Source organism: Gouania willdenowi, chromosome 11 (genome assembly GCF_900634775.1).
Source record: "Gouania willdenowi chromosome 11, fGouWil2.1, whole genome shotgun sequence".
Lineage (NCBI taxonomy): Eukaryota > Metazoa > Chordata > Actinopteri > Blenniiformes > Gobiesocidae > Gouania > Gouania willdenowi.
The window spans coordinates 3,401,929-3,542,473 of record NC_041054.1 but is presented as its reverse complement, the minus strand read 5'-3'; the positions used below and the strand labels follow the sequence as shown (position 1 = coordinate 3,542,473).

The 140,545-nt window shown below is 37.1% G+C and overlaps 12 protein-coding genes and 3 long non-coding RNA genes across 17 annotated transcripts; 7 read left to right on the top strand and 8 right to left on the bottom strand.

The window, feature by feature from the left end:
* Positions 1–18,969: 18,969 nt before the first annotated feature.
* LOC114472301 (serine/threonine-protein kinase Sgk1) lies at positions 18,970–36,714 on the top strand. Of its 2 annotated transcripts, none has more exons than XM_028461503.1 (13): positions 18,970–19,424; positions 28,351–28,426; positions 29,879–29,957; positions 30,037–30,077; positions 30,170–30,227; positions 30,304–30,387; positions 31,143–31,274; positions 31,368–31,480; positions 32,289–32,412; positions 32,523–32,618; positions 33,388–33,543; positions 33,630–33,719; positions 34,160–36,714. In XM_028461503.1, the coding sequence occupies exons 1-13, from the start codon at positions 19,397–19,399 to the stop codon at positions 34,322–34,324; spliced, it is 1,242 nt and encodes a 413-aa protein (XP_028317304.1). In that variant the 5' UTR covers positions 18,970–19,396; the 3' UTR covers positions 34,325–36,714. The 2 variants fall into 2 exon arrangements, with proteins under 2 accessions (XP_028317304.1, XP_028317303.1); XM_028461502.1 differs by lacking the exon at positions 18,970–19,424 and adding an exon at positions 27,661–27,838.
* A 1,752-nt stretch (positions 36,715–38,466) lies between these two features.
* eya3 (EYA transcriptional coactivator and phosphatase 3) lies at positions 38,467–55,463 on the top strand. Its single transcript, XM_028460959.1, has 19 exons — positions 38,467–38,594; positions 42,365–42,460; positions 43,386–43,435; positions 43,547–43,641; positions 43,718–43,798; positions 43,915–43,969; positions 44,329–44,438; positions 44,651–44,788; positions 44,970–45,055; positions 46,357–46,528; positions 47,419–47,570; positions 47,971–48,054; positions 48,136–48,225; positions 49,116–49,174; positions 49,347–49,507; positions 50,342–50,456; positions 51,440–51,561; positions 51,647–51,747; positions 52,596–55,463. The coding sequence occupies exons 2-19, from the start codon at positions 42,413–42,415 to the stop codon at positions 52,674–52,676; spliced, it is 1,800 nt and encodes a 599-aa protein (XP_028316760.1). The 5' UTR covers positions 38,467–38,594; positions 42,365–42,412; the 3' UTR covers positions 52,677–55,463.
* Positions 55,464–56,475: 1,012 nt separating this feature from the next.
* On the top strand, positions 56,476–68,407 carry LOC114471960 (uncharacterized). Its single transcript, XR_003675050.1, has 3 exons — positions 56,476–56,591; positions 64,904–64,951; positions 68,301–68,407. It is a non-coding gene; the product is annotated as an uncharacterized LOC114471960 (long non-coding RNA).
* LOC114471959 (XK-related protein 8-like) lies at positions 56,798–65,334 on the bottom strand. Its single transcript, XM_028460961.1, has 3 exons — positions 64,996–65,334; positions 60,313–60,503; positions 56,798–58,972 (listed from the first exon to the last, which is right to left on the bottom strand). The coding sequence occupies exons 1-3, from the start codon at positions 65,292–65,294 to the stop codon at positions 58,278–58,280; spliced, it is 1,185 nt and encodes a 394-aa protein (XP_028316762.1). The 5' UTR covers positions 65,295–65,334; the 3' UTR covers positions 56,798–58,277.
* On the bottom strand, positions 68,065–72,358 carry xkr8.3 (XK related 8, tandem duplicate 3). Its single transcript, XM_028460960.1, has 3 exons — positions 71,787–72,358; positions 69,709–69,896; positions 68,065–69,053 (listed from the first exon to the last, which is right to left on the bottom strand). The coding sequence occupies exons 1-3, from the start codon at positions 72,113–72,115 to the stop codon at positions 68,311–68,313; spliced, it is 1,260 nt and encodes a 419-aa protein (XP_028316761.1). The 5' UTR covers positions 72,116–72,358; the 3' UTR covers positions 68,065–68,310.
* Positions 72,359–73,157: 799 nt separating this feature from the next.
* srsf4 (serine and arginine rich splicing factor 4) lies at positions 73,158–80,317 on the top strand. 2 transcript variants are annotated; one of them, XM_028461208.1, is made up of 6 exons: positions 73,158–73,324; positions 75,654–75,844; positions 77,326–77,432; positions 77,860–78,077; positions 78,191–78,268; positions 79,497–80,317. In XM_028461208.1, the coding sequence occupies exons 1-6, from the start codon at positions 73,215–73,217 to the stop codon at positions 79,975–79,977; spliced, it is 1,185 nt and encodes a 394-aa protein (XP_028317009.1). In that variant the 5' UTR covers positions 73,158–73,214; the 3' UTR covers positions 79,978–80,317. The 2 variants fall into 2 exon arrangements, with proteins under 2 accessions (XP_028317009.1, XP_028317010.1); XM_028461209.1 differs by lacking the exons at positions 73,158–73,324; positions 75,654–75,844 and adding an exon at positions 76,206–76,894.
* Positions 80,318–81,781: 1,464 nt separating this feature from the next.
* msto1 (misato mitochondrial distribution and morphology regulator 1) lies at positions 81,782–88,578 on the bottom strand. Its single transcript, XM_028461165.1, has 14 exons — positions 88,384–88,578; positions 87,182–87,311; positions 86,559–86,628; positions 85,796–85,871; positions 85,664–85,721; positions 85,431–85,581; positions 85,140–85,254; positions 84,903–85,037; positions 84,277–84,429; positions 83,997–84,128; positions 83,627–83,811; positions 83,414–83,518; positions 83,217–83,323; positions 81,782–82,164 (listed from the first exon to the last, which is right to left on the bottom strand). Exons 1-14 carry the CDS (start codon positions 88,462–88,464, stop codon positions 81,908–81,910), a joined length of 1,755 nt encoding a protein of 584 aa, XP_028316966.1. The 5' UTR covers positions 88,465–88,578; the 3' UTR covers positions 81,782–81,907.
* A 3,005-nt stretch (positions 88,579–91,583) lies between these two features.
* On the bottom strand, positions 91,584–95,636 carry apoea (apolipoprotein Ea). The gene is made up of 5 exons (XM_028460577.1): positions 95,430–95,636; positions 95,277–95,340; positions 92,961–93,111; positions 92,499–92,786; positions 91,584–91,996 (listed from the first exon to the last, which is right to left on the bottom strand). Exons 2-5 carry the CDS (start codon positions 95,317–95,319, stop codon positions 91,690–91,692), a joined length of 789 nt encoding a protein of 262 aa, XP_028316378.1. The 5' UTR covers positions 95,320–95,340; positions 95,430–95,636; the 3' UTR covers positions 91,584–91,689.
* A 2,558-nt stretch (positions 95,637–98,194) lies between these two features.
* Positions 98,195–100,159, bottom strand: LOC114471724 (apolipoprotein A-IV-like). The gene is made up of 3 exons (XM_028460579.1): positions 100,004–100,159; positions 99,785–99,923; positions 98,195–98,917 (listed from the first exon to the last, which is right to left on the bottom strand). Exons 1-3 carry the CDS (start codon positions 100,041–100,043, stop codon positions 98,347–98,349), a joined length of 750 nt encoding a protein of 249 aa, XP_028316380.1. The 5' UTR covers positions 100,044–100,159; the 3' UTR covers positions 98,195–98,346.
* On the top strand, positions 99,790–125,124 carry LOC114471725 (uncharacterized). Its single transcript, XR_003675019.1, has 4 exons — positions 99,790–100,169; positions 110,300–110,398; positions 114,157–114,240; positions 124,210–125,124. It is a non-coding gene; the product is annotated as an uncharacterized LOC114471725 (long non-coding RNA).
* Positions 103,418–106,249, top strand: LOC114471723 (apolipoprotein A-IV-like). Its single transcript, XM_028460578.1, has 4 exons — positions 103,418–103,517; positions 103,744–103,793; positions 104,727–104,877; positions 105,574–106,249. Exons 2-4 carry the CDS (start codon positions 103,760–103,762, stop codon positions 106,148–106,150), a joined length of 762 nt encoding a protein of 253 aa, XP_028316379.1. The 5' UTR covers positions 103,418–103,517; positions 103,744–103,759; the 3' UTR covers positions 106,151–106,249.
* Positions 108,402–113,396, bottom strand: tomm40l (translocase of outer mitochondrial membrane 40 homolog, like). Its single transcript, XM_028460575.1, has 10 exons — positions 113,295–113,396; positions 111,827–112,032; positions 111,673–111,740; positions 111,109–111,201; positions 110,937–111,038; positions 110,451–110,556; positions 110,255–110,377; positions 109,984–110,060; positions 109,157–109,259; positions 108,402–108,906 (listed from the first exon to the last, which is right to left on the bottom strand). Exons 2-10 carry the CDS (start codon positions 112,029–112,031, stop codon positions 108,767–108,769), a joined length of 1,017 nt encoding a protein of 338 aa, XP_028316376.1. The 5' UTR covers position 112,032; positions 113,295–113,396; the 3' UTR covers positions 108,402–108,766.
* Positions 114,358–124,207, bottom strand: ddx61 (DEAD (Asp-Glu-Ala-Asp) box helicase 61). The gene is made up of 13 exons (XM_028460574.1): positions 124,016–124,207; positions 121,664–122,759; positions 121,487–121,591; positions 120,553–120,682; positions 120,199–120,345; positions 120,017–120,111; positions 119,815–119,937; positions 118,987–119,115; positions 118,775–118,891; positions 118,638–118,701; positions 118,459–118,560; positions 117,792–117,993; positions 114,358–117,714 (listed from the first exon to the last, which is right to left on the bottom strand). Exons 2-12 carry the CDS (start codon positions 121,913–121,915, stop codon positions 117,794–117,796), a joined length of 1,464 nt encoding a protein of 487 aa, XP_028316375.1. The 5' UTR covers positions 121,916–122,759; positions 124,016–124,207; the 3' UTR covers positions 114,358–117,714; positions 117,792–117,793.
* Positions 125,125–125,237: 113 nt separating the features above from the next.
* On the bottom strand, positions 125,238–135,534 carry lipea (lipase, hormone-sensitive a). Its single transcript, XM_028461422.1, has 11 exons — positions 135,420–135,534; positions 132,627–132,874; positions 131,302–131,586; positions 131,089–131,179; positions 130,078–130,223; positions 129,808–129,993; positions 128,881–129,027; positions 128,643–128,787; positions 127,529–127,756; positions 126,788–127,161; positions 125,238–125,970 (listed from the first exon to the last, which is right to left on the bottom strand). Exons 1-11 carry the CDS (start codon positions 135,427–135,429, stop codon positions 125,734–125,736), a joined length of 2,097 nt encoding a protein of 698 aa, XP_028317223.1. The 5' UTR covers positions 135,430–135,534; the 3' UTR covers positions 125,238–125,733.
* On the top strand, positions 131,527–136,590 carry LOC114472232 (uncharacterized). Its single transcript, XR_003675072.1, has 4 exons — positions 131,527–131,652; positions 134,030–134,126; positions 136,156–136,191; positions 136,522–136,590. It is a non-coding gene; the product is annotated as an uncharacterized LOC114472232 (long non-coding RNA).
* Positions 136,591–140,545: the final 3,955 nt, after the last annotated feature.

The following is a 140,545-nucleotide window of genomic DNA, read 5'->3' as shown; positions in this document are numbered from 1 at the left end:
ATATTCATATCCGGCTTCGTAGTACAGGCCCTTAAACACTCGTTTTGTGACGTTCGGAGGAAATCTTTGTGACTTTGTGGGAAAACTTCACAAAAAGGATGGAAATAAATTCAATATGAACACAAGTCACCGTTTTTGGCGTGTGATATTATCAGGCACAGCGATGATTCAATTACTACTGAGGCCGTTACATAAGGCGGAAAGTGAGCTTGAGCAGGAGGACGAGACGTCTGATGCTCCTTCCACAGTGGCTCGCTGTGCAGATACATACAGTTAATTATCTTTGGCCTTTGATTTTTCTGCGTGTGGACTTTGTCTAAGTGGCAGAAGATAAAAGACGAGCAGAGAGGCTCGCTTTGAACTAGATTTAGGTTTACAGTTAGAGCTGGATTTCTGTCAGTGCTCATAAACTATCAACTGTGTTGCCAGGTCTGCACACAGAAACATGCCAACCCCTATTATAGAAACAAGCAATCAAATAGTTTAAAGGAAATGTCAATTTCAGCCAAATAAACATCCATTTATCTGAATTTGTTTCATAGTTGAGCCATTCTAACATTGTTTATTTGTTTCCTTTCCCTCTTTATTCTTTATTCTTCCTCATTGTCATGTTCCAGGTGCATGAGTTCAGGTGTCGCTTTAAAGGGGCAGCATTATGAAAAATTCACTTTATAATAGTTTTGCTACAGTGATATACATTCTTTTAGCCTCATTTCCCTCTTTTTTACTATTGTTTGCCACATTAAAGCAACCCTTTGCCATTACATACCACCTGGTTCCTCTTTATTTGCCCATTATTTGGCCACTCTTGACTGCTTTTGGCCCATTTTAGTTATTTTACACTCTTTCCTTGCTGTGTTTTTACCACTTTTGGACCATAAATGGCCATCTGTTACAGCCCACTGGTGTCACGGTCTGAGTTTACCTCCGTACTGAGATGTACACGTGCTGGATTAGCCATGCGCAGAGATTGCTGTACTGATTTTTAAAAAATGCTGAAATCATCACATCATTCGACCATCGATCAAAAATCGACCAATGATAAAAAAAAAAAAAAAAGGTCGTCATGATTAGATTTAAATTAATACAACAGTTTATTATTATAAACTTACATTAGGTTAACTGTTTTTTTTATTGCAGTGTTTGTTATAATCATGTTTTTTTGGGGGGAAAAAAATATTTTTCATATTGAGTTTTAATGTAATCATGTTTTTTTTTGGAGTATTAACTATTTCTATTTTTCCCCCAAGAAAAAGAGCCATTCAGCACAAAAAACATTAGCTTTGAAATTGAATTTTCAATCTCAGCACGGCGGAATTAGCAAGACTCACAGTGGAACTATAGAAAAAATGAATAATCCGGCTCATAATTGATCTCAGTACGAGGTAAACTCAGACTGTGACACCGGTATGCCTGATGGCTAGTTCACCCCTGCCTAGTAGCCTTCAGTGTGATATGACGTCTAATTTAAAGCACTCATTATCTGGATTCTGTAATATTAAAATACATTTTTGCTTTGAACAACTGGGAAAAGATTACGATGGATTATGTAATCCTGGATAGTAAAAATCCAGATAGTTTTTTATCCAGATTATATCTTTTGAACAACTCAACTGGGCCCATGTCATTAAGATTTTAGTCGACTCAATCTTTTTACAGATAAAAATATAAAGCATAAGAGATGATGCATTTTTTCTGATTTATGATGGTTGTGTAATAACCATAACAACAAACTGAGGTGGAGAGTGGCTCAGCCGCCATCGCCTTGGGAGGATGTTCCCTCTTTCATAACACTTAATGTAATCTTGATCTGCCATTAGACCAAGTAAACCCCCAACACACACACACACACACACACACACACACACACACACACACACACACACACACACACACGCACACACACACACACACACACACACACACACACACACACTGTGTTTCGCTCCAGTTGAGCCTCTCGCTCCAGGCTGAATTAAATTTCCTTTCGTTCGGCTGCGCTGCCTTCAAACATGCACTTAGTTTTGTTTTCTTGTTTTGAGGAAAAAAAAAAAAAAAAAAAACAGAAATTATTTCACACTTTTTTAAAAAAAAAAAAAAAATGTTGATCAGTAAAAAACAGCTAAACATGTGTAAAAAAAAGTCCAAATATTTTTTTTTAAATAAAATATTTAATTGCACGGACATATAATAATTAATAAATCATATATAAATATATATATATATATACACAATTATTATTGATAATAATAATAATAATAATAATAATAATAATAATAATAATAATAATAATAATAATAATAATAATAATAATAATAATAATAATAATTAATAGCATGTAAATGCACCATCAGACCTCCTCAATGCATTTTAGCTTGGACGTTAAATTAGCTTTATTTTAATAAAACATACTGGACACTTTTATAGATGTATGTGGTTATTTTTTTAAACAAATTTAAGAACATAACAGAATCAGAATTTGTTGTTAATTTGACAGTTTGATAAACATACCTGTTGTTTTTTATATTTGTACCTGAATTACAGTTAGTTACCATTTACTTGTTCTTGCAAGTTTAAAAAAAAATCATAAATTGTATTTCATACCATTTTGTACTTTTTTGCAATTATTGATATCGGGATATATCGAAATATATCAGAATATATCATATTGTGACATGAAAATCGTGAATAGTAATGTATAATCAGATTCATGGCAATGTACACCCCTAATGTGTAGCCTAATTTTGATAACGAGTTATTATTTAGACTGTAAACATAAAACATTAATTATGGTCGAGTGCATCTAAGACGATGATATGATCATAATAATAACATGCAAAACAAGTCTGGAGCGGATCAGGCAAGTGGATTCTAAAGTTTCTGAGCATTTCCAATGACAGTCACAGTTCTGACTGACAGCTGCAGCGCAAATAAAGTGAAAAAAAACCCATAAAACATTAAAAACGACTCATATTCAGACAAACAGCAGTGATCAGAGGCAGGCACATGTGGATATTTGAAGAAACTCAGAGGAAAAACCAGGTTTCAGAATGTTTTTGACAGACGATGTACGCTAACTTTTTATGTGAAAGTAAATCCTTACAAACCAACAAAAAGTTTTTACTTCCCCATTACAGTGCACACACACACACACACACACACACACACACACACACACACACACACACGCACACACACACACACACACACACACACACACACCCACACGCACACACACACACACACAGATTAGCATGAAAAAAAAGCCAAATATTCCCTCAACAACACACTGTCAGGCCTTTAAAAACACGCCAGTGATTGGTTCTTTTCACAGACCCATGTTTCAAGGTGACACCAAGGTCTTGCAGTTATGACATCAGGCTTGTGTGCGCGTGTGTGCGTGTGTAACAGCTGCTCTTAAATGTGTGTGTTTGTGTGGGACTGTGTGTGTCACATCCCTTGCAGCAGCATTAACCCACATTCACCAGCACAGATTGCTGAAGGAGAAATATCACTTCTTATGCAACACCCTCATCTGAGTGGGCCATCATCATCATCATCATCATCATCATCATCATCATCATCATCATCATCATCATCATCATCATCATCATCATCATCATCATCATCATGGTGCTCCTCATATCCAGCAGTCTGATCCCTTCATGCAGAAAAATGTGATTCTTTGGTGCTTCTTTGTGCTTTTGTGCTATATTGGTTTCTATAATAAGACAACATCCTGTAATCATAGAGCAAGAGAGAGAAAGAGAGAAGAAGAAGAAGAAGAAGAAGAAGAAGAAGAAGAAGAAGAAGAAGAAGAAGAAGAAGAAGAAGAAGAAGAAGAAGAAGAAGAAAAACGCCTTTCTTTCACCCACTCAGTGTTTTTGCGCATATGGTAAGTTTATGAGAAAAACAACAGATTCACAGGGTTGCATAAGATCCTCCACTAAAAACAGTGAAAGTTTCCTGAGCTCAGCAGCTTTAGCTCAGACTGAACAGGTGCACAAAATGCATTCAAACTAAACTACACACAGTTAAGTATTAGCAGAGGTGGAAATAATGGACTACAAGTTACTCACATTACTGTAACTGAGTTTCTTTCATGGGTACGGTTATATTTCTGCACCCAATCATTACTGAGTAAATTATTATATTGTATTTTCAGATTAAATGTAATATATCACAGTATTAAATAGAGGTTATTTTCTCAGTTATAGAGATCATAAATGTAGCTATACTTAGAGTCTGAGAGTTTGAGTATTTTATGTATGACTTACTTGTACTCGAGTACAATTCTAATTAAATAATTGTACTTCTGCTTGCGTGGGATATATTGGTACTCTTTACACCTTTGTCTATTGCTTTGGATAAAAACATCTGCTAAATGGAATTATAATTTTGTTTTGGCACAAAATGAGTGAAAAAATCGACTAAATGACAACAAAAATGCACAAAATTCTGCCACAAACATACAATATATGCGCTACATGTCCGGAAAAATACTCAAAATTCCCCACCCCCCATTAACAAAATGACTAAAATGACCCCAAAAGCAGAAGACATCACAACAAAAACACACAACATGACTCCAACAACAATATAAATGCACAAGATTATTAAGAAAAAAAATAGTATTGAAAAATTACACAGAAATACACAAAATGACACCAAAAATACACACAACAAAAACAAGAATATACAAAAAAGAAAGAGGGCAACAGAAACAAAAAAAAACACGTAAACTCACAAAACCCCTTTGGTGTTTCCTGTATTGATGCTCAGATTGGTCATTATTCTAAATGCTGACATAAATGTTAATTATAATATTGCAAACCTTTACCTTTGCATTTTAACGTAATGTGTAGCAGGAAAGTCGGGTGTCTATTTCAAGGTCTTAATCTTTCCATTAACTTACAGACGCACAATGAATGACGTCCTCCAGGGTTGATTATTGACTGACTTCATGAACATTTTTGTTAGAAATTAAATGGAAGCTCAATAAACAGTTTGGAATGATTCCAGTGGGAAGGAAAGCGTAAAGTAGGTCAACCCTTGGCTGTACAGGTGAGAATCTCACATTGAAATGAGTTGATGTGGTTTTATTGTGCAGCGTGACTCACACTTTGTCCCAGGGCTTTGTTATCGTACCATCAGTGGTTCACCTTGTTTGTGAGCTGCTGGTGCTGCAGCGCTCCTCACACCTGAGGCGACAAATTCCATATATCAGCAGATCTCTGCATACTGTGGTTTGCAGCTGCAGTTTTTAATGATGCATGCAAAGTGGATTTGCATCAGTCACAGATTATGATGACGACCATAAACAAAAGGCTGTTTCATTACCAACTCTCCTAACCAGCTTTATTACAGGGTTGTAAATGTGGACTTGTTAATTCATTAATTAAAACACAAGCAAAAAGACAACATTATTTGTATTCAATATATATTATATTATCAGTATAGTTGTTTCTGTTGTTTTTATTATATAAATAATATTCTATTATTATTTTATTATTATTATACCCATGTTATTCGCGTCTAACTTATATATTCCCAATGAGTTAAGTTTTTTTTTCACTCTTCTTTCTACTGTAACAAACCAAATTCACCCACTGTGGGACAAATAAAGTTCTATCTTATTGTATCTTATTTATCACTGCATTGTTCTACTCTGTTACAGCTGATTAAATACACAATACAGATTTCAGATTTCATTTTAAAAGAGGTGATATCCAGTGATAAACATAAATATATAAATGTGCAATATGATACCACGTGCTAATTTCCATCTTTGGTTCCCGCGGCTAACAAAAGCACAGAAAGCACAAAGTGTATAAAAGCTGCTGAGGATGAAAACTAATGTTTTATTTTGAAAAACAGATAGAGACGTAGCGTAGGCCTCAGATTAACAAATAAAAGATCTATCTTCCGAAAAATGGAGGGATTTAGTCATAAAGGTGGAAAATGTTTTAGTGAAACTGTGGATTTGTTGACAAATGGTCATGTGACTTCAGAAAAGCATTTAGCATTTTTACTTCATTCGTACTGGGATTTCTTGAGTTTCTTTGCTCGACGACGTCACACGTATAATAATACGTCATTGTTATTGGTTCTACCGCCTTGTATCGCCTTTATGGGATGATCTGACGTGTTTGTGACGCAATGCGGACAAAACAATGGATTATCGTCTTAAATGGATTATTTCTGTGGTCAGAAGAAAGACTGTTTATAATTTAGTGTTGCTGCTGCTGTGATAAACACACACGCTGATGCAACGTGTGCGTTTACACCCACTCATGCATATGCACGAAGGCCCTAAAAACAGCCTGTTTTTAGGAGCGCGCTGAAAGTGACTTTTGAGAGGGCGAAAACTCCAGAAAACAGGAGAAAAACAGGCAAAATAAACCTCAAATACTATGTTGTTGGGGTTCTTAGAACAATTGGAGATGTGTGAAAAATGGCATAATACTGAATCTTTAAGTTTTACCACGCAACACTTTATTTCTCCTAATTTGTGCGATTGTTTTATTTCATAGAAAATGATCATCTTCCTAGTTTACTAGCTACTAACAAACTACTTTTAACTAATTGTATAAAATGTGACATTTGTAAAATGATGTCATATTGAAAATCTACCTTTTTAAAATAATATTTTTATATCGCAATCATATTATATGTAACATATCACAACCCGTACACCAAATGTGCAACACTTAGAAACATTTGTCACAATGTTTCAATAAAAACAAATGTGTAAAGATGATAATTTATCACTAAAACTTTATCACATGCAGCAGTATTTACAGTAACTTCAATAAGTACTAACTATATCTGTCGTATGTTTTTTTTTTTGTGAGTTTGAATCTTGGACTGTGAATCAGATTTTAGATGGAGCTCATTGGTGACGGAAAGCTCCACAGGGCCCCTCACATGGTCCACGTGGGCTACCTGGTGCCCACGGACACCGTGTTGGTGACCCCTGGTTTACATACATCCACACTTCATACACTTCTTTCATTAGCGTAGCTACTTTATTACATCACAGCAGAGGTGAAGGGTTCCAGTCTGACCCGGAGAATATTAAAAGTGCCCGAAAGCAATATACAGTGACGTGTGAGTGCAGTGGTGTGTGTGTTGTGTTGAAAGTCTGGTTACTCTGAGAAAGCCAAACATGCAGTGGAAAGAATGTAGAACGCACAGTTTGTACCTGTCCATAAAAAAGTCACGTGTTGGAGGTTTAACACGGAACTGCCCGTCCTGAGTGGCTGGTCTAGAATCAGCAGGTGTGCATAAACAAAGGAAGAGGGTGTGTGTGTTCACACACATGTAGGGATTGACTGACATCCACCATGTCTGTGAGCCAAAAAGATTAGAATGAACAACAACAGGCAAATGTATTTTCATACACAAGGCAATTCAATGTACTTGACATGATTAATAAAAAAGTGCAACAGAAAACATTTAACACGTGTCAAACTCATGGTCCGGGGGCCTAATCCGGCCCCCCGGAGAAAATAAAAAATAAAGAATTATTGTGTAACAATTTCCAACATGATTGCAGTCATTTTTAATGTTAAACAGTGGGAAAAAAAACTCAAACATCTAACAAAATCCTTCAATTCTTCTCAAATTATGGCATAATATTTCCCTTAATCAAATAGAAAAAGGTTACAAAATTTAGGAAATTTAAAGTAAAGATCCTATTGGGACTGATATCTATCACATATTTTCTATTTTATGTCTACCTTGTTCAAACTACGGAACAATGATGATGAAATTACTTGTTTTATCATAAGTTTCATATTTGTACATTTTGTATTATTTTTGTATACAATTGGTATATTTGTATTATTATTATTAATAATAATCTTGTTTTATTTTTTACTACTGTATTGTGTGTGTATCCTTATTTTTAACAGCCTTTTACTTAATTATACACTTATTTAATGTTTATTCTTTCTTTCTAACATAAGCAATTTCCCCCTGGGATTAAAATAAAGGAATTCTGATTCTGATTTACGGCATAAAATCTGTGGCCCACTTGAGATCAAACTGCAAATATTTGGCTTACTGAACTAAAATGAGTTTGACGCCCCTGGTTTCACGTTAAAAATCAATAAAACATTCAAAACAGCAGTAAAAAGATGTAAAATCGGCAGTAAAAACTTTATTTTTTAATCATATTATTGTTGATTTAAAGAAGCTGCATGAACTCTGTAAGAAATGAAAGTAAAAGTATTTTTAAAACCTTAACCTTAGTTTGTCATTAATTGCTGTTTATTGACCATTTGTTGGCTATAGCAGTATTATATATATATATATATATATATATATATATATATATATATATATATGACATCATCACTGTGAGGGTAGGACTGATGACATCATAACTGAGTCCAAAGTTCTGACATCACTCTCTACAGTCATCACTCAGACAGACAGAGATTCCTTGCTTTTATAGAGATGGGTCTTGCATCCAACACTGCACTGTTAAAGTATTTCCCACATTCATATTGTTCTTTTAAACATACAAGGTTATTTGGTTGTGTTATAAAACACTATATATATATATATATATATATATATATATATATACATAATACTTGATATTCTTCAGCTACGTCTCAACACACGCCCCGACATGCAACACACCTCAACGTGCGCCACTTCCCAACATGCGTGTGGTTGCGAGGGCCTGTTCAATGCAGCTTGCAGCTTTATTTGTAATTGAACTTTAGTAATTGGAAAAAATGCTGGTCACTGTAATTGTAATTCAATTGTAATTTAAATTGTAATTGTAAGTGAAAAATGTAGTTGACCCCAACTTTGATCATCACATACTGTACCAATAAAGAACTTGTACTGTATGCGAAGATCTGTAAAGGAACTGATTGTGTTTCATAAACCTTTAAGCTGTACTAATTGATTCTTGAACCATGACAGAGGGGCGTGGCTGAATTTGACCCGTAAATCCCACCCCCCACTCTGATAATCCCTCCCAGTCTCCTCCTCTCACGGAAGCGCACAAAAAGATTTTGTCTTCCGGGATTTTATTAACTAAAATAATTATTTATAAGGCACAGATGGCACACAGACGTACGATTTTTTCAAAAATGATTACTTTTACGATATACTATATGACGCTAATAGGATTTTTTGCTTTTAATTAAAGAAAATAAATCAAGTACACCAGCTTTAAATGAAACAAAGAAGCATACGGTGATGCCACAGCGTTTTTTAATCCAGATGTGCGGTTACATGTTGGCCAGGCTGCAGACAGATTAGATGACATCATACATGGTCAGTCGACAGCTTGTGAGAGTTTAGAGGACGGTGGTTACGTCAGCAGCCTGATGACTGGGAGCGATGATCATGAGGAGGAGAATCATGGAGCAGGTGCAGCCTGGAAGTAAAGTAGTGATGACGAGTCGATTCCCAGAGAACACGAGCAGGACATTTACATAAAGCCTGAGTCATGGCGGGATTTGTCACGATGCAGTGATGAGTGCTAGTGCAACATCTAACAAGTTACATAGTTTGGCCTTCCATGCATGAATAATTATAGAGCATGTAAAGCAATGATACTATTCTGGCAATAATTGAATGATATTCAGTCTCTGCAGGATATTGACTTGAAATTTCCTTGATTTTGTAACCAATTTTTATTTTTGTGTAATGTTTTGAGTGAAATTGCAAGATTCTGGTGAAATTTTAGATAATTCCATAATAACAATGTCATCATGCGATATAAGCTTAATGTGAGCCACTGTTTTGTTTCAGTGTATTTGGAGGGACTGAGATGTAGGGACTGAATTAGTCGGTCGTGTTTTCTCTGTCATTTATACAGTCGTCTAAAGAGTCTCAATTTGTCACGTGATCTAAAGAGTTAATGACACATTACACACAAGACAAGAGAAATATTTACAGACTAAATAACACAATGAAAACAACTGTGTGTTAAAACGCAATATTTCAGCACTTGAAACAGGAATAAAACAGTGCAGCAAACTTAAAGGTTAAGATAGAATTGGTTTGGTTTGACAATATAAATCCTAAAGCTGAAGGTAACAGATTATAACTACTCACTGTTAGTGTAATTGAGTTGCTTTTATGGATACTTGTACTGTTTTTCAGTGTATTTTTAAATCAGTAATTTTACTTGTACTTAAGTACTTTTTAAAAGAAGTAAAGTCACTTGTTACATTTCTACACCCAACCGTTACTGAGGAAATTAACATTTTTGGTTTTAAAATGATCAACGGACATTGTGAAACTACAAATAATGAAATGACCAGACAACAATGAAATGCATCACATCATAGCCGACCAATCAGATTAAACCTTAATGTACGGAGCCAACACAGCATTGAATGGAGGTTATTTTCTCAGTTTTAGAGTTCATAAATGTAGCAATACTGAGAGTCTGACCATGTTTTTATTTTGAATTAAATTCATTGGTATTTTATTTAAAAAATAATTGTACATTTTGACAAACCTTTTGTTTTATACAGATGCCTTTGTGGAAAATAAATTAAGTTCCAATTGTGCAAGATTTGGTCTTTTCTTTTTTCAATTTATACATGAGATGTTTACTGTATGCCGTGGCAAGATAAGTACTATTTAATTTAGCTACTTTTTACTTGTACATGAGTATTTTATGTATGACTTACTTGTACTTGAGTAAAATTTGAATTTGAGTAGGAAATATTTGTACTCTTCACACCACACGTGTCAAACTCAAGGACCGGGGGCCAAATCCGGCCCCTTGGAGCGTCCAATTCAGCATGCACGTTTAAGTAAAAAAGTCAGGAAAACCATGAATCATTGTGTAAATTAACAACTAATTCAGCTGTAGATAGATATCTCCAAAATAATACACAAAGTCAATGAAACTCCAAACTCCAATTGTTAAAAAAAAAAAAAACTCTACATTTTTCTAAAATCCTGGAATTTTCCTTAAATTAATCCACAAAATCTCCCGAAATTACATAAAAATGTAAAGTGAAGTACCTGCAGGGACTGAAATCTGTCACTTACTGCTTTGGTATTATCAGGGCCGTAAATGTTTTCTAATTTATTCATACGTGGAAGTGCAAACTAGGGCACGATAATGATTAAATTACTAATTTTCCTGCCGAAAATCTGTGGCCCACGTTAGATAAACGGCTCCATATTTGGCCCCTGAACTAAAATGGTTTTTTTACGGCTCTGATAAAGTCAAAATGTGGTGAGAAAGATATTAAAAGAGTAAAGATTTAAAGTATAGAGGCTGTGTGTGTGTGTGTGGTCGTTGACCGCTCTGCTGCCATGGCTTTGCTCGGTGGAGGCGTGTGTTATGTAACGTTCAGTGAGGAGAGGCTCCTGCAGGTGCAGCCGCTGTGAGGTCGGCCTGTTTTTGACGAACCCGTGCATGAGTTTAGCATCACGGCTAAACACTTCTTTAATACCCATGCAGCTCACGCAGAGCCAGGCGGGAAATAAAACAACTGCAGATTATTATTACAAAAAAGAATCCTCTCACTCAAGTTACAATTATTAGGTTAAACACACTTCTAAAATACTTTTCAACGTGTTGACAGGATGTTTGTGGGTCATTCCACAATTGGAGGGCATTCAAGCCTCAACTATTTTGAAAAATATACCTTCTTTTTTAGTTTTCCGTTATGTATTCATCATTTATAGGTATTAGATCAGTGGTTCTCAAACTTTTTTTTAGCTGAAGTACCCCCACTCTCTTATTTCTGAATCCAAGTTCCCCCATTTTACCCATAATACTATAAAAAACAACTATAGAGCATAATGATGGAATGAACAAGTGATAACACATTTTAGAGAATCTTATTTTGAAAATAAATGGAATGAAACAGTATTTAGTGCCTCCTGAATAGATGTATTACTATAGTTTTTATAATTTCCGGTCAACTCCTGCCTGGTGTGGGACCAAGACTGACCTTTGTATCTTCAGTTAATGTTCAATCAAGATATTTTCATCATCATCATCATTATGATCATTTACTGACTAAAAATGAACAGTAATTTTCCACTGTGCATTTTCCACTGCTTATGTTTACCCCTTGTAGTACACGTACCACCATTTAAGAAACTGTATTGGACTATTGAAGCTTCAATGGCTCAGCTCAGACGTCAAAGACATAATTTTTTATTACATGTTTAATTTGTTATTTATTGTCTTTAGTGCAACCCCTTTATCAACATTCAGATAGCTGGAAAAGCACATTACTTAATTTTATATATATATATATAATTCCTTTAGCATTAGGCACATAAAGTAATAATCTAACTGAATGGCCATTTTCTTTCAGAAATGACTTAATTTGAATAACATTAAATAAATTTTAAAATCAAAATGTCCCAACTTTTCAATATGGGCATGTTTCACTTTACTTATTACAATATTTATTTTTTCTAATATTTGCTGCGATACTTTATGCGCATGATTACTTTTTTCAATGTAAATAAATTATAAATACAGTGTAAACGGCACACAAAACAGAGTCCAATTCAGTCCACAGAGGATGTAAAAATTAATCATTGTGTAAATGATAAAATTATTCAGTTGTAAGAATCTAAGCTCCTCAAAATACACACATTCACTGAAACGCTACAATATTTTCTCATGCTTTTATCACTTGATGAAACTCATTTTTAATCTCAAATTGCTGAAAGAATTGTTTTTCCAAACTTGTTCTCGATCCTCTAATCAAATTAAATTAAATTAAATTAAATAGAATTGAAACTCATGCAACGACTGAAACTGGAGGAAGTGTAAAATGATTTTCTGAATTTCACGGAAATTTCAGAATTCAACTTCTGAAAAGAAAATTGCAAAATGACAGTATACACCCTCACCTACATGTTATGGGTGAACGTCACTGTTTCACAATCATTTCTCTATTAAATGGGCGTTTTAATGTTTAGTAACTGGTTTAAACAACCCGACGAGTCAAATGTAATGAAAAATCTCACTACAAAATGTCACGAGATTTGAGCATAAATTTACAACTTCTGAAGCATCGAAAACAAAAATTATTTGCAAGTTTTAATTGAACTGATCATTTTTGGCACGATTTTAGGACATTCTAATATTTTCGACGAATTAGTGAAAACTGACAGAACAAAGTGAACTTGGGAAAATTTGAAACAGAAAATTGCAGGTCCTTCGTACAATCCCATACCCTTAAAAAAAAAAAAACTATTAAAAAGGAAAAATTACTTTTACTCAAGATAATAGCTTTCAATGTGAAACAGAAAATTTCATAATCTTTAACTCTCTTGCATTCCATCATTTCATTAATTCTTTCAGAGGGATATAAAGCTGTCCGTCATTGTAAAAAGGGAGCTGAGCCAAAAAGCAAAGCTCTCGATTTACAGGTCGGTCTACGTTCCAACCCTCACCTATGGTCATGAACTTTGGGTCATGACCGAAAGAACAAGATCACGGGTACAAGCGGCCGAAATGAGTTTCCTCCGTAGGGTGGCTGGGCTCTCCCTTAGAGATAGGGTGAGAAGCTCAGTCATTCGGGAGGGGCTCAAAGTAGAGTCGCTGCTCCTCCGCATCGAGAAGAGCCAGATGTGGTGGCTCAGGCACCTAATTAGGATGCCCCCTGAACGCCTCCCTAGTGAGGCGTTCAGGGCACGTCCCTCCGGAAGGAGGCCCCGGGGAAGACCCAGGACACGCTGGAGAGACTATGTCTCTCGGCTGGCCTGGGAACGTCTCGGGGTCCCCGCGGAAGAGCTGGAGGAAGTGGCCGGGGAGAGGGAAGTCTGGGCCTCCCTACTGAGGATGCTGCCCCCGCGACCCGGAAACGGCTAAGCGGGAGAAGATGGATGGATGGATGGATATAAAGCTTTTTAAAATTCTATTGATATATATTTCACGTTTTTTTTTTTTTTACATGATTGAACCCAAAACTTTACTTTTTTAAAAAAAAATTACAGCTCAGAGTGTTGTGATAGTGCCAAAGTGAATTAACAAATGGTGTATTTTGTGGAATAAATTTGGTTTTCCTTGAATTCACCGACGTCGCTGCAAACACATGCAAACTGGTTTTCACATGAACATAAACCAGTTTGACGAAACAAAAGAGAAGCCTCAAAGAGCGTCTGTTCACTTCCAGGAAATTCTCACTGAAATATACGGTAGTCGGACGACAAAACATATACAAAATATGTCTTAATGGAAATAAATACAGGGACTGAACAGGTTTTTAGGACTAAACCATTGATAAAGCTGCAGTGCAACATGTTCACATGAAAACACCACAAACTTTCTGTGTACGCAGACTTTTAGTAAACAGTTAAATAGTCTAGATGACTCTAGACTATTTAGAGTCACACCAAGGAATGACTCAACACTTTCCAGTTTAGTTAAGGTGACACAAGCAGCCCGGCCAGTTTCTATTTCAGGAAGTATTATAGTTCTGTGTTATTTTAGGTAGAGTGTCATTAACCTTAGATAGAAACCTGTCCCGTTTCATGCCATAAAACATATTTTCAGTGGAGTTGTCAATCTTTTCAGCCTCTTATATCCAAAACTCACATTACATCGAGCCTTTCCTGATATTTTAGTTAAGCTTGAATGTACCCAGCCTCACACTGAGAGCTCTTCCTTTAACATGACCAGTGGATAATCAGGTTAAAGATAGCAACAATGTCCTTAGCGTGACCCACTGTACAGACTCACTGATCTCAATCCCTCTCTTCTTACTCTGGACATCAGCTCACATCTCACCTGATGATGAATCAGGGAAAAGAGAGTGGGAATGAAAACACTGTCTTATAAAGGGAATATACACGTCAAGAAATGCATTTAAAAGACTGTATTATCCTGATTTTTTAGGGAGATTTAAGACTTTATGCAAAAATGAGCCTAATTTTCTTCCGGCTTGAAGATTATTAGGGGTTTCAGTACTTCTGCATGCTTTTATTTTGAAACCAGAAGTGTGACCGCAGGGATTTAAACTCTTTTCATAAATGCTGTAAGACAAATGTAACAAACTCTTAGTTCATGACAAATATAAAGTAGTTTGATCTCAAGTAGGCAACCAAAACTAGTTATTTGAACATTGTTCTGCCCTAGTTTGCACGTTCACAAATAAGTGATGTGTAAAGTATTTAAGGCACCAACAATATTTAAGCAATAATCTACAGATATCAGTCGTTGCAGGATCTCCACTTGAAAATGATAAGGAATCTGTTTGGGGAGTAAATAAAGACATAGAAATACTAATTAAATAGGACAAGTGTCAGGACCCAGTTTAAAAGGTCACAACTTCATGAAAAAGTGACAAAACTGTGGTGAATATTCAAGACGTTTTTACTGTTTACTTAAAATCTCACATTTAAGTCAATAAATGAAATAAACCAAGTTGGTCTGGTTTAAACCAAATTAACTTCAATTCCATCAAAGTGAACCAAAACGTGCCAAATTAGACTGAATTAAAACCAAATTAAAACCAAATTAGATCAATTTAAGCCTAAATATAAATATTTACATCATGAAATGTGTAGATCAGTAGTACGTGAGTAAAGATAATGTTGTAAGGTGTAAACCAGAGGTTCCCAATAGTTTTCATGCCATGTTCCCCCTTCGCAATTTTGTCAAACCCCATCTTCATATCATTAGTACCCTCTCCATAGTTTCATATGATTTTTCATTCATGGAACAGTGGTCTCTCCTAAACCCTTTACTATGTCTGAGCATTGGTACATTAATGCTTAATCTACAAATTTAAAACAATGACTGTAATTTAAAGCGAATTAAAAAAAATAAAAAATACCAATGCAATTAGTTCATAAGTAAATATGGTCTTGTATATAAAATGTAGCTAATTATTGTCTCCTATTGGCAGAAGTGTGATACAATGACATCTACAGCAGTGGTTACCAAACTTTTCCCAGTACCGTACCCCTTCAGACCTTTAACCTGAAACCATGTACCCCCCGACTCCTGCACACTTAAAAAAACACATTGATGTAATGTTATGTACAATGTAGCCCTACAGTAAAAATTATCTCTGAACGTTACCTATCCTGTTGAGGAATCACATATAAATAGACTATTTGCATTTCCTGAAGAAAATGCAAGTGAGTGTGCAGGTGCTGGCCCACGTCATTGAACACTGCATTAGCATTAGCCTATAACATTACCGTTAGCATTAGCCTAGCATTAAAATTAGTATTTTCTATCATTAGCATTAACCTAGCATTACGGTGAACAGTTGCTAGCATTAGCCTAATATTACCTTTAACTAGCATTAACATTAAACTAGCAATAACATTAAACTAGCATTAACATTGAACTAGCATAATATTAACATGAGCATTATCATAGCATTTGCCTAACATTACCGTTAGCATTTGCTCGCATTCACATAAACCAAACATTACCAATAGCAAGCATTAACACTAGCTAGCATTAACCTAACATTAATATTAGCATTAACATATCATTAGCCATATCATTGGCATTAGTTTAATATTAGCATCAGATAATATTAGTATTAGCCTAGCATTAGTGCTAGTCCCCCCCCTATGACAATTTGCATTCCCCCAGGGATACCCGTACCTCACTTTGGGAACCTAGGCTCTACAGCATAAAACAATCCTGTTTAAATAAATTAAAAGAAAATATAGTATTTTATTGTACTATAATCCTGTTAGTTTGTGGTGAATTTTTCAAAAGCAAATATAGCCTAAATAGGAACATTTCCCAATTATTTTTCAACTTAATTGTTAAACTTTGGCGAGTACCCCCTGCATTGTGCTCCTGTACCCCTGTTTGAGAACCACTGGCATAAACAAAGCTAAAACCTAATCTAATCTAACTGAGGTGTGGTGTGTACCTGTGTGGAGGTCAGATGAGAGAGAGAGTGAAGAAGTCTGGGAGTTTAATTAACCTCACACTGGGCCCATGTGTGTGACATTATCCAATCAGCAGGCAGAATACTGATATATCCTACTCAAGTACAGGTACAAGTAAATCATATATAAAATACTGAAGTACGAGTCAAAAGTAGCTCAATTAAATAGTATACAAAGTAAAAGTTACTATTTACTTTTGCCCACCTTCATGTTTATTTTTGGTAATAAATCCTTTGCATACAGTAAACAACTCATGTATAAACTTAAAGAGGAAAAGACGAAATCTTGCACAATTGAAATTGAATTTATTTTCCACAAAGGCATCTGTATAAAATAAAAGGTTTGTCAAAATGTACAATTCTTTTTAAAATAAAATAACACCAATTCATTCAATTTCAAAATAAAAAAATATATACAGTAGCTACATTTATGAACTCTAAAACTGAGAAAATAACCTCCATTTAATGCTGTTTTTGTGCATTACGTTTAATCTGATCGGCTATGATGAGATGCATTTGATTGTTGTCTGGTCATTTCATTTTTTTGTAGTTTTGCAATGTCCTTTGATCATTTTGAAACAAAAAAATAATAATTTACTCAGTAACAGTTGGCTGTAGAAATGTAATGAATTACTTTACTCATTTTAAAACGTACTCAAGTACAAGTAAAATGACCGATTTAGAAATATACTCAATAAAGTACAAGTAAAGCTACGCAATTACAGTAGCGTGAGTACTTGTAATCCATTTCTTTCACCTCTGCATTTAAGTGACTTAAAGACAAATCTGAAAACAATTGCAATCCCTAGAATAAGACTTAAACTATATAAATTGTTTATGAGTAACTAAAACCTGCCCAATGTTTCAGCTTTAGTTTTCCAAAGTGAATCTCTAAATTCAACTTATCAGCCTGTCACGCTGACTCATCAGTTCAACACGAGCCCTGATTTGAATCATATGTAAATCTGTGCAGTCACAGGTAGCAGGCACTCACTGTTCTTCTTCTCATTATCCTAAAGAATCCAGGCTGTAACTCACTGAAAACACCGACGTCAACAAATGCAGTGATTTAAACCTGTCTTAGTTTCTTTTTTCTAGCTAATTATAATGTGAACGTGACGAACGTGCGAGATGACTCAGAAAAGCTCATTCCTCCTTAGTTTAAACAGAAGAGAGACTAAGACATTTATGAGCATTATACGGTACTTAAAAATGATTACTGCCACATTAGACAGCAAATGACTAAAGGCGCATTCACACCAAATGAGACTTCAATCAATATAGTTGGTATTTTTGGCCGTGATGAGTTGTTTGAACATAGTCAAGCTTTTTGCTCACTTGGTCGCTTCATTGCTCCTGTGACATGACCACCCTGAGAGGGCTGTACACTTACTTACAGTCTAAATACTAAATTTACAGAGTTACTAAAGCATGAGTTTACTCAAAATTTACTTAGAATTCAAAATTCTGTAAACGTGTGGCTGAAGAAGAAGTGTACAGCCCTCTCGCTGCAGACTTATCCTTCTCCGATTGGGGGAGTGACGTAGTGAGAAACGAATTGCCGATTAAATGTTGCGACGGAGCGTCACTCGAAGTTGCTTGAAAAGCTCAAAATTTTCAACTTTGAGCGACTCAACAGCGCGATCTAGTCACTGGAATTGCGCGAGTCGTGTCGCTTGATGCAGCATCATTTACAATGATTCTTTAAAAGTTGCGTTCGGTGTGAACGCACCTTAAGGAATGCAGAGTGTTATAAGGAAGTTTGTAGCGTCCATCTTTCTGCAGCGAAGTCTTGCGGGATGAGATTTCAACAGAGTTAAGAGGCTCCAAAACAACCTTCAATGGAAACACGTTCAAAGTGTTAATATGTTTTGGTCGATACTTTAGAAAAAGTGCTTTTATTTTGCCAAAAACAGTAATAGAAACACAGCTAGTGTGACCAACCCGATGATCATGTCCCAAAACCTCCAGAGAGACAACAAGTAAAGGAGGCTGACAATCACAGAGAACATCACTCCTGCAGCTGAGGCCAATTAAAGCGGTCTGAAGCTCAGTGTTCCCCTGGTCCTCAGGTGGTTCCCATGTCATGGAGACTGGTTTTCTCTCCTCCGGAAACTCCCACGCTCCTGGGATCCGTAACCAGACACCGGCTTTTGTTTTTTTGTGGAAAACTCTCCAGGTAGATACAAGAGCAGATGTAAGAGAGGAGGGTGTGTGTGTGGATGTGCAGAAGCAGGTGCGTCACAGATCTAAGGTTTCAGTGCTGAGGGAAGGAAACAGCCGAGGAGGAAGAGGGAAGTTATTCGCCTGCCAATCGAAGACTTTTCCAACCGCAGCTACTGCCAGAGCGAGCGATCGAAGAGGGTTCGCACAGAGAGAGGGAAGCTTTTTTCTCATGTGGAAGTCTTTTTCTCATGTGCTCCATCAGCTGCTCATTCTGCAGCAGAGAGACGTCCATCATTCATCAGAGGCTCTGTGTCCGGGAGCAAATATAATCAAACACTCAGGAGGAAATGAAGAGCGGGAAGAAATCCTTCATAGGTGGGTGTCGTTCAGATTTACCATCAGTGTTCACGCGGTCATCTGTGGAATAACAATGTGCAGACAAAGATTCACCCTGACACATTCAACTTTCACCACTGGCTCCTGCTCTTACATTCAGCTCACCTTGCTTCATCCTCTCCTTTTTATGTATTCTCATTGTCATTCTGAATTCTCATTTCATTTATGAGAAATTATCTTTAAAAGCATCATGATCTGACACTTTCCCATCCATCTGGTATATTCTGGAAACAAATCAGACAATCAGAGCTGCTCCCTTAGCTGTATTATCTGTCTGAAAAAGAAAAGGTTCATTGGACTGTTTCGTAACCAAGACCAAAAATCAGCCCAAAAAACATCCGAACCCTCGAGAAAAAGGAATGTAACTTTGAATGAGGAGTTAAATGAGAATCACGTCGAAGAAACCACACATTTAGATTTCTCAACTCTCCCCAAAGATTAAAATATTCCAGAATTTGCACCAAAACAGAAAAATACTGAGGATTCATAAGGTTCCCAGTACCTCCACTCAAAGTAAAAACAATTATCTGGACGTTAGCATCAGCAAAAAGGTAATAATTAAGCTATAATTGGTACGAGAGGCAAATGAAACAACACATAAATAATTGCTGTCACGTTTGTTTCCTTGATAAACATCATTCCAGTTCATTAAGTTACATTTGCATCTGTATCTTCAGTCCTGAGGGCTCTCTGCTCCTAATCCCTACACGTTTTTAAATCAGACTCTAAACTAAAATTCCTTAGCTTATGTTTCTTTTTTTAAGGACTTTAATGAAGAGGGAGAGTTCTCCTAACAGTTAAAGGGTATATGTAGTGCAAAATGTATATAAGAAAGTGTCTAAAGTGGACAACGCCCAGTGCTATTGGTACGTTTACCGAAGTACACATACTTAGCGTTTTAGGGTTCGGGTTAGGATTAGGTTGTAACCCTATATCTCAACAATTTTTAGGGTCAGGTTTATGGTTAGGTTTAGTCTTAGTCACATGACCTAAACTGGCCAATGACTGACCTTAAAACTTGAACTAAACTGGCCAATGAGGGGCGCTGCATATGCATAAAATGTCGATATATTGATACGGCAACGGTACGGATAGCCACTGCCTTTACTAAAAAACACATTAAAAATACTTTCTGCATTTTAAAATGAAAATGGTTTTCCAAATTGAAACTCAGATTAACCATGGTTCGTTTTAATCTGCGCTCTCCCTAAAACACGCCTGCACGCTCTTTGCTAATTGGTTTCCAGCGGCTCCGTTGGAATCACATCTTCCAGATGAGTTATTATCACTCAGAGATAACTGACCTCAGGAGGTTTACACCAGACTCAGCATCCAGCAGACCGTAAAAACCAGGACCAATGGGTGACATGGCGACGGCTCTATTTTGCTTAGTCACATTGAATCAGGGACAGGCTGTGACCGTAGAAAATGGATTCGTCTGTTAAGGAGCTGCTGTTATTGAATGGTTGAAACACGAGTCGGACTGAGGAGCAGATAAATAAAAACACCAGGAACAGCGTCAAATGTTAAATGGTTTAATGGGGGCTTTGCTTGTTTCAATTAGGGACAATCGTCCCACTTGCTTGGCAGCAGATTAAAGTCATGTATTATGGAGTCATGAGGAAGCAGGGCACGTTTGAGTCATCACACAAAAAACAGTAAATGTTTCTTCTTCTTCATCTGATGAAGGAGGAGCATGAGCAGCGATCTAACCCCACCGTGGAGAATAGGACGAATGGAAGCAGAGGTGTAACAAGTACTGCTACTTGATTGAATCTGTACTCAAGTACAAGTCATACATAAAATACTCAACTACAAGTAAAAAGTAGCTCAATTAAATAGTACTCAAAGTAAAAGTCACCAGTTACTTTCACCCCCCATGTTTATTCTTGGTAATAAATCTTGCCACAGTTCTCTGGCATACAATAAACATCTTATGTATAAACTTAAAAACACAAAAGCATCTGTGTGAAATAAAAAGTTTGTCAAAATGTACAATATTTTTTTAAAAAAAATATTAAATAACAATAATGAATTCAATTCAAAATCAAACAATTCTCAGGCCTTAAGATGAGATACATTTATGAACTCTAAAACCAAAAAAATAACATCCATTCAATGCTGTTTTGGTCATTTCAATATTTGTAGTTTCACAATGTTGATCATTTTAAAACAAAAATATAATAATTTACCCAGTAGAAATGTAACTAATTTACTTATTTGAAAACATACTTAGTAAAATTCTTGATTTATAAATACTGTATATACTCAAAAAAGTACCAGTACCCCTAAAAGCAACTCAATTACATTAATCCATTACTTTCACCTCTGCTGAGGAGTCAGAAAGGAAACGTCAGAAAGGAAACGCTTTTCACCACGACACCTCCGGTGTCGTGGTGAAAAGCAACAAAGACGCTCGGACATAAAAACAAAGGAACCAGGAGGAGAAAATAGGATTTCTAGCTGAGAAAAGAAAGTGACGCGATTGTGTGGGTGTGAAGAACACAAGGCACTGATGGCTCCTCAGAGCCAGCCAACACATCCCTCATTATAATTAGAGATCCTCCATCATTATTAGCAGCAGCCTCACAGTTGGTCACCCAGGCCCAGTTTGCCTCGATGACTCATTCCTCCACCTTCTGCTACAAGTCTCGTTCTTATTCAGTGTGTGTCGCTCAAACACCGCCACAGCCTTTGAGCCTTGGAGTAAAGCATCTGAAAATAAACATGTTTACACAGAGAGAGGAATCAGTTCTGCTACATTTACCATCTTTATCTTCTTGATTTCAAATAACAGACATTATTAGTGAGGATACAGGAGCCATCCTCATAATAACAATTCATCACACACACACACACACACTAATGCTAGGTTAATGCTAATGCTGGGTCAATGCTATTGTTAGGTCAGTGCTAATGCTAAGCTAATGCTAAGTTAATGCTAAAATTAGGCTAATGCTATTGCTAATGCTAATTTAATGATATTATTAGCGTAATGCTAATGATAGGATAGTGTTAATGCTAGGCTAATGGTAATGTTAGGTTAGTACTAATGTTAGGTTAATGCTAATGCTAGACTATGCTCATGCTATTGCTAGGCTACTGCTAATGCTAAGTTAATTAATATATTAGGTTAATGCAATTGTTCATGCTAATGCTAGACTAATACTATAGCTAGGATAATGCTAATGCTAGACTAATGCAAATGCTAGGATAATGCTATTGCTAGGTTAATGCTAAGTTAATGCTAAAATTAAGCTAATGCTATTGCTAATGCTAGGTTAATGATATTGTTAGGGTAATGCTAATGATAGGATTGTGTTAATGCTAGGCTAATGGTAATGTTAGGTTAGTACTAATGTTAGGTTAATGCTAATGCTAGACTATGCTCATGCTATTGCTAGGCTACTGCTAATGCTAAGTTAATTAATATATTAGGTTAATGCAATTGTTAATGCTAATGCTAGACTAATACTATTGCTAGGATAATGCTAATGCTAGGTTAATGTTAATGCTAGATTAATGCTAATGCTAGGATAATGCTATTGCTAGGTTAATGCTAAGTTAATGCTAAAATTAGGCTAATGCTATTGCTAATGCTAGGTTAATGATATTGTTAGGGTAATGCTAATGATAGGATAGTGTTAATGCTAGGCTAATGGCAATGTTAGGTTAGTATTAATGTTAGGTTAGTACTAATGTTAGGTTAATGCTAATGCTAGACTATGCTCAGGCTATTGCTAGGCTACTCCTAATGCTAAGTTAATTAATATATTAGGTTAATGCAATTGTTAATGCTAATGCTAGGTTAATGACATTGTTGGGGTAATGCTAATGCTAGGTTAGTGTTAATGATAGGTTAATGCTAATGCTAATATTAGGTTGTGCTAATGTTAGGTTAGTGCTAATGATAGGTTAATGTTAATGCTAGACTAATGCAAATGTTAATGCTAGATTAGTGCTGATGTTAGGTTAATGCTAGGTTGGTGCTAATGCTAGGCTTATGCTAATGCCAGGTTAGTGCTAATGCCAGGTTAATGCTAACAGTAAGCTAATGCTATCAATATCAAAAATCGAACAATCCCTATATCTCATCATTGGAGAATTATTTATTTTTTTGTTTTTTACCTTTATTTAACCAGGAAAGTCTCATTGAGATTAGCAATCACTTACCTATTTATTAATTGCTGAAATCTAAAAAACTTATATCTCAAATCTTAACTGATCGATCTTTATTCATTTCTGAATTTTAAGTTTTGGGATTTTTTTTTTTTTTTTTACAAAATTAGGTTGCGATAGTGTCTAGTAGACAGTGAGTGGACACTTGCTGTCGGTGCATTGACAAAAGCAAGGAACTGTTGAGTTTCTGAATAAATCATGAATGATGCGTCAGGCGACACATGACAGCGCTGCTACTGAAGGACACAGAAAAAAACCAAGTCACGTTGCCAAAGAGAAGTGCATGACATAGTTGATGAATTCCCAGGAAGATGAGACAAGGGTGAGAAAAAGACCTCACACAAAAGCACAGCAGAGATATCGGTGTCCTGTAACCAGATCCAGTGTGAGCATGTACGAAAGCAGAGCCCACGCTGAGCCGTGAGTGTTCAGTCAAGAATTGGTAGCAGGACATGGTGATGTGACGTGAACCTCATATCAGGCTGATTTTCTTCTCTTTGAGCTTTACACAACCACAGAAACACCAACGCAGTTCCTCTTTCCTTAAGACAAGAGCTGCACTTCCTTTCAACACTGTATGATCGTCACATGGTGAGCAGAGGAGTTTCCCTCTGACTCACTGGAGGGAAAACTATGATCGGACTGAAACTCTAGTTTTGCTTCATAACAGCCTGCTTTATGAGAACCAAGAAGTGTTCGCTTTTTGACCTTTCATTTCAATCAAACACTAAGTAGATTGAGTGGTTACAATTCTGGTTCTCATCAGGCCTGTATTACATAGCTGGATAAGCAAGTTAAGTCACAATTGAGGAATAATTCAATAAAATCCATAATTAAGATAAAAACAAGGAGAAAAAAGCAGGAAGGAAGGAACACAGACAGGAAGCTGCTGACAATGTTAATGTGTAAAAGCGTGAGATTACACATTATAAAGCGACCTGAGATCATATTTATTTTATAAGATGAAGACAAAGTGTATAGGCCTCATAGATAAATAAATCAATGTTAATTTGCTCAAGAGAAAAAAGAAGAAAAAAGAAACTTGGAAGTTTGTTTTCATCTGCGCCGTAAACACTGTTTGTGAACATTTTCGCACATTGCATTGTGGGATGTGGAGTCCCCGTTTACTGATACATAGAAGTGTTTTTACTTCAATTCTTACTGGAGTGTCTTGTGTTTCTTCACCAAAGAAGTTTGTTCCCGGTGTTCCCCTTGAAATCAAAATGACATAAAAACATTTCTACGCATCCATCTCTGCGACTCCACATCCCACAGTCGATGTCAATAAACGCTGGAGCTCAAAAACAAACTTTCGAGCGATAATTTCAAGCTTTTACAACTTTTTTTCAAGTAAATAATCTTCGATTTATTGATCTCTGAGCCCCACACTGTCTTTATCTTTATCTTCAGCTGCTTTAATACAAAGATGGAGCCATTTGAACCTACAAGTAAGAAAAAATCACCTTCTTTCAATTAAAATCCACAAATAGTCATAGATATGTACAAATGAATCGCCTTCAAGTTCTAATCATTTATCATTATTAGATTATCATCTATTTCCCGTAATAAGAATCACTGACTTTCTGCTTAAGTGGAAACCACAGCATTACGATAGTTACATAAGTAGTGGCCGTAGTAGCATTTCCCTCAGTATGTGATTAAAACTTCCTATAGACATCTGCATTATTGCACAGTTATGTAATCTAAAGGGTTAGTAGACCACGTCTGTGACTGCTGGGACCATCAGTGCCACAGATTAGTGACGTCATTTCTTATTTCTCTATATTTATATAAGTGTCGAGTGCTTTCAGTAACCTTGGCCCATCTGCTGAGGGAAATCTGATAATTATTAAGGAAAAACATGGAGATTTCTGGGATTAAAAGGGGCAGTGTTAAACTGCTGTGGGGTTGGATTTATGTGTATTATATGGTTATTGTGCTCAGATACTGCAGGGAAAAGCCAAGATGCAGGGATTGTGATGCAGATTCTCCCCCAAAATAGACAAATAAATAAAGACTGGGACAGAAATAAGTAGTTTGCCAAGTTTCCCAAGATGCATTTGGAACCAACAATGACAAAAACCTGAATTCTCCACCTTTGAAAGTTCTGAAAACATTTTAAGCGAGAAAGTGACCAAGTAGAATACCAACATGTGCTCATTTGATCCATAAAACTCACGAACAACACATTTCATGCTGACATTTCAGACATTTTTGGAGACCTGTCATTGTGCTACTGACAACTAATGGAAGACAAGAGAAGATGCTTTTATTCTGAAAATGGAATGTTTCAATCATTTCATACTATCTAATGTGAACACACTACATACTGATTTTTACGTCAGACTTAGTACGAGTTGTACGTTAGTATTACATTTACAACACAGCCCAAGTCTAATCATGAATACAGGATTCATTCAACTAATAACACATTTAGACATACAGTACATGCGTCTTTTATAATGTCTGAGTTGCTATACAGATCATGTTATCAGGTCAGCTGGTCCATAAACATCTACTCAGACAAACACAAAGCTGCACCTGATGTGTATTTAGGTTAGTGAGGTAGACAAAGCATGTTTGATGGTGTCACTGCTCACAAACGTCCTTTGTTGTTGCTTTTGTTCGTATGTTCCACTTCCTGCCTATAGTTGACGTGCTGTTTACTCCAATAACCATCAATCCTGTTCCCCACTGTAGATTATCAGGAGTCTTTGTGTAGATCGTAGCTGAAAATGAGTGTGTGTTTCAGAAACAGTAACTCAGAGACGGTTTCAAGGGTTGCTAAGGGAAATGGGGCTACAATTTACTGCCATTCATTGCTATTTTTTAATGTTTCAACTTAAATATTTAAGTTTTTTATCGTAGAAATGAACTTAAAGAGTACGTATACAAGTCTTGTATAAAACATAAAAGGTATTTAATGTATTACAGATAAACATAATGTGAAAATTTTGATTTGTTCTATAAAAAGAAGTGCTTTTTTTGCACGAAGTTGTAGCTAATGAGACTTCACACTTTTTTTTTTACTTTTGAAATTTACTTTGATCTCCTGACATGTTTTGACTGCCAACTGTCAGTCTTCCTCAGAGCTGTCTACTGATCGCTTTGATGTGTCCTTATGAGATATTTCAGGGCGTAGCAAAACTTGAGAGTTCTCTTAGGCTGGCCACACACCCTATCACCTGATGGTCACATTAAAGCGATCAGTAGACGCCTCTGAGGAAGACTGACAGTTGGCAGTCGAAACATGTCAGGAGATCAAAGTCAATTTCCTGAAAACAGTTGCCTGAATAAATTAAACCTTAACATACAAAGTAGTCTGTGTACAACATGAATAATATTTTTTCTTAAATATTTCACGGCCCCCCCACAACTCTGACCCCAGTTTGAGAACCACTGTTTAAAAGAATTGTCCAACCTTTCAAATTAAATGCAACGTTGCTGTAGTCTAGACTGATTTTAGAAATTAAAGATACTGTATATGCACGTGCACATTTAAAATGCTAACCTCCTACAAGCAAAGTGTTAGAAAAAAAAATGTGGTTAAAAAAAATTGGCCATTGATTTATTTATAAAGTCCTATACTGCATTTCATCATTAAAAAATAACAAAACACATTTCATATTATGTACTTATGATGTTTGCATATTCACAATCCTGACTATCACTAATGAATAATGTCCACACACACGCACACACACACACACACACACACACACGCACACACACACTCCTACATACATGGTGTTCTGATGGAGGAAACCCGCAGGCTGGAGATTTTCCATTCACAGAAAATGCGGAGGAGGATGAAAGACCCCCCCCCCCCCCCCCACCACCCCACCCCCTCCTCCTCCTCTTCATCACAGCCCATCTCCCGCCAGGCAGAGGTGAGGCTGCGGCGGAATCCCGTGACGTCACTGGCTGTTGCTCAGGTTACGCCGTGACGTCCGTGGAGAAGGAGGCGGGGGGGTGGGGGGGGAGGAGGAGGCTTCCGAGCGGTGTACCACGTGGTCGGTATAAGAAAAGCGGCTGGGCGCTCGCGCAGCGGCACAGTCAAAGAGACACGCGACCAGTGAGAACTCAGCTCGTGCACCTTATGAAGGACAGATAATAGAACTTTGATATTTATGAGTTGTTCATCATGGCGGTTACTGAGGCTGGATGTGATCTGACTTACTGCAAAATGAGGGGGATTGTAGCCGTTCTTACTGGTGAGCTACTTATTTAATAATATTATTAATAATCACTTTTAATTATTTAGAGTTTTAATCTTATGGAGAGAGAAAAAACCCTAGCTTTAGTTATAGGCTATACCTGCTGATGCAACCGGAATAATTATGAGAATCTATGTAGAATTCTGCAAATAAACAATTCAGCCTGACAAAACAAAACGCTTTTTTTTTTACTCTTTAAAATTGTAAAATTAATATAAACCATGAAGGAAATCTTTTTTTGACATGTGAGAAATGGATGGAGAGCTCTTTGTTTTATCTGAATGAATGAATGACACAGACATGGTTGCATAACGCGTAAACCGCAGCGTCCGCGCAAATCTACCTTGTGACGGGCTTTTTGATGCGGATTACAGCTCATATTTTATTTCCTCTTTGTTGCTTTACATTCTTTCATTTATTTACTGAGTCTAGTGTTTGGACAACAATAGAAATACTAGTGCACATGTTTGACACGCATGTTGTTTTATTTTGTTTTTGTTCTCCTGCAGCGTTCATCAAGGAGAGGAAAATGGGGTTAAATGACTTCATTCAGAAGCTGGTGTCCACTCCACATATCTGCCAACAGTGAGTATCACAAATCTACATGATTGTGTTGTTAAAAAGGGCAACAATGCCTTTATTCCCTGACTTCCTGTGCTCTGGTGTTTATTTCTGACCACTGGCCCATTAAGGAGCCAATCCTATCAGCCGCCTGAGCCTAGGACATTCTGTGAAAAGCATAATCTGGGATAAACATAGTTCTTTAGTTTCCAACCTGCAAACAATCCCTGCACTCCCTAATCAACCTTCAGCAAATCCTCTTCTTCATCACCTGGTCCTGTGTGGACCAGCAGGCGACAGATGCTGCAGAACCACATGTGACCCAGAACTAAACCTCAAGCCTTTCTCAGACAGGTTGAGGGTTAATCTGTTTCATACCTGACCTGCTGAGGCTTCGGAAAGTCATTCATATAAGTCACTGTATTCATTCAGCCATAAAGATTCTAAAAGATCTCATCAACGTCATTATTTTGAAGACCTAAAACCTCAAATTTGCTCCTCAAATTGCCATAATGTGTATTAGTTTCAGCATTTAAGTCGTGGTTTTTCAACCTTGGGGTCGCCATTTATGTTTCCAGTAATAATAAATTAAAATAAAATACGTATTAGAATTATATTTTTAATTAATTAATTTGGTAACACTTTACTTGATGTTTTATACATAAGGCTGGCATTACGCTGGCATTATCTGTCCTTAGGAAAGGCAAATGTGTTTGTATAGCACAATTCATATACACAAGGCCACTTAATGTGCGTTACATGATCAAAAAGTGCAACAGAAAACACTCAGCTTACAAATCAATTAGCAAAACATTTAAAAAAAAATGTTTTTAGCATGAATAAGGTGTCACGAAGGCTGTGATTAAGTGTTTCTCGCTGAATTATGACACCTTTGGAGCTATGTTGGCATTTTTTGGGTTAGGTGGAGGGATCTAGTGGGGTTAGGGTAACGAACGACACTTAATGACAGCCTTCATGACACCTTATTCATGCTAATGACAGATAATGACAGCCTTACGTGTAAAACTTTAATTAAAGTGTTACCACTAACTTATTTACCTACATAGTTTAAAAAACAATAAATAATAGCACAGACATTCTATTTTGGGGGGTGTTTTTAAAATGTATTTAAAGTTTTAATAACTTAAAGCACTTTGAATTATATTTTATATACAAAAAGCACTATATAAATAAAGTTTGATTTGATTTGAAATAGACACACAGTGCAGGAAGAGGCAGAAAGCTCAAAGGACTTAAATAAAATGCAGTATAATGAATATCAGAGCTGGCACATCTCATTACTTTGTGCACTAATGATGCACTACTCTGTATTTGTGACCAAGTATAACAATATAGAAGGAAAAAAAAGTCTCTGCATGGGGTCGTCAGGAATTTTGTGATATAAAAATGTGGTCACGACAAGAAAAGAGTTTGGGAATCACTGATGTAAGTGCTCGCTTGGCGTTTGTCTTTCAGTGCTGAAGTGAACAACTTCCTGAAAATAGATGAGAATCAGAACGAGGAGGTTGAAGGCGACGAGCTCCCTGAAAATACAGTAAGCACTTTAAACATTTTCTATTATCTAATCATTAAAGTGGCTGTATTTTCATCTTCTCTGTGTTTTTATCTTTCAGCTGTGCCTAAAATCAAGAAGTTCCCTGGCTGAGGACACTCAGTAAGTCCCTGATTGGATCAAATGATTATAACTTTGACTCTCATGGTGCGCTCTAAACTCACTCAAATGGAACTATTTTTTGTCTTGTTCAGGATCAAACCTTCTGATTTTGACTACCTCAAAATCATCGGCAAAGGCAGCTTTGGGAAGGTGAGGGTCTCTTCAGTGTGTGTGTGTGTGTGTGTGTGTGTGTCCTGTATTAACTCCACCCTTTAATCACAATCAGGTCCTGCTGGCTCGACACAAAGAATCCACCAACTACTACGCTGTCAAAGTGTTACAGAAAAAGATCATCCTGAAGAAGAAAGAGGTGAGCTCCAGATACCAACTTTAATTACATTTTTCTATTACAATTACGTCTTCAATTATCCATGTTTTGACCTTAAATCAGCAGTAAAATACACTAAAATAAATATTCTCTATCATCTAATTTGTTTCTCGTCTCTTGGTTACCTTGTTTGGCTGCCTAATCAATGAAAAATATTTGTATTAATATTTTTGGCATGAGCCGTTTCTGTCAGTATATTTTTTTTAAATGGTAAACAGTAAAAATGTTTTTTTTTTATAGAATTTCCATGACAAATTTATTCTCTGAACTTGATTACAATTCAGTGATGATTACAACAGCAACAGATTTTTCCAATTACAGTTATAACTACTTCATAATTGTAAATAATGATCAATTATGCAATTATAATTGACCCCAATTCACTTTATTAAAATTAAATTTGATGTATTGGTATCAATATTTTTGGTGTGGGCGTCTGTATAGCCCTAGATTTAAAAAAAAAAAAAAAACAGGTAAATGACAGTTTTGATAGAATTCTTATGCCAATTACAATTACAGTCAGTTATCTGAACTCAATTACAATTAAATTTGGAATAAAACAGCAACAGATGTTTTCAATTACGATTACAATTATAACTATGTCATAATTGTAATAATTATCAATTATTCGATTACAATTATGAATGACCCCAACCCTAAGAAAGGTCACAGTAGAGTTATGGGAGTCTGTAAGTGATTCTAAATGTGTGTGTGTGTGTGTGTGTGTTCTCGTGCAGCAAAAGCACATCATGGCTGAGCGCAGTGTTCTAATGAAGAACATTAAGCACCCGTTCCTAGTAGGGCTGCACTACTCCTTCCAAACCACAGACAAGCTCTACTTTGTGCTGGACTACGTCAACGGTGGAGAGGTAATTAAAACTGCTGCAGCAGCCCAACATCAGGCCATGGGCCCCCAGCTTTAGAAACAGATGTTTACAGATGTTTGTTTGTTTTCCGTGCAGCTGTTCTACCATCTACAGAGAGAGAGGATCTTCCTGGAACCAAGGGCCAGGTTCTACGCTGCTGAGATCGCCAGTGCTCTAGGTTATCTGCACTCCCTGCACATTGTGTACAGGTAATGGACCATGTCTGCCCCCTAGTGGAGATCTGAGAAAGTGCTCTGGAAGGGCTTTTAGTTTGAAGGTGGAGGAGAAGAATGAGGCTCTGATTCTAAAGTGGCACATGCTAAAATAAACAGCAACTTTTTGCAACATTTAGCAGCAAACCACATTTAAAAAACATATGTGATTATTTTATGTTACTTTTGACCAGCAATATTTGTGAAATTTGTGATATATTATCTCGCGTAAAAGTATAATGTCAATGTTAAATCTAAATGTTAGATATTGAATCTAAATGTTAAATATTGAATCTAAATGTTACATTTAAATATAAATGTTAAATCTAAATGCTAAATGTTGAATACAATTCTAAATTTTAAATATAAATCTATAAATGTGAGGTTTTATTTTGGTACTTCCGATAAATTTGCATATTAATTAAATATTTAGTTTTACCCATGACATTTAAATTTAACGTTTAATATTTAGCTTTAACATTTAACATTTAGATTTAACATTTAGATTTAATACTTAACATTTAGATTTAACATTGTCATTATGTTTTTACGAGAAAAAAAATCACAAATTTCACATATATTGCTGTAAAAGTGAGGTAAAAAAATTCACATACATTGTTTTAACTTGATTTGTTGCTAAATGTTGCAACTAAATGCACAACTTTGCAATCTGCGCCCTCTCTGTAACTTCACGGATTCCTTTACATTTTGTGCTACTTTTATTTCTTGTTCGTACTTACTTTATTGTAAAGTGATATTTAGTTTGTCCCTATGTGTAATCGGCCCTCCTTGTTGTTCCTTGCAGGGATCTGAAGCCTGAGAACATCCTGTTAGACTCACAAGGCCACATCGTCCTGACAGATTTCGGCCTGTGCAAGGAAGGACTCGAACCAAACGGCACGACATCGACCTTCTGTGGGACGCCCGAGGTAAAAAAAAACTTCTTCAAGGGGTTTTATATCCCCTCAATCAATAACAGAAAGCTACACTTTTAGATTCCGGCTTGTGTTTGACATTTTCTGGTGACTTTTCTTCACAGTATTTGGCCCCTGAGGTTCTGCAGAAGCAGGCGTACGACCGCACAGTGGACTGGTGGTGCCTGGGATCTGTGCTCTATGAGATGCTCTATGGCCTAGTGAGTATAAAGTAATTACTTTATGCCAGGGTTGGAGTCAATTAGAATTATAATTTAAAAATATGTTGCTGTTGTAATTGTAATTAAATTGTATCTGAGTTCAGATAACTAATTGTGATTGCCATGAAAATTCTATAAAAATTGTCATTTATAATTTAAAACTGGGGAACAATGTTACAGTTTGATGGACAATTCTACACATATGTACTAAACAGTTATTAAAACATGTTTCATATGGAGGTTTCCCACATTTAAAAAATAGAAATTGAGGGGTATAGACACACAAAGATTATAACCTATATTTTCATTGATTAGCCTTTAAATCAAGGGGTATACGGAGAGAAAAAAAGGCTCAGACGCCCACACCAAAAATATGAATATCAATATTTTAACGGATAAGGAAGCCTAACAAGGAAAAACAAGAGATGAAAAACAAACTGGATGATATAGATATTTTACAGCTGATTTAAGACATGGGTGAAAACTGACACATTATAATAAGACATGCTAACAGAAAGCTAACACAAGAGTTAGGTTGACTTTTATTAGGTTAATAATTTCAGGCTCAGTAATTGTGATTAATTGTAATTTCACTTTAGTAATTGAGAGCGTAAGTGTAATTGACTTTCTGAGGATAAGAAATAATTGTAATTTAATTGTAATTGGGAAAAATGATTGACCCCTTTAATGCACATCACAGATTTCTTTTTAATATTGAACTTGTGCTCAAGTCCGTCTTCTTCTTCTTCTTCTTCTTCTTCTTTTTTAGCCTCCTTTCTACAGCCGAAACACGGCTGAGATGTACAACAACATCCTGCACAAGTCTCCGGTGCTGAAGCCCAACGTGTCCAATGCGGGCCGGGAGCTGCTGGAGGGGCTCCTGCAGAAGGAACGCTCCAAGAGGCTGGGGGCCAGGGACGACTTCGTAAGTGGTGCACGGGTCAAAGAACTGTAACCTCGCTGGCATGTTCAAGCATCCCTGTGCTCACTCCATCTTTTCTTTTCCTTCAGCTCGAACTCAAATATCATTCCTTCTTCTCCCCGATCAACTGGGACGACCTGATGAACAAGAAGATCACACCTCCGTTTGTTCCTTCAGTGGTGAGTTGCACTGATTCAACCCTTTAACTCTATTAGTGTATCAGATAATTAATTAAATTGTGTTAAAAGTCATAATAAATGCTGTAAAACTTTACTTTTTGATCTTAAAGGTCTGTATTTCGGCTTTAAATTGCATTTATACAAGCCAAAGTTAGGGTAAATTATAATTTGAATCGCATAATTGATAGTTTATTACAATTACGATTTAATTATAATTGTAATAATAGTTTTTAAAATTCTGTTGCTCATGTAATCACAATTGAATTGTAATTAAGTTCAGATAATTGACTTTGTAATTGTAATTGGCTGTGACGATAGAGTTTAGATCCAAATAAAAACTTATATCAAAGACTAAAGCTAATCCTTCACCTGATTTCATGTGAAAAATGCAGATATCAACAATAGTCATTAATGAGATATTGTCCCCTCCTGTGTCTCAGAGTGGCCCCACAGACCTGCGACACTTTGACCCCGAGTTCACCCACCTGCCCGTCTCCTCCTCCCTGTGCTCCGACACCATGACGGTGTCCAGCAGCGTCAAGGAAGCAGCTGGAGCTTTTCCTGGATTCTCCTACGGGCCCCCAGCAGATCAAGCCTTCCTGTGATCCACCACAAAACATCTGGATGGAGCAGTTAAAGAGTGGGGGATGTGGCAGACTTGGGCACTAGGGGGCAGATGTCTGTTTGACCCCATGCATGAGTTGTGCATGTTTCCACATTTCCTCCTCCTCCTCAACTACCTGGAAGTGTACTGAGACTGTGCCAAGTGTTGGACACACAACGAGGCGACGGAGGAGAAGTGCCTGATGTTCAAAAGGCAATTTGTGCAGCGTCGACGTCGGAAAGATTGTAAAATGTCCCTCACGTTTGGACCTTTGGACCACAAAGCGCTTTATGTGATGCCTTTGTTACAAGTCGAAATTATTTTAACGCGCTTTTCATTTCTTTGTTCATGTTGCGTTATGTTTATGTTTCCATGCTCAGTTGCACTTGAGGAAACAAAGGTCAAGATAAGGTTTTTTTAATGGCACGTTGAGCCAGAGCTGGGCGATATGGACCAAAATTCATATCTCGATATTTTTTCTCAAAATGGCGATATAGGATATAAATCTCGATAATTTTAATTCAAATAAAAATGACCAGAAACACAATTCTGGGTTAAATTTGCTGATGCAAAATTTCACACAGGCTAGATTCATAGAACATCACAGTGCTTTAAGACTGGTATAAAACATAACATGTGTGTATCACAAACATGGGCTACTAGCGGCCCCAAAAGTAAATGCACAAAATGACAGCAAAAAATACACAAAATTAGTACAAAAACACAAAATTAACAGAGAAATACACATAAGAACACAAATACTTAATGGGACAACAAAAATACACAAAAAAACCTGCAATATTGTAATTTTCTATATCGCCAAAATAGAAAACTTGTTATATCTTGAATCTCGATATATTGCCCAGCCCTACATCGAGCATCGGCTCACTTAGGATCATACACAGCAGCATATCTGTCTCTCATGTCTCCTTATGGGGAAAATAACAACATCCATTCAAAACAAACATATTCATACCGTTGAATGTCAGCATTAAATAACAGTAAATCTAATTCTGAGAGAGAAAAAATGTAAAAAGTCAAATTTTAAAGGCATTATGTGAAATTAAAAGTTCTAGGAGAGAAATTACAAATTCTCTGATGGGAAGATATTTCAAACAAAAGACAAAAAACTTTAAAATTTTATGTAAAGAAGGTCAAAAATAACTTTTGCTTTTAGTTTTAACCAAAATAAGATGCAATTTGATAATAATACAAGGTGAAAGTCTGTCTGTTTTGCATGCAGAACGACCTTTCCGTAGTTTTGGCATAGACAGTAAGACTTTTTAGACATTCTGCATTTTATTTTGAAAAAAAAATTGCTAAAATGTTCAATAATTAATTCAAACACAAGTTTCCGATGCAATAAATTCTGAAAATGTTGACTGAAGTCACAAAGTTTACATTTTATTTTTTTAACACAAAAGAAAAGAAAAACTACTTCCTGTTATACACAATTACGGTACTATTTTCTCAAATTTAAAAACGATTTTTTTTTTTCCATATTCCATCACACATTGAGCTCATCTACTCGACCTGTTTGTCCTCATAAACTAAACATTAATCCTTTACTGTACTGTAAATAGAGAGAAGTTGCAAATATTTTATCATAAGATTTGTATTCCACGTTTTATTTGCACAGACATTTACCGTTTGCTGTTCAAAAGGCTTCTTGTAAATAGATTTATTATGAGATGATATATTTTATTTTGGCGTTGTTTTTCCATGGACAGTGAGTGCTCTAATAGCAATAACAGCAAGCTCATATCTGTAAGAGCACACCTTTAATGTGTATCAGTCTTATTCTAAATCACTTCCACATATACAGTATATTTATATTTATGCATCATGTAGAGAGAAACTGTAAACGTTTCGTGCCTCATCCACTTTTATTATTTGGACATATCTCTCTTTTTTTCCTCCACCTTTGTCCTTGTTTTCTTTCTAGAAATGAATATGTATTGTTTAAAGTGCTTCATGAACTTGTTGTGGAACCACAATCCGGAGCAGCTCATGATTAGCTGTCAACCTGCTGCATTAAAAGGTTCTGGAAAGTGCAATAAATAATTGAGACGGAATGAGTAATTTAAAACTTTTATCGTGTTTAGCGGAGCGGGTTACAGTTCGTGCTCTGGACCAAATCCAATTATCACTCCTTTAAGAATTACTTTGTTGGTTTTTACTGAAAGTTTGTCGTTTGTTTTTGGATATTATTTTACAGCTAAAATAATGGCTACACGCAGATATAGAGAACTATCTTCCATATTAGGAAGCATTACTTTTTTTTTTATTATTATTTATTTTCATGCAGATGTAAGAAATATTATTACATGATCAACTGAGTGCTGAGCTGTTAAGTGTCTGAAAAATGTCAAATAAAATCTCAGAATTCAAGCAGCGTTCTTCTTCTTCTTCTGCACGGCGCAACATTTACATGGACATTAAAATATACTTCATAAGAATCTGACACATCTGTATGTTAGTTATCTTATTTTACTGTAATTACACAACACAGACTACTAGCAATCTGACGGGAACCATAGATAGATAAATAGATTGTTGATTTTTTTGATTAGTGTTAAGAGGCTACTTCTTTTAATGATTTTAAATAAGAAGTATGTCTAAAATCTGGTAAATGTGTCGTTTTACTTTAATTTATGTCTATTTCACCAAAAGCCAGATTAGAGGTAAAATGAAGATGGCTGTCTGTTCTAGGGGTTAAATTGTGGATTAATGTTGATAAAGAAATAAAAACGAGTGACACACTGTTTAATTTTAAAAAGAAAATGGCACAACATATTTTAGATAGTCATGAGAAGCAGTAGACATATGTTTATAAGAGTATACAGTGTTATTTGTTAAATGTTGTATATGAAGGAAAGCATATATACATGTGTGTGTATATATATACCGGTAAATATATATACAGTATATATATTTGTGTGTTCGAATTTTTTTTTTAATTATTATTATTACTATTTTATTTTATTTTTACATTATTTGAAAAAGGAAACTCAAATGTACTGTGTTAAATGCTTGCATTTCTCTTGTGTGTATTATTTGATATATATATATATATATTATATATTTTTAAATTGTGATTCATGTTTGAATATTTTTTTGTTACACTGAAACAAACATAAACTGAAACTGAAACTTTGTATTGCCGTATATATTTTATATATTCTTAATTAATGTAAATTTACTGTTTTTAAACAATTACGCTCCATCTATCTCAATGCGAAGGAGCAGCAGCTCTGCTTCGAGCACCTCCCGAATGACTGAGCTTCTCAGCCCGCCACTTTACGGAGGAAACTTCGCATTTATACTCACTAAACAATTATTATTTTAAAACATTAGGAGGAAGCAGGCAAGTTTTAAAACTTTTCAATTTTAGTAAAATATATTTTAAATAAAATGAAATACAAGTTTTGTAACGTTTTTGCCTGAAATTTCATACCAATCTGACACATCAGTATGTTATTTTACTGTAACTAGATGATAGATAGATGGATAGCTACTGTAGATAGATAAATAGATAGATGGTTGATTGTTTTGAGTAGCTTGAAGCGGTTACCACTTTTAATGTTTTTTAATTGTTTAAATAAGAATTATGTCTATAATCTGGTAAACGTATCATTTTACACTCATGAACTAGACTTTGTATTACCATTAGCAATGTCCCGAAACAACTTTTTTACAAATGGTTACATAGATTTTGACCTTCCACATAATATCTACAGTATTCTACAAATGAATAAACATAATATAATATAATATATTGGATATTTTAGATGCAGTCCGCCAAAATCCGATATTCGTTTTCTGGCTGATATCGGACCGATATCCAATATCGGATCGGGACATCTCTAAATGCCATATTTAGTTTATTTTAGTTCTTAATTATCGTAAAGTTACTGTTGCTGGCTCTACTCCTAGCTCCTCCCGGATGACTGAGCTTCTCACCCCGAGGAAACTACGCATTTATACTCACTAAATATTATTATTTTTAAAACATTAGGAAGAAGAAGGCACGTTTTTAAGCTTTTAAATTTGGTAAAACGTCTTTTATATTAAATAAAAGACATGGTTTGTGACGTTTTCGCCTAAAACGTCGCATTTGTGGCGCCAAAACTCGACAGTTGTCAATCATCGGTTCGCGCATGCGCAGTGCGCTGTAAGCGACACTGCCTAAACAACGGACGAAAAAGTGTCCGAACGGACTGAGCCGAGGACGCTGAAACCGAAGCGATAAGTCGCTCATTGTTCCAATGGTGAGGGATGTTTGTGTACTGTGTGTGTGTGTGTCAGTGCTGTGTTGTCTGGAGTTGTGTGTCTTGGGAGTGTGATGCTCTCACGCTGCCAATGGCTGCAGGACCAGGCTAATCTCTGGAGGGGGAAAACTTCAATCAAATCCCCTAGCCGAATCAATTAATCCGTCTCCAGTTTGTTTTATTTAAGTGAAATAAGACGTAAATATCAATGTAACAGTGTGTGTGTGTGTTCAGTTGAAGTGGTTGTGTATGTTGTTTATTTAACACTGTAGCGCTAATGTTGCTGCCGAGATGTACCAGGGTGCAGTCTATGTGCTGCTGTGTTCGCTCTATGATTGTTTCCCTTCACATGAGCTCATCTTAGTCTATTAATAACTAGTTTTGTGTCTTTCGTTGACGAATGTCACAGGTTTGTTTGGTTAGAACTGATAGTAGTGGCTGTAAATACTCTGATCCCGTACTAAACCTTAAGAAGGTAAGTGTCGTGGGTCGTGGCTATTTGCTGGATTCAGATTCAAACCAACGACAACAAACTTGAAATAAACCAATGTTATTGTTAGAGAATGTTTAGCTACACCCGAGGGCCCACAACAATGTGATCATCTAAACATCTGAAACTTATGAGGTGTTTAGTGTTTTAGTAAGTGTGCTGTGGTATCTGCCATCGAGATGTTTACAACACATCATTTCAGTCCCAGATCAGGTCCAGGACCTTGATAAATAACTAGTTTTTGTCCTACACATGCCTGTGATGCTCCTCAGTCCATGGAGGATAAATAGTCTGATTTACTCCCACAGTTAATGATATTTCCCTTTAAAATTAGGTTTTTGGAAGAAATATGAACCAGCCACAAAAAAATAAAAAAAATTAATACAAATATATATATATATATATATATATTTATTTATTTATTTATTTGTTAAAGATGTTTAGGTGCTTTTTTTTCCAGTTTCAAAAGCGTTATTTGTTGAAGTTCTCAAATGTTAAATTGGCCTTAATGGCTTATTTGGTTGTAGTTTGATCTTTTATTTTTTTAAAGAAGACACATTTTTTCAACTGATGCGCTTTCGTGGTCATGTTTTATGAAAAAGTAATTGACATTTTGTCTATTAAAGCTTTGTTAGAATTTCAAAAAAAAAAAATCGTAAATGACAATTCACTGATTCATATATTAAACTTTTTTTTTTTTCATCTTTTATGTTAAAAGGTTTGTGTAAACCTTTTGTGGTTTGATCAAAAAGTGGAGGATGGGAAAATGATTTAGCTTTGTGCTGCAATTCCACCATTAAATTAAGACGAAGGGTATGGTTAACATGAAAATAATAAGTACATTTGAAATAGAAATAAATAACATTTGGGAATTACGATCATATTTCCAAAGGGAATAAGAAGACAATAGACATAATCATCAACATCCACCATCAGATTGGTTGTCATTATAACTCACATCCTTTTCCTAAATATCCTAAATCTTACTTTGATGTATACATTAGCAAATATTATCACAAATATAAAATTACTAACTCTCTTAAACATTTTCTAAGAAAAGCTGTCCCCTTTGAAGATATGTCGAACAGGAAATAAAAAATTGAACAAGGGCAATAATAAAAATTAATTGAGCCCTTCTCATTTTCGAACTCCATCAAGGTATTGATGTAGCCACACACTGAATGTTGTTATCCTAGCTTAAGTTTCTGAGAAAAAGCTGTCCCCTTAAACTCGGACGCACGGACTGACGGAGCTCCAACCTATATCCCTCTTCCACATTTTGTGGTGGGGGATAATAATAATATACAATTAATATTTTTTTCAACAATAACCATGATTTAAAAAAAATCGATTTGGACATTTTTTTTTTGGATCGATATGATAATCGCAGGATGAAATATCACGATATATTGCCGAATCAGTTTTTTTCTTACACCCTTAGCGCACACAGATGTGGATAGTGTCTGGTTGAAACGTGTTCAGGCTTAAAGAGACATGTTATTTATTTTCAAAGACAGTCTGTCCAGTGTGAGTCAGTCCGACTACTGTAGACAACACCCAAACTGTACCATGTCTGTATGTTTTTAATGCTTGCACTAGGTGGTGGTTGATGGTACGTGCTGTTCTGGGTTCCAATCAACAAGAGTTCTAGGGAAAGCAGAGGATACTGAGCTGGAAGAAGGATGCTTTGGATGCATCAGTCAGTAAAGAGAGAATCAATAAATCTGTCCTAATGGCTTTGTTTTATTAACATTTTACTGTTTGGTGGTTCTGAGGACATGACACGTGCATCATTACATTACAATTACGTCTTCGATTATCCATGTTTAATTACGATTATGGTGACTGGCATTTTTTCCAGTTCATACTAGAATTACAATTATTACTTTCCTCCTGTTAGTCAATTATAAATCAGCTGTAAAATACAATAAAATGTTATCTATCATCTACTTCCTTTTTCATCTCTTGTTTTTCTTGTGAGGCTTCCTCATCCATTAAAATATTGGTTTTAATATTTTTGGTGTGGGCGTCTGTGCCTTTTTATCTCTCTCTGTATACCTCTTGATAGCATTGTTTTTTAAAATTTTTATGGTAAAATGATCTTCAAGAGAACTCACAGGTAGTAGGAAAACTTGATAAGAAACATATTTTTATACTTGTTAACTGTCTATGTGTGTGTGATTGACAATTTTTTATATCATTTCCATGCCAATAACAATTACAAAGTCAAGTGTCTGAGCTCAAATAAAATTACAATGGCAACATATATTTTTCAGTTATAATTACAATTATAATCATGTCAAAATTGTATGGAATTATTAATTACGTACCAAAATCAGCTGTAAAATACACTAAAAAACTAATATCTATCATCTTGCTTTTTTCCCCTATCTATTGGTTACCTTGTTAGGCTTCCTAATCAATGAAAATACAGGTTTTTAATATTTTTGTTGTGGGTGCCTGAGCCTTTTTTGTGTCAGTATACCCATAGATTTCATTTTTTTAAAATGGTAAAATGTGGGAAAGCCTAATATGAAACATATTTTAATAAATGTTAACTACATATGTGTAGAATTGGAACATGGTTCCCCAGTTTTAATATTGTTAACTACGTGTGTGCGTGTGTAATTGGCAATTTTCACCAACGTATTTTTTTCAATTATAATTTGGTCATAATTGTAATTCATTATCAATTACGCAATTATAATTACCATTGACCCCAACCCTGGTATAAACTATCCAAAACTTCATGTGTGCTGATTTGTTTTCAGGAAGTGATGCGTGACCTCTTTCCTCAGACCACTTATCTAAAGTTTTGCATAAGCTTTCAAGTTTCAATGGAACGTGTCGGACCTTCAAACCATGGTGGTATTAACACCTCCCTGACACGTTCGTGGGTCTTTGAATGTTCCCTCTGACCCGTTATTATGTCAGTTATATAAACAGCAGACCAGACGTCCTCAGCCATGAGTGAAAGGCCAGCTGAGCTTCTATTGAGGTCCCAGAATGCACCTGTCCCCCCCCCCAAAGCTTTCACTGAATGTAGGTTAGGTGGCTCACAAGGTGTCGCTCTTCCTTAATCCCACATCAGCGCCACACGTGCCTCACCTGCAGGTCCCATGTCGGGGATTAGAGCGACATGTCCCACGTCCTCCATCACTGATAATCATACAGTGATGGTGAGAGGCGGAGGCAATTATCAATGGGGGGGGGCAGAAAGGTGGAGGGAGTCGTACAAAAGCGTCGTGCCCAACGTTTAACAGGTGTCTTTGTGTTTCAGGGTCCCGACTGGCTCTTTAGGTGCAGAGCGTAGGCCAAACGCACAGACATGTCGGGTCGCTCTGCTGCAGAGATGGACGACCTCCAGGAGCTGCCGGTGAGCCCCCCCCCCAAACATGTTCTGATTGATTATTAGAATACATCTATTATTTATCAAGTGCTTAACATATTCATTAGGCAAGGCAAATGTATTTGTATAGCACATTTCATATTACACAAGTCAATTCAATGTGCTTTACATTATCAATACTCAGCTTATAGATCAATAAGAACATTAAAATGAGACCACCTGTCGTAAAAGAAAAAAACGAGAAAAACATTTTAAAATTGAAAAAAAAAAATATTAATTATTTGGCAAATATCAAAGTCAAACAAACAAATAAATAGCCCTCTTTATATTTAAAATCTATTAAAGCATAACTTTCAAACACAAACACATTTTTCTGTGCAGGAATGCAAGTAAATAATTATAATTTGACATTAACCAAGAAATAATAATGTGCTTCACTATTTTCTCGTAATTTTAATTTACACCAAAAAACGTGACGTTTTTTGCCTGATGAAGGGCGTTTAGCCCGAAACGTCATGATTTTTGGTGTAAATTAAAATTGGGAACTAACCACGCAGTTGTGCGGACCTTTTTTTCATTGCATCTTTGGACTTTATTGATCCAGCACACTGCCTCAAAAAAGGAAGTGCATGTTTTTTTTGATTGTGCTACAATGATTTTATTTTTATTTCATTTAAATTGAAAATAACAGTCGTTTTTGAGAAGACAATTGTGTTAAAAATATCTGTATTTATTTTTATATTTGACTAATTGTAGATGTATCTATTATTTAACCAAATATGTTTGACTTTTTCTCAAGTGATTCATTTCACTACAATGGACATTTCTACATATATGTGATAAATTAAGAGAATACAAGGATCAAGTTTTGTATTGCTGATTAAAAAGTTATATAAACAAAACTAGAGCAGTTTAAAATGTAACAAGTGTTCATAAAGTGTTTTTTCCGCAGGCAAAAAAGGCCAAGATTGAACTCGACAGTGGACTGACTAAAGAGTCGAGGTCAGTGATGTTTTTATGTAGTTCTACTGACTGTGTGTGAAACCTTTAGGAAAACTGTGTTGTTGATTAGAAAAGTTTTTAGTATTTAGCGACTGTTGGTGCTTTTTCCAGTAATTTAGACGATGACAGAAGCCCCGCTGCGGTTTTGGCTCCATCAGAGCAGGAAAACACCTATTCCTCTCTGTCTGCACCTCAGCTTGATCAAAGTGAGTTAAAAAAAAAAAAAAAAAATGTCTCCTTGGTGGGAAATGTTTCATGAGTTGACGGTTTGTTCGTTTACAGGTGAGCAGGAGCCGTCGAACACAGAGAGCAGGGCAGCACCTCCAGCCTGTGATGAGACAATCAACCCATACACACATTCAGGTACACACACACACACACACACACACACAAAGCATGGTAGGCTTTTAACAATGCACATACTGTTAGCTGAAAGCTGCTCCGTGAGCTTCACTGCTGTGTTTCTTTGTGTTTTACAGCCGCGGACACAACAGTGACGTCTGAATACGCTCAGCAGGTGTATCAGGGAAACAAGTGAGTTCAATGACAGTTCGGTAGAAAATGTGGTTGAATTGGCATAAACAAGCATGAAATATGGTGAAAAGAGATTAAAAGTTACAATAGAGGGTCAACATGTGTGACATTAGGTGGAAAAGTGGTGGAAAGGGTTTATAAGTGCTGAAAAGTCATACAAATTTGATGAAGTGTCAGAAATGGGAGTAATGCAGCAAAAATGCATTAAAAGGGGCAAAAATATGGCAAGAAAAAGGGATGAAAATAGGTTAAAATTTGGTGAGTTTGATATAGTTGCAGAAATGGGGCCCTCCAACTGCCTGCTGTTGCTGGTGCATCCTGTTAGCATGCTGCTGCTAATGGTGGTTTGTCTCTTCCAGCCCAGCTGTGACATCCTACACTGGCCCAGTGGCCTTCCCTCCTCTCGCCCAGTCCACGGTCTACTCTGCGTTCCCACAGACGGGCCAAACGTTTGGTCTCCCTCCTTTCGGTACGTGTTGTTCCTCTCTGACGTCTCTGCTCACTGAAAACACAGAACAACTCTTTCATTCCTCTGCTTCTCCTGAGCTTTTTGGCGCTTTGGACTCATCGCCTGTGTTTCCTCCACACAAACACACTCGACGCTCACATCTGCACTGAACGATGTGGCTTCTTACTTCACCTTCTCTGCGCCGCCTCTTGCTCTCTCTTCTTCCCCCTCAGGTGCTATGTGGCCAGGCATTAAATCAGAGACAGGGCTGCCTGAGGCGCCCTCTGGTGGCCAGCCTGGGTTTCTCAGCTTCAGCACCGCATATACCTCCACTCAACCTGGCCAGCTGCACTACTCATACCCGAGCCAAGGCAAGCCGCCGCCACCTCCTTCCCCACCCCCGCGCTCTCACACTCCCTCTCTGCAAACGGCAACACACACACACACAAAGACACAAAGTGGCTCAGCACTTCTGCTCTATTCTCAGTAGTTTTTTTAATCCTCACATAAATGTTGTTTTCTCCATCTCTGACTATTTGTTTACATCTCCAGGGTCGAGCTTCACCACATCCAGTGTGTACTCCAACATCCCCTCAGCCACAGCCGTGACCACGGCCTCCACAGCAGTGGCTCAGCAGGTAACCCTGTTAATCAGCACTGTTTAAGTCACAACACATAGGCTACGTTCACACTGCAGGCAAATACGACCCAAATCTGATCTTTTTGACCGTATGCGACTTATATCCAATCTGTTAAAGACAGTCTGAACAGCACATTTTTTCCAAATTCGTACCAGGTCTCTTTCATTCGTGGTCCTAAATCAGATACAGGTCTGATTTTTTTTTTTTTTTTTTTTTCCCCTCTAAATGCAATTTCAGTGTGAACAGCCAAGGCAGATTTGATGCTAGAGCACAGGCTTGAAGCATCCACTGTTAAAGCAGTTCTTTTTCTAGATCCTTAGCTTTGATACATGGATTATGTAAATGGCTCCACTGGGTCTGTTGCGTGCAGTACATACCTGTTTGTGTTCCACGTTCGCTTCTCACCCCGTGTGCTGATCTGTTCTGTTGACATTAACAGTCGATTGTTAATAAAATCAGGCTCACTTCTAAAAGTAATGTAAACATGTCATCTGTTTGAGGGAAAAATGAGGTTTTAACTTGCAGTTTTGGGTCGTGTTCGGATATGAATATCTGAATGTTTGTCGGGGTCGGTTTTGCCCTGTCGTGTTCGCGTCAAAGTTTGAAGGTTCATATCATAACTGGTTTGTTTTTAAAAGCAAATCAGCCCCGCAAAAAGCAACAAAAAAAGCCTTTCTCCTCGTCCTCCTCTGCATCTGTTCATTCTCCTGCTCCACTGCACAAAAACACGAAAATGCGCACGCGGGTCGCTTCAGAGCCGCGAACAGTTTAAAATGGAATCTGATACAGGTCACATTTTAAATGGTACTGTCAACTGCAAAACAAAAAGATCTGAATTTGGTTAAGGTTTACAGTGTGAACGTAGCCATACGTTCACAGTGGATTATTTACTACAGCCTGTAACGAAACCTATTCTGTCTCCCCTCCTAGCGTGCAGCAATGTATGTTAAAATAAAATAAATAATAAAAATAGTTCAAGTTAGAGGGGGAAAGATTGCACGTGGAAAAAAACAAGAAATATAGAAAAAAAGGTAGTGTTGGTAATAAAATATTCAAGTACAAAAAGAGAAACAAGGTTGTAATAGTGTCTCAAGTGACAAAAATTAGGGTGAATTGTTTAAAATTAGTCATAAAAAAAAGTTTCCCATAACTGTTAAATACACATCAAATAAAATACTCATGTTCAGACGCTACTTTGGATTCATATTCATTTATTTGATATTCATTCATTTTCTTTTGAAAACTGTTAAATGTGACGTATTAAACTCATAGATTGTTTTCCTCTTCTCATTCTTCAGGAGTTCACCAGCTTTAACTCCCTCGGACAGACCCAGTTCTCCCAGTACTACGCTCTGCCTACCAGCTACATGCCCGCCGCGCTGCCCAGCGCCGACGAGCACAGCACGGGAGTGGCGGGATATTCAGCGTCTAAGTCTGAGGAGGCGGCTCCAGCCGGACTTCCTCCCCGAGGTGCTTCCTACCGTGGTTTCTGTGCTTTTACATACATCAGGAAGTGTGTTCATGTGATCACATGACTTTACATCACACATTAGAGATTATGATGCTCCAACAATAACTCACAATAAACGTTTATATCAGTGGTTCTCAACCCTTTTAGGATCAGGACCCCATTTTGATATCACACATTTCTGGCAAAATCATTAGTGGCTCAGATATTTTTATACTGTATTTCATTCGAACTAGATTTATATTTGAGGAAGTTAAAGTATAGAATACAGTTTATTAAAATTGTGTGATGTTTTAATTTTATAAACAACTTCATAATAATAAGAATTAAACAATTTAAAAAAATTGTACATGTAATATATATATATATATAATCAGTAAATAATTTTACTTTGAGGCATTTTGTGTATTTTTGTGGCCATTTCATACATTTTTCTTTTATTTTTGTGTATTTCTACACATTTTGTGCAACTTTCGGTTAATTTTGTGTATTTCTATTTTCATTTTATATTTTTTTGTTATCTTTTTCCATATTGTTGTATGTTTCTTTAAATCAGTCTGTGTATTTTTGTTGTCATTTCATACATTACTCTAGTTTTTTATATTTTTAGTTATTTTTCTAGTTATTTTTGTGTAATTTTATGGTTTTTTTTTTTTAGTCTTTTAGTGTATTTTTGTTGTCATTTTGTGAATTTCTCCTGTTATTTTTGTAACTTTTTTTTTTTATATATATATTTTTGTGTTTCTTTTAATCATTTTGTTCGTTTGCTTTGGGGGCCATTAACATTAACTAAGGTCAAGTGTTTTGTTTTAAGTATAGTGTTTTTGTATCACTTGTGATCAGTTTGATTGTTTCCTGTGATCACTTAACGATCGCTGCGTCCTACGTTTAGATGCGTCCCCCCCTGAGAGCCTCCCAGCCGGCGCCGCCCTCCCTCAGGGCGTCAAGGATCAGGATGAGGTCGGACGCAGGAACTCGGTGGGAAAATCTAAAGGAAAGGCCAAGAAGTCTGAAAGCTCAACACCTGCTGACAGCGACCTGGAGGTGAGCAGCACCTAGACCAGTAAACCTGGTTCTTTAGTTTATACACACGCCTGCTCTGATTGGCTCTTCTTAACGAGTCACTTTTGCTTCTCAAACTCTGAAAAGGGACTCGAATAAAAATCAGATTTCAAGATAGATTAGAAATAAGTATTTAAGATTAGATTAAACTTTTTAAGAAATTTATTTTTTTATTTTCCTGAGGGGAAAAAATTACATGTATAAATAATGATACATAATATATAATATTTTAAGGAGAGGATATGTTTCACTCACTATTTAGTAAATACTTACAGTACTTTGTGATTTTATCTGCGAAAAGTGCTTTATAAATAAATTACTTACTTACTTACTAAACAACCTTTACATGCTGCTATTTAATGGTATGAGTTGTTTTTTTTAGCGTATCTTTCTGTGGGACCTTGATGAGACCATCATTATTTTCCACTCACTGCTCACTGGCTCCTACGCACAGAAGTTTGGAAAGGTCTGTTAAACCTTTAAAAGCTGAGGAACTGAAGATACATGAGTCAGTGTGTAATGTGTGTGTGTGTATGTGTGTGTTCAGGAGCCAGCGACGGTGCTCAACCTGGGTCTGCAGATGGAGGAGCTGATCTTTGAACTGGCCGACACTCACCTGTTCTTCAACGACTTGGAGGTAGGAGCCACTTCACTTCTTATCTCAGTTTTTTTGGTGTTTCCCACTTTGAACAAAGGTGAACTTTCAAGCCCCACCTGCCCCCATTGCCCCCCAAATAATCCTGACACATTTTCAAATTTATTGAGCTAACAGGGAATCATATTTCATAATTAATCAAAAATCAAAAACTAAATTAAACTAATGATCTGCAGAAAAAACTCTATTTAACTTTGCAGTAGTCAAAAATATAGGAAATAATGAAACATTGTTTGCAATTTCTGCCAAAAATGCTTAAGAAGACAAAAAAGGAAATTCAGAGCACTTCTGAAACAAACTAACAGGGGAACAAGTAACATTATGATTTATAATGCAAGTAACATGTTTCATAAATAAATCAAAACTCAAAAACAAATTACCTGCATAAAAAACAAATGCAAGACTACAGAAAATAAAGAAACTGTTTGCAATCTGGGACAAAAAGCTAAAAAAAATAATATATTAAATACACTATTGAAAGTTTGATTATTGTTCTGCTCCATGTGAAGTACATGCCGATGTAAATAATACATTTTGAATTTTAGTTCCATGTTACATTTTGTTCATGGTCCATATCTAATGCAGTCTAATAATTTAAAATCTTTTAATTTCTGCTACATTTTTAGGCTTCACATTATTACTATATTTGTGTGTCGGCATTTTGTTTAGTCTTAATGATCTTCATTGTCAATAGGAATTGGCATGAATATTAAATTTCCTCCTGTTTGTGGGGAGCTACACACAGTTTGAGAAGCACTGAGTTATCCTACAGTTTGGAAAAGTTTGAAGGAGCCAGATCTTTGAAAGATTTGTTGGATGTTTGCTGGAAGTGTGAATGAAAGCAAGAGTTTCACCTTCTCTTCTCTTTAAAGGAGTGTGACCAAGTCCACGTGGAGGATGTGGCCTCAGATGACAACGGACAGGACCTGAGGTGTGTGTGAGAACCCCATTTTCTATTCCTATTTAATTTCAATTTCTAATTTCCTACAGAGATTGATGTATTTGACTCAGTTTTCACTTTAAAGCCAATCCGTTGTGCTTTTCTCTCCCAGCATCAGCCTCCAGCTCAGGCCATGTAGTTTTTAACAAGCTTCTTCTTTCAGTAACTATAACTTCCCTGCGGACGGCTTCAACGGTCCCAGCAGCGGAGCAGCGTCCGGAGCCTCCACCGGAGTTCAGGGAGGAGTTGAGTGGATGCGTAAGCTGGCCTTTCGCTACCGTCGACTAAAAGAGATTTACAGCAGCTACAAGAGCAATGTTGGAGGTGAGTGTGTGTGTGTGAGTGTGTGACCGTTAGAAAGCCTCAACTCAATAAACTCAAGGCAAGGCAAACATATTTGTATAGTGCATTACATACACAAGGCAAATAAATGTGCTTTACATGATTCATTTAACACTTAAAAAAATCAATAAGAACATATTCAGCAGTAAAAACATTAAAACTAGCAGTAAAAACTTTAAATGAACAATAATATGATTAAAAATCTCCCTTTCATTCGTACGTAGAAAAAGAGCTGTTTTTGTGATGGTTTTGATCTGACTGCTGAATTACAGATCTGAGTCAATCAGAACACCAAGGTTTGGGACTTGGTGTTTAGATTTTAAACATGCAGACTCAAGATACTCGCTGACAACAGTCCTCTTTTCCCTGTTACCAAAAACTATCACCTCCATCTTGTCATGATTTAGTTGAAGGAAGTTTTCACTAATCCAGTAGTTTACCCTTTCTAAGCAGTCACACAGCACCTCTATGGGACCATAATCATCTGGATTCAGTGATAGAAATAGTTGTGTTGTCTGCGTAGCTCTGATAACCAACCTTACAGTTTTGTAGAATTTGTCCTAAAGGAAGCATATAAAGGAGAAACAGAAAGGGTCCAAGAACAGAGCCCTGAGGAACCCTACAGGACATTAAGGGTTTTTAGAAAATAAACCAGAGGAATAAAACCAGACTGAAAACTCAATTTAAAGACACTGAAGGAAACACATTTTTGTAAAGGAAGGAATGAACAGAAATAACTATTTAATCGTTTCGCTCTAATTTGATGTCCTCAGTCTGCATTTCTAACCTTTAACTCTGTGTCTGTGTGTGTTTTAGGCCTGTTGAGTCCCATGAAGAGAGATCTGCTTGTCAGGCTTCAGTCGGAGATTGAGATAGTCACAGACGCCTGGCTCAACACCGCGCTGAAGTCTCTGCTGCTCATCCAGTCCAGGTTTCTACTTTTCATTGTCTTTAATATTGAACCGATCATCTTTTAACCCTGTTTGTGGTGAACGTTATAGAAATTGAGACGGTGATATTGTAGCATGACAGTTGTCTTGGTTCTGATGCTTTGATACAGTTTGTCATTAAAGCAGTCTCATGGGTTTTGATGTTTTCAGTGATTTTTTTTTTTTTTTTTTGGTTAAATACTGATGTAGAGAAAAATATTTTATGCAATAAGTTCTAAAACATTCAACTGTGTTAAATATGTGTTTTTAAAAGTTGATTATGACCCGATTCCGAGTCTGAACTCAACATAAACATCAACATTCATCATCAAAAAAGGCTTTTAGGTTAAACAAGGGTCTTATTCTTTTATTATTTAAATATAAAATGTAATTTTTCTTTTAATTTTTTACATTAAAATATTTATTTAAAACTGTACCACCTATTTAGAATGTTTAAGACATTTAAAGAGCTTTTTAATAATTAGTTTATGAAACGTATAATGTGTCTTTCAAAATTAAATTTTTTAAGAACTGTTATTTTCCTGAGGGGAAAAACATTGCATATAATTATCATTTTTGCTATTATTTTCAAAAGGAGAGGATATGTTTTACTCATTATTTAGTTAATACTTAATGAGAGAATGTTCACTGCATTTAATGATTGCATTTATACAATAACTTAATAACTCTCGCTAGAAAATAAATCTGCATTTTTAAAATGTAATAATACATTTTTATTTTACATGGAAGACAAAGCTTTATATATATATATATATATATATATATATATATATATATATATATAATATATACACACACACACACAGGTGTGTATGTATATATATATAATAGGCAGCCAAAGATACTGAAGGCAGCAGCACATTGTTTCATGGAGTAAGCACTTGTTTTGGTTGAAATGGGACATATTTAAAAGAAGAAACAATTAGAAAGCATTACTCAGTGTGTGTGTGTGTGTCTTCTGCAGGGGAAAGTGCATTAACGTGTTGGTCACCACCACTCAGCTGGTTCCCGCTCTGGCCAAAGTGTTACTTTACGGCCTCGGTGACGTCTTCCCCATCGAGAACATCTACAGCGCCACAAAGATTGGTGCGTTCAACACCAATGCTTCCTCTGTGCTGCTTTTTATAGGAAACATGTGACTGAATCTGTGTGTGTGTGTGTGTGTGCACAGGAAAAGAGAGCTGCTTCGAGAGGATCGTCTCCCGCTTCGGCAAAAAAGTGACCTACGTGGTGATCGGCGACGGTCGTGATGAGGAGTTTGCAGCCAAACAGGTGACATTTGGACTTCTTCCTCACACAGTTATGGGTTTACATCAGTGGTTGTCACCTGAGTCCATTGCCGCCCACAAATAATCCTGACTAATAACACATTTTTAAATTTAAATTTTTAAACAGGAAAAAAGTAACATCATATTTCATAATAAATCTCAAACTAATCACCGGCAAGTGTAATAGAAAACAAAAAAGAAAATGAAATGAACATATAGTAACATATTCAATAAATAATCAAAACTCAAAAATGAAATTAATCACCTGCATAAAAAACAAATGTATAAGTGCAGCAGTCAAAAAAACAGGAAATATTATACATCTATGTATTTAATTCTATTTTTTCTTCAATTAGAATTAAATTACTATACAATGTCCAGCATCTTTTCCAATTACGATTGAATTTAAATTATTCTTTTTATCCTCAGAAAGTCAATTAGAATTACATTCTCAATTACAATTAATTACTATTACTGAGCCTGAAATAAATAACCCAATAAAAGTTAACCTTCCTCTTGTGTAAGCTTCCTGTTAGCATCTTTTATGATATCGGCTGTAAAATACATTAAACACAAATATCTATCATCTAATTACTTTCCTATCTATTGGTTACCTTGTTAGGCTTCATAATCAATTCAAATATAGGTTTTAATTTTAATATTTTTGGTGTGGGCGTCTGGGATTTTCTTGTCAGTTTTGAAATTGCAGTTATAATTACGCTATAATGGTAATTAATTCTCAATTATGTATGTGATTATAGTTGACCCCAACCCTGCCCTCTACTGACTGAACCCTATCACTGATTTTAACTCTAGTGTCTGAAGCATTGTTTGCTCTCTGTCTCTGTGCAGCACAACATGCCTTTTTGGCGGATCTCCACCCACGGGGACCTCGTGTCTCTTCACCAAGCGCTTGAACTGGACTTCTTGTAACGTAGACGCTCCGATGGGGGGGAAAAAAACAACCAAAGGGAAAATGCAAATCCTCCACATTTATCGTGTTTGATACACCGTCATCATCGTCTGACGGTCGGAGCTCTTTGGACTTTGAGAGACACAAGCTGGTTCTCCTTTGTCGCTCCCTCCTCGACGGCAGCTAACGTCACCCCCGGCACTGATTTGGAGACAGAAGGGAATGATTCCTTTGATTGAAAACTGCCTTTTCCTTGCGTTCCCTTTACGAGCTGCTTTAGCTTTATATCAGTGACTCAGTGAGAGCACAGCCGTCCAAAAAAAACCCACTTCTCTCTTTCTTGTCATGTAGCAAAGCTGCTCTCAAACAGAAAGGTACGACCTCTGACCTCTCCACTGTGTGATCCCAGTCCTTTTTCTTTAAAACGCGTGACTGAACGTGCACTAAAACATCCACAAGAGGAGAGGAACTTTCCAGAAGAATGGAGGCTTTTTTTTTTCTCAGTACGTTTCTTGCCTCAGCAACAAGTCGTAGAACCACAGAAGATCTTTAATTTTACTCTTTCAGTAAAGACAAAGCAGCTCAGCCTCCAATATTTCACTTTAAACTGTTGAAACTCCACATTCATCTTCACATCTACCATCTTTTTTTCCTTTTATTTGGCTGTTAATCCTTCTTATCCATTCATAATGAACTCTGTCCTAAAGCACAAAAGTATCTCTCAGCATTTAATCTAAAAACTCTGCTGACAAAGACCACAGTTCAGATGAGAGGGCTCGTCTTTTCAGTGAAGCTTTATTTATGGTACGACTGATGTGCGTTCCTGGTCCTGGAGACTCTCTAATGGTGACGCTTTGAATTGTTCTCCTAAGCTTCTAGCTCCTCCTCCTTTCTCAATTTGAGGCTCTGCTATTAAGTTAAGTTTTTCCCTGAATGGTGACGTTGTCCCCACACAGTAAAGTGTCCTTTAATCGAGCGTGAGCAGAGTGTGCGATTCCAGCGGGATGGAGACATAAAACGGCTTTTTCTGAAAAAGGTTTGGATGAAGACTCAAACATTCACTGAAATACGCCACAATACACACGGTAAAATCTGAAAAGTGATGAATGAATGAGGTGAAGTTGCTCTTCTTCACACGTTACAAACCAGGCTCCTCAACGTAAACGAATCATCCCGACTGTGCAATACGTTATTGAACTTCTCCGGCTGTGGACGACTGAACATTACTGAGCCTGGAGACGCAGCTCCGTCGTTAGGAATGTGAGCTCTGTGTTGTTAGTGAGTGTGTGTGTGTGTGTCCGTCTATATTTATATCGTGCCTTTAACCCTCTCGTATGCATAATCTCAAAGGGAGATTTAGAAATATTACAACCAACCAGGGAGCTGGATTGATTTTAACCCCTCCTACTTAATTTGCATTAGGTCTACTAGTACTATACTAGGATTCACTAGTAATACTAGTAAATGCAAAACATTTACTAGTAGTACTAGTACATTGTATTTAGTCCACTAGTAGTACTAGTACACTGTATTTAGTCCACTAGTAGTACTAGTACACTGTATTTAGTCCACTAGTAGTACTAGTATACTTTATTTAGTCAACTAGTAGTAGTACTACATTGTATTTAGTCCACAAGCAGTAATAGTGCACTATATTTAGTCCACTAGTAGTACTAGTACACTGTATTTAGTCCACTAGTAGTAGTACTAGATTGTATTTAGTCCACAAGTAGTAATAGTGCACTATATTTAGTCCACTAGTAGTACTAGTATACTTTATTTAGTCAACTAGTAGTACGAGTATACTGTATTTAGTCCACTAGTAGTAGTACTACATTGTATTTAGTCCACAAGTAGTAATAGTACTTATATTTAGTCAGCTAGTAGTACTAGTATACTGTATTTAGTCCACTAGTAGTACTATAAAAAAGCAAAATATTCACTAGTAGTACTAGTATATTGTATTTAGTTCACTAGTAGTAATAGTATACTGTATTTAGTCCACTTGTAGTACTAGTACATTGCATTTAGTTTACTAGTAGTACTACTGCATTGTATTTAGTCCACTAGTAGTAATAGTGCACTATATTTAGTCAAGTAGTAGTACTAGTATACTGTATTTAGTTCACTAGTAGTACTATAAAAAGCTAAATAAATACTTGTAGTGCTATTATTTAGTCCACTAGTACCGGTAGTAGTAGTACTAGTTGACCTAATGCAAATTAAGTAGGAGGGATTATAAATAATCCAGCTCCCTGATTGGTTGTAATGTTTTGGAAGCCTTTTTTATTTTCTCGTTTGATTCATGTATCGCTGCATCGTGGTATAATCCAAAGTGTTATTTTGTTTTGTTTTTTTGTTCTGCACTGTAAGTCAGATCTCAGTGTTTGACGATGAAAAAGCAGAGTTTGTGTTTATTTTATGGAAATCTGAATTCACGCCTGCTCTACGTGGGATGCTGTGAAGAAGCGCTTTGCTTTGCTCAGACAATCACGGCTTCATTTTCTTCTTCTTCAGCTGCTGGAATGTTTCCTCGCTCCGCCTGCATGTGGAGTCTGTCTGGAAGTGTAACATGGTATAATAACCAGCTTCAACAGTCTGTAAACTCCTTGTGTTTATTTCTACAGCCAAATATTGTTGCTGATGGTTGTTTTTGTTTTGTTTTTTCTATATATTTTTTTAAAACGGTGTTTCATCTCATTTTTACAGACGTGAGTACAGCGCTGTCCTGCTAATTTAAGTACGACTGTGAGGTTTTCCTGTGTAATCCAAACAATTCAATACTGTAAAAGGTGTCCCAGACTCCACTTTGTGTTTATGTCGTTTCTTTCAGAATGTTAAACGCTGCTGGAGACTAATATGTTTTTATCAGAAAAAGGAAGTGTTTGCCTCGTAGATCAATAAATGGAAAAACCATTTGCTTGAGAGAGAAAAAATAAATCGTTTAGCATCTTTTATCAATCATGGATCAAACAAAGTAGATAATCAGTAATCAGGCAAAAGTCGTGACTTTTTTCATTCAAAAAATGTGATTTAGACTTAATTTTTTTTGCCAGCAACGCCATCTAGTGGGTAAAATGTGAATTTTATTTTAAACTGTTTATTTCTAGGGCTGAGAGATATGGACCAAAATTCACATCTCATAATGACAATATAAATCACGATATTTTTTAACTCAAAGTCTTAACAAAAAGACAATCCTGAGCTACATTTGCTAATTCACATTTATTAAAACGGCTGCACAATATGTGACACTTAAGTCATTTTCTCCTGTAAGGGACAGCACGTGTGAGTGAGATCTGGTGTGTGTTGATCATTCACGTGCTGCGATTCCTAAAACAAGTGTTTTAATATAACATAAGATAGAAAATGAAAATATATAGTTATAGGCGATATTGTAATTTTATATATCACCAAAAGAGAAAACTATTGCCCAGCCCTACTCTGTATTGAAGATTAGCTGAGCTTTAATTCTTAGCACTTACTTTACCGTAGATTTTAAACGGAGAAAGGGCTCAGATGCCCAAACCAAGAACATTAATACCAACATTTTCATAGCTAAGGAAGCCAAGAGATGAAAAACAAATATTAGATAATATTTAATATTTTTTGGGGTATTTTACAGCTGATTTAAGACATGGGTCAAACTGACCCATTATAAGAGATGCTAACACAAGAGGAAGGTTACATTTTAAAGGGTAATTTATTTCTACCTCAGTAATTGTAATTTTTTTGTAATTGAGAACATAATTTACTTTAGGGGGGAAATAATTAAAAATAATTCATTGTAATTGGAAAAAATGCAGGTCACTCATAATTGAGATGGAATTGTAACTTAAAAATGTAAAATGACCCCAAACCCGGCGGACGATTGGATTCAAGTGTTATCTTTAAACTGGTTCATGATCTGAAAAACGGAGGAACGCTGCTTTGAGGTGAGTTTCTGCTGTAATTCTCACATTGTGTAAAATACTCTCATTAACTCGGTTTCTACAATTGCGAACATATAAATGAAGTCTTGCGGCATCCGAATAAGACAGTTATAGTCCACAAAAAACATTTATTGACAGTGAACAGTTATAATTATTTTTCTGCCTATGCTAACATGACGTGACATTTTTGTGCTAATGCTACTTTTGACGTCACTTATGGGATTTTCTGAATATTTACTTTAAAAACTTCCATTCAGTGATGATAAACAAAAGATAATAAAACATTTCAGAACACAGAAGTTTTTTTTTTTTTAGTTTTTTTTTTAAATTATTATAAATAACAATGTTAGCTTAGGCTAAAACTACCAGCTGGTCAATGTTAGCGCTGGTGCACATTTCCAACTCAACAGTTATAACGAGTAATAACGAAAAAAACATTCAGTTTGAAAAGAGACTTTTTTTTTACTGAGTGAGGATGCTAGTGTTGCTAATATCTAGCATAACAAGCTAGCTTTGGATATTAGCTTAATGAAAGGATTATATCGCCATCATTTCTCAACACATTGTCCAACCTTTCAATAATTAATTTAATTGTAAAATGTTTTGCTTATTAAAAAATATCAAGTTTGGTACCTGCAAGAAAGAAAAAAAAAAGTAAAGTACTTTTTTCACCACTTAGACGTTTCTGGTATAATGTCAATCATTCATTCGCATACTGGGAGGTGGCATTACTCTAATGCTGTTGTATTTTCAAAATAAAAGTTCTGTAAACTTAAACTACATCAACCAATCATAAATATGTTTCATCTGATGTTGCTAACTCCTCTGTGTAAAACATCATGTTTTATTATTGGGCAGCTAATATCTCCAAATTAAATTACTGGATCTCAATGCGTGAAAACAAGACGGGACCATTGTGGGCCACAATGGAACTTGAATCTAACACTTTGACATGCTTTCAACCACCTCCATTCTAAGTGGCTCCCTGCCCAGTGGTTTAAGTCTTCAATGCCTGGGACAGGATGTTAGAAATTTCCTAAAGATATGGCTGCAATTTAGGAAACATTTTCACTTCAATCAACCAATTACTCTCCTTCCCCTGGTACAAAACCATCTGTTTCTACAGTCACAAGCTGACACCGCTTTTGAAACATGGCACCAAAATGGTTTGGTGTTCTTAAAAAATGACAGAGAAAACATCATTTTGTTAATGAAACTCAACAATATTTGCAGGTGCTCACAGTTTTTCCAGTGCTGTTGAAAAAAACTCAAAATTAATACAAAATTCTCTAATTTTCCTCAAAATATTACATAATATTTTAATTAAAAATAAATTGGTCCGTTTCTTACATATTTTGTATTTTATTTATACGTAAAAGTGCAAACTATGACCCAACAATGCTGAAATTACTTGTTCTCCTGCATAATATCTATGGCCCACTTGAGTTCAAACTGACCCCTGAACTAATATGAGTTTGACACCCACGCATTAGGTGATCTTTTTGTCACCACTCAGCGCTTTTTCACACAATTTACTGCTTGACTGGTTCAAAGTTGGCTGACTTATAACGTTTGTGTGTGTGTGTGCGTGTGCCTGTTCTCACACAATGTGCAGGCTAGTGCTAAAACACACACACACACACACACACACACACACACAGCCCTGTGATTGGCTGGAGGAGATGCAGGTCATGTGTAGAAATTCTGGGCCAGCTGCCTCATCCGCTTGTTGCAGGGAGCAGAACGCTCTTCTGTGCTAAACGCACGAGAGTCCACTTCGTCTGGAACCACTTCCGTGACCGCTCCCTTCAGCTGGTCTGAGCTCAGGGTAGGATGGAACCACCTGTAGTAGACTAGCTTCAGTAAAAGTCCCATGATGTAAAACCCTACGACGCTGGCCGCCGTGATGACTATGTGCAGGTGTGGGATCACATAGTGCGGAGGCTCCGAGCTCATCCTCCAGTACCAAACACCACACAGAACCGAGATGTCCACCAGTATGAACCCGTGATACGCCAGGCTCTTGTAAATGGTGCGGCCATCCACCACGTTGAACCAGTTGAAGTACCAGATGAGGCCCACGGTGGCCCGGTAGAGCCACTCCCCCGACGCACTGTCCATGAAGGATGTCTGAAGCCTCCAGGCGAAGAAGAAGAACATCATCCAGCTGCAGAGGAAGTGGGTGAAGATGAAACACGGCAGCACGGAGGAGAAGAGGGTGAGAGCCGCCAGACGAGCTGAGACCAGCAGCACGTTCCAGGAGAAGTAAACCAGTGAGGACCAGGGGGTCTGCTGGTTCTTGTTCTGCAGGAAGGAGCGCAGGGAGCGATGGTACGTGGTCATAGAGAAGGCGATGGCTGCGGCAGAGACCAGGGCCTTCATCACTGAGGAAGAGGAGGAGGAGGAGGAGAACCATCAGCACAACTGAGTAAACCAATGTTTTTCAACCTTGTGGTCCTGACCCCATGTAGGGTTGCCTGCAGGGTTGGGGTTAATTACATTTTTCAATTACGCTTACGTTTTCAATTATCAATGTTTAATTACAACTCAATTACGATTACAGTGACCACCATTTTTTTCCAATTACAATAAATTACAAATATTTTTTACAATCACTTTCTCAATTACTAAAGTTCAATTACAATCAATCACAATTACTAAGTCTGAAATAAATAACCTAATAAAAGTAAACCTTCCTCTTGTGTTAGCTTTCTGTTAGCATGTCTTATTATAACAGGTCCTAAATCAGCTGTAAAATACACTAAAAACAAATCTATATCATCTAATTTCTTTCCTATCTATTGGTTACCTTGTAAGACTTCCTAATCAATGAAAATATAGGTTTTAATATTTTTAGTGTGAGCGTCTGAGCCTTTTTACATTTTTCTAAAATTGTAAAATGTGTTCCCAAGTTTTGCGTTAAATTATTACTGACGATTTTTATAGAATTGTCATGGAAATTACTTATTATTAAGTCAATTATCTAAACTCAATTGAAATCTAATTACGATGAATTTCCATAATTGTAATTAATTATAAATTACACGATCACAATTATAATTGAACCCAACCCTGGTTGCCTGAAATGTCTAATAATTGATAAAAAAAAATATACTGATTAAAATCAAATATTTATATATATTTTAATTATTGTTACATTATTATTCATTACCACAGAATCTCTAAGAAAAGTATTCTAGACTTTCACTTGGTCAAATATAATTTAGTTCAAATAAAATGTAGTCACATCACACTTTGTGCATTAATACTGTATAAAAAAAAATCCAGAAAATGTATTTTGTCTTCTTTGTCTTCTAAATAATATGTTAAGGTCTCATTTATTCAGACAACTCTTTTCAGGAAATTTACTTTGATCTCATGTTTCAACTGCCAACTGTCGGTTATCTCTCAGAGGTGTCTGCTGATCGCTTTGATGTGTCCTTATCATAGCGATAATATCAAAGCCATAGGGACACAAGTCGACTTACCAAGTCTAAACGTGCCAACTGACATGTTTCGACTGACAGTTGGCAGTCAAAACATGTCAGGAGATCAAAGTAAATCTCCTGAAAAAAGTTGTCTGAATAAATGAAACCTTGACATGAATTCTAGAGAAAAATGTCTTGGTGTCGCCTGAAATTTGTGATATAGAAATGGGGTCACAGCCCGAAAAATGTTGGTCACCATCCAGACCAAACACCAAAACAATCAAAGCCATGTTCACCTGTCATAATGTCCGGGACCCCCTGCTGCAGGATGACGGTCAGCATGAGCACGAGCTGAGGCGCACTCTCTGAAAAGGTTTCCACGATGCGCAGTATGCTGAGGTCGTAGCTCAGATACACGGCCAGGTCCTTCAGGTCCTCATTGCGGTTCCAGCAGCCCTTTATGGACGTCACCAACACTCCGGCATTTCTGACCATGAACAAGACATGAGAACATGAGACTGCTGGGAGACAGGAACCAGTCATCCCTGCTTCTGTTGGTAGATTTACTATTGATTTATCTATCGACACCAACATCAGTATTTGTACCGGATGATACTAGTGTCATTCCATGTCATTTTCACAAATTTTCAGGACATACCACGCATTTCGGTCTAAAAAAATCTCATTCTTACCAATTGTTCCTGATTATTCAATAGACACACTGTACATTTTTAGCGTGATCGAATGAATACCTTTTGAGATATGGCCAATTCAGAGAGAGGGGGTAAGTGAGGATTTTCATGTGTCCTTATTTTTCTTCCATTTTCAGCTTTCAATATCTCAAAAACTACAGTTCATATCTATCAGAATATACAAAGAGATCTGCTATATATCCTATCAGGTGAACATGCCACCTTTATTTATTGATTTATTATGCTAGAAGTGGTATGCTTATTCAAGCTGTCAAATTACGTTTTCCAAAAAGTTTAACTTTTGCTTCTACAGCAGATTCTGATTCTGTTAAGTTCTTAAAGAACAAAACACAAACCTCTATAAAAGTGGCTAGTAAATAAAGTGAAATCAACTTCCGAGCTAAAATGCATTGAGGAGTGAGGCAGTTTAACATGGTCTGATGTGGTTCACTGACACTTAGTGACCGGGAGATTACGTGCTATGCACATGATAGCACAATTATATATATTTTTTCGATTTAATCAGCCGATTTTTGCGTGTTTTACGTGTATCGGCATCGGCCAATGCGCCCTGCTGCGTTCGCCAATCCACTTTATTAACAGAGCGGCTCCGTGTTGCTGGAGACAGAGGCTGCAGAGCCCCTCCCCACACTAGCAGAGCGTGAAGGAAGCTCTTCAACCCCAACAGCAAGTTTTAAACTTTCAAAGCATCTTTTAACTGTTTAACTTAGCGTCCGTGGTTCCATGTTGTGTCGCAGTTGTATTTAACGAGCAGCTGGCTGGAGGTTTGGCGAGTATGTGTGTGTGTTTCTTTTTCTCTCTCTCTCCCTCTGCTTGTCACTATTTATTCTTGTTAATGCAATTTAGAACAGAAACTTGAACAGTTTGTTGCTTAACTCACTCAGTGCCATTGACAAGATAACTCATCATTTCAAATCCAAACGCTCAGTGCCATTAACAAGATAACTCGTCATTTGTGTTTTTTCACAGGGATTCATTCAGGGATTACTAGAAAACACCCTGGCGGAGGTCCCTCGTCAATGTCTTAGCTGTGGGGTGTTGTAGTGACCAACTGTGCCCTGAGGATGGCAGCAGTGCACCTTTAGATGATACCCCCAGCCTGTAAGCCAGATAGCAAAATAATAGGTAACATGTAGGAGGTAGCAGCACACCTTTGGATGAGAGATCATCCATGCTCAGCAGAGCTCAGAGGAAGAGAGGAAAGGAGTTTATGAGACAGAAAATGGCGCTACATACAGAGTTGACGTTCCCAGCAGCGCACACTCGACCAGAGCATGTCTGGAACTCATGGATAGTGTGGCGATGGTGAGATAAAACCATAAAAAAACGGGGCAAGCAGTAGATATGTAACGATTCACTCAACTCTCGATATGATTCGATTCACGATACTGGGTTCGCGATACGATTCTCTCACAATTTATTTTACAAAATGGGACTGTATAATAAATATTCCTTTATTTTTTGGGGAAAATACTATACTATTTTTCATTGTCAAAAGAATCCCTTGATAAACTATTCAAAACACTGCAATTTAACTTAAAATAAATAAAGGAATAATACAAATGAAAAAGAAGCTTATTATTTAAATTCTGGTTCTATAGTAAACAATACAAAACTGCATAATAGTTCTTTTTCTTTTTAAAAGTGCAACTGAAAATGTATTTTGTGCCTTAACAATTGGACTTAAAAAAAAACAAAACAAAAAAAAAAACAGTCATTTTACTGTATTTAGGTCAGATATTTGTTTTGACCAGCAGAGGGCGCTGGTAACCCAGTGATCAGTTGGCATGCAGATATCTTTGCGGTGCTAAAGGGGTAAGGAATCATTTATGAATATGTTTAAGAGTAGAAGGCGGCCAGAAAGAAAGTATTAGCAGATTTTGCTCGCCGCCAACACTTCCGGATAGTACTGCGATTCAATTTTCACAGCGTCGATGTGAACCTTGATACCTATGAATCGATTTTTAACTGCCTTACGATTAATCGTTACATCCCTAGCAAGCAGTGACACTCTGCATGTCGGGGAGGAAGTTGTGTGTGTGCAGACTGACGGGAGAGAAAGGAACGCCAAAATACAGTAAGAAATACATTCAACTCTGAACCAGGTAGCAAAATACTAATAATTTTGCCATCAAAAGCCCGGTCTCAGTGGATTTTTTTAAAAAAAGGTTTTATATAAGGAAACAATGTTCAGATGTTAGAGTTGTCACTAAAGCAAAAAAAAAAAAAAAAAAAAAAAAATTGCTTTAAAGTCACTGACTACAAAAAGGCATTTTTCTCAGCTTTTTGCTCTGAAACTGAGGATTGATGATCTTTCAGAATCTGATGTCAGATAGTCATCGTAGAAAATATTCTGTGGGTCTTTAAAATGAGTCAAAATGCTCAAAAACGGCTGGCACTGAGGGGGGTAGAAAATCTGAAAATGGCTGGCACTGAATGAGTTAATGTGCATCTGACATCACATTTTTTTCCTCTGTTAATTTATGTTCTGGGGTTGTGTTGGAATGGACTGATGGTTTTCATGGATTCATGGTTTCTCTTTATATATCTTTATACTAAATAATCCTGTTAATAAAACATATCTTCAGTCAGGCCAACTTTTGTAAAAGCTATATTCAGGACAAGGACGAATAGTTCTCTTTCATAATATTTCATGGAAGTCTCACTCTATTTTTTTTTTTACTTGTTCTTGTTCTACATCCCATTTTTATTATTTGTTAAATATTTTTGTCTTGGTGTCGTTCTACCTCACCTTTGTTAATTTCAATAAATGCTCCTTTTTAAAAAAAAAAAAAAAAAAAATTGAGACTTGTACCATTTGTTATCATCATTGGGTAATTTTTATGATGTAAATTGAGGGAACAAAAGTAGTATCGGCTCCAAATATTGGCTCAAGAAAATCAGCAGTCCGTATCGGTCATCGTGTCAGGCTGATGGAAAAAAAATCGGCCCTAACAAACCCATATCGGTCGATCCTTAGTTAAAAAAACATGATTTAAAAAATCAATTTGGACATTTTTTCAAAACAATATGATAATCGTGCGGTGAAATTTGACTTAGGCCAGTCTTACTTTTACACTTCTGAAAGCTTTTTTTTAATTTTAGTAATTCACACACACACACAAGCAGAAATATTTCCGTGTGTCATTGTGATCACTGGACGTCACACATGAGCAGGAGGAAGCTGAATGTGGAGCACGAGGGTTAAACTCAAGGCACGCTGACCAACTTCACCACAGAGTGGATATGTGGTCACTCAGTGTGATCCAACAGGAACCAGATCACTTTAAAAACATGTTGAAAACACACAGAGATGATAATGCAGTCACGTGATTACATAATAAATTAGATTTAATAAATAATCAGCCGATTGCATTGTTTGTCTGTCAGCAGAATTATGTCAAAAGAATTAAACAGATTTTGACAACATTTTAACCAAAGATAGGCCTTAGGCCATGAAGATTCCATTACATTTTGGAGCGGATGCCTTGGGTTAATACAATATACTAATTTTGGATCAGTTTCAATAATTAAAAAAAAATAATAATTCCTCTCTCATTGGCAAAATTTAAAAAATAGATATTCTCGGTTCATAATTAACTGATCTTCATAAAGTTTGACTAAGTTATGCAGGGTTGGTTCCTCTGCCCATATATTTGGACTCATGGTTATTAATGGAAATAGAACATTCTTCCAAGCCTTTAAAGCATGAATAATCATGGTACCATGATCAGAATCACTAATCCAGATAACTGACAATGTCAGACAAAGAGGAGATTTGGGTTTTTCACTCTTTGATCCTTTTTCAAAATGTTGTCCCTTCAGTACCTTTAAACATTTATGCTTATTTTATATTTGCATCCATCTGTGTATTTTTGTTGTAATTTAGTGTATTTATTCTGTCATTTTGTGCATTTTTGGAGTAAATGTGTGTATTTTTGTTGTGGTTTTGAGTAATTTTGTGCCCTTTTGTGCATTTTCTTTGGTGGAAGCACAAAAATCAGAAAAAGAGAAAAAACATCAGTAAAAAAAAATCAATAAAAAAGGAAGGAAACAGGCACTAAGTACCCTCCTTTGAACATTTGTCTATTTTTTAATAAGATTTATTTCTGTAACCATCTGTTCAAATAACTATTTTATGTATAATAATCAAACCTTTTTTGTGTTTTACTAGTTTAGGTTTACATGTGTTGAGTAAAGAGTGAAAGAGAAACACCAACAGGTGAGTGTGCTCACAGCGTGTTATAGTGATTCCCAGTGTTGTACCTTAAGTAGATTCCCATCTGCAACACATGCAGCAGTTTGAGTAGCCAGGGACTGACGCGTTGCTCCACCTCACTCCTCCTGTTGGTGGGTGGGGGATCGTAGCTGTAAAACAGCCAGCTGTAGAGTTGAACCAGCACTGAGGAGCCACCCAGGAACAGCAGCAGGATTCCCAGGCACCAGAAGGACCCTTCCTGGTAGAAGCCCACAGCAACCTTCATGTCCAAAACCAAGTCTAAGAGGAAGAGGAACAGGCCGAGGCATGTGAAGAATAAATCGAGCCGGGAATACCTGAATACCATGGTGTGATGTTTCCTGCCTCTCTGAGAGTGTGTGTTTTAGTTTCACTTGTGCTTTACCTCTGATAAAGTCCAGGGTTAAGTGCACCTCCCATTCTTAAAGTCACACTGTACAAAACAAACCTATGACATGATGACACCTCCTCCTGCTAATACTGTTATTCATCCCACATGTGAAGCTCATGTGAAGTGTTAACCCTCATCCCACAAACCACTTGTGTCAAATCCGGCTCTTTGGAGCATCACATTCAGCAAAGCAGGAAAATGTGAAAATGACAGAGAAAACATGAATCATTGTGTAAAGCAGGGGTTCTCAACTGGTCTCACCCTGGGACCCACATTTTGCCATTTATTAAATCGTGACCCACTTTTTTTTTTAATTTAACCAAAAAAAAGTAGTTTTTCCAAAACTAGCTGTTGAAAACACACATATATAATCTTTTTTTTAACATAAATCTATATATTTTTCTGTGCAACATGCATTTCACAGCATGCTTGACAAAATAAAAGTTTCTTTCAAAATAAAAGACAAGTCCAACATGAGAGACAATAAGTACTTATTTATTTTAAACCAGCGGTCCGCAACCCACCCAGTACAGGTCTGCAACCCACTTTTGGGTCCCGACCAACCAGTTGAGAATCGCTGTAAATGAAACTCAACATTTGCAGGGGCTCACAGTTTTCCCGGTGTGTATATTGTATGTTGCAGTCATTTTTAATGTTGAACAGTTGAAAATAAAATACTAAAATTTTAATTAAATAGAAATTGGTCACAAATCTAGAACATTTAAAGTGAAGATCCTGTTGGGACTGAATATATCTACCACTTATTGCTTGGATATGGTCAGTTTCTTACATATTTAGTATTTTATGTGTACGTAGAAGTGCAAACTAGGGCACAATAATGTTGAAATGACTAATTTTCCCGCATAAAATCTGTGGCCTACTTGTGATCAAGCTGCTCCGTATTTGGCCCCTGAACTAAAATGAGTTTGTCACCCCTGCCACAAATGCACAAAAGCACAGTATTTGTAGAGCTTTAATGGAGGTAACGATGGAACAAACAGCACAGCCTTGACCTCAGCTAAAGTCTGTTTGTGCACGTTCGATTAAAACCAAACAAACCAGAAGCTCCAACGAGCTGAAATTAACAGGAAAACTTATATAACGTCACGCACAAACAGAGTGAACAACTTCCCTGAGGGAACACAGAGTAATTTAATGAGAACTGACGAGCAAACACGAGCATCAGTGTTTGTACACTTACACACATCTCATTCAAGAACTGGGACTAAATATTACAAACTCCTCTGAGCTTGAAAACATTTCCAAATACACAAAATACATTTTTTGAATAATATGTTAAGATTTTATTAGGAAGTCCACTTTGATCTTCTGACATGTTTCGACAACTGCCAGTCTTCATCAGAGGCGTCTGCAAAAATCTTGCTCATCACTTTGATGTTTCCTTTGAAATTTCCTTGACTTCCGCGTAGTAATTCCAGCCAGATTCTTTTTTGTCTTATTTTTGCATATGGATATATATACAGGATATATATATATATATATATATATATAAAATGATAATATCTTGCTGGAATTACTACACAGAAGTCAAGGAAACATCAAAGCGATGAGCAAGATTTTTTTGTCTTTTTGTATAATATATATATATTCAAAAAGAAGACAATAACAATCTTGCTGGAATTACTACGCAGAAGTCAAGGCAACTTCAAAGCAATCAGCAGATGCCTCTGACGAATACTGGCAGTTGTCAGTCAAAACATGTCACAAGATCAAAGCGGATTTAACATATTAGTTTCTATATGTTATGCAAAAAGTGTTTATAAATATAAGGCAAACATCTCATACACATTTCGATAATAAACACACATCTTTATCACACACACATTTTTATTAATCTGAGGAAATGTGTTCATCTGTTCCTGCTTATCAGGCTGGTTTAAAGGGAACACCCTGGAAAAGTATTGGGTCCGTCTCACACCCATCACATTCACTTTTACTGTCGATTCAGAGACCAACGCACTCGTTAATGTCCTCAAGCTGTGTGACGGATTAGAAATGACTTGAGTTCATCAGAATTTCTGAGTGGGAGCTGAAACCATAAGGAGACACTACAGGGTTATTTTTGGTTTTAATACTGTTACTTCTTGAGGTATTTTTGTGCTTTTTTAAAAAAAAATAACACAAGTAACTTCATGTCTTTTGTAACTAGATCCCAAACTCACTAAACGTTAACAGATCAACTAATTAAATACTGTATTAGTTGTGCTGATAGTTTAGTAAGCTAGCTTAGCTTGTGGATATTTACTTTCATGCACATTTCAAGTCATTTCAAATGGAATTAATCGCACTTTAATGTCTAAAATATCTGTAATGTTTAGGAAAAAACTGAGCTCTATGGAGATAGATTTATTATTCAATTAAAAAAACTTCAATAAAAAACTTTTCAATCAAAAAAGGTTTACTTCAATCAAAAATAAATATTTTCACTCGTAGAAAAAAAAGCGTTCAAATTTATGACCCATATAATTGCATTTGAACACTTTTTCTTAGATTGAAAATGTTTTATTTTTTGATTGCATAATAGACACAAATGTATTAATATGGCTCAAATACAATAAAAAGATTACTTTCATTAAAAAAAAAACCTTTTCAAAGAAAAAAAAGTCTTTGAATACAATTATTTGGGTCTCAAACATTTTTTGCATTTGAACACTTTTTTTCCTTTGAAAATTTTTATTTTTGACTGAAGTAATATTTTTTTTGATTGAAAATGTTTTTTTTTTATTGAATAATAAAAACACAAATCTACCTCCATAGAGCTGCAGAATGAAATTAGTCCCGATGAACAATATGTTTGATGTGGATTATAAACATAACGTGCTCGGGACAATCGAGCTGAAACAGTGTGAAGTGTGAGACGTGACCTCATCTCACTTTTTAGTAGCGTTTAACACTAAAGTTGTGTATCTTGGTGTGTTACAGACATTGGACGTCATAGTGGGGACTCTCTGTTTGTGTCCTGGTCATTTCCGAACTTCCTCTCTGTGTAAAAGTTGGCGGCGTGGGTGGCCATCCGTCTGTTCAGCGTGTGAGAGGACGGGGTGTCGTCCTGCGCAGACACGTTTTTGAAAGACACTTCTGCGTCGGGCAGGTCGTCGGGCAGCCCGGGGTCCCTGACCGGGGGCCTCCACAGCTTGGGGTGAAAGCAGCAGTAGTAGAGGGCTTTAAAGAGGAGGCCCAGGAGGTAGGTGAGGGGGAGGGCAATGATCAGCGCTAAGCCGTATGGCTCTGTGCGGACAGGGTCTCTGTAGCACCACCACGTCCCCAGCAGGACGCCCCCGTCCACCGTCATGAAGGTGTGGTAGATCAGGCTCCGCCCCCGTGTCCGGCCCTCGGCCACATTGAACCAGCTGAAGTACCAAATGAGCGCCACGGTGGCGCGGTACAGCACCTCGCCACACGCGCTGTCCATGAAGTCCGTGTTCTGCCTCCAAACCCACAGCACGAACACCAGCCACAGCAGCAGGAAGTGGGCGGAGATGTAACCCGGCAACACGGAGGAGAAGAGGGCGAGCGCCGCCACCCGTGGGGCAATCAGCAGCAGGTTCCACAGGAAGTAGATCAACGAGGAGCCCCAGCCCTGCTGTGCTTTGTCGGGCAGGAAGGAGCGCAGCGAGCGGTGGTAGTCCACCACCATCCAGGCGATGGAGGTGGTGGACGCGGCGATGCTCACGACTTGAAAAACAGCAAAAACACACGACTCATTAAACTAATAATGAACCGACACATATTATTTCCCACTGTTTGGATAATTTTCAAAGGTAACACTTTACTGAAAGTTTTATACACAAAGCTGACATTACGCTGTCATTAGCATGAAAAAGGTGTCGTTTGCTAAATTATGACACTTTTGGAGCTATGTTGGCACTTTATGAGTTACGTGGAGGGATCTAGTTGGGTTTGGGCAACAAACAACACTTAATAACAGTCTACATGGTAGGAATGGGCGATATGTTTATTTATTACATACTGTAAGGCCTTAACGAGGGACTCGGGCATATGATTTTGTACTGTAAATGTTCACCTGAGCACGGATGACAATTAAAAATCATTGAATCCTTGATCAAAACTTTTCTAACATTCCACAGTACAAAAAACGAAGAAAAGTGTATGATTTGTGCTAGTATCGGACCAATGTTGGCCAGTCCTTAACGATGCAATATCCATATTGCATCAGTATGGAAAAGTTGTCTTTGGACACTCCTCATATTTTCCGCAGTGTTTGGATCATTTTGAACTTCCATGACCAATAACTGACGAGGAAACACTAATCACAAGTCTTGACTTTGTCGTGTTTCAGCCGTGTATTGATGTAGGCTAGAGGACTCACACTGAACGGTGCGGGCCTTGTTGGTGCACAGCATGACGTAGATCATGAGGGTGAGCTGGGGGGCGCTCTCGCAGAAGGTCTCGATGAGGCGGAGCATGCTGAGGTCATGGGTCAGGTAGATGGCGTAGTCCGAGCCCTCCTGTTTACGCCACCACACTTTGAATCCCTGAAAGATGGCAGAGATGTGCCTGTGTGGAAGAGAGAGAGAAAATCAATAATGTAACCCAGGGGTTCTCAACCTTTGGGACAGGACCTCATTGGGACACTGGGAGGGAGTTGCCAGATGAGAATATTTTCTGAACCATTCTGAGCCCATTTCTGGTTATTTTTACCCTTTTTCGGCAACTACACCAACTTTGCCATATTTTAACCTATTTTCATAACTTTTTCTTGCCATATTTTTGCTACATTACTCCCATTTCTGCCACTTCCCTAATCAAATTTCAATGCCTTTCCTGCAGATTTTTTTCCACTTTCAAGACAGGTTCAGCACTTATAAACCCTTTCCACCACTTTTCCACCTAAGGTCACATATGTTGACCCATTATTGTCACTTTTAACGTCTTTTCAACATATTTCGTGCTTCTTTTTTTTTTTTTTTGCCAATTTAACCACATTCATGATTTGCCATGTCCATTATTTGCCAGTTTAAACGAATTGTTCCTACCTTTGAAATTACATTAACCCACCCCCCTCCCCCCAATTCTGACACATTTAAGACACTTCGAACCTTTTTTACCACTTTCTTCTGTCTGTTTTTGGCCATTCTAATTTGCAACTTTTACCAATTTCTGTGGTTTTTAAAATCCCATTTCACCACCTTTTCCACCATTTTTGGTCACTTTAAAGTATAAACCCATTTTATTTCTGATTCAAACAAGGATTTACATCTTTAAGATGATATACTATGGCCCAAATAACAAACTTCCTAGATAACGGTGGCTGGTTGTGCACGTTGAGCACACACTGAAGTTCACCTGAAGCACGAGACAAACCGGTTGTAATCTAAACGTGTCTGAGCCTTACTGCAAACACTGAACTTGTTTATCTATCTAAAAGCTTCATTATGTAAGCGTTAAACTAAATATTAGTTAAACTAATAACTAATGTCTTCCTAGTAATAAGACTCATTGTGGACCGGACCACCCTAAACAGTGATTTTAGGGTGAGATAAGGAACTAAACCAAATGAAGATGTAACGTTTTTTCATCATTACTTCCTGGAATATTCAAAGCACTTCTCATTTTACTAGTTGGACAACCTTAGATCTAATATGTCCTTACATGGTAGGTACTAAACTCTCTGCCTCAGTCCCACTTCCTGAAATAAAACACGATGATAAGCAAGTGTTTCTCTGGTTGGTTGGATGAGTTTATAGTTCCTGTATTACCTTGTGATTCACTACTACATTATAACTGTGTTACATTAGACACACTTACAATAAAATGAAATCCACTTGTTATCATGATCTCGGTAATCAACAAGACCTTATTTTTTAAACTTGTTAATGTTTACGTACCACACTCATAGTTCTGATTAGTGCTGCATGATGCAGAGGTTTTGGTAATAAAGTTCTGTTAATTAATCGTATATTAAAAATACAACAACTACGACCAATTACTTAATAATACAAACCAAATGGTTTCGTTGCAAAGCAGAAAAGAACAAAAAACATGCATATTTAAGGTGAAAAGATTCCCAGATCATTTTCTAATGTGATTTTGATCAGAATCAGAAAAGTTTTAGTTGCCAAGTACAGTTTTTTAAACAATACAATTCTGGAATGTGACTTGGTGTATAGTGTGCAAAAAACCAACCAGAAACCGTAAAAACAATCACTTCAACAAACTTAATAAACAATAGTTTCTTAAAACCCTATGTTTTATTTAAGCTCTTACATTATTGTCAATAGTCCAGGTGTTTTTAGAAGGCGAATTGGTTGTTATTAATGTAACAGGTGTTTAATTATTTTTTATTATTATTATTATCATTATTATTAAGTGTTTATTAAATTAGTTGCAGTTCATTGATGATCTGGACCAGGTGTATTTATAAGTGGTGAGATGGTGGAGCTCTACCTGCAGAGGAAGCCCAGCTGGAGAACATGCAATAGGCAGAAGATCCGCACTTTGTCCCCGCACAGCACCATCTGGGCCCCGCTCTGAGCCTGGCTAAAGCCCGGCAGCTGCCGGTCGTACTTGAACCAGAACCAGCTGAACATCTGGACCACGACCGAAGACAGCACCATGACGCCGACCAGCAACCCGAACCAGATGTAGTCCCCCCGGCTGTAGAACTCTGTGGCCACCCACACGTCGGAGCCCCAGTCCACCAGGAAGGTGCAGACCCCGATGACGGAGAAAGCCAGGTCGACCCACGAGTATCTGGTGGAAGCGTCGCCCTCCATGTCCGACCTGTTGCTGCGAGGCTAACATCGAGCTAACCGCGGACCGTTATCTTCATAACGTGCGGCTTCAGCTTCTTCTCCACCCGGGGAACCCGAACAAAATTACGGACCGAACCTTCCACGTCCTTAACAATAACAATTTGATCAAAGTTCATAAAGTTTGAAACGTAAACGCGTCACCGTTGAGACGCTTTGTGTCACATTCCCGGTGTGTGCTTAAGCCCCACCCCTATTGCTAAAGAATCACAAATATGGGCGGGGCATAACTTTAATTCCTGAGATCTTTTCTTCTTAATTTTTGCATTTTATGATTTTTATGCTACACATTTTCTCTCAGTTTTCGACTGATTTGAACAACGAGAGCATATGTGTCAAATTCAAGACCCGGGGGCCAAAACCGGCCCTTGAGGGCATGCGATTCGGCTCCCTAGGGTAAGTGAAAACTACAAATAAAATATGAATCATTGTGTAAACGTGTATAGATTACCTACATTTCTCAATTCCCTATTCTAATTTCATTCCCACTGCTGAGATGTACATATTTCTCATTTTCTGTCACATTGCTTATCTATATTTTTTCTTTACTTCAAATATCTTGATGACATTTTGATAATACTCCAAAAATAACATTAAACGTGGTTTAGAAAGTTTTATTGAGATTTCTATGGAGGTAGATTTGTGTATTTATTATTCAATTTAAAAAAAATCCCTGAAATAAAATTATATTTTTGATCAAAAATTGAAATGATTGAAGTCATCTTTTTTGTATTTGGGCCATATTATGGGTAGCACATTATTTGTATCTTTATTATTCAATGAAAAAAAAATATAATAATTCAATCAAAGAAAAAAAGGGTTCAAATACAATTATTTGGGTCTCTCTTTTTTATTTTTGCATTTGAAGACTTCTTTCTTTGAAAATAATTTATTTTTGATTAAAGTGATTATTTTATTTTATTTTTGTTGAATAATAAAGACACAAATCTACCTCCATAAAAGCCACGCCCCTGACGATTCGGCCAATCACGTAAAGCAGCTGTTATCGTAGTGCGTGGCCCCAATTTTATGCGCGTTCCCGTCAGGCGTTGGAGAGTCCAACATGTCGTCGCGGGTTTACATCGGCAGGCTGAGCTACAGAGCTCGGGAGAAGGACGTGGAGCGCTTCTTCAAAGGCTACGGGAAGATTCTGGAAGTGGACCTGAAAAACGGGTAAGTTTGTTCGGTCGGTCGGTGTCCGTCTGTCCGTTTTTACCGGAGCGTTAGGCCGCGCGCTCCAGGCCGCGTTGTTCGGTCCGGCCTGCTAATGCTAGTTAGCATGTGTAGCGGTCCACTAACGGCTTTTGTTGTGATTAACTACTACTGTTAAGGAATCCGCGTATATTCATCATCCTTTTGCACAAATGCTTTGAACAATAATATTTTACTCTTTTCGTTCATCTTGTTAACTTTGTTTTTTAGACTTTTGTTAGCTGCAGATGCTAATGTTGGACGTGGCAAAGTCACGGCTCGCTGTGCTGCACCATGTCTATGGTGCTGCACATAACAAACTGCACGCAGTCGCACAATCACCGCAGCATATAGGATCGGGTATTTTATTCGTGTTTTCCTATATTTTAATTTAAGCTACTTAAAAGCTGTAAAGTATCCTAACGATGTTTGATAGTTTTAATTTGGAAACAAAGACGTTCGGCTTTTGGTGCCCGAAATCTGCACTGCATACTAATGTTCCTGTGTGAATAAACGTCTGTAATTGTAAGTTTAAGAAAAAAAAGTATTTTTTTAAAAAAAAACTTAATTTAGTCTTTTTAATAGTTTTGTAATTTTCCAATTTAGTGTTTTTCTTTTGTGTATTTGTCGATTTTGTATAAATTTGTGTATTTTTATAGTAGTTTTGTATGTTTTTCGAGTAAGTTTTTCCATCTTAGTTCAGTTTACCTCTTTCTGCAATATCAGTTAGATTAGATTGCTTTTTATTTAATCTCACAGTGGGAAAATTAACATGTTACAGCAGCCAAAGACAGAGAAAGCTAAATACAAATACTGAAGAGAATTAAGGATAAAAAAATAGAATAAATAATAGATATTGGCCAAGATAACAGTCCAGATAAAACATAAATGGGTGCTTTCAATGCCATCCAATAAGATGTATATTATTGTAGTTGTTTTTTTAATAGTCATTTTGTGTGCTTACTTTAGGGGCCCCTCATAATAAATCTGTGGGATGCATGTGGCCCCTACCAGTTGCCCCTGTCTGCTTTCAAAGAAACTCTTGTAAACATTGACATAGTGCATACATTATTTTAGGGGTGTAACGATTCACTCAACTCCCGATTCGATTCACGATACTGGGTTCACGATACGATTCTCTCACGATTCATTTTACAAAATGGGACTGTACTTAAATGACTGAAAAATACTCTTTTATTTTTTGAATAATACTGTACTATTTTCCTTTTATTTTTCATTGTCAAAAGAATCCCTTGATGAACCATTCAAACAATGCAATTTAACTAAAAATAAATCTTGAATGAAATAAATAAATGATACAAATGAAGAAGCCTATTCATTTAAATTCTGGTTCCATAGTAAACAATACAAAACTGCATAATAGTTATTTTTCTTTTTAAAAGTGCAACTGAAAATGTATTTTGACTTAACAATTGGACCTTAAAAAAAAAACAGTCTGCACTAGATTTGCTTCAGATATTTGTTTGAACCAGCAGAGGGCGCTGGTAACCCAGTGGTCGGTTGGCCTGCAGCTAAGTGCAGTGAAGAAGAGATGCTATGCTAGCAGACAGGGTTAATAGAATATCGTGACTTTTACAGATATTCACTTAATATTTCAGATATTCTTTTGGTGCTAAAGGGGTAAGGAATCATTTATGAATATGTTTAAGAGTAGAAGGCGGCCAGAAAGAAAGTATTAGCAGATTTCGCCCGCCGCCATGACTTCTGGATAGCGCCCTCTGCTGGTTAAAAAAAGTGCGATTCAATTTTCACAGCATCGATGTGAACCTTGATACCTATGAATCGATTTTTAACTGCCTTACGATTAATCGTTACATCCCTACATTATTTGTATTTTTTTAGTTGAGTTTAGAAGTGATATTATACTACATGTAAATATTTACTATATCTAGACTCTAGTCAGTGGTGGTCACTGTCTACATTAGGGGTGTCCCGCTCCAATATTTATAGCGGATATCAATCCGATATCGTTTTAAAAAAAAAATGAGTATTAGTTTTTATCGGATTGCATCTAAAATCTCCAAGAAAAGCGCTCTGATAAGTTTTTGTTTTTGTTCCCGCCCTCAGTTAACATTACTTGATCAATCCTTTTGTAACATTCCACGCTACAAAATAAGTAATAAAAGTGTATATCATTTGTGCTGGTATCTTATATATCAGTATCGGGCAATATCGGTGTTGTATCGGGACACCCCTAGTTTACATATTTTAAATGTCTCTTCTCCTTCACGGATGACACAGCTTTGTACTCCTGGCTCTCCTCTCCTACTAATGGTTGTTTGCCACGCAGGTATGGGTTTGTTGAATTCGATGACCCTCGCGACGCAGACGATGCCGTGTACGACCTGAACGGCAAAGAGCTGTGTGGAGAGAGGGTCATCGTGGAGCACACCAAGGGTCCTCGCAGGGATGGAGGCTATGGTGGTGGAGGTGGAGGAGGAGGAGGAGGAGGGGGAGGTGGTGGTGGCGCCGGCGGAAGGAGTGAGTCTCTCTGAGAGAATCCTTTATTTCACATTGATGATATTTATGGGGAGGGGGGTTAAGGTGTTAGATGGTTAATTAGTGCCCATTTTAAAGGGATGGTCTTTGGTGGCTTATGTGCAGATATCACATTTTTTGTGAACTAAATCGTGGCTTGTAATTATTTTGTTGTGTTGAGGTATTTTTATGGTGGTAGATTGGTGTCTTTAGTATTCAGTCAAAAAAAAAAAAAACACATTTCAATCGGTGTTAAAATGCCAAAAACATATGAGACCCAAATAATTGCATTTGAACACTTTTTTTTATTGGTCATATTTTTTGTATTTGGGCCATATTATGGGTAGTGCATCTGTGTCTATCATTCAATCAAAAAATAAACTTTAAATCAAAATGTTAAAATGCAATTATTTCAGCCTCAAATATAATGTTTTGCATTTGAACACTTTTCTTTGAGAATGTTTATTTTATTTTTTAATTGAATAATATAAACAGAAATATACCTCCATGTATTTTACCATGCACAATAATTTTTTGTGACGTTTACATTTGCTAATCTCTGCACAGCTGCTTGTTTTTGTTAACGGTGTAGAAACCACACCCAAACTGGTTTTCTTAATTTGTTCAAATAAGCGTGAAAGCACGACGGCCACCAACGACTGGCTTCTTTTCTAATGGGCTTTAAATTCATAAATACATTTAACTGTGTAATAAAGACATTAAATTTCAATGCATTTGATATAAGACTATTTGAGCAGTGTAATGTTAATATTTTTTAAGTTTTGCTTAAGTTTTAAAGTGATTGTTGATGCGAAGGTGAAGATTTAACAAAGAACCTCAATGTTTTAATTGAAAGAGTCCTTTGCTGAGTGCCTGCCCCTATTGCTGGCCATGGTGTCCCCCCTTTCCAAGAGTGTGGTTTGACCATTCTGGGCCCCTGGGCAGACCAATAAAGGGAGCCATTGTGAATGAAGACCGCTTTTGCCATTAGGCCCAGGCCGGGCGGTGAGGATGCCATGGGGTTAGGAAGAGATGTGGGTTCGGCTCTTCTAGGTGCCTGAAACAAAAACATCTTTGTAACATTGAATTGTTTTTATTTTATTTATTTATTTAAGATAGGATAGATTTAGAAACTTGATTTAGTTCAACGCAAGTACTTCCTCAGTTGTGTAATTTTAAGTTTGACTTTACTTTTTTAAAATCTAGTCCAATTGGCAGTTTTTTAAATCAAATTCTAAATCTGTGTTTTGTATTTGCTTTAGACTTTTAAGTGAGACTGATGAATATTTAGGTTATTCTTTATATAACTTTAGAAATGTTTCTCTTTAGCAGCTTTGCTTTCCCCTTTTGTTTGTTTTTTTTCCCACGTTAAACACATTCTTACATTTTGTAGAGAGTAGCTTTAGGCTTTTTCTGAATAATTTCACCAGTCGACGTGTTGCCTGGTCCTCATTTATCTCCTTGTTTCCTTGTTACCCTGAAAGGTGGATATGGGCGCTGGGGGAGGGACAGGTACGGCCCACCGGTCAGGACTGACTATCGACTCATTGTTGAGAATCTTTCCAGTCGCTGCAGCTGGCAGGACTTAAAGGTACGGTTTTTCTACCAAATCGCACACAATTCTAATGCCTCACATTTTTAATATCAAGTTTCCCCAGTTTAGTAATTCCAGCAAATTTATTTATATTTATTCAGACAAAGTGCATTTCCTGCAACAAAAAGTTGTCTGAAAAAATGGAACCTGAGCTTATTATTCCTCTATTCATTTTTTTGCTTTTTTATCAGTTCCCATCCTTGATTTTTTTTTTTGAAAAACACGGTACACTTAAAAATGATTTTAACTGAGCAGACTTGCACGATGTTTAAAAACTAATTATTCTCCTTAAATTTGAATAAAAACACAATTCTTTGTATTGTATAGTAGGTGTTTGACACCAAGCTGTAGAAAGCAGCGAAAGATTTCTCCTTAATTTTTAAGTTTGTACAGATTTTTATCGGAAGCTGTGTTTGTCCTTCAGGACTACATGAGGCAGGCGGGCGAGGTGACGTATGCCGACACCCACAAGGGTCGGAAGAACGAGGGCGTGATAGAGTTCAGGCTTTACTCGGACATGAAGCGAGCCCTGGAGAAGCTGGACGGCACCGAGGTGAACGGCAGGAAGATCCGGCTCATCGAGGACCGCCCGGGGGCTCGGAGCCGCCGCCGCTCATACTCACGCAGCCGCAGTCGCTCCAGGTAGACGCTCTAACCTATGTTTCTAATGTATACCACTTTATCTGTGGAAGGAGATTAGTTTGTTTATATTTCAGCTGTTCTCCCTCGTCAATGATGGTAACTGTTGTTTTTAGGTCTCGCTCCAGGAGCCGTAGGTCCCGTAAGAGCCGCAGCCGCAGTGAGAGCAGCAGTCGCAGCCGCTCCCGTTCCAGGTGAGAAACTAAAGCTCAGTTAAAGGACGAGTTAACCTCAGATTAATAAAGAAGAGATGACATTAAAAACCTAGTTTAATATTGTGAGGGCATGACATCAGCCACTGATCAGAAGCGATTAAACACTGAGCTTTAGTTTAGTTTAGATTACCCACTACCTGTTGTTTCAGAGCAAAAAATTGCTGTAATATTTTGAATACCGTACTCCCATATTTAAACCAACCAAGTCAAACGTTACAGCACAGTAAACACACATTGAATCAAATAAAAATATTATACAAACAAAAGCAGGGATATTCTTTTTATTGTAATCTTTCTTTTCACATTTCATCACATCAGGCTTGTGAAACTGATACTTTGTGAATTCAATGTATCATCCCACTCCTAGCTAGCATAAAAAAAAGGTTTACTGACTTGTAAGGCCCTAAAAACTAGTGAAAAGTTAGCATTTTTAAAAAAAAATTAATGGTAAAGTGAAGCATGAAAATGTGGGAAAAAACCTTGTTTGGGATGTAAGGCATATTTATATAAAGTGCAGTATAAAGTGCAATCATGACGCCCAAAGTTGAAGGTAAGGCATAAGAAAACGCACAAATTTTATTTCATTTTTATAATAAGGTAAGGTTACTCTAAATCAATCTGACCTTTAAAAAAAAAGAAAGAGAAAAAGTTTGAACTTTACAAGCTAAAAAGGTTCATGGAGAAATAAAAGCATTGCTATTTTTCCAAAGAACTTAACTTTTATTAAGAATATTGGATGAACCCCGTGAATCCAACATAGTGCAGGGGTGTCATACTCATTTTAGTTCAGGAGCCAAATACGGACCCATTTGAACTTCAGTGGGCAACAGATTATAACAATGTGCCCTAGTTTGCAAAATGATATATCCCTGCAGGATCTTCACTTAAATGTCCCTGATTTTGGGAGTTTGGGGACATTTTGTGGAATGATTTGAAGAAAATTAAACAGTTTTGGAAAAACTTTGCATAAAAATGACTCAAGTGATATAAGAACTGGAAAACTGAGCTTTGTAATTGTTTTTAATTTCAGTTTTGTATTTGGAGGGGCCAATATACCTACAACTGAAATAGTTTTTAATTTATAAAGTATTTCATGTATTTTAATCATTTTTACTTTCTCAAGACTTAAGTTAGAAACATCACACACATAAAGATAGGTGTTAATGTAAATCATTAAAAATGATTTTTTTAATGTTTTTGTCCACAGGGCGGCGTCTCGCTCCCGCAGTCGGTCTCATAGTAAGAAGAATAAAGGCAAGACGAAGAAAGAGGAGGAGGAGCGCAGCAACGGGGCCCAGAAGAGCAAAGACGGCAGCAGGAGCCGCAGCCCCAAGAGCAAGAAGATCAAAAAAGAAGGAAAGAAGAGCAAGAAGGACCAGTCCAGGTCCCGCTCTCGGTCCAGGTCTCGCTCCCGATCAGAAATCAAAGATCGAGCCACGAAGTCCGACTCCAAGGACGACGAGTTGCCCAAGAGCGACGACGAGGGCGGAGAACCTGAACGAGGCTCTCGCTCAAGGTCCAGGTCCCAGTCTCCTGCAGAGCCCCAGTCCAGAACCAGGTCTAAATCAAAGTCTCACTCCCCCTCCCCCGCTCCAAAGGCTCGCTCCCAGTCTCGCTCGGCCTCTCGCTCAGTTTCTCGCTCTAAATCTCGCTCCCCATCTCGTTCTCGCTCCCGTTCCCGCTCCTAGTTCACGATCCGGACCGTTGGCCATGGTTCTGTCTTTCCTCTGTGAGCGCTCCCTCATTAACACCCCCTCCCAGTATTTTGATAACTCGCCATAGAAAACCCAACATTTGTGCTCAATGTATGAAACACATTTCATTTCACTCGGTGTATTTGGTCGTTGGAGTGCTTGTGACGTGGCAGAGCGCGATGTCTCTTATGTATTTTAGCTTTTTTTTTTTAACCTATTGTAGAAACGCTGTCACTGACGATGTTCAGGGTGTGAATGTGACCCAGCATCGCCCCCACACTTTAAAACTCTAGTATCTTTTGTTTTCTGATTAAAAGTTCCTCTTCTGGACTTATGTCTGCGTTTAATTTTTATTGTTTCTGCTTCCTCTCCTTCATTTACTGCAGCTCAGTCCACTTAACGTAAGTCAAACAAGAATGTTCTAAAGGGAAATGTTTTAACTACTGGCCCTACACATGATAAATAATCAGGCATAGAACAGTTTTAAATTTACTGTGTGAGAACTCCAATAACCGCAAATCCCACGTGATTTAATGCGGCGTTCTAAGCAACTCTAGATTTTCTGATCTCTTGCTTGAAAAAGTGGGATACCACCAAGTTGGAACTCTGACGTAAGTCATTTGAGTGTTTGGACATTGAACTTTCAATTCAAATGCTGAGTTCCAAATTGCCTTGAACAAGTGCAGCACTGTATCTTAGTCACTTCACTTCTTGATTAATATTTATGATCTGTTTAAGAGCGAAGGCGAAATCCACCAGATTATCTTTGTATCGGTTTTATTCAAGCCACAGTTTGATACAGTAATTGGGTAACTTTTCAGTGTTTCTCAAATAAGGGTATGTAATGGCTCTGTAGGGGGTACAGAGTGGAAAATGATCAGATAAAAGCATTACAAATATAGGTTTTTATGTATATTTTGTTTACGAATGATAATCATGTTGAAGGAAATTCTTATTTAGAACATTAACTGAAAATATATGGGTAAATCTTGGTCTCACACCAGGTGGGAGATGACAAAGGAATTAATTTATTTAAAAAGCATTCAATATTATTTCATTCCACTCATTTACAAAATGAGATTCCATCTTTATGCTTTAAAGTTTTTTTTATAGAAAAATGTACTAGGTCAGGGGTCTGCAACCTGCGGCTCTGGAGCCTTATGTGGCTCTTTGACTCTTTTGCAATGGCTCCCTATAGTTTTAAAAGAATAAAAAATATTGAATTGTTATTTTTCTTACAGCGAGTATAGATGATTGATGACATTAACTTCAAATACAATTATGATGAAACAATTTGTTAAGCTAAAAAATAAATCAGATTGTGCAATAACTCTGCCACCTTCCTACTTCATCAACCAACAACTTTCCTGCACCTGTGGCTAACCATAAATTTTAAGTTAATAAACTAACAAAAACACTATTCTGGAAAAAAATAGAGATTTTATTTGTTTGGGGAAAGATTTATTTTATTGCCAACATGTCGGCTTGATATGTTGCAAGAAATGAGCAATTAGCATGTGACATCACATGATCGTGTGTTATCAAATTCAAGTTATTTTTTGTAACTCTTTCAATCCATTAACTCACAACATTATTCTATACTGTTTTAAGTGTTCAGAATTTTAAACACTATTTTCTTCATTGAGACGGTATTTTTTCGGCTCCAGAAGGATTTTAATCCAGGTGAGATTAGACAAAATGGCTCCTTTCAGAGTAAAGGTTGCAGACACCTGTACTAGGTGTTTAAAGTGGGCGCTTAAATTCAGAAAAAATAAATAAATTGCTATTTATCATGTGATAACAGTCATTGTAACATGTGCATTTAATATTTAAAAAAAAACCATGCTTATTCACACAAACATGCCATTCAACACTGAAAGTCCATGTTGGTGCTAGGCTACATCCTGCTGACTAACGTCAACATTCAATCATCCTCTTCCTCAGAGGAAGAGCGCATCACACCCCCGCTGTCGTCTCTGTAGCAACGAGCTAACACACGCAGCTGCTCCAGAGCTTCGTCGTAATCGGAGGATTCTAGTCCTTGTGACAAGAAGCTGGGCGCCACACGGCGGATGTCCAAAGTGCTGGTGCTGCGGTGCAGCTCTGACAGCCAGGACTGGAGTGCTGGGTTGGACTGGAGTGACGTCAGGACAGGGACGGAGGAAACTGGTGAGGAGGAAACTGCAGAAGAGACAAATGTCAAGTATCGGATGATGTTTCAGAGTACATTAAGTAAAACTGATTTATGGCACTGATGACATCCAAGAGAAACCCATTAAGTCGAGAGATTAAGCTACCCAATCATTGATTTTTAAATGCTAATCTGAGTTGTTTTAAAAGGGTCAAATCCACTGGTCTGACTCATCGATATTTGGAAAATTAAATACAAGATGTAAGGCTAACTGTCGTATCCCAATGCAACTTCTATCCTCAGGTTTTCTGCATCTTCAACAGTCATCAGAGCATCTGCCGTGCACTATTTAAGAGAGAGTAAAGGTCCCTTAGGAGAGCTCTTCTGTTTCAATATCTACTACCAAACCGCAGAGTTGGAATTGTCGACCCCCTTTGGTCGCAAGTTTTTCCGGTTCATAACTATTTTTTATCATCTTTCCATAAACAAGAGGTTTACATCTGTAACTTTTCCTGATTATTTAGAGCCACTAAAAGCAGCACAAATTGGCATTTTCACAGAAGAAGTTGATTAATTAATCTAAAAGGGTTATAATATAATCTAAAAATCAGGCTGAATGTTTCACTCCAATAGTAAACAATGGGATGTTTACTGGCATTGGGGCCATGTGACATCAATCACGTGATTTCAAGATGGTGGAACACAGGCTCTAAATGTAAAGTAGTCCCATTTGGTTTTTTAAAGTTAAATTGTTTTGTTAGACATATATTCTAATAAGGACATTTCAAAGATTTTAGACCAAACTTATAAAAACAGTGGAGGATCCCTTTAAAAGCCTCCGTTGGACATTTCTTTAAAGTTAGCATGTTGCTATTAGCACTTACAGTAGCGCATCTGGGACCTTCAACGTTACTGAGCGTTATTTGTTAAATACATCATGCATTTCTATTTATAATCTTTGAAAAGTTTGATACTGAGCATTTTGTATCAATTAAAATAAGGAACATTTGTTAATTATGTTTTCTAGTTTTGTGTGCAGTTCATACAACCTTGATTCTTTCATAACGGAACGTAACATGCTAACACTTGATATCAGACTCACGTGAAGGCGTCGGGCTCTGCAGGAAACCCTGTGCGTCCACCTGTGGGCTGAATATCTGAGGATAGGGCGGAGTCAGTTTACTGGGCGTGGCCAGCAGCTGCAGAGCTCTGCAGGAGGAAGAACAGGACACACACACGTGTATGTGAGGGACAGAGAAGAGACATCATCTTCACTGAAACACACAGACTAGCACTCACAGAGGAGATGTAGGGTAGAAGGATCTGATGTAGGATCCCAGGACGTCCTCACCGCTGGGGAGGCTGTGCAGGATGGTTGTGGGTGGAGTCCCAGGAGGCAGAGCGCTGCAGGAAGTAGAGACAGAAGAGAAACATGATTAGCTTTAAGGTATTTATATAAATGTTTAAAATGATACGTTTAGAAAGAATAAATAAGTGTTTTTAAAGTCTGACCTGATGAGTGATTGATCTCCGTATCCTCTGAGCGTCGCCCACTGGCCGTAACATCGTCCGTCGCTCATCTCTGAACACGCCGACAGAGGCTTCCAGGGCGGGGCATCCGTCCAGCTGCTCAAAGTGTCGGGAAGAGAGGAGCCGTGCATCATGGGAAACGGGACAGCGCCGTAAGCAGCCACGACCTGAGATAAAACGGCACAGTCAGCAGGGGGCACCGTAAGCACACGGCAGCTACATGTGCTTCACAAAGTTTAGAACAAAAACATTGTTAAATCAAAGAGTGGAACAGTGAAAATATCATTTAAAAACAATACATTAATAAAAGTAGTAGAGATGTACATTTAAAACAAATTAATGAGGGTGTTACCTTCCTGCCTGACACGGCCAGTGTGTCCGCCAGCTGCCACATGGGGACGCTGTTGTCCCTCAGCCTGTACGACACAGTGAGGGCGTCCAGGGCCAGAGCCAAGACAGAGCTGGAGTGGAACCACAACGAGGGCTGCACAGGAGGCGCAGAGCAACGTTAAAATCTAAGCCTTTCATCGAGTCCAAGATCAGCTTTACACATCATTGTTTGGGGTTAATAATGTAACTGTGGACGTGCATTTCACAGAAATGTGAAATAATGAAATGGGTGGTGGTCTCACGTCGTAGCTGAGGTGAGGAAACGACACGGGAGACGAGGGTCGTCGGCCCAGTCCACCACGCAGAGTCAGCGGGCAGAAGAAGGAGCTGTTATTGGCCATGTGCACCGTCGCTAAGGTGCAGTTCAACAGGTGGTAAATGTCCTTCACTGGAGTCTGTGTGCACACAGAGACGGACACATGAGAGTAGGGTGGCTCAAAAAACAGTTTTTAAAAAACTTAAACCCCTCTCTGGGTGAAATGACGTTTCTTTTGGGGGAAAAAAGCGTCTTTTTTTTTTAAAGATTTTTAAAAAGATTCTCTCGGGTTCCACACGGCCCATCACATCTGACCATTATTCATCAAATATGATAATGAATGCATGTGAACAATGTTCATATTTCAGTTGAAATAACATTTGTGGGTTTTTTTTTTTGTATGATTGAAATGTTATTTCAACTGAATTATCAACATTGTCCACATGCATATATTATCATATTTCAGGGGCCGTGTGAGACCCTAGTGGATCTTTTTAAAAATCTGGAAAAACATCTACATTTCACCCAGGGAGGGGGTTTTACTTGAACAAATTGTTTTTTTATAGCCACTCTAACATAAGACGAGGTGAAAACAGTCCAGCAGACACTTACTGAATCAGCGTAGCTAACTGGCGCTGTTCCCCACGTTAGGATGCCCCGCCCACTGTAGGAGTCCTGCAGCATCTCTGTGACCTTTGACCCAAAGCCTGCAAATCCATCAGCCATGTCACACAGAACCTGGAAACCCTGAGAGGAAACCAGCTTTTAACTATCAGAGTGTTGATATAAATATAATGTATGATTATATTTACAGTATATCTGTGTACGGGTGGAGAAAGGTGAAGCTACCTGAAGGTAATCGCACTCCTCCACAAAAAAGTGGAGTTTGTCCTCCAGCTCGTCCAGCACTGCCCCCTGCAGGAGGGACTCGCCCTGACTGAAGGCCTCCAGACGGTGAGCCTCCCTACACACACACACACACACACACACCTTTACATATCATTTAAAAGAGGGTAGAACTTACAATTGCAGTTTCCTTATTTTTCCAATCATGTACTGTAAATTTTCATAAGTTAAACTTTTGAATTTGGTTAAATATTATTTAAATTGGGAGCAGTTGAAGCTTCAGGGTGGTCTTACCCGTCGTGGTTGTACTGGTGGATGATGGAGATGGTTCGGGGGTGCAGGTGGATCCTGAGGAAGTCTGACCACACCTTGACGCTTCCCTCCAGCCTGTAGCTGTGCTGCACTCGCTGCAGGCGGCTGTTCACCGTGTCCATGCTGAGCGAGCCTGAGCAGAGGAAGGGAACCATCAACTAAAACCAGTGTTTACTGGTTTCTCTCCTCCAGGGACCGAGGGTCGGTTTGTTTACCTGAGCACTGAGGCTGAGAACCGGAGCAGAAATTATCCTCAGCCAGAATCTCACCTCTCTGCACAGGAGACACAAAGCTTGTCTAAAAACTCACTCATCTGTTTTTAAAGCAGTTTCACATCAGAGACTCACGTCCATCTTGTCCAGATCTTCTAAAAACAAGTTCTTAGTTGGAGGACTTTCTTTGTGTATCATGAGGTTCCCATCCCTGAAACAAACACATTACACAATCAAATAAATGAAGAATTATACGCTGAGCAGCCACAACATGACTAACACCATTTTATCATTACATCTATTTTATTTATCCAATAATTATTGTATTTAATTAACTACAGAATAATTTTATTAAATAGGATAAGAAATTATTTAACTGTCTTTTCTTTTTTTTATGCTTTAATTGTGCACATTTTGAAGCCGTTTTATTGTAAAATGTTGATATCTTATGATTAACAATATTAATTATATATTAAATAAGACCTGGAGATAGTTGTTTTGTTTTAGGTCACCAATAATCATTGTCGTGTTCCTTCTGCGTGGGTTAATGTAAAATATGTTTGTTACTGGGCTTACTTTTTAACTACATCTTTTTGGTGTCGCTGTGGAGGAGAAGGGTTGACGGTTCGAATCCTGCTCTATCCAAGTCATTGTCGTTGCGTCTGTTTTTTCGGATTTATGGCACAGATTGCAAACAATTTTTGAGGTTATTTCCTGTATTTTTTTACAACTGCACTTTTACATTTGTTTCTTTAGCAGGTAATTAGTTTGATTTTTTATGATGTTACTTGTTCCCTGAATTATTTTGAGGGGCAATGGGTGCAGCTGGAGCTTGAAAGTTCACCTTGGTTCAAAGTGGGAAATACCCCCAAAAACAGTTTGAGAACGGCTGGTTTACCATGTGACAACTGATGTGTCCTTTCCTGAGTCGTACAAACATCCCTCCTGTCGTAGAGTCCGGAGACTCCCTACGGACAGACAGACAGACAGACAGGTTAAAAGTTGCAGACAGAAGAAGTGGTAAAAATGGTTCAAAGTGTGAATATTGGAACAATTCGTATAAACAATTAGTTTAAACTGGCAAATAATGGAAATGACAAATCACGAATGTGGTGAAATTGGCAAAAATAAGAATGAGATATGGTGAAAAGAGGTTATAAGTGACAATAATGGGTCAACATGTGACATTAGGTGGTGGAAATGGTTTATAAGTGCTAGAAACGTCTTGAAAGTGGGGGGGGGGAAATGAAGTGGCAGAAATGGGAGTAATGTAGCACAAATGCATCAAAAGGAGCAAAATTATGGTAATAAAATGAGATGAAAAAGGTTCAAATATGGCTAGTTTGGTGTAGTTGCAGAAAAGGAGTAAAAATAAGCAAAAATGGGCTAAAATTGTTAAAAAAAAATGTTCTTAAGTTTCTTGAAGGCATCTGGCGATCTCCTCCCAGTGTCTTGCGACCCCAAATGGGGTCCTGACCCCAAGGTTGAAAACCCCTGCAGCAGAGAAATAGAAAGCGTTACCTTTGAGATCCACAGCGATGAGTCGAGGCGTGTACGTGACGTGGCCGCCCTGCGTCTGGCCTTCACGGAACACCACGTCACTCTGGATCTCACCAGGCTTCTCCTCTGGGTCGTAGGACAGAGACGCATCCTGCAACGCAAACACACACTTCATTAACATCATTACTGGGATTATAGAATGCTTTTATTGGCATTGCACCATTTAAACACAAACAGGCTCCCAGTATGTTATGTATAAGTGGAGATCTTAGAGCTTGTTTTAGGAGTTGCTGCTTTCACTACGTCCCATAACGGCATGTGAAGCTCAGTTAGATGGATCGCTGACCCAGACTTTCCCCTAAAAAAGCCACACGACGCAACTCACTCACACGTGCTGTCCCTGACAGGAGAAAAAGCCAACAGTGGCACATATTGTGCCCTGAATTGTCTTTATTTAGTAGGTTTATCGTCTTTGAGTGAAAATATCAAAATATGAGTTTTGGTCCATATCATTTGTTGCATTTTGCTTTTTTAAAAAATTCATCCATGTGTACTGTGAGAGATTTGAGCACTTAAATATATTTTACATTGTGTTCAGAAATTGTTTGAATTTTCTTATAGATCAGTGGCTTTCCTTATTATAATTTAGTAGTGTTCTGCTTCTTTGTCTTGAATCATATTTAGGATATTATAAAATTCGTGTTCGATATCAGATATTTGCAGGTTCATTCACCCTAAAAAAAAAAAACCCATATCACTCAATCACAAACAGGCTCATAGGAAATGTATGATTATTGCCACATTATTAATCCTGTCAAAGTGTAAAGAGACACTAAATGAATGGATGGATTTATTTTGAGTACATGATTTGTTTTAATAAACATAAAATGTTTGATGTCGTTATTTAGAGATCTAAAAATAAAGTCTTGTAAAGGATGAACATGCGGCTCTAAAAATTAATTCATTACATTAGTGTGTCAGTGATTTATTTATGTTTTTATTTTGTAGAGTGTACAATCTTTCAGAATATCTTCTTAATACCTGATGTTGCCAATTAAGCACCACAAATAACCTAATTTTATATTGTATTTTTCGAGTAAAAAGTTGAGTTATTACAATTTCAATTTTGAGAAAATGGTAAAACTAGTTCTCATCGCCCAACACACGCTAGCCGCAACGTTAGCCTGTTAGCTCTGCGTTAGCCCCGCAGCAGTTTTACTCACCTGTAAATTCCACCAGTGAGTGCCCACATAGTTGGAATAATGTCCCAGCTGGAGAGTGATGACTTCCCTACAAACGCTCATCCTGATGGGAGTCAAAATGCAGCACACAGCAGAGGGAAAGAGTCATGCTTAGTGATGTGCTGAGCGTGCCGAGTAATCTAAGGGAGGTTCTTTAGAAGCGTGGGTCGAGGCGCGTGTTGGTGACGTATGTGGTGACGTTCGAAGCCTCGCGGAGCGGCCGTACCACGTGACTGAATCCGGAAATGATTCGCTGGTTTGGAGCGCGATTCAAAATAAAACGGATGAGTCGACGCAATGGATTCCCCCTCACTTTTTGTGTTTTTGGGTTATTGCGCTTCTTTTGGCATCCTATTCGAGCTTCTGCTTTTGCGATGGAACCAGCAAGAAAGAGAAGATTTTCTCCAGTTTGGGAGCACTTTGAGCAGATCTCACCTAATAAGGTAAGGCATAGCAATAATTATGTAATAATAGATTACACAAATATGACAACATATAATTTCTCTTGCTCACATTTGTCTTTTCTAAATAGGTTTGAATAATTGTTTATTTTAATTGTAGGTGAAGTGTCTGTTGTGCTCTAAACAACTGGGTTATAATAATAACACCTCAGCTATGCTAAGGCATGATTGTCCTACAATTACAGTTTATATGGTTATTTGAATTTAATTGTCCATTAAAATGTCTAACTATAACATATACATTTTCATTCAGCTGAGACGGTTGACTTGACTGAGGTGTTGGTGGATATGGTGATTCAGGATTCCCAGCCCTTTTCCATTGTGGAGGGAAGTGGCTTCCGAAACCTTTGGCTCCATCTTATGTTCTTCCCACGTGGCAGGTATTTATGTGAACAAATGAAACAATGTTAACAAGTTCTTTTTCTCAGATCTGCTATTTCAATACTCTACTTTTTTTAGACTTTGAGAAAGCCATGGTGGAGAAGAGGTATAGGGAAGCCAAAGACAAGGCCAAAGTGGTCGTGTCTACTGCATCTGCTGTTAGTTTAACAGCAGACATGTGGACCTCAATCAACACGGATGCCTATCTCGCTGTGACTTGTCATTTTATTGATGAGACCACTTCTCTGCAGACTGTTGTCCTTGGGGTGCAGCATTTCCCTGAGGCACATACAGCAGCAAATATTGCTCGACTTGAAAGTCCCCTTCAATATTGGGAAAAACATAAATCTACATTTCCAAATCTGTACAAACTTGCCATTACATATCTATGCACACCTGCATCATCTGTGCCCTGTGAACGGGTGAAATCCTGTGCAAAAAAAGAAATCGCCTAAGTCCAAATACTCTCGAAAAATTATTATTTTTAAATAAAAATGAATAAATGTATTTTTGTTTTTTATTAAATTCTGTCAATAGTTGCATAAGCACATACATGAACAAAGTCACACAAGCTCATTTTACATCACAACTTTCTCCACATTACTGGCTGTATTCTTTCAGACCATAGTTCAGACCTTACTATTTTTTATAGGCCCTTGGCATGTATTACATTTTTTTGTCCACATGATGGCGTAGTGGAGCATGTATCACTGCGACCCTTCGAACCATGTGCTGAGTAAATAGGCTGCGATCCCTCAATGCTTCATGAGGCTTCATATTGCCATCACTAGTCATGCTCCATGTTGGACATGTTTAAAATGACAACACAGGAAGAAGGCGGGTCGCAGGACCTGCATGGCTTCCTATTGGTCAGTAGAGTTTGATGAGAGAGATTTGATTGGATGTTGAAATTACGCCTGCTTTTGTGAGACAGAGCCGTATATGGAGAGAAACATGACTCGTCAAAATAAAATAAAATTAAATATGACGTTTAGTAAAGAAATAAAACATTTAAAAAAAGACAGGGGTCAAATAATTTTGACAGAGCGTCACTTAAAAAAATACATACATTGTAGCTCATATTCAGTTAAAAAGATAATAAATACATTTCATAATTACACGTTAATAGTTCAGATAGTCCTTCAATAAATAAATAAGTAATAATTCAGCTAATTAATTTAGGTATAATTTATTTATTTGGTTAAAGATACAGAGAGACACAAGGGAGGAACTTGTTTCGCTTTATTGCGTTGCTGGGGGTAATAAATAGCTGTGGCACTGCCTGAATGTGTCTGAAATAAGTCTATTAAAGGACATTTAAAGTTGTTATTTAAGAAGAAGACCTCAGCTTTAGTCCCTTTATTGAAGTTGATGCAGCCAATGAGGTATTTTATTTCTGAAACGTGTAAAATGTGTGTGTCTTTTCGTGAGTTAATTGAAGTTTTGTATTTTATTTTCTTAGTTCTGACAGAATTGAATTTGACATGTTAAATAAATGGCTGTTTAGTTTAAAGCCCAAGAAGAACAATGTTGAGCCTTGATTGAACTCAGAGGTAACATAACGCATTGTATCGAACAATTTTACAAATATTCAAACTATTTTACAATGACATGAAATGTATCTTGAAAACGAAATCATGTGAAATGCTGAAAAATATTTTTATGTACCTGTTACAAATGATATCTCAACATTCTGCATGATTTACCTTTAGGACACCACCAGGGGGCGCCTTTTAATCATCTAATGATCCTCATATGTCAAATTTAAGGCCCGGGGGCCAAATCCGGCCCTTTACAGCATCCGATATACACACAGGAGAAAATCAAAAAAATCACAAGAGAAAACATGAATCTTTGTGTATTTGGTAGTCATTTTTAATGTTACACTTGAAAAAAACCTGAATATTCTGACAAAATCTTTCAATTTTCCACAAATTACAAGATAATATTTCCTTATTTAAATAGAATTTAGTCACAAAATGTAGGAACCTAAAATGAGGACCATGTTGGGACTTATATCTGTCACTTATTGCTTGGATATGGTCAGTTTCTTACATATTTTATATTTTATGTACATGTAGAAGTACAAACTAGGGCACAATAATGTTGAAATGACTAATTTTCCAGCATTAAATCTGTGGCCCACTTGAGATCAAACTGCTCCGTATTTGGCCCCTGAACTAAAATGAGTTTGACTTCAAACATTTTTGTGCAAATACAGAAAATGTATTTGTGCTTTGTTGTGGTTGGATGTACAAGCAGCTAAACCAATAAGTGAGGGGAAAAATTATAGAAATAACTTTTTAAAATTCCATAATAACAAACGACTTACAGACGGTCTGTCCTGGTCTGTAGGAGAGTGTTTTATTGGTGTTTACGTATTTGTTATTTGTTGCTTACATGAGCCTGTTTGGATGCACATGTCATAAACAAACAGTGGAGCTGTTTACTCCCCTCCTTTGAACAGTGACACCACAGGCTGAAACCACTTTTTGAGCTCCTTCATCTTCTCTCCCAGGGCGCTCCACAGGTTCTTCCCGGTGTTCCCCAAGCGGTCCTTGATGTCCTCTGCCATGTCCTGGAGCTTCTCCTTCACCTTGTTGGTCTGGGACTGAAATAGGTCACACAGGGACTTCACCTTGGCCTCTGCGTTCTGATAGATTTCTTTGAAGAATGGTCCGACCTTTGACCTGATGCCATTCAGTTGGTTTGAAGCGCTGGCCTGAATGTCTTCAAAGTAGCTTGAAATGTGTCTGAGACGAAGGGAAAAGACTCATTTCAGTGCAGCTCATATCATCCCATAGATCTATGCTGCAACTATTTATAATTTCCGCAATCTTTTTTGTCAAAGCAATCAGCAGATGCCCCTGTGGAAAACTGGCAGTTGACAGTTGAAACATGTCAGGAGATCAAAGTAAACTTCTTGAAAAAAGTTGTTTGGATAAAAGAAACTTTAACATATTAATAGTAATGTTTGTGGTGCTTGTGGTTTGTCCCCCAAAAATAGCCTAAAAAGGAACTATAGGAACATTTCCTTATTATTTTTTAAATCATTGTTAAATCTTTCCATGTACCTCCTGCAATGTGCAACTGTACCCCTGTTTGGAAACCACTGGTCTAGCAGGTAAGTCAGAAGTTCTCAACTTGTGGGATCGGGTCATAAATTAGGTCACGGAGCCAAACACAGAGGGTCCTAAACAACTTCCTGCTTTTTTCCCTCAGACACCTTAGTTCGTCTGCAGATGTTTCACTCACCTCTGGATCTCCTGCGTGTCTTTCTGCAGACGTTTCCTGAGCTTGCGCGTATAGGCCGACACCCTGGCTCTGACGTCGTCTACGTTCTGCTCCATCATCACCTGCAGCTCCTCCCCGTACTTCTCCATCTGGTCCTTGCCCTCCTTCATGTGCTGGTACAGTTTGTCATACAGTCGCTGTAGGTCTCTAACTGCTTCTTCTGTGGCCTCCTTTGCGTACGGAGCCAGCTTCTTCTCAATGTAGTTCTTGTACTTGTTTAGTTCGTCCATGGTGTCCTGGATCAGGGTGCTGTTCAGGAGAAGACCACGATCAGGACTTTTGTTGGTGGTTTGTTACAAATCTCAATGGTACAACTGCATTGTTAACACCCATCCATCTCGTAATAATATTCATCTTGATCAGGCAGATGAGAAAGTAGGGTACAGTTACTCATAGTTATTCACTTTTTTCTCTTAAACTCACTCAAGTTCTCTGGTGATCTGGGATTTCTTCATGTCGTTCATCAGCTCCTCAATCTTCTCTCCCAGATTTGTGAAGTAATCCTTGACTTTGTTGACCGCAGCCTCCCAGGAGCTCTGAGCATCGTTCTGAGGGAGGCGTCGGCCATGGCAGCCTGGTTCACACAAAGAGACCATCCACCATTAAACTCAGGTCTGCCACAAATAACAGGACTCTCACATTAGCTTATGTATATTTTAGTTTACCATGACATCTTTTAGTTAAAAAAAACCCCTCTTTGCTCAGTTTTTAGCTTTATATAGTTCAGTTTAGTTTAACTTTGCTCAGGTTTTAGGTTTACATAGCTAGTTTAGTTTAAATTAGCTCAGTTTTTAGGTTTACATAGCTAGTTTAGTTTAAATTAGCTAAGTTTTAAGGTTTACATAGCTAGTTTAGTTTAAATTAGCTCAGTTTTTAGGTTTACATAGCTAGTTTAGTTTAAATTAGCTCAGTTTTTAAGGTTTACATAGCTAGTTTAGTTTAAATTAGCTCAGTTTTTAGGTTTACATAGCTAGTTTAGTTTAAATTAGCTCAGTTTTAAGGTTTACATAGCTAGTTTAGTTTAAATTAGCTCAGTTTTTAGGTGTACATAGCTAGTTTAGTTTAAATTAGCTCAGTTTTAAGGTTTACATAGCTAGTTTAGTTTAAATTAGCTCAGTTTTTAGGTTTACATAGCTAGTTTAGTTTAAATTAGCTCAGTTTTAAGGTTTACATAGCTAGTTTAGTTTAAATTAGCTCAGTTTTAAGGTTTACATAGCTAGTTTAGTTTAAATTAGCTCAGTTTTAAGGTTTACATGCTAGTTTAGTTTAAATTAGCTCAGTTTTTAAGGTTTACATAGCTAGTTTAGTTTAAATTAGCTCATTTTTTAGGTTTACATAGCTAGTTTAGTTTAAATTAGCTCAGTTTTTAGGTTTACATAGCTAGTTTAGTTTAAATTAGCTCAGTTTTAAGGTTTACATAGCTAGTTTAGTTTAAATTAGATCAGTTTTAAGGTTTACATAGCTAGTTTAGTTTAAATTAGCTCAGTTTTAAGGTTTACATAGCTAGTTTAGTTTAAATTAGATCAGTTTTAAGGTTTACATAGCTAGTTTAGTTTAAATTTCTTGTTAAATGCATTCAGTTTTGTTTAGTGTTCAACTTGACACACTAAGCTCAACTAAATTAAACCCAACTCAGTTTAGCTTGGTTTAATCTCTTTCTGTTTACCAGTAGTTTGAATTAATGACATATTCAGTAGTTGTCGTATGGAAGCTTATTGCATTCACATAGGAAAATACTTTTGGTTCTTCTGAATTGATGATAAAAATACGTTTGAAAAAAATGCTGATGTTTTTCTGTTTTTATAAGAAATTTTATTTTTTTTTTTTTATTAGATAATTGCTTTATAGGAAATATTTTTCAGTTTTTATGAGTTGATGAGAAATTTTTTATAGGAAATTCAGAAAAAATAAATATTTTGTATAAAAACATATCTCATTAATATTTCCTTTAAAAACAGAAAAACAGCAGTTTTTTTTTTTTATTATTTACTTGTTTTTATTTCATCATAGTTTATCTTCAGTGAATGCAATAAGCTTCTGAATCATAGCCTAGGGGAATGGAGTTAGTCTTTGGTTTGGTTAATCATGCTTTATCTATTTTGGCACTTTGTATCGGTTCAACATTCCTTCCTTTGATGATTCTAAGCAAGTTTTAACGTCTATCCTAAGGCAGAGGTTGGCAACATTTATTACAGCGGGGCCACAAAAATGTGTTTGTTTGACACATGATCAACGTTCACGTCAGCATTTAGAATAATGAGCGATCTGAGCATAAACACAGGAAAAAACAAAGCAAAAAAACAAAATATATGTTTTTGGAGTCATGTTGTGTATTTGTGTTTGTCATTTTTGCATTTTTGGAGAAATTTTTGAGTATTTCTGTTGTTGTTTTACTTGTTTGTTCATACTGTGGATTTGCAGAGTTATTATTTGCGTTTTTCTAGTCTTTTGGTGTATTTCTGTTGTCATTTTCTGTAATTTGGAATATTTTTCTGAGTAACTTTGTGTACTAATGTTGTCATTTTTTTTCATTTTTGTTGTATTTTCTGTCTTCTTTTGCTGTATTTTCCTTATTTTTTTTTTTTTTTTTATCTCTTCTTGCTCTTGTTTTGTGTATTTTTCTGTCATTTTGTACATTTACTTTGGGAGCCGCATAAAATTAGACTGAGGGCCAAATCTGGCCCCTGGGCCACCAGTTGCCTATCTCTGTGTGTCTGTAAGCAATCATATCAAACTCACCTGCGAAGACTGCCAAAGCCAGGATTAGTGCAAACAGCCTCATGTTGACCAGAAACACAGACCCTGGACCAGTGATCACAGATTATTGTTATATTTCTGAACAGTTAAACTCCAGCTGAAAGAGCAGCGTGGACGTGTGTGTGCGTGCCTTACCTCTGCGATGTGTGACGCCTGCGGGGAAAACTCAGCGTGTCACTCAGTATTTATACACTTAAAAATCCAATTGATTTGATCTAATAAAGATGAGGTAGATCGCTGCCCTGCGTCCGAAGTTCTCGACCCGCGCTGCTCTGTTGTCACCGTTTATTGCTGTGTGTGTTGTTTTGGCTCCACGTCTCTCACTGACAGAGCATGTGAACACATGTCGTCAACGCAGTGCCAACAGCTACTGGGATTGCCTCAGATTAGTGGAAACAGTTTAAATAAAATGCATTTCCAGCTTTTTTGCTTTCATTGGCCTGAAACTATCAGAGTGGCTATTTCTGCAGCAGCAGCAGCCTGAGGTCAAAGGTCACTTCAGTGTAATTTGCCGTGTCTGGTTCACAGTCTGCCTTTTATAGAGTTTATGAAACTCTTATAAGATGGGAATGTGTGCTGATGGCCTGTCTCAACAGTTCAGAGTTATTAGTGAATGACTCAGCATGCAGCAAGAAGGTTATTGAAAAAATATGTGGAACTGATCCTTATCAGAAGGTGGAACAGTTTGAACCGTGGACACAACATAAAACGTGTTTACTGTTTATTGTCTCAACACTGGTTACTGTCAGGGATGTTAAAGGGTGAGGTGGTGAGGGGGACAGAACATTCATGTCCGCATTTAGAATAATGAGCGATCTGTGCATTATTACAGGAAAAAACAAAGAGTTTTCATAGTAATGTGTGTTTTTCTGTCATTCTGTGTATGTTTGTTGTTGTCCTACTTATTGTGAGGCATTTTGTGCATTTCTGTTGTCCTTTTGTGTATTTTTCCTGTAAAATATATGTTTTTTGGAGTCATATTGTGTATTTCTGTTGTCATTTTGCTTTTTTGTTATTGCTGTGGGTTTCCAGAGTCATTTGTCGTGTTTTTCTTCGTCTTTTTGTGTACTTCTGTTGTCATTTTTTGTAATTTTGTATATTTTTCTGTGTATATTTGTGTATTACTGTTGTCGTTTTGTACATTTTGGAGTAGTTTTGTGTGTTTTTGGAGTATTTTCTGTGTTTTTCTTTTGTCTTTTACTGTATTTTCCTGCAATGCTGTAATTCTTTGTTTTTTTTAATGTATTCTTGCTCTTGTTTTGTGTATTTTTCTGTCATTCTGTGTATGTTTGTTGTTGTCTTGCTTATTGTGAGGTATTTTGTGCATTCCTGTTGTCTTTTTGTGTATTTTTCCTGTAAAATATATGTTTTCTGGAGTCATATTGTGTATTTGTGCTGTCATTTTGTGTTTTTTGGAGTAATTCGTGTGTACTTCTGTTGTTCCATAGGTATTTTTCGTGTTTTTCTTTGTCTTTTTGTGTACTTTTGTTGTCATTTTCTGTAATTTTGTATATTTTTCTGTGTAATTTTGTGTATTACTGTTGTCGTTTTGTACATTTTTTTTTTTTTTAATGTATTCTTGCGCTTCTTTTGTGTATTTTTCTGTATGTTTGTACATTTACTTTGGGAGCCACATAAAATTAGACCGAGGGCCAGAAGTGGTCCCCGGGCCGCCAGATGCCTATGTCTCCTTTAAAGAAAACTCAGAAATACAAACATGGTACAAACCAAACACAGCAAAGCACCAACTGAAAACACAACGGCGTGCAAAAGAAAGGTAACTAACAGTGTGTGTGTGTGTGTGTGTGTGGACTATAAACAGTCTGTGTGTCGACTGTGTGCAGTTTTTTTAAAAAGGGATTTCATAATGTTGAGCATATATATATATATATATTTAGCTGTGTGCTTGTAGTTTCAGAATGGCATGAATTGTCAGTCTAGCAGTGGCACTTTAAGATGTTTCACTTTAAAGAGGAAAAGTCTTATTTGGTTTATTGTTTGTTTTATTTGGAATGTTTAGTTTGAAACTTGAAAAGCTCATAACATGTTCAAATTCAAATATATTTCAATTTTTTTAATACTACTACTAATAATAATAATACAAAAATAAATAAATACATTTTTGTCTTTTTTCCATTTCAAAATAAAGTATTGTAAATAATAATCATCATGTATTGTATTGGATGAAGTGTCTTACCTAAGGACACAATGACAGATGCTACTAGAACAACTCCCATCCAAATACTAAGCAGGCCCAGCTTTGTTTAGCTTCTGAGATGGGGCTGTGACAGGCAGGTACCGTATGGCCACAAATCATTGTATCGATCATGTGAACCCAACATCTCAGAACTTATTGTGTCATGAACTCTGTCTATCGTCCCACCCTTACTGAGTGGCAGTGTTATTGACTATATATGGATGAGATCACTGTGACATTAATAATTTAGGAACGATCCTCTGGGATTAAAGTGTGACCCTTAGGTGATCATATTTTTGTTCTTTGAATAAACATTGATCATACACTCATATTGAGCTGTATTAAAACCAGTATTTGTGGTATTTTTTTGCTTATGTGGCATTGAATGGGGAAAAAAGTGCAGGTGCTGGAGCAGAATCTACTGTTTATAAGTTTATGGTTGTAGTTTTGAATCGTGGCCTCAGTTTATTTATTCATTATAAGCTCTGAATTGGCTGTAGAAGTAAAAGTGTGTGTGGTTTCTGTTTGTTAACACCTTAGCGATGAACGGGACACTAAAGAGAGCTAACTATAAATACAGTATTATAATGCATTGTTTCCTTTACTAGAATCAGGAAAGGTATCTATACTGTTTTATTTATGTAGCCGTGCTCTGATTTGTTATTTATGCAGTTTTGCAGCAGTTTAAATAAAAGACTTAACATTAAAATTAAAGTTTTTTATTCATGTTGTACAAATAACACTTTCAGAGGTAAAACGTAACAAACAATGTGAGGATTCCTCACAAATGTCAATGAAAGCGAGGTATTGCACGTCTATTTGTCCCTTTAACACAGTCTCACTCAGCAGCTTCATTCACTGGCTCAGTTTAGTGAAGGACTTCCACAGAGCCGTGAGCTGCTCCTTCAGCTTCTGAGTGTCCACGTCCAGCTTGGCCTTCAGCTCCTCTCCGTACGGGGCCAAGCTCTGCTGGATCTCCTGGGTCTTCAGGGTCATCTGGGTCTCAAAGCTCTGAGCCAGAGGGACCAGGCTCTTCTGAAACTCATCCAGACTCTGCTCCATCTTCTCTCTGATCTCCTCTGTGTAAGGAACCATCTGGTTCTGCAGCTTGTTCACACCCTGGTCCAGCTGGATCTTCAGCTCCTGGCTCCTCTGCAGCAGGACGGTCTTCAGGGACTCGGGGTCCATGGCCTCGGTGTAGGACAAAGCTTCCTTCTTCAGAGCTTCCACCTTGGTTTGGAGTTCTGCCGCCAACTGCTCAGCGTAGGGCTGAAGGCGGGTCTCCACTGCAGAACCCAGCCTGGTTTTCAGCTGCTCGGCCTCCTGGGAGAACTTGGTCATTAGATCCTGGGTGAGAGGAGCCAGCTGAGTACGCAGGGCATCTGAGATCTTGTTCACGGCATCTGTGCTGGAGGCGATGAGAGTGCTGCAGAGACACAAACACAATTCTGAGTTAAGTCATCTTTATCTACCTGTTATTGCCGTCAACAGAAAAAATACATCTGATATTTGTGAAAAATGCATTTCCATACTTGTGTTTCTTTAAGTATATTATATATTTTCTAATGTTAGTCTGTAAAGTACAGGAAAAATTATTTCATCAGAAAAAAAAAAAAAAAAAAATCTACTTTATTGGGCAGTGGTGGCCTAATGCGACAGCTTAGAGGTTTTCATTGCAAATGACAACTTTCCCTCAATAACTTATCTGGTTTAATGAAAATAAATTAAACAAAATTCTTTAAAAAACGAAATAATTGTTTTAAATCATGCAATTCATCTGCATCAATTATGCCAAATGAAAAAAAAAAAAAACTACAGAAAATTTCAACAGGATTTGTCAAAATAAAATAACTCAAGAATTTCACTATTTTTAGTTTTTAACATTTATTTCTTCACATTTTGAATGATGTTTTTTGGGGTTTTTTTGAAAACATGTGAGGATTCAAATAAAATGACTACAATTCTTAAAAAACAAAATAATTGTTTCAAATCATACGATTAATCTGGGTCAATCATGCCAAATGGAGGAAAAAAAGAAAGAAAAAAAAAAACTGCATGGAAATTTCAAACAGGATTTAAAGATTTTGTTTTCCAGATTGTTTTCATTTTTAACATTTTATTTCTTCACTTTTTTATTTATGTTTTTTTGGTTTTCGGAAACACGTGAAGATTAGATAATAAGAAAAAGGTGTTGGTATAAAAAATACATAATCAAAATGTGTCATTAAAAATGAGCAAAGACAATTTATCATTATTATTTTATTTTATAAATATTATTTGCTTTTGCTCTTACTTGACTTCCTGTCCCAGCTCGGACTGCCGGATGTTCTGCAGGGAGTCCTGGGCCGTTGTGGTTGCCTTGGAAACGTAGTCCCAGAAGGCATCAGTCACTGTCGCGAGCTGACGGTCGGGCAGGACGTTGGCATGGCAACCTGCAGAGAGGATAGCATTTACATTAAAATCTTCTTTTAGAAGCTAAAAAAAAAGTGCGTTTTTAATCAAACTTTCTCACCGGAGATGACGGAGAGCACGAGCACCACGAAGAGCTTCATGACTGACGCTGGCAGTGAGACAGAAACACGGCCTGTGTTCCAGCTGGAGGACTTTTATACCCCGCGGAGCGTCGAACGGGACTAAAGTCCAGCTGTGAGTGTCGAGCTGTCACCGTTTAACAGGGGGTGAGTTAGATATATATATGTAACATATATATTTAACTTAAAAATCATATAAAAAACACATTGAAACATCTCTTAAAATGGTTAATAAAATGAATAAACCAATAAATCCCACACTATGAATTTAAAATATATAAACAAAATAATGGATAAATATTAGAACTTATATGAATATTGAAAAATGTGCATTTTATTAGTTAACATTAATAAGTGACAAGAGATTATGATTTGTTAATTTGATAATTTGGCTCCGCCAAAAAAAAAAAAAAAAATAGTTTCACACGTGGAGAGCACGTGTACTGAGATGTGGTTAGCACAGTAACGGGAATTAATTAACGCAATTTAGATCAGCTGTGCAGCGGAGTGATATGATCCGTAAGAAGTCCCGGTGCTGCTCTTACGTCACCACTCAATCATGGAATGTCTGTTGTCCAATCAAAATTTTAAATTTGTTTAAAAACTGTAAATTTCGTTTGAAATTCACGTTTGTTTCTTGCTAAATAACATAGTTGATGCCAATGTATATAATAAACATAAAAACAAGCAAGGAAACTTAAAGGAAAAATAAATATTAAATTAAATAAATATTGCAAATCAAAATTACAATAGTTTTTATATTATTATTTATATTATATTATTTTATAATACATTCTTTAAAATGTGGATAAAAATGTTAAGTCTGTTAGAAAATTCAGGATTATTTTTCTTTTTTTTTTTTGCCAAACAAAAGATACCAAATTGTAGTATAAAAAGAAAAACAAAATAATGTTGATTAAAAATAAAAAATTGACAGTTTCTGTGTAATATGTTTGGTTAAATAAGCTACTACAATATTTACATTAGTTATATCTGCACAGCCGTGTCATATAAGCTTCTCTTTATTTACAATATATGATTTCAAACTGTTTTTGTTTGTATTTTCTGATTATTGTCTGTCACACCATGGGTTTAAATGGAGACAGAGAGTTTATCTTTGTCTTATGCATTTTTGTGTATCATTAAAATTTAAACTGAATTTTAAAGCACTGAGAAAAGTGCCGATATTCTATGTTACAGCTTCCTACACTTGTTTTCCCTCTAAAACATGAATATGTTTTAGTTAATGACTGAAACAAATACATAAACTTGGAAACATGCAATCTAAATAATGCAGCAACCTGTGACACAGTAACCTTCGCTCACAGATGGGATAATGTCTTTTTAATCTGTTGTGTCACATTCACTGCACTTTGATTTTTCACTCAAGTCTGACCTCAGAGAGCCTTTGTGTAAACGCTCTGAATCAAACCTGTGCGTCTAAAGGTTTACAGGTCAAAGAATGTTCCACTCAGACTTCAATCTGTGTGTCATACTCGCTCAGAAATGTAGCACTTTGTTCTGGACTGACTGATAAGACAAAGAGAATCTCAGGTCAAACTGCAGATAAATATAAAGTAGTATATAAACGATGCTTTAAAATAATACAAAAATATGCAAAAGGTTTATTGATGGAAGCACTTTGGATAAAAGGGTTATCTCATTTATTGTTACATTGCCTAAAATTATAATTTCATAATGTAGTTTACATTTTTGCATAGTAAAATTATTGATACTAAAATGTAGTAAAAAGACACAAATTGTGAATATTAAAAATGATTTATGGTCAAAACCTTTAAGTGCAGTATTATATATATATATATATATATATATATATATTAATTTGGTTTAAAAGTGTACTCTTTTGAAAATTTTGCCAAATAACAATGACACAAAATTGTAGTAAATAGACAGAATAAAAACGAGGATGGAGGCAGCAGGCTCAAACAGTATTACTTTATCCAGTTTTATTTTAATATTAAAGAAAACTCAAAACCAGCAAAATACAAAATAAACTTAAACAGGATGAGGACTTACTCTTTCACGCACAGGACATTAACAAACAATTATATATATATATATATATATATATATATATATATAAACAATATTGAAAATGTATTAATACTGGAAATAATAAATATAGAAAAAATAATATTAAAAATAAAAAATACATTCTAAAAATGTAGTTTAAGTAGTAAATCAAGATTCAATAACATAGCTAATACTACATAAATAAATAAATATAGGAAACTATTAGAGGTTGTGAGTTTACTTTAGATAACCTAGACTTGAATACAGTAAACCAAATATAAGTTACATGTTGTTGTTGGCAAATCAACAGCCGAGCAACAAACAATACAAATACGTTTGCTATTCATAACATGAAGAAAACTACTTCAACACAGTCTCATTACAGCAGTTTTCCAGCCATTGCCTGCAGTTAGCATTAAATACTAAGGGTGTAAAAAAAAATCAATTTGGCGATATTTCATCTTGCGCTTAGCATATCGATCCAAAAAATGTCCAAATTTGTTTTTATTTTTTTAACAGAAAAAAAACATATGCATAGCATGTAAACACCCGGTCACTAGTTGTCAGTGAACCACATCAGACCTTGTTAAACTACCTCACTCCTTAATGCATTTTAGCTGGAAGTTGATTGCAAATTTTTTTCATTTGATGTTTTTTGTTTTTTTAGAAATCAGACTGTTGTAGAAGCAAAAGTTCAACTTTTTTCAGAAATGTAATTTGACAGTTTGATATTGGTACTTGAATTACAGTTAGTTACCATTTACTTGTTCTCGCAAGTAAAAAAAAAAAAATCAAATAAATTGTATTTCATACCATTTTTTTTTTACTTGTAAAGGTGAAATTTGTAATTACTGATATTGTGATATACAGTACTGCAAAGTATGTCATATTGTTTAGTATCGGGATATATCGTACAGTGACATGCAAATCATGTATCGTATGGTATCGTCAGATTCATTTAATGCACACCGCTATTAAATATTATCATAATAGTAGTTTTGATTTGTGCTACTTGATGATAGAGGTCTATTTGTTCACCACATACATCATATCATACATCACTCACTGACGATCCTTGATTTCACACAGTTTACAGTAAACAAACAACACTTTTTGGGCCATTCTAACTTAAGACAGAACACTTCATTGGAGTTTATTAAAAATTAGATGCTATAGTTAGATGACAGACTTACGTGAAGTAAGAATAGTGTTTATGATTTATTCAGTATTGCCACCTGTTACTACAGTCAGATGTGTTATTGAGATCCAGCAGTTATAAGTTCTGAGTTATGACACTGAGCCGGTGACGTGGAGTCACTGCGGTGACAGAATCATGTCCAACGGGGCACATAATGAAGGACTTTACCCTTCAGTGTGGCTATAAAACCCATAAACCGAGGCTTTCGTGCCACAAACCGTCGGACAGTGAAGAAGAGAAGAGCAGAGCAGCCACTGCTAAAGGTACAAACACACTGTGATTATAAACTTTCTGTGTCTGTCAGTGTCTGGAACGATCCACTGGGAACTGGACTTGCTTAAAATGTTTAAATTTAATCAAAAGGACATAATCTGATTTGAAGCTAGACCAGTTTCCACTGGGAATACAACCAGATAATTACAGGTTACTATTGTGTTTATTTAGATGTACTCCAAAGAGGTTTATTTATTTATTTTTTCATCTTTTCAGCTTCTACAGATCAATCATGAGGGCACTTGTGGTATTTGCACTTTTGGCCGGTAAGTAGATTTCCTTTATTAAAGTTAAATATATTTGGGTTAAATTTTTACTAGGGGCACATTTGGGAAAAAATATGTCTGGTCCCGATACTTTTTAACATATTGTTTTCAGGAAAAAAATTACCCACTGAAATATCAAGTGTGTATTGCTTAATAAACCATAAATATCTTAGCTTTCTAGTGGCGTTACCATCAACTGTATCCATGGAAACCCGAGAATAACTTTTTGATCTCATTTTTTTTAGAAGGCAATGAAGGACATTAGGTATTATAACAGGAGACATTGAGTTGTAAGTCAGCGTGTGATGGCTGTGACCAACTTACATGTTGTCCTTTCACTCCGTTAACACAAAAAGGTAACGGAGTGGAAAGACCTTCATCATTCAACCCCATGTTAAACAAAAATTAGGAAGAATTCAGCACTGCTGTTATGCTTATGATGTTTTCAACATCCCAAATGTGCCCCTAATGAACATTTTGCCCATATGTACACTCAAAACAAGTTAAAACATGTTTGTAGGTTTAAGTATGATTTAAAAAAAGTTACTACAGATTTTAAACAAATAAATAAAGGAGTAAATAAATATGAAAAATCATAAATAACTTACAAAAAATAATTTACTTTTGCTGTATCAATAAATATCCTTCAAAATGAAAGCATAGGATGTATTTTTTTTAAAGATATGTATGTGTAAAAATGGATCCACAGACCAACTTTTGGGTCCCGACCCACAAGTTCAAGGCTTGAGCCAGGCTCGATCAAGTGCATAAATTATTTACCCATGATTCATGAGTCAGCAGAGTTCAAAGTCTCAGCCTTATCAATCAGATTAAGTTTTACTTTATTGTCACTGAGTTATTACACCAGTACATTTACAGTGAACTGCTCTTTGTTCTTAATTTAAAAGTATCGATCCTCTGCTTCCTCCACAGTTTGCAACGCCAACATCTTGTGGCACGAGGTCCCAAAGACCAACCTGGAGATGGTCAAAGAGGCTTTCTGGGACTACGTCGCTAAAGCCACTCACACTGCAGAGGAATCCATGAAGCAGATCAAAGAGTCTGAGTTGGGACAGGAAGTGAAGTAAGAATCAATAATTCACAGCGGGATCGCTTTATATTGTTGCTTCTCTTATTTCCTCTCCATATTTGTTGTTGACATTTATCTACTCCTAAAATTAGCACCAATTAAGAGACAAAATTGTGTTTAAAAGTTTAAATTTGGAAGAAAAAAGTCTGTTTTCTACTTTCTTAGCTTCTCTGTGATGCAGGTGTACCCATTCATACATTACACCAGTTTTTCAAATGTATTTATTATCTTAAAATGCAATTTTATTTTATTTATTTTGCAGATTTCTCAACAAAAAACTTTTTGTATAGAGTAAAATGCAACAACTCAATGAGATCTGAACCTCGTTCAGATGTTTACTTTTACAATGTTTGTTACATTTAGTATTTTTGGCAAAGAAATGGATAAAAGTTCAGCAGCTCTACAATGTTATTTATATAATACGTCTCAATGCAACAATAACATTTTGCAAGCAATAAATTCTAAAATAAATAATATTAATACATTTTCCGTTGTTTCCTATTTTGTAATTTCTTTATTTTGCTTTTTGAACTTCAACTAAGAGAAGTGTTTAAATATGAAACCTTTTTAAACAATCTTATTTTGTTGTTCATGTTTAACTTCATTCCGTGATTTACATAATCTTCATGTTATTCATGAATGTGTTTTTTTAGTCAGTTCCAGTGTATTAACATTCTCTTTGTATTTCAGTGCAAAGATCTCCCAGAGCACCGACACCGTGAACCAGTACATCGTCTCCCTGCGCACTCAGGTGGCCCCTCTCACCCAGGACTTCATCACCCAGTTCACCCAGGAGACGGAGCAGCTGAAGGCCCGTCTGGAGAAAGACATGACCGCCGTGAGCGAGAACCTGCAGCCGTATGCCGAGCAGCTGGTGGCGAGGCTGCAGGCTCAGGTGGAGGAGCTGAAGAAGGAGGCGGCCCCCTACGCTGAGGCCATGGACCCTGAGGCCCTGAAGACCATCCTGCTGCAGAAGAGCCAGGAGATGAAGGGTCAGCTGGACCAGGGCGTGAAGAACCTGCAGAACCAGATGGTTCCTTACACCGAGGAGATGAAGAAGATTGAGCAGAGCCTGGAGGAGTTCCAGAAGAACCTGCTCCCTATGGCCCAGAGCTTTGAGACCCAGATGACCCTGAAGGTGGAGGAGATGCAGCAGCGTCTGACCCAGGGTGGAGAAGAGCTGAAGGCCAAGCTGGAAGCAGGAGCTCAGGACATGCAGGCCCAGCTCAGCGCTCTGTGGGACGCCTTCACCAAGATGGCCCAGTAAACCAAAGCCTCTCCACTACAGTCTGCACCTGCTGCTTTGCACCACATATTTATTCAAATTCAACTCTTTTATTTTGTTAAATAAAAACTTCAAATCCTGCTCTCTGGTGTCTGCCATTCACTGAACATTTAGCATGTGAGGGAAGTAGGGGTGTGCATTACCATGAATCTGACAATATGATTCACGATATGATATATCCCGATACTAACAAATACGATATACATCGCGATATCAATATTTACAAATTTCACCTTTACATTTCAAGTAAATGGTAACTAACAGTTAATTCAAGTATCATTATCAAAAACAAGTGGTATGTTTATCAAACTGTCAAATTACATTTTTAAAAAAAGTTTAACTTTTGCTTATATACCTAGGGCTGGGCGATATGGACCAAAATATTTTTTTCTTAAAATGATGATATACGATATTAATCTCGATTTCTTTTTAATTCAAATAAAGTCTCACCAGAAAGAAAATTCGGGGTTAAATTTGCGAATGGAAAATGCCACACAGGCACATTTATTAACAAACAGCTTCATAATATGTGACACTTGTGTATTTTTCTCCTATAGGAGACAGCACGTGTGAGTGAGTTCTGTTGTGTGGCTTGTTTAGGGCAAGGTCTGGGTTAGAACGCACTCAGAAATCCATCTAACTGTGCTTTTAATGCTGTATTTTAATACTGCATAAGCTATAATATATATATAGATATATAAATGTAGGTGATATTGTAATTTCGTATATTGCCAAAATAGGAAACTCGATTTATCTTGAATCTTGATATATTGCCCAGTCCTATCAATAACAGATTCTGTTGATATATATATATATTTTTAAAGTAACCACATCTATAAAATTGTCCAGTATGTTTTATATAAATAAAGTGCTATCAACTTCCAGCTAAAATGCATTGAAGAGTGAGGTAGTTTAACAGGGTCTGATAGTGACCGGTAGGGATGTAACGATTAATCGTAAGGCAGTTAAAAATCGATTCATAGGTATCACGGTTGATGTCGATTTTCTGAAAATTGAATCGCAGTCCACAAGTGAAGGCGGCGGGCGGAGTCTGCTAATACTTTCTTTCTGGCTGCCTTCTACTCTTAAATATGTTAATAAATGATTCATTACCCCTTTAGCACCGAAGGAATATCTGTAATATTACTTGAATATCTGTAAAAGTGACGTTTTTCTATTAGCTCTGTCTGCTAGCATAGCTTCTCTTCTTCACTGCAAGATAGCTGCATGCCAACCGACCACTGTGTTACCAGCGCCCTCTGCTGGTCCAAACAAATATGACGTAAATCAGTGCAATCGTTTTTTTGTTTTTTTTTTTAAAGTCCAATTGTTAAGGCACAAAATACATTTTCAGTTGCACTTTTAAAAGAAAAAGAACTATTATGCAGTTTTGCATTGTTTATTATAGAACCAGAATTTAAATTAATAGGCTTCATTTTCATTTATATTATTCCTTTATTTATTTCATTCAAGATTTATTTTTAGCTAAATTGCATTGTTTTGAATAGTTTATCAAGGAATTCTTTTGACAAGGAAAATAGTACAGTATTTTCTAGTTTTTTTCCCCCAAAAGAAATTTTGACTACAGTCCCATTTTGTAAAACAAATCGTGAGAAAATCGTATCGTGAATCGAATCGTATCGGGAGTTGAGTGAATCGTTACATCCCTAGTGACCGGGCTTTTATCTGATATGCATGTTAGCGCAATTAAATGGGTTTTTTCTTGCTAAAAACATTGTTTAAAAAAATCACTTTGGAGATTTTTTGGAACAATACAATTGCACGGTGAGATATCACTCAATCGTGTTTTTCTTTCACCTTTTTAAGGTATAAATGTTTTTAAGGAATTTAATAAAAGTGTAATAAAACTTGTCATTGCATGATATTAACACTGAATACATCAATTTAAAATTTGAGGTTAGATTTTTTTCATCAAATCTTTTACGTTGTTTAACCAAAGTATTTATAAATAATTTGGTCTTGATCACATTAAATGACGTCCTTACCTGGTTATGACCTCACCATGAGAATACATTGAAAGTAAATTTTATTCTAGTTTTTCTTTTAAAAAACATTTTATTTGTGGATGAAAACTGCATTGTCTTGTTCCTGTGATGTAAAGTTGTTTTTTTAAATGTTAATATTTAATACAGCATTCTCTTATTTTCTTGGTGACAATTCCACTATTTTCACAAGTGCATATTTCTCAAAGATAACAAGGAATACTTTCAGCTTTTGTAAGAAATTGTATTTATCAGTTTTTAAGAGGTATATACAGGTCAGTATGCTCAATGGAAACAAAGGCAATACAAAACACAGAGTTTGTGAACGTGATACGCTCCTTCCCCACAGCAGTAAACGTGTGTGTAACTTCAATTTAACAGACTTCTCTCACTCCACACTGAGACAGATGTTACAGTAATAATAATTCAACAAAAAAAAACAAACAGAAATTAAAATAAAACTGAAAAATAAAAATTGTGTTTGTACTCCTGAATCGTTTTCATAATTTTAGGATGCAGCGCGAGATAGAAAGACTACAGCAGTCTGAGGGACATGATAACGTTTGTTAAGACCAAGTCCCTCGTATACTGGTAATTAACCAATGGTGATGCCGAAGCCACACTGGAACTTGTTCTTGCGATGGTTGAGGAAGGAGCAGAGGACGAGCGACAGCGGCAGAGGCAGCAGCTTCTTTTCTATCGTGGCTCCGACGACCCAGTTACTGTCCACAGAGCCTAGAACAGGAGGCGGGACATGATGTGGAGGTCATTAACAGCCAGAAGTAACAAAGAATAAAACAATTATAACAAAAGAACATAAAATCACAGGTTAATAAGTTAGGATTTTACTTCATCAATTAAAGTATGGACAGACACGAGTATCACTGCCTTTCAGCATTTCTCTAACTGTAGAATACAAAAATAATCCTTCATTTTTCCCACTGTGGGAAACATTTCAAACTCATTCAAAGCTAACAACACTTGCCTTTAAACAGTAAATTAGCTTTGGGCACGTCCAGCTGGTAGCCCAGTGACACGCTGGTTTCCTGCATGCGAGTGCTTGCCTCAAACTCCACGCCGACCTGCAGCTGTGAGCACAAACATATTCATACAACACAGAGCTGCAGAGGGCAGCTTTCAGCACAGTGGGCGACTCATGCTTTAACACAGGAAAGAACAAAGGCTTTGTGTCCTTTTGGAATTTTGTTTTGTTGTTGTTTTGTGCATTTTTCTGCCATTTTCTGTGTATTTTTGTTGTGGCTCTATTTTCATTTTGTATGTCTAGAATAATTTTCTGTGTTTTTCAAGTCATTGTGTGTCATTTTAAGCATTTTTGTGGATGTTTTGGGGTCAGTTTGTGTATTGTGTGTTTTTGAGCATTTTTATGGCTGTTTTGTGTGTTTTGGGGGTCATTTTGTGTATTTTTCCCCCATAGTGTGTCTTTTTTTGTGGCTGCATTTTCATTTTGTATGTCCGGAATCATTGTGTGTATTTTGAGTCATTATGTTTAATTTTGGGCATTTTTGTGTGTTTTAGAAACAGAATCAGAAAAAATTAGAAAGGCAAAGAGCAGCATGTAAAGAAAATTAAAGAAATAATAATAAATGAAAACAACACTAATAATAATAATAATTGTACACACCCACATAGAAAAGGGGTCATTTTGTGTGCTTTTCTGACATTGTGTGTTTTTGTTGTGGCTATATTTTTATTTTGTGTGTCTGAAGTCATTTGGTGGATTTGTTGCTGTATTTTGTCTGGTTTCAATGGTTCCCTTAGTGTTCGCTGTGATACTTGGGGTTCATTAGTTACCTGCTCGTTGGCTTTGTGGTAGTACGATGCGTGAGCTCCTGATGATCCCAGCGTCAATGTGGCGATGTAGTTATCACCTGTGTGGGCAGAGGAACACTTAATGTGAATGAATTCACTTCAAAGTTGCATAAAAAATGTGACTTCTGTAGAGAAGTGACTTTGGGACGAATGAACAAGTGGACAGCATTAACAGTGGTTGTTCATTAGTGAGTAAATAAAGCTTTATTAAGTGTTTGTGTTCAGATGTAATTACACGGCTACCTGTGCTCACCTGTGTACCTGCTGACTAATGACATCACGGCGCCTTCCTCTCCAGGCCTGTGGTGGTAAACCAGCTCTCCTCCCAGAGCCAGAGAAGGAGTGATGGACTGGAGGTAGTGAGAGATGATGATACCTGACACCAAACCACAGCTGGGTGAGTACTTTTGATATTAACTGGGATTGTTAATGGTTTCCTGGTGACGTACCAGAGCCGACTAAGAGGTCAGGGTTTCCCAGCGTTACTGTGGCTGTGAAATCTTCTCCTCTGAACTCAGCGTCGCCTTGCCAGTTCATAAACTTGTGTTGTTGTGTCTGAGGGCGGGACAACACAAGTTAGATATAGTTTTATTGTCACTGCACATTTCTAAACAGAAAAGACTTTCTCCATCCTACAATGGGAAAACTTCCTATTTTGTGCATGTGTGACTTGTCAGGAGATCAAAGTGAATTTCCTAAAAAAAAATTGTCTGAAAAATTTAACCTGAACATATTAGGAAAATAGAATGTATGAGTCATAGTTCCAAAAAAAAAAAGAAAATTAAATAAAATTGATTCTGGAGAGGAATATGGATTTGTATTTAGCCACAAAAAAAAAAAAAAAAATATATATATATATATATATATATATATATATCGAGAACCAATATTTTTAGTCTCTTAATAGACAGAAGCAGTGAAATGTTGGTCTCCACCTGGAAGGCCACTTTGGATCGTATCCTGCTGCTGATCTGATGGATGATCTGAGCGTTGAGGCTGCCGCTGTTGTCCATGTCTCCCACCATGACGGGAAAGAACTGAACGGCAACACAGAGAAACGTTAGCATCGCGGCTAAAAGCTTCCAGGGTGGGGTCAGAGCAGCTCACCTCTGCTGGTCCCGTCTGCTTAGTGCCTACGTAGGTCGCCCCAAACCTGTAGCTGGAGTCTGCATTGGTGCTCAGCAGCACTGTGTGGTTCACCTGCAGGAACGCACATCAACACATCACAACAGGGCTTCAAATGGGATTTATACTGTCAATGTATTCTCCATTTTACCTGTAAACTCCAGGTTATAATGAACACAAACTACCAAAATGCTACCATTCATTAGCCTGATAAATAAATCTTATTAACAAAGTTATACTGCGTTTTTTATTCATATGTATAAACCTTATTGTTCAATGTCCCAGTGGTATTTAGTTATTTTTTATTATGTATGTATAGCTTTTATCCGTTTCTACTAATTAAATTGTTGATATTTTAATCAGCTTTTATTTACTTCTCAGTCTTTTTTAATTAATTCAAACTTCGCCATCAATCTTTACCAGTAGGATTTAAGTCACGTTGAATGAGCAAGATGACTTAAGAATTGAAACCAGAGGATAAAAACATCTGTGACACATTCATTCAAAAATTAATCTGACTTTAAATGTTGAAAATGTTCGACTGACCTGAAAGTAGTTGCTGAGGCCTTTGTTCACCGTCAGCCTGACACCTTCCATCTGCATCGGAAAAACCTCTGAGAACAAAAGGAAAACACATCAGACGCATACGGCTTGGTTGCTTTCCTATACCTGACCTTTATTTTGAAATCCTCCCACCGACCTTTACATTTGCGATGACACTCGTCAAACCCTCCCGGGTTGGGTAGGGGGTTTTCCCACTCCTCCTTCTGTTCTGCTGAGGGGACGACGGTTGAAACCGGAGGCATGGTGAAGCCCGGCGGCACCGTCAGCCCCGGAGAAGGAGGCGGGGCTGGGGCCACAGGGGGCGTGGCTTTGGGAGAACTGGCAGCCAGAACACTGCCCATCCTAAGGAGAGAGAAACAAGCATTTTAACACCACTCGTTTGATGAATAACACTGAACTCTGGACACAAGTCAGTAAATACTAAACATAAAGTCACTAATTACTGCCCTCTACTGTTAGAAGCCTGACAGGACATTACTTTTGAAGTTATTTAATCAAATTATATTCCCATAAGAATAAAATACACAGTAATTCCCAATGTTTTTGCCCAGGGAGTGATTCACGATAAGAGGTAGGATGATACACTGACTTCACGATACAATATAATAGACAATAATGGGCTCGTGATAATGATATATTTTTAGACCAACAAAAAAACTTGCATTTGGAACAATAACCCTGCTTTAATTTGACTAACTCTGTAAATGCTAACTCTGGGTTAAAAACGGTTAAATTCAATAAAACTATTAAAAGAAAAAACACTTGTACCGTTGACGATGCATCGTGTGACATAATATTGTGTTTTCTTGTTGCACGATATATCGTCCCACCTTAACTAGCGACTACTTGAAAGTAGCTTTTTAATCCAAACTAGCGTGTTGAGAACCTATGTTGAACTGAAGTTGATTCTCATGGTTTTCCGTCCAGCTGCGGATACCTCGCTATATCTTCAGAATTATGACCTAATTTAAGTTAAACATTAGTGGTAATTTTGTTTGATTTCAACTGCAGTCTTATCATATTCAACTTTATTCAAACAATGTCAGTAACTTGTACAACTGCACAATGTGATCAAAATTAGAAATAGTCTTGGTAAAATCAATATAGGAAACTAAAAAAGGTGATGCTTTTGTTGACGTGTGCATGTGATCACGCCGTTCATTCAACACACACACACACAGCAATTTCTTACACACGTATAATATAATAACACTGTCCCTTTGATTTATGATCCGTTATTATTAAAATAACTTCTATATGATTTTCCCTGATGCTACAGATGTTTGTGCATAACGAAGGAGCAGCTGCTATTTGTTAATATATTATTAATAAAATATCAAATGTAATGTATTGAATAAACTATAGTTGAATACAACACGAAAACGACACTTAACACAAGAGTCTTTAAAGGGTGTTACAGCGGTGATTAATAGGAGCATAGTTAGCCACTTTAGCATTTAGCTTCAAACACAGCAGCGGTCACACAAACAGTTGCAGATCAATACAACCAAACGTCTTTTTTTAAAAGTAAGAAACATTCAACCAAGTCTCGGCATTTTTAGTAAAACGCTGGTGAATGAAAGAGAGCGACATTATGGACTCACGTTGTGGTTTCCAAAGGACGGAGGAGCCGGAAGTCGAAGAGAGAAAAGCTTACCGGGTTAGAGCCCGCCCACTGTCGCAAACAGCTTCTTATGATTGGACAATTGAATGGAGGCCTCTAATTTCATTGGAGATATTAAACATCAATCGCATCGTCAGAATGAAGGCGGGACTTACATTTTGACGTAGAGCTTGACCCGGAATTCTATAGGCTGAGCCGGGACGTAGGTGTTAGAAAGGGGCGGGATTTTAGGATTTGGAGAAGTCTGATTGGAGAAAATGATGGAAAGGCGGGTCTTGTCGAAAAACAGCGTCAAGGTCAAATGTCAGTTAACGTTAAATAAGTACTTTATTTTATTCATTCGTCTATTTAAATTTTTGAACCGTTTTGAAGTGAATTTAGACTTTTTCCGGCGTCATTTATCTTGGGTTACACATACATATATATATAATATGGCGAAACTGAAAATATTGACATATTGCCTATGGATTGAGATTTCAACATTGTTTATGTACTTTCACTGTTGACGTCTTATTTCCTTCACATACAAAAACAGTTCATACCATGAGCTATACTGATATACTATGTCATATTTATTGCAAAACCTCAATTTACCGCATATGTATTTTTTATGTATAATTACTAGTAGTATTCCTTACACCTAACTTTTAACATAAAACATTTCTCCGGTTAATTACTCCTCCTGGGACTTCACTTGGGTATATTGTTAAAATATTAGTTTGTATTTTATATATTCTCAAATTGGTATTGTGTATTCCTTTCTGCATAGGGTAAATTGTGTATTTGCTCTTACGTTTGATCTTCCTGCTGTTAACAATCATCTTTGTTTTCCCCACATTCAGGAGAAGCCGTTCCCCTGCTGCTCTACTTTATCTCTAACAGCTGCTCAGTGAGGGCTTGCATCTATTCAGGACTCGTATGTGGAGGTTGGTGATGCAAACAAAGTGATAAGGAAGCAACAATTTGAATGATAGTAGAGATCCTAATGAAAGTCAGACATGTAAAAAAAACAAAACAAAAAAAAAAAAACAGCCGACAACCAGTGAAGTTCAGATCAGTTTATTGTTCTTTTTTTTTTTCTTCTAGACCTTGCATTTGTTTCCAAGTTGCAACAGTAGCATACAGAGTGAGGACATAACACACTTGTGTCAATCTTTGCATTTTGTTTAGAGGAAAGATCAAAACATAAATTCAAAATGTTTGCACTTTTTAAACCACAACATACAGGAAAAACAAAATGATGTGTATGAGGATTGTTTGTTACAATTGGGTTTGTCATTGACAAAAAAGAAAACGGAATTGAACACATGAATACAGAGAAAAATCCAAATTACTCTGAACAAGATTGTTTGGGAAGAAGAAAAAAAAAAAGGTTTATTTTTTTAATTGGATTCCACACCTCACTTGTGTTCTACTGTTGCACTTTAAAATGTATCGTCTCCCACAGCGAGTTAACAAGTCCTAAAAGCAGTTCTCAAAGGAAATGCAGGTCAATATTAGTGCGCTCCAATTAAATCAAGCAGAATATTAGCGCCACGTGGATCCCGTTATGCTAGTTTTCTTCTCGTTAGCTTTATTTTTGGGTTTGTCCTCATTTACTATGATTTATTTTGAGAATTTTTTTTTTTACTTCAGTATTCGAACCCCGACCCTTCGCTGACATCACTCCCCACACCTAAACTAACATCCCACCCCCTCACATCTGAGTGTAGACATACAGAAATAAACAAAAAAACAAACATGTCGACAAGACAAGACAAAAAATATAACAGAGCTGCTCAACATTCACATCTTCAATCAGGACTTTGAGACCCCTCAGATCAACTCTGGGCTTTTATTACCACATGTGGCTCCACAGATCATATAACTCACTTAGGTTGTATTTGTGGTAATGTGTAAATAAAGGAAATGCCAAGCTTGATCTGGAAAATCTATATTTATATTTTTTTATTATGGAAAGAAAAAAGGAAAAAAAGTTGGAGATTTTGAAGAAATTTAACAGAATTGAACCCAGAGTTTGGACTGAGAGGAGGCCAATGGCTGTCAGGAAGGAAACTGAAAATATCATTAATGAAGAAAATAGAAAAATAACAAAGACGTAAAATCCTATTGGAGGATTTCAATGATGAGACGGTGCGAAAGAAAAAAAAACCCAAACAAACCCCACATACCTCCCTGATCGCAGTAGACAGACAAATCGACGCAAGACATGACAGACGAATAATCAACTATTGGAGTCAGTGACGAAATGCTCAACATGTTTAAACGCAGCTTTGAACAGAGTTTGTTTTGATCCCAATTATAATTTTTTAAAAATAACACCAAATCCAAAAGTTGACCCAATTTTTCCAATAATCCATTAAAACTGCATGTAAACCATAATGAACTGAACTCCACACTCATACAACATTCCACTTTTTTTGGTTTTGCTTTGACGTAAACCCTGAAAACACTCGTTTCCCCGCGATTCGCTTTAGTAAACAACAGCTCGTGTAACGCCTGCGCTCGTGGAACGTTCACGCTCTCCCACAGTCCTTCTGCTCTCTGGCACCTAAAGCACGACAGTTAGTGCTTTACGTGCCAGAGAGAAGTGCTAAAGCTCAACAGTGCCCCCATCACACTGCTTTAAGCCAAAAAAAAAAAAAAAACCTAAAATAATCAACCTTTTTTATGTTATTTTTAAAATAAATGTTTCTCTGGGTTTGTAGCGCTTTGTGGAGGGAGGACTAAGGTCACAGCTGCCTGTTTAGAGATGCTACAGTTTGGCTTCAAAAACAGTCGTCTCCCCTTACAGCGCTGCACGCCCAGGTGAAACATCTGGAATAACAGTTCCGCTGCTGCTGCAAAAGATGATTGAAAGGGAATTTGTTGACGGTCCCCGAGCGAGTGAGAGTCACACAGCCTCCCAATTATTCTGATGAGCTGCTGATGCTTCAGTCGTGGCCAAAGAAGTTACTTATGTATTTTTAAGTGCTTCACTAATCACAAGTGACCATTTATCTTACAAAAACCATCAGAAAGCACATCAGAGCACATGGGCACCTTAAGTTCACAGCTTTAAGAGCGTAACGTTAAAGTTTTTCTTTAAACACTTCGGAGTTGTTTAACTCATTATCTCAGTTCAGAAGCATCTCAAGTTCTCCTTCAAATCCCCTGCAGTCTCCATCATGGAATCAGAGTCAGGATTAACTAGTCCAAACTAAAGCTTGGAGAACGCAATCAGTTTAGCCATGACGAGACATTTTACTTTTGACATCAGGGATCGAGTTCAGATTTCTAACCCCAGAGTTCCTAATGTACCTTCAGACTCCTTCGTTTATAAATTAGAACCAGGTTACCGTGACAACCTAAAGCCGTTAAACACTCTCAAATGCTCTAAGACCAAAAATTCAATCCAAATCAATATTAAAACTGAGTTATTGTTGGAAATCAAAGTATTTCTCGTGTTTTCTTCTTTTTAGCCTCAGTGCCGTCCTCATCATGTTTACATGAAAAGATCTCAGATCTTTATCCTCCCTATGGTCCAACAAATACTTCACTCAGAAAAACATTTGAATGTTCAAGCTTCAATTGCAGCAGCAGCAACACACACACAAAAAAAAAATCCTTGTTTCCATTGACTACTCGTACATTCTGTGTTACGAGGGGTGAAAATTATCTTCCGTCACTCAATGGGGAAAAAAAACAACTGAAAATGTCAGAAAAATTAAAATACTTGATTGTTTTGCACCAAAAATGAAAACTTTGCGTAGTAAATTTAGTTGTTTCAAACACGTCCGAGAGTGAGAGGTTCTCCTGTCTGCTTTAAGGAGTTTATAGTAAATGATGATGTTTGGATGTCTGAAGCTTGTAACAGGACGAAGCTACTGTATGCTTGTGAGTGCGTGGATCATTAGTGTGGAGGGAGAAACAGTCGTGCAGTGTCTACACAAAGCTGCCCTTTTTTATTGCGACATGAAAGTTCACATTCTGAATGGTTTGATAGGTTTTGAAGCGTGTTTCGATGCGTATGAAATAAATGGATCTTCTCGGGCTTTACTTTTACGGTGTATCTTGTGCTCATTCTCTGCTGCAGACAAACATCAGCAGACTGGACGAGTGCACATGGGAGCAGGTTAAGGCACTTAAGTGACAACAGTAGTGTCAACATGAACGCGTTAAAGCGCGATGAGAAAGACCTCTCCACTCAGAGAGACGTGTTTAAAGCAGCTCTGACATGAGGGAGACAGAACCAAAGAGTTTGGTGCAAAACATTCAGGTTTTGTTGTTTTCAGTGAGGGAATAATAAGACTAACAGCATTTAAACCATTCTCAGGCTCCAGAAAACAAGTGGTGGATGTGAAAATAAGTTTCCTGAAGCCTGCGTTCATCTGATGAAAAGCCCGTAGAATCTAAATGTTCTGAGGAAGACAGAGAGAGTTATGAGTCAAACGTCAAATGCTCCTCTGTCCTCTCACTGGTCCAGAGTCAGTCTCACCTTTAGGTGCTATCCAGTAGCTGTCCCGGCTTCTCGTCCACCTCGGAGTCAGCCGTGTGGAACTCGGCCACGTACAGGCTTTTGTCGATGCTGCCAGGGATGGGCTTGATGTCGGTTACCAGCTGGTCCTCGATGGCCTTCAGGTTGAAGCGATCCTCGGACGTGATCAGATTTATGGCGAGACCGAGATGACCGAACCTCCCTGAGAGGAAAAGGAAATGGTTCAGTGTGTGTTTAGAGAAGTGCCTTAATTCCCCTTTAATTCAGAATAAAAATTAAATCCTCTTTATTCCGAATTTAACTTAAATCCAAATTAGGTGGCTGGTATATTCTACATTAAATTAATTCAGGTCATTGTGCGGATGCTCCTCATATCACTGGTGACATCATAATCCAATATGGCTGCCCAAATCAAGCGTTGGACTCGAGCCAAGACGATTTATTTAATAAGAGCGTTAGAAGACGGGGATGGATGGGAGCATAAACATGAGGACGTATTACACACCCACATCGGCAAACGAAACACTCAATTCAGAATCACTATTTCCATGTAAACACAAAGCAGATTACTTTAATTCCGAATCCAAAAATATGACAAAACAATGCAACCATGGCCAGTGTGTGTTTAGGCAGCAAAACGTCACAGCAGCACTAGATCAACGCTAACCTGATCGTCCGATACGATGCAGGTAAGTCTCTGCGTTCTTCGGGAAGTCAAAGTTGATTACGACGTTCACCGCCTGGATGTCGATTCCTCGAGTGAAAAGATCTGAATGGAGAAAAGAGGGCTTTAAAATAAAAGAAGCTAATAGCAGGACTGGTTTGCGTTTAAAAAAAGAGACTCACCAGTGCAGACCAGGTTTCTGCAGAGACCGTTCCTGAAGTCGTGGAACACACGGTTTCTGTATTCCTGAAAAACACAGGGACAGATTTCAGTAATCGGACCACAAACAGGAGCTTCTTGTCCTTCAGCGTTTCCTCACCTGCATCATCTTAGCATGGATGTAGAAGCAAGAGTAACCCAGCTGAGTGATTTTCTTAGCAAGGAGCTCCACCCTCTGAGTGGAGTTACAGAAGATGATGGACTGGTTGATCTGAAGCTGTGAAAAAGACATTCAGAAAAGGTTTCTTCATCCCAGCACTGATGTTTATTTTAAAACCTGATGGGACAGTAAAGTGATGGTTAAATTAATACCCTGGAGAAGAGCGTGTTGAGACAGTGGACTTTCTGTCTCTCAGTGACGTAGGCGTAAAACTGAGAGATGCCCTTCAGCGTCAGCTCCTCCATCAGGTTGATCTCGTAGGGTTTCTGAAGGTGCTTGGCCTGCAGGAGAAGGTCGACTCAGTCAGGAGCTCAAAGACATTACAGCAGAAAGTGAATCACCAAATACAGACACACAAGGACCTGGTGACGTTTATGATGATGTGTTGATTTTAATACGAGTGTTCCGATCCAATAATGATATTACTAATCGGTCTGATATCAGTAAAAAAACTGATCAGATTATATCGGCCGGCCTCTAAAACCTCCGCTGATACAAACAGCCCATTCCAGATTCCACTCCGGCACTTCTATTCAGCAGCTCACAGAACTAACACTGAGATTAAAAGAATAACTTAAGTGGGCTTGAATTGTTATTTTGCACTTTAAGAATGTCATTATTGGATTTATTGGAGGTTATTTTTAGGGGTCTTAAAATGTATTTCTTATTTATTTGATATCGGCATCAGTCAATATGGAAGGTTGCAATATCGGTATCATATCAGAAGTGAAAGAGATGAATAGGGGCAGATTTGAATACTCTAAAATCAGAAGGAAATTCTGGCACTTTAATTAATTATTCGCAATTAATGCAATAAAGTCCCAGCCCTAGTTTTTACATAACAAAAGAAGGGAACGGTCATATTGATTCTAAACAATATAAAACATGAACTTCAGAGAATACAGCTTATAAAAAGATCAAAAAGTTAAAAGAAGATGTGATTTAGGTCCAACTGATGCAGTAAATATCTGCCTGCTCACCATGAACTTCTGCACGCTGATGGGGAAAGTAGCAGAATAGAGGAGGATCTGCCTGTTCTTGGCCAGGAAGCTGATGATATCCTCGATGAGCACCACAAAGTCCTGAGACAACAGCTTGTCCGCCTGAGGGGGAAACGGACGTTACGCGATAGCAGTGAGGTTTCCCTCTGCTTTACATTTACAGATGTTTACAGATGTTTACCTCGTCCATCACCATGATCTGGACTCGATCCACTTTGGCCACGCCCTTCTTTATTAAATCCAGAATCCTACCAGGCGTGGCGATGACCACGTGCACTGTGGGAAAAAAACACAGCCCAGTGAGCGCCTCCACAGGAAGCTGTACGCGTGCACATGTCAGGAATCAGCAACGTAGACTGTTACCCGTCTCATCCAGGCGCATGATGTCATCTCGCAGGTTGGTGCCTCCGGTGGTGGCCATGACTTTGACTCCTCCCAGGTGTTTGCTGATCTGGATGGCGATCTGGCTCACCTGCAGCGCCAGCTCACGGGTAGGAACCATGACAACGGCTAGAGGAAAAAAAGAAGAAAAAAAGCTTTCTACATATTGCAAAAAAACGTGGTTCTTGTTCTCATGTTTTGGGATGTGATGGGACAAACTGTAGGAGAACCTAAATGAGAACAGCTGAGCTTTAAAGGAGATCAGATTTCTGACCAATCGCACAACGGTTATCATATATCCCTGCAGAACAAAGTTCTGCTCAGACTGCGTCTCACCCTGGATGTAGTCCTTTTTCAGGTCTATCCTCTCCAACATCGGGATGAGATAGGCTCCACTTTTCCCTGTTCCATTCTTCGCCCGGGCCAGAATGTCACGCCCAGAGAGCGCGATGGGAATACTTTCCTCCTGCAACAAAACACCCAGTTCATTTTTGTGGTCCAACATGTTCTTTCACAGTAGGACGAGTATTGCATGTTCTCAGGGAAAACGAGCAAACCTGGGCCCAATGAATATCTGGCATCTTTACAACCCTAAACAAACTCTCTCTACTTTAAGGCTGCATTGCTCTTATTTTGTTGGCCTCTGTTCAATCAATCAATCATGTGCACCAGAGTTTTCTGTCAGAACAAAGGTACACTAGTTACTAGTTTCAAAGTAAAAGCTTGTGGAGAAAATCAAATCAATAATGGGCAGCAAACCCTTGGTTTGGCGACTCCTAATTAAAGTTACCCTTACCATTTATGGGTGGATGTTCAAAGTGTGACCTGTACATTTAAATTAGCCTGAAACTCACTTGTTAATTGCATTAAACAGCAACATTTCCATTTATTATTGTACATGGTCCCTTAATAACTAAACAACCATGACTGTAGCTGATGCATGTTTATGTGGATTTGTTGAAATTTTTTCTTAAGAATTTAATTTAACTTCAGCGCTACAAAATTACTATTGTTTTCATTTGCCCTATATAAAGCTAAATTAAATTTACATTCTCTGGCAGATGTTGCTAAATATGTACAAATAGGAAAACATGAGTAATCCAACAAAACCAATTATTTTAAAGGAGAGTAAGACAAAACAAAGTGAAGTAATTAATATTAAAACCACAACAGGGCAGATACTTCACACATTTGGCATGGGTAAGTGCACATTTGAACTCAACTGTATATGGGATAAATTGGTTGAGGTGTGCGTGTGTGTGTAATGTACCTGAATTGGAGATGGTTTTTCCCATCCCATCTCGAAGATGCCCATCAGCAGCTCTCTTTTCAGGCAGTAATCTTCAAACTCGTTCCCTTTGGTGGCCGTCACATCCTACAACACACACACATGATGAGGCTTTGTGGCCTGAAGAACGTGAAACTGTGAACTTGGGGGGGGACTCACTGAGGTTCTGACTCGGTGGTCTTTGGGAGGGAGCTTGAGGCTCTTTTTCCAGTCGTCTCCAAACTTGATTCCTCCTCCTCCTCCTTCCTGAGCACTGCCTGCTTTCTGCAGAGGAAGAGCCCCAGAGGTCTTCCCCTGAGTGGTGGCTCCTGGCTGGGCTGAGGCTGCTTTGGTCAGTCCTTTAAGCTGCCCGTTCTGCTTGTTCAGTCCCATCAACGCCGGGCTCACACTCTCTGTTCTGGCAGTCGCCATTTTTCACCGTATCTCCCCTCGCTTCAAAATTACTTAAGCTACGTCCACGCCTTTTATTTTTGCCTCTTGGGTGGATTTGAAAGTCTCTCTTAGAGTAAAAAAAATGTATAAAGCATTAACAAACAATATCTTTGCTTTTTCTTAAAGTCCAAAACTTTACAACCAAAGTGGATTCTTGGTATTTACATATAAACATGTACGTGCAGTTCGGTCCCCTTCAACAACAGAGTGACTGACGTACAGAGATAACAAAACAAAAAAAGTATTTTTTTTTTAAGCAAATGCTCTTCCAAATGAAGAGAAAATTGTATTCATAAGCATGAATTCACTCGCCCACGGTATAGAAAATTATACGTGAACAAGTCGCGAAGCAGTTCAAGTCCTGAATAGAACAACTAAGGCTACCTAAATTTGGGGAATCATTTCTTCAATAATATCTTATAAATCTGAGACTTAAACTTTTACTTGCAAACTCAACAATTTGTCTCGTTTTCACTTTGAGTCCATCCGATATGCTCCTGTTCCCCGTTTCTGAAAAAAAGTAAGTCCAACTTTGTACACGTTTGCCAAAAGTCATTCAGTCTGTGAGCAAAGCTCCATTTACATCCACTGTGTGGGTATTCGTCTCTCCTCGAGCGGAAAATAATCCTGGATTTGCAAATCATACAAGGTTTATCGCGTCCAAAGCAGAAAAGTCTTATGCCTTAGAAAGTTCTTGCTTTATTTGTACTTTCCACTCCTGGTGTTAATCTTCCTCCTTACACGCTGCAGCTCTGTGAAGCCAGTGTCCAGCTGTAATCAACGCGCTGCCAGCTCAAGGACAAACCAACAGCTTAAACCTCACCTGGAAAAACACAAAAAACACACTCATATCTCAGATGGATTTATTCATCAACAGAACAACACACATTAATTCACAGAAAAATGTAAATGTGCAAGTTTATAGCAAGAGACGACTAATGCAGCCACATAATACAGAGTACATGAAGAAAAGCATCATGTACGCAATACAAAATGAATAATGCAACAATAAAACAAAGACATTCAAAAGAGCAATTGATAAACGCATAAGATGTATATATTTTTACACGATATTAGACCTTATTCAAACAAAGGCAAGATGACAAAAATAAATAAATGAATAATTAAAATGCGCCTACAGACTAAATATAATACCTGAATAACTTTAGCCAATCAGGGGCTAATTTTATAAGAGGCAGTACAAGATAAGCCAATCAGAATTAATCTCAGGGTACAAATATACTAGGTCAACTAAATGAACTCAACTAAAATCACAAGGAATTCATTCAAAACAACGACTGAGAAAAGATCAAACTATTAAAACCTAAAGTTGAGGTTTTTTTTTTTTTTTTAAATCTGAAAAATTATAAATGTATAAGATAACAAGCATGCAAACGAACCAATTTCCCAAGTTGGTTTCAGTTTCAAAATAACCAAACATTAACAGCCATTTCTCAATTAAACTCGTTATCAATCTTTAAATTGAACAACTTAAATGTTCATTGCTCTATACATATTAGCTTAGCACTGCTAAAATACCTATTTTAGTTAATAACAAAGTAATGAATTACAAACACGTTAAAACTACTTCCTTACTTTTACCGCGTTCTTCAGATAAATGTAAAGTATAAACATAATCCTTAAATCATTCAACCTTGAACGCTTATAAAACGAACTTGGTAATTTTTAGATGTATAATAGCAGAACACAACCGTAATAATCAAATTATTCAGTTTCACACGAGTACACAATATTTAAGACGTGTTTTCGGCTCTTGTGTCATTAGCATTAAAGCTACGCCTCCAGCTAAAGTACGACCTATAAGGATAACTTTAGCATTTAACAACGAAATAAATCAGCGGGTAAAGCGTTAATGTTAAAGCTTGTTTTTTTAACGTTAAATTATGAAGTTTGGGTGTGTTTTAAAGACTCGGGAAGCCACTTTATTTACTGTACGCGTTATTCCACCGCTTGTAGAACATTGTTAGCAATAGAGCTAGCCTGCAGGCTAATGTAGCATATTAGCTCCAACAGGCTAATGCTAATTCCTTTCCAAATAACCGGATTATACAGACTGACCTGGGTTCTTTGTTGGCGTGTACAGAGCGATGATTCCACGGTCGTCCTGTCGTCTCTCACACGGTTCTTTTAAATGGTTTGATTGTTTTTTTTTTTGGAATAAATCGTTTCTTTTGTGTTTCCTCTTCCTTTAAATCAACATGGTCGCCTTCTCCGTCTCCTCTTCTTCGGCGTCCCTTGATCCGTTTATGAAGAGTGTAGAGAGGTGACTGCCCCCTGCTGACCGACCAGATGTATAGCCTGAACCCAAGACTTCATGGAGCTCTGATGGTGAGGAGTAGATATGTAGGAAAAGGAAAAAAAGAAAAAAGAAAGTATTATTAATTAATTTATAATAATTCATATATTATATCGCATGTGTCAAATTCATGGCCCAGTGGCAAAATCCGGCCCTTAGAAGCATCTAATTCGACCCACCAGAGAAAGTAAAAACGACAGGGAAACCATGAGTCATTGTGTAAATGAAACTGAAAAAACTCAAAATCCTTAAATTTTCTTCAAATTACGACATATTTCACTTCATTAAATAGAAGTTGGTCACAGAAGGGCCCAGTTGGGACGGATATCTGTCACTTATTGCTTGTATATGGTCGGTTTCTTACATATTTTGTATTTTATGTATACGGTACCTAGGAATGCAAACTAGGGCACAATAATGTTGAAATTACTGAATAAACACTGTGGCCCTCTTGAGATCAAGCTGCTCCTTATTTGGCCCCTGAACTAATTTGTTTGACACTGCTGTATTATATATTTAAAATTTGAATAATCAATAATGGCTAAATTATACCTATTCAATCCATATGATAAGACAAAGATACAAGATGAAATTAGTTAAAAAATAACTGAATACAATTCTATAAATAATAACAAGAAAAAATATAAAACAAGACGCAAGACAAAACAGGATCAAACAAAAGGGAAGACATGACTAGACAAATACTGTAGATTTCTACTAATATAATTATTATAGTAATCCCCAGTAATGTCGCATCTTATTTTGTAGGATTGCTAATCATAGCAATAACACATTATCATTGGGATAAAACTAACCCATCTCACATTAGTTTAAACCAGGCTGACAAGATATGTCAGAAATAAGCAAAGAAAAAAAAACACTTGTTAAAAATAAATCTGTCAAAGCAAGCAGTGATTGCATTATGTTTACTTATTTGTTTCCCTCAAAAAAATAAAAATAAATAAATAACATCCCAGTGCAGAATGAAAGTGTGGAGCCTGGATTTATTACAGGTGTCTTTAAATACAGCACAGCAGGTTTCTTTAATGTCCAAAAAACTGCAGCTTAAAGTCATGAAAAGGCCTGAATAATATCTGTGTAAACATGAGGCACACTGGTAAACACAGGTTATACATTCATCAAATCAAAGAATAACAATAGAATCAATAGTAATACCGCGTAGCTTCCCATAAACCTTCAACAGGTTGGTCTTCCTGTATTTAAATAAAACTGGAAACATTCCCTCTTTAACCTTTGAATTAAAGGCACACCACAAGCTGCCTGAGGAAAAAAACACTTCCAATCAAGAAGGTGCATGGTTTTGTCTATAAAATTCTGTTTGTGAGGGAAAATATTTTCAGAAAATACCTGAAGGTGGAGTCAGTTTAAAGTGCAAATAACATCCTGTTTCAGTTTACAGTTTTCCCTGTTTAGTTTCTGCTTTCCCTTAAATCTTTGTGTCACAGGAACGATGGCAGGATCATCCCGACGGGCGCTCAGCGGGCTTCGTGTCCTTCGGTGGTTCCTGATGGAAGATCTCCCTCATTCGAGCCACGCAGACGTCAGTGGCGACATCCGTCTCCTTGGCGAGCTGCGACAGACTGAGGAAGCCGTGAGGCAGGTCCTCCACCACCGTCAGACTCACGGGCTGACCCATCGCTCGCAGCTTCTTCGCAAACATCACAGAGTCGTCCAGTAAGGCGTCCAGAGCGGAGGCCTGAGTGAGGAAACGCACACGCACATGTCACCTTCAGACAACGTTCAACAGAAGAAAAGCTTGAGTTCCGTTTAAAGAATCTTTAATTTCCAATTAGAAAAACTTGTTTTCCATGAATAATCCTAATATTCCTATTCTATTACAAATGCAAATGTTTCATAAAAAATAAATAAAAATAAAAATTGCAATCAAAAATCATTTTTAGAAAAATACGAAAATAAAATTCCAAATTTCTGAAACAAAAATTCTATTTTTCAGGAAAAGAAATCCTAGTTTTCCATTTTTAAAAAATATTAGTTTTTAATTAAAAAAAAACTTTTTCCATAAAGAATACTCCAAGAAAAACAAAATCCTAATTTTCTACTTATGAAATAAATCTTAATTTCCCATTATACAATCTTGTTTTTAATACAAAAACCCTAATATTGAAAAATAATAATAAATACCTATTTTTGATTTTAAAAAAATCCTTATTTTTGATTAAAAATCTTTAATTTCTATTAAAAACCTTAATTCTAAGTATTTTTTTCCCCACTTTCTATTAAAAACTTTTTTCCCCACAAGGAATCCAAGGAATTCCAATAAAAACAATCTCTATTTTCTATTAAAAAGTCTACAGTAATTTTACATGAAACCTTTTTCCGAAAAAGAATCTTTATACTCCAATAAAAACAATACTTATTTTCTATTAAAAAGCCATCCATTGAAGAAAATCTTAATTCACCATAAAAAAAAATCCTTATTTTATTATTCCCTATTATATATTCCTTATCAAAAATCCTTCTTTTCCATACATGGTCCTTCCACTCCTCCTCACCACGATGTGCACTGGTGGCAGTCCTCTCAGCAGAGCCTCTGGTGCCAGCAGTGGGGACACGAAGGGGTTCCTGATTAAAGGGCAGGACGTCAGGTTCACAAAGGCCAAACTCTCAGAGCGCAGCGGTGCAAAGCCTTCTGGGTAGCCCACGGCCTCTGTGGGGTCGCCGCGAGCGTGTGCTGAGCTCGTCGATGCTCGTCTTGGTGTCAACGCCAGTGAGGACGAACTGCCCGACGCACGCGCTGGTCCCAGAAAAGACTGGATCCAGTTGGAGGCTCCCTGGGTGAGGTCCCCTAGCAGCACGGCTGTGTCCCGACAGAAGGCGCTTAGGTTGGGACACTCGGCTGCAGGCGTTACCGCATCACTGTCGACACCTGAGAGAGAGGAGGGCAGCGATTGGTCAGCAAGGATTGATGGGAAGACAGGAAAACACACGTGAGTACACACAACATCAGCCATGAAAACTCAATGGACACGGTTACATGATGTTTTTTAATTTCAAATTAATTATCAGAAATTAAATATCCGTTATTAATTATTCAAAATTAATTCTCCGGATCTAATTATACTATTATAATATTATTATAATTTTCCTCTATAAGCTCATTGTTAAGCTTCCCTCAGTTCATACATAAACTCTACCTCAAAGCAGTTCCAGCAGCAGCGTGAAGTACCTTAGTGCTAATGATACGTGACACAGCACACACACACGCACACACGCGCACACACACACACACGCACCTGCATATGCGTTCAGGCATTTCGCAAGAACACCCAGAGGCAGCAGTGGGTCGATGAGGGTGAGCAGGCGGGAGGGCGAGGCGTCGGTGGTGAGCAGGGTGGCGGGGTAGGCCGCCATGATGCCGTCGGCCACGCGTATGCCGGTGGATAAGGCCTTCATGGACACGGTGATGCAGAGGTTTCCACCGGCGCTGTCGCCCGCCAGACAAACTCGCTCTGCAGTGGAGCCTGAGACACACACACACAGGTTTTATTTTATTCAAACATCTTTTTTCAGGAAATTGACTTTGAAATTTCCATCAAAAAAGTTGTCTGTATAAATGAAACCATAACATATTATATGACAACACAGGCTGCATAAGAAGTGACAGAGCTTGAGAGCTCAGAGATGAATCTGTAAGCCTGTGAGCTTATCTCTCCACTAATGTATCTGTAATTAAAACAGCCACAGAATAAGGTTCCCTGTTTGGTCCAAGCACACATTTTAAATAATAAACTGTTAAAATGTCTTAGGAGCACAGGGAAGGAGCAGAGCCACAGAAATTGATTTTAAAAGGCTTAAATGTTAGCTTTACACTCCCATTAACCTTCACAAATTTAGAAGATATTCAACTTTTTAATACCTTTGCTTTAAAAACATTAAATATGCATTAGGTATGCATGCTTACTTGCATTAAAATACCTTTATCAGCAGTGGCTCTCAAAATTTTGCATGAAAAATGGGTTAAAAAGTTACTTTTATAGAAAAAGGTTAAAAGGAAAAGGAAAAAAAGCGACTATTCTTCTTCAAAAATCATAAAAATAATGGAAAATGTGCAATCACTTATTTTAGAACAGTAATAATAATAAAAAATAGAGTGCAAAGAAAAAACAATGTTTCTTTATTTTAATGCTTAGTGTTCGTAACGTCACGCCCCCCTGGGGGAGTTTGGGAACCACTGCTTTAAAACATGTTGCATCCAAAGAAAGTGATTAAAAACTGACCTTTGGTGTAGAATCATGAGAGTATGGCATTTTGGCAACAACCAAAATCGCTTCAAAATAAAAGCACATTATCTCAATAGCCGTTAGTTATACTAAAAAGCACATTAGAGGGTGAATTGGTGTCACTGACCAAGCAGGTGGCAGTTCTTCAGAGCCCAGCAGTAAGCGTAGAAACACTCCTCCAGTGCTCGGGGAAACGGAGCCTCTGGAGACAGAGAGTAGTCCACGGACAGGATGGGGACGCTCATTAGTTTGGACCAGCTCCGCAGATAATTCTGAAAACACACAGAAGGTAGGGTGGGGATTTAAAAAATAAATAAACCCAGTGACGTTGACTTTGTGAGAGAAGCTGACAGAAAGTCCTGCACCTCGTGGGATTTGGACGTCTGAGCCACAAAGCCTCCTCCGTGGAAGTGGATGAGCAGCGAGGGGGAGCGAGGCTGCGGCTGTACCCAGGGCAGGTGGACGATGGACGGAGGGTCCGATCGGGACAAAGCCAGGAGCTCCTCGCTGTCCTAACAGAGAACAGACACATTGGTAACCTGATGTTTACATTCATAAGCGACACTTGTTGGACTTTGTTAAAATATCTTCATCAAAGGGTAACTGTAGTGAAAATCTATATAACTAAAAATGTTTTTAATATATTACCAATAAACAAAATGTGCACCTTTAAAAAAAAAAAAAAAAAACACACACACACATTAAAAGGTTTTTTAGAATGATTTTATACCTTCTGGCATAAGTATCCCGTACCAATATCATGAAGCCAACGTCTGGATAAACCTGATTTGGTGTCAATATTTGGGTTAGAGATGTAAAAGAAATTTTACTGCGGGGTTTTTCTCCTGTTGTTATAGCAACCATTAGCTTTACACTCCACCATTGTTCAGAAACTGTAGACCAATGGAACACTGTTGCCTCGCAACAGCTAACAGGAATCAATGAATGTCTGTCATATCCTGACCAAAATGGCGTCTCCCCATAGTTTATGCCTGGTACAAAATCATTATGGAAAGTCCTTTTAATGTGTGTTTTTTATTTTATAAAAAGGTGCACATATTTTGTTTATTAGTAACACATTAAACATATTTTTTGTTACTACAGATACCCTTTAATCATGAATTATTTATATTTTTGATGAAATAAATCAAAACATATTGAAATATCAATACTTCTTATTTCATTTTATTATCAGTAAAAAATTAAAGTTGACAATATTTTATTCATAATTTCAAAGAATTGTGTAGTTTGAATGTGCTTAAACTGGCTGTATTTGACCTTTCCATCCTCACCTGACCATCCCGCAGGTCATAGGAAATCAGGCGCATGTGCACGGGCCCAGGGCCCCAGTGAGCGACAGGAGGGGACACGGTAATGGACAGACTGGGGTCAGAGGCCAGAGGCAGACGCAGCGCCACAGGAGGAATGGTCAGAGGGAAGTTCACCTGCACTTGGTTGGAGGCCATCCTGGTGAAGCCCTGGACACACAGAGACCAGTTAAACCACGTGGGGAGCTTCAGTCCGTCACACAGTGATAAGGACGCATCTGTGACCCTGCCTACTGTGATCAGGCCGGACTCTGTCAGGTTCCAGAAGGACTTCCAGAACCGCATGTCCAGATTCTGGGTGATCCGTTCAAACTCGGCGCCACGCAGCTCCGGATCAATGACGTACTTCCCTGAGGTGAGGAGAGAGAGAGCGGCGATACCTGCAGAGGGTTGACAGAAAAGAAGAAACAGAATCAGAGGGAAGTATCACATCTTCATCAGCAAATCATCACCCAAATATACTGTATATATATATAAACAGTTTTTATTGATCACACGTAAAAATGGATGGAAGATAATGCGTAACTACGTAAAAACACTTCAATGCATCCGTTTACAGGACTCCACGTCCCACAATGCAATACGCAAAACCTTTCCAACAATGTCAATAAACCAAGCAATTACAGTGGAGGTCAACTTTTGAGCAGCAATTTTTTTTACGCCTTTTTTTCTTATTCGAGCAAATGATCTTCGATTTATTGATTTATGAGGCCCACATTGTGTTTGTCAGATTAAACATTATCGCCCCATAGTTGTGTTGTCATATATGGAAAATAAAGTAAAAACAAATGAACAACTATGGTACTAATACCTGCTACTACTAATATACAAATCCCCCAAAAATTGAATTTCAATAGGTGGCATTTCCATGGCATTTTTCAAGTAAAACGTGTAGGAGTGTGGCTAACGGACAGTCTTGCGACGTAATCTTGTGTGATTTCAGCGTAACCCTAATTTATCTGAAGAATATAAATGTAAAATTTAGTAATGGGTGTTGACTCTATTAACCATACTTAACATGTTTGATAACTTTTTGTGAAGTTAAACAGCCAGTAAAGTCATCTAAACAGGGAAAGACGATGAAATGCTAAAGTGTAACGTGACGCAGAAACAGGTAAACACTGAAACGAAATTGGTGGAATTTTCAAATGGAAAATCGCAGTGCGTACTAATGTCAAAGTCAGAAATGTAATTAAGTCAGTTAATGTTAGGAGAGATGAGGCTGAAAAACAAAAACAAACTGACCTAATCCAGACTGCTGTTTACCAAAAGTCTCTCCATAGGAAACCATGCTTATGACTACAGTCTGGAGGAACGGCCGAAGTTGAGGTGAGAACTGTGAAAACACATCTATTAGGTACTTCCAGTGAAACAACACACAGGTTTTTTTTAATAGGTGTTACTTCCTGGACCATGAATCGTCCTGCGAGTAGCAGACGGTGGTGAATGTCAGCTGACCTGAAAGCCCAGGCAGCGTCCGTAGAAACACGCCTTGTGCATGGAGCTATACTCCTGCACGAAGCAGTTACTCAGCTCGCGGTCGTGCAGCGAGTACAGCTGCCCGCAGTGGTTGTCGTTGATGAGGCGCTGGGCCAGGTGCAGCAGGGCTCGCAGCTGGCAGAGGGCGCTGCAGTACGCCTCCATCTCTGCAGCGTTGTGCTCCTCCCTGAAGAAAGCACTGCCGTGATTGGCCACGATGTACTGGCCTTTCTGAATGATGTGCAAGAGGCAGGACAGCAAGACCTGGGAAAAGGAAGAGAAACCTAGGACAGTGGTTCAGAAGAGGCATGCCCCCGGTGGGCACTGAAGGTACTGCATATAGACTGACTATAGGATTATTACTAAACAAACACATTTAATCAGTTAATGTCTAAAGGAAACAGTGAAACAAATCAACAAACAATAATTCCAGCAAGTTCATTTTGTCTTCTTTTTTTAAATAATATGTTAAGGTTTCATTTATTCAGACAACTTTCTTTCCGGAAATGTTTCTTTGAAATTTACTTTGATCTCCTGACATGTTTCGACTGCCAACTGACAGTCTTCCTCAGAGGCATCTGCTGATCACTTCGATGTGTCCTTATGAGTTCTTTCTGGGCACAACCTGTCTGTCAGGCTGGCCACCCCCCCACCTGTCACCCGATGGTTTCTGGAGAAGAAACCATACTGAAACATGTCAGGAGATCAAAGTAAATTTCCTGAAAAAAAGTTGCCTGAAAAATGAAACCTTACCATATTAGGTCAACAAAGAATAGACAAAAACAATCATCTGATCCAGCTCCACCTCGGGCTCATCTTTGTAGCTCTGTATGGACTTTTCAGATGAGGAGGAAAATAAAACACACAATCACCTGAATTACAGCATGTTATTTGTTCGAGATAAATAAATATTTATGTTATCATCTGAGTGCATTCAGTGCAAACACCAATAAACATTAGATAACTAATGTAATTTCACTATATGTACACTATATGTTGTATAAAATTTTATTCTCAAAATATTACGACTTTAATCATGAAATATTGTGACTGTAATCTCATAAAATTACGATTTTATTAAGATGACTTTAATCTCATAAAATTACAACTTTATTATTAAAATATTACGACTTAAATCTTATAGTGCCCAGATTTTCTTTATTTTAATATGGCCCCAATACACCGTTGTACGTTTTAATGGAGGAGAGACTCAAAAAATAAGTAGGATTGAATGAGGTGATGACCCTAACGCTAATCCTAATCCTAATCCTACAGCACAATCAATGGTGAAACTCATTTGGTACCTTAACCAGGCTGCGGTAGCCGTTCCCCGGCATCTGTGCATCAAAATCATAGTGATGGTAGACGGCGGTGAAGCTGGCCACCACAGGCTCCAGGGCCTGGCCGTGCTCCTGGATCTGCTTGATGCACGTGGCCAGACGCTGCGTAGCGGGGCTGTACGTAGAGTCGGAAAGCTCAGAGAAGAGAGAAATGTTGTCTTCACATGTTTGCTTCAATGATGCAAACACAAGCTTATAATCCATGCCGGAGTCTGTGAGGAGAGACAAAGAAAGAACGAGAGCATCATGTTTATAGCTGCAGACATGTGACATCAACTGATGCAACAACAGCCAAAGGCAAAAGATAACACGTTGATTCCACTGGTGTCAAGGGTCGCAGTGACTGTGCAGCCTGAGGGGGAAAAACAGGTTCCTCAAGGATCGACTTAACAAACTCTCTGACATTTAAATAAAATCAACACAAATGATACTTTTACTCAAGACAATGGCAGCATTTTAGTAGCTCGAGTCGAAGCCAAAACAAAAAAAGATCATTTAAAAAAATATTTAACATTTTTGAATGTGTAATTAAATCAACTGATAAAGTTAGACACTGATTTCTTTCTTTCTTAGTTGTAGTCTATCATTTAAACCACACATTTTTCAATTAAGATGTCAGTAAAATGTCCTTGGGTCAAATTTATGATGTCACTTCTTTGTTAAAACAGTATTAGACAAAAAGAAAAGAAAATCTATCACAAAAACATTTATTTTGAGTAATAATAATATGTTTTTTATTTAATTTTAAACAATTAAATGTGAATGATTCAAGACCGAAAAAAAATCATCATAAATATTCAACAGCAAAACATAATGTAAACGTCCAACTAAAAAGAGGTTTATTTGAGATTTTGTAACATGTAAAAATCAAACAACAAAAGATCTGATTCAAAACATCACAAGGCAAAGTCCAACATCTAAAATTGCCAAAACATCAAATAATTGTCATAAAACGTCTAGTTAATGTTGCACAAGCAACACAAGCAAAAACTACAAAATACTTGAATAAAAAAGGCTTAAACTAGATTAAAAAAAGGGTTGTATTCAAGTTTAACAACATAAAACTGCTGTAGGTAATAACACCAGGACACTGCAGTAAAGAAGCCCTGTGCTGGTGGCCGCCCCCCCAGTACAGTTTCATGTTCTCCCAGTGTGTGGGGTCCATTTTAATCAGAGATAATTGACTTTAAAAGATGTTGAGTGATCGGGTGTGAGGGCCTGTTTGTTTACAGCGGGAGGAGGAGGAGTTACATTTTGTGTCAAAACATTTTTTTGTTTTTAATCTAAACTGTGGTGGTTTATCTAAATTCCATTAAAAATTAATTTGTTTCATCAGCTGACTCATGTTTTTTTCTTTCTATCTGCAGCTTCGTCACAGACGGCTGAGGACGTCACGGTCTGAGATGTTCGTACGTTCTGAACCAAATACACACCGCCCCGTTCCAGATTGGGAACTGGATAGAGGTAAAAAGGACTCCAATACACGCCACCAACGTGTGAGAAATTCAGCCAATCAGGAGGAGCTCAAAGTAGAGGAATTTCTTTCAGTATCGAGGTTTAAAACCAAAACTAACTGATCATAAAAGTATACTTTTTTTTTTAATACAACATATGGAAAATACTGTCACTGCACATCAATGTGTGTATTTAGCTGTATGTCCAATTTAATCGACTTCTACAGAAACAAATATGTTAATTATCTTTTCAGTCAATGTGCTTTATTAAAAGTTTTCTGCTTCATCTTCTTTCTCATTTCAGATATTTGACTGGCTGATAAATAGAAATCATACCAAAACGTGTTAAATAGGGTCAATAATAGAGTCATACAATCTTATAATTTTATATTTATTTGTTTCAGATGACTTACAGTGGGTTTATGCTTAAATCAGGCGAGATTGTAACATGCCACTTGTTTGTTTAACTTGTTAAACAGGAAAAATACCAATAAAATGTGTGACATCGCCCCAAAAACATGTGAAGGTTCAGTCTGTCTTATTTTCATTTTATGTTCAGTAAAATATCGACAAAGAGAATTATTCCCAATTTTTGCACTAAATCTTGTGCAGTTGTGTGATTAAATAGTGCGATATTTTGAACAGAATTATGAGCAAAATTTGACATATTTGCCCGTTTCCTACTCTTGCTGGACATTCAATCACTCGTTTTGCAAGGAAAATATTATATTCTATGAATTTATTTTTCAATTTTGTATTCATAAGTTGATTTTTTTTTTTCATGTTTTTAATAAAACAAATGGTATATTGTAAAAATACAAAACTGAATCATAATTGAAATGCACCAGCTGTCATTTGTTACTCATATTTTCAAAAATGTACAGTCCACTGACATTATCAGAAACACTTTTTTAAAGATTACGTTTACAACCCAATGGCTGCTTTTCTTTTAACGACCTGCCCCCAGTATCCTGACATATCAGCTTTCCTTTTCCTCTCCTTCCTGCTGACCACATACTGTTAAACACTATTTATTTACACAAACTACTTCACAATCTGAACCAAACACCAGGTTTTACCCACAGCCCTTTAAACAGCAGTAAACATCGCTTTGCTAGGAGTGACAACTTTCACCCTGTTGCTTCCTGTTTATTTAAATAATTATTCAACCGTTAACGAGCCACGACACACACACGCACACGCCGCCTGCTGTTACAGCCGCCTGTATTTCCTGAAAACGCTGAAAATTGTGGAAAAAACGATAAATAAAGCGACTCTGGTGTGTTTTGAAGCCTTCGCTCACCCTGACGCATCCTCTTCCTCTCAGCTGTGACGGTGACTGACAGGGGCGCGCACGCACGCACTGAGCTCGGACACGTCGCGTCAATGCGGCGCGTTCACGACAGTTTCGTTTCGTTTCGTTTCAAAACATAAAAAAAAATAAATAAATATGTATATATATATATATTAATTAAAAAGCCTTTTCAACATTTAGCAACTAATCGCGTTTACAAAACGTATGTGATTTTTTTTAACGTTATTTTTATGTCACCGTTGAATCTGAATTTTATATCTAAATCTAAAAAGAAAATTATAAAAAGAAATCTAAATCTAAATGCTAAATGTTAGATTTCAATGTTTAATCTAAATGTAAATGTAAATGTTAGATCTTCATTGTTTAATCGAAATTGAAATATTAGATAAAAATAAAAATGTTGACTCAAAATGTTAAATGCTAAATCTAAATGGTGAATTTGCATATTAGCTAAATATTTAATTTTACCCGTGACATTTAGATTTAACATTTAACATTTACATTTAGATTTCACATTTAGCATTTAGCTTCAACATTTATATTTAATTGTAACATTTAGATTTAAAATTGTCACAAATTTCGATAATATTGCTGTAAATCTGGTCAAAGTAACATAAAACGTCAATCACACATACATTTTATTTACAATGTATTTGGTAAGTTTATTTGTTTTTGGAAACATTTCTCAACCCCCCCCCTTCTCTTTTTATGTAAAATGGTTCAGTCCACCTGCTCCTCAGACATGCTGCCGCTAGAGGAGGTGAGATGTGTCAGAAAGTTCAGACAGGAGAACGATAGAAGTAAAGTTTCTACAGTATGTTACCCAGTTAATTCTTCCACAGCCAAGGTGGGTCTGATAGTGGTTCATGTGATGGAAAGTTCTAAAACATTAGCCTTTATCTATTCCTATATTTCTACATACTTTAGCTAGCTCACGTTTCTCCCCATAGTAGCTCATATTTCTGAGGAAAACTCTGGATTTTTACATTTCACTGTTGTTTTAGTTCAAACTAATCAATGCAGGCAAATGTTTAGTAGCAGCTCTGCTCACTTTCAATCAGTCAAAAATGATGCATGTTGATTCCAACAGACACATCAAAATCAGCAACAGCTGCCTGTCAACCCCCTGAACACGCCCAAGTACCCCCAGAGGAAGGAGGTGAGCAGTTGCAATAAATTAATCGATTATTAAAGAATGAAAATTGTTCTGAAGAAAAAAAAGCTAATAGTCTGTATTTATTTCAGAACAATTTGAACATACATGGAGTTTGCGGGGGCATTTACTGTAAGTGCCATAAATAATTAAATAAATAAATGTATTTGTTTTTAAAAAAAAATACAACTTATTTTTTGGCGCTCTTCTTTTGTTACGCAATTCTTCTTCACAATGTAAATGGTGAAGTGACACTGCACCCAACAGTTCATATACGTATGGTACTGCAGCAAAGATGAAGCAGAAAGCGGCCGCCGACCTGATTTTATCATGAATTTACAACAATAAACAATGCGTCAACGCAAGTTTTGCATTATTATATATGTTACACACATTGTGGTTGGTGCGAATCTCGAGACGGTCTATACATATATTTAATTCTATTTTTTCTTTTGCACCCCCTGGCCAGAATCTCAAACTCCGCCTATAAATTTGAATGCAAAATATAGCCAGAAAATTATAAAGTTTTGGATGTGTTTTATTTTCGACTGAAATCCCCAAAAAAATCTAAATTTCCAAAAAAAATAACATATATATTTTTTGTTTTTAAAGAGAGAGATTAATTAATTTAATTTAATTTAATTCACCAATTAACTATAGTGAAAAATATCATTAAATTGTATAGATAGGGTTAAAACAGTATCAACATTTTTTGTAGATTATTTAGATTCAAGTAACTTGTAATTTAATTGATGTAAATCAACATAATTTAGTTTTCACAGATGTCATTGAAGTGATCTATTAAGTGTCAGTGTTATCAGAGGGCATCTGAGTGACCGTTGTTTATCCAACATATCTGTGTTACGTACTCAGGGGTAAACCCTCACATGCTGGTGCTCTCCTCTGCTGCGCGACGCCATAAACAGACCGTGTTGTGGCTTCGCTTGTTTCCGGCCTCCGTCCGTGCCCTCCTAAACTTTCCTTCAAACCCATCACATTAAATAATTATCCAAATCTCGCTTTAAAAGGGCACAAAATTTGATTCTCCGCTCTGTCCTTTGTAGCACAATCAAGAGTTGGAAGCTAGGGAAAGGACTAACTTAAATGTGTTTGTGTCATGAGATTAAGAAGTCCCTGAGTCACTGTGAGTTTGTCCGTCACTAATAATAGGCGGTCACAGGAAGGAGGAAAATGCTTTTTTTTTGTCAATGAATTCTCTTCCTCTCCATGACTCAGCAGCTTCAAAATCCCCTTTTACATCACAACGCAGTGAGGTGTGTTTTTACACACAACACAAATATGCGTGCAGCAGCTCACACGTCTTTAAACCAATTTACCAGAATATTTAATGCAATTGGGAAACACAGCCAGACGTGATTTAGGTTAGTTATCAAACGATTCACAGTTTGGTTCTTTAGCTTGTTTAGGGAACCTTTGCAAAGGAAATATTATCCATTTGCTGCGAATTGCTCATATTTTTAATCAGTTACTGAGGCCCTTTAATCAATAAGTAAGTCATTAGGCTTATTCATTGACATAATAGAGGGACATTTATCGGTAAATTTTGTCACTAAAAGAAGCGATAATCCTCTTGTTAGTGAAGGCCAGGCTTCTGCAGTTTAGTATCACTATTGAGTAAAATGTATCCAAAAACACATATTAAGCCGATGAAAATACAAAACAATGACAAAAGTACACATAAATGAATGCAAAAATAAAATATGACAACAATAATGCACAAAATTGCTCCCAAAACATATTAAACAACAACAAAAACACAGTAAATGTCTCCAGAAAAAGAAAACAACATACAAAAATGAGGGACACATATACAAAATGACTACAAAAGTACACATAAGTTATTTCAAAAACACAATATGACAAAAAAAATACATAATTACTCGCAAAACACACAAGACAACAAAAAAAACACAGTTAATGATTCTAAAAAACAACAAAAAACCAAAAACAGAAAACAACTATCACACAAAATGAGAGAGAAATATAGTAAATGATAATAAGAATGCAGAAAATAACAGAATAATATCCAAAACAACAATATGAAATTACCCAAATGAATTGCGGCTCTCAATCTAATTTTATACGCCCCCCAAAGTAAATGACAAGATAAAAACACAGAAAATATTCCAAAAACACAAAAAATTACTCCACAATCCCACAGTACTAACAAACAAGCAAAGCGACAACAGAAATACACACACAAAAAAAACGCAAAATGACGCACACACAAATACACAATCTGACTCCAAAAAATATATTTTTTACAGGAAAAATACACAGAAAGACAACAAAAATGCACAAAATGCTTCACAATGAGCAAGACGACAACAAACATACACAGAATGAGAGAAAAACACACAAAATTACTATAGAAACTCTTTGTTCTTTCCTGTATCTATGCTCAGATCGCTCATTATTCTAAATGTTGACATGAATGTTGATCATGTGACCCTCTGATCAAACAAATTTTTCGGCCCCGCTGTAATAATAGTTGCCTTCCTCTTTTGTACACAGTCATACGACAACATTTGTAGCAGCTTGGAATGTTGTTATCACACAAAAATAAAATTTTGATGAATGAAAACAATTCACAAAGATCTACTATGAGTTGTTTAATGTACAAATAGAATACAGTTTAAACAATTGTATAAAAAGAGGTTAAAGTCATACACAGTATATAAAAGGTCAAATAAGATACTACAGTGCAAAGGCTACAGAGTGTAACAATGCAATGTAATGTTTTTTGTTTGTTTTTTCCTTAGTGTGTGTTAGATGTTAGGGGGAAAGTGTATGATCAGTGTGGTGACTGCTTGTGGGAAGAAGATGTTTCTGAGTCCTGTGCTGCGCCCGAATAGTCCCTCCTATCTCCTTTCCTATCCACTGTTCCTTCACCCCTGGAAGTGTTTAAGTGGTGGTCATGATAAAGAGCGTCCGCGTTGTCTTTAAGCTGAGGAAAGGAGGCTCAATACTTCCTTTCTAACCTCCTTTAGACTAGGAAACACTGATGCATCCTTGACAAAAGGAGACCACATAATGCTGACCCACAATTATTTGTGGCAACAATATTTAAAAGGTAACACACACCCCAGCACTTACGGAAACTCACGATGACCGACAAGTTATGACCGATCATGTAAATTATCAATGCAATAATATGCCTTTGACAAACTTTAAATAAATAATCTTAAACCCATATATTATTATATGTAAGACATATTATCAGATTATAACTGACATAAAACAGACACTCAGTGGTTCAAGAAAAAGGGATCAGAGACATTTTTAGGCACATTCTGTTTTATTTATACATAATTCATATTAGTGAGTATGAGCAACCATTCTCAATGTGATGATCTTTACTTTCACTTTTGTTCCTCATAGCCTGGTCACCTCTTTTCCTTTGATTTACATTCAAACCTTGTGATATTTGAGATTATATCAGGGGAAGGTGTTATAAATGGGCTTTTAATAGTCCATTTTTTAGAAATTTGTCGTTTTTTTTACTACGTCAGACGTCACTAACCTTCGCGGCTGTCAGATTATTACGTCACCTGGTGGAAGTGCGTCTGATTGTCAAAACAAACGTGATGGCCTTTTCCTAAATCCTCTCCTAAGACCTTTCCTTAACCCTCTGACGTCATCCACGGGGTTATGGAAAAGTAGATAGGAAAGGAAATAGGAGGGACTATTCTATTCAGACGCCTGTCAAAGGTCAACAGGTCAAACAGGAGAAGCCAGGATGAGTCACGCAGTCCTTGGTGGATTAGGTTGTGAAGATTATACGAGGAATAAACTGATAAATATATTAACATACCAGGTTCTTTCTCACTGAGAAAATTTGGCTCAGGACAAATAAGAGAGTGTTTGTCTTGTAGTTAATAAAGCACCAGCTGCTTACATACGTTAGAGATCTGTGATGCAAGGTCAGGAAATGTTTGAA

What these genes read in the sequence shown, in the direction of transcription:
- tomm40l (XM_028460575.1), bottom strand. Translation starts at nt 112,031, where the DNA reads ATGGGCAGTGTTCTGGCTGCCAGTTCTCCCAAAGCCACGCCCCCTGTG. An exon ending in GCCTCAGCAACTACTTTCAG is followed by an intron (nt 111,202 to 111,672) that starts GTCAGTCGAACA and finishes GCGTTCCTGCAG; the next exon opens with GTGAACCACACAGTGCTGCT. An exon ending in TGACCTCTTAGTCGGCTCTG is followed by an intron (nt 110,378 to 110,450) that starts GTACGTCACCAG and finishes GTTTGGTGTCAG; the next exon opens with GTATCATCATCTCTCACTAC.
- LOC114472301 (XM_028461502.1), top strand. Translation starts at nt 27,769, where the DNA reads ATGGCGGTTACTGAGGCTGGATGTGATCTGACTTACTGCAAAATGAGG. An exon ending in ACTCCACATATCTGCCAACA is followed by an intron (nt 28,427 to 29,878) that starts GTGAGTATCACA and finishes TTTGTCTTTCAG; the next exon opens with TGCTGAAGTGAACAACTTCC. An exon ending in GCAAAGGCAGCTTTGGGAAG is followed by an intron (nt 30,228 to 30,303) that starts GTGAGGGTCTCT and finishes AATCACAATCAG; the next exon opens with GTCCTGCTGGCTCGACACAA.
- srsf4 (XM_028461208.1), top strand. Translation starts at nt 73,215, where the DNA reads ATGTCGTCGCGGGTTTACATCGGCAGGCTGAGCTACAGAGCTCGGGAG. An exon ending in GAAGTGGACCTGAAAAACGG is followed by an intron (nt 73,325 to 75,653) that starts GTAAGTTTGTTC and finishes TTTGCCACGCAG; the next exon opens with GTATGGGTTTGTTGAATTCG. An exon ending in CGCAGCCGCAGTCGCTCCAG is followed by an intron (nt 78,078 to 78,190) that starts GTAGACGCTCTA and finishes TGTTGTTTTTAG; the next exon opens with GTCTCGCTCCAGGAGCCGTA.
- ddx61 (XM_028460574.1), bottom strand. Translation starts at nt 121,915, where the DNA reads ATGGCGACTGCCAGAACAGAGAGTGTGAGCCCGGCGTTGATGGGACTG. An exon ending in TCCATGCTAAGATGATGCAG is followed by an intron (nt 118,702 to 118,774) that starts GTGAGGAAACGC and finishes TGTGTTTTTCAG; the next exon opens with GAATACAGAAACCGTGTGTT. An exon ending in CAGAAACCTGGTCTGCACTG is followed by an intron (nt 118,561 to 118,637) that starts GTGAGTCTCTTT and finishes TTCTCCATTCAG; the next exon opens with ATCTTTTCACTCGAGGAATC.
- apoea (XM_028460577.1), bottom strand. Translation starts at nt 95,319, where the DNA reads ATGAGGCTGTTTGCACTAATCCTGGCTTTGGCAGTCTTCGCAG. An exon ending in CAGATCACCAGAGAACTTGA is followed by an intron (nt 92,787 to 92,960) that starts GTGAGTTTAAGA and finishes TCTCCTGAACAG; the next exon opens with CACCCTGATCCAGGACACCA. An exon ending in GACACGCAGGAGATCCAGAG is followed by an intron (nt 91,997 to 92,498) that starts GTGAGTGAAACA and finishes CCTTCGTCTCAG; the next exon opens with ACACATTTCAAGCTACTTTG.
- LOC114471724 (XM_028460579.1), bottom strand. Translation starts at nt 100,043, where the DNA reads ATGAAGCTCTTCGTGGTGCTCGTGCTCTCCGTCATCTCCG. An exon ending in CGTGCTCTCCGTCATCTCCG is followed by an intron (nt 99,924 to 100,003) that starts GTGAGAAAGTTT and finishes TCCTCTCTGCAG; the next exon opens with GTTGCCATGCCAACGTCCTG. An exon ending in GAGCTGGGACAGGAAGTCAA is followed by an intron (nt 98,918 to 99,784) that starts GTAAGAGCAAAA and finishes GTGTCTCTGCAG; the next exon opens with CACTCTCATCGCCTCCAGCA.
- LOC114471723 (XM_028460578.1), top strand. Translation starts at nt 103,760, where the DNA reads ATGAGGGCACTTGTGGTATTTGCACTTTTGGCCG. An exon ending in GGTATTTGCACTTTTGGCCG is followed by an intron (nt 103,794 to 104,726) that starts GTAAGTAGATTT and finishes CTTCCTCCACAG; the next exon opens with TTTGCAACGCCAACATCTTG. An exon ending in GAGTTGGGACAGGAAGTGAA is followed by an intron (nt 104,878 to 105,573) that starts GTAAGAATCAAT and finishes TTTGTATTTCAG; the next exon opens with TGCAAAGATCTCCCAGAGCA.
- msto1 (XM_028461165.1), bottom strand. Translation starts at nt 88,464, where the DNA reads ATGAGCGTTTGTAGGGAAGTCATCACTCTCCAGCTGGGACATTATTCC. An exon ending in CATCGCTGTGGATCTCAAAG is followed by an intron (nt 86,629 to 87,181) that starts GTAACGCTTTCT and finishes GTCTGTCCGTAG; the next exon opens with GGAGTCTCCGGACTCTACGA. An exon ending in GACACATCAGTTGTCACATG is followed by an intron (nt 85,872 to 86,558) that starts GTAAACCAGCCG and finishes TGTTTGTTTCAG; the next exon opens with GGATGGGAACCTCATGATAC.
- eya3 (XM_028460959.1), top strand. Translation starts at nt 42,413, where the DNA reads ATGTCGGGTCGCTCTGCTGCAGAGATGGACGACCTCCAGGAGCTGCCG. An exon ending in TGCACCTCAGCTTGATCAAA is followed by an intron (nt 43,642 to 43,717) that starts GTGAGTTAAAAA and finishes GTTCGTTTACAG; the next exon opens with GTGAGCAGGAGCCGTCGAAC. An exon ending in CTACAAGAGCAATGTTGGAG is followed by an intron (nt 49,508 to 50,341) that starts GTGAGTGTGTGT and finishes TGTGTGTTTTAG; the next exon opens with GCCTGTTGAGTCCCATGAAG.
- lipea (XM_028461422.1), bottom strand. An exon ending in ATGACCTGCGGGATGGTCAG is followed by an intron (nt 129,028 to 129,807) that starts GTGAGGATGGAA and finishes GTTCTCTGTTAG; the next exon opens with GACAGCGAGGAGCTCCTGGC. An exon ending in AGACGTCCAAATCCCACGAG is followed by an intron (nt 128,788 to 128,880) that starts GTGCAGGACTTT and finishes GTGTGTTTTCAG; the next exon opens with AATTATCTGCGGAGCTGGTC.
- xkr8.3 (XM_028460960.1), bottom strand. Translation starts at nt 72,115, where the DNA reads ATGGAGGGCGACGCTTCCACCAGATACTCGTGGGTCGACCTGGCTTTC. An exon ending in CAGCTGGGCTTCCTCTGCAG is followed by an intron (nt 69,897 to 71,786) that starts GTAGAGCTCCAC and finishes TCTTCCACACAG; the next exon opens with GCACATCTCTGCCATCTTTC. An exon ending in CAAGGCCCGCACCGTTCAGT is followed by an intron (nt 69,054 to 69,708) that starts GTGAGTCCTCTA and finishes CTGTTTTTCAAG; the next exon opens with TCGTGAGCATCGCCGCGTCC.
- LOC114471959 (XM_028460961.1), bottom strand. Translation starts at nt 65,294, where the DNA reads ATGGTATTCAGGTATTCCCGGCTCGATTTATTCTTCACATGCCTCGGC. An exon ending in CAGATGGGAATCTACTTAAG is followed by an intron (nt 60,504 to 64,995) that starts GTACAACACTGG and finishes GTTCATGGTCAG; the next exon opens with AAATGCCGGAGTGTTGGTGA. An exon ending in GGTCCCGGACATTATGACAG is followed by an intron (nt 58,973 to 60,312) that starts GTGAACATGGCT and finishes CCTCTTCCTCAG; the next exon opens with TGATGAAGGCCCTGGTCTCT.